A 121896-nucleotide genomic window follows, 5' to 3' on the forward strand; every position below is an offset into this window, starting at 1 on the left:
ATGCCTCTCTGCCCCCGATGACCCCAATGCCCCTTGTACCGGTGCCGGTGTGGGGGCCCCCCATCCCGTTTCCCAGGATGATACCATATCCCTAAGCCCCGTCAGCAAGCCTAACAGTGACCCATGTACCCCCCCAGGTCTCGCCTGCACCAAAACCACCTGCTGCGACTGCATTATTGGTAAAGCATGCTGCGACTGCATTATTTGTAAAGCAGGGTACACACCACCCATAACGACTTGAGGAGCCTCAAGCCGTTGTCCTGAATTTCCTGGCACCGCCGTGCGTTCGGCCTCCCCTGATACACCACCGCTTCTGACCTCGCCTTGGTCTGCATTAGTAGTGGTAGGTCGTGAATGACGCCAGTTGCGGCGAGTGGTCCGGTCCTGAGATCCATCTGACTCTGAGCCATGGGGGCTGTAAGACCGGTCCCTGTTCTGATTGCGCGGGGGGGTACCCCCCCCGGGCTGTCTGGTCCTGCCTCTGGTCTGGAAGCCCTGGCAGGGGCTGTGCCTCTCCTGTGCTGCCCTTCTCCATCTGAAGAACTGCCCTGCTCCCTTTCAGAAGCCCTGTCCTGGGCTGTTACAGTCCCGTGACTCCAAGCTGCAGCTGCTGGACTGGTGTAAGCAGCCTCCCCTGGGCTGTGAGACGAAGTTGCTGTACCCCAACTCTGCCTGTGTAGGCTTGGAGGGGTATAACTGCTGCTGACAGGTACAGTGGGAGTGTCTCTGGTGCCTCTCTGCTTGGCTGCGCCTCCGCGCACACCCCTTCTACTCCCCTGTGTGTCTAGCGTGTGCAGGGGGAAATCCTCGATTTGTACGATCAGATCTTTGCGTCTATGGCCAGCTTAAGACTAAGGCCTGCCTAACCCGGTCAAAGCTTCTCTCCTTCCACTGTGTTTATCTGGGAAGCCCTATTCTGGCTATTATGTTAGACATCCAGTCACTCCAGCCTTTACACTTTACATTTTTGGCTAACTGACTATATTGAAAATATTTTTTATTTTGCACAGCCTATCTATTTACCCATTTTTTATTTTTACACTGAACTCTTTTAAAACAGCTCTACAATATAGGTTTATTTTGATTTTATTGCCAAAAGGGTATTATAAAAGCCTTTTAAGTCTCTTTGTCATAAATACTGGGACTTACTAAGGTGAACAACCGTGTTGAGACCACATTACAGAAACACTATTATCAAAGCAAAAACTATTTGTTTTTGCATGGTTCGGTGAATAATTTTAGCTTTGGAAAAATCCCACACAAATATCAGATTTATCAGTTTTTCCAGATTTTGAGTTCCTAACACACAGTTTCTAAACTGTGGGGTGGGACTCCCTGGGGGAGTCAGAGCTCAGTCAAGGCCAGTTAGGGAGATGTGGGCAATTGGGCAATTGCTCTCCTACATACACCTGATAGTAAGATTGGGGTGAATATTAATATGTACTCCTAGATATTCTTGAAATTATGATTAAATGACTCATACACTGACATTTTCCTATAATCATTTAATGAGCTATTTATAAGTTTTATTAGCAGGCATTTCATTGCAGAGGAACCTGAATAAGACATAATTTATTTGAAATGATAGTTCTTGTTAAAACAGCAAAATGAGCTCTACAATATAGGATGATTTAGAAAAACCTAGAACTAACATTATTACATTTATCATCTTGAGTTACTTTAGCATAGTGACCAAACTGTGGGGATTACCCATTGGAGGCTTGGAGCACTGGTGGTATTTCTCAGTTTGCCAAAATGCCAAAGACATTTTTGATTAACAAAATGCATTCTAAACCCATTCAATAATATGCCCATTTGGTACAATCTTGTTTTCTTGTAAATCAGAAAATACCATTGTAACATACATCTTCTGGCTCTGTATGTACTTTTAAAATTAGGGGATAGGGTGACATTCTCTCTAAAGAGGTCTGCATGCACACTCCCATGTCTCATTTAAAGGAGAACTGCCGCCTATCTAAAGAAGTAGATTAGAAATGCTGCCCATTATGTTTTGGGCTTGTGTATCAGCCCAAGGCAACCACAGCCTTTTCACAGGGAAGAGCTGTGTCTCCCAAGATGCCCCAGTAGTTCCCCATCTTCTTTTCTGCTGATTCACTGCACATGATCTGTGCTGCTGTCACTTACTGAGCTTAGGGACTGAATCAAAATATACAGTACACATAGAATAGAAATGTCACAATATAGGGCTGATTAGTAATTAATACAGATAAATACTACATGGCAGCACAGAAACCAGTGCAATTAGCATCAGAATTTAATAATCAGCCCTGTAGCATCAACTTATATTACAGGCAAACATTTTTTTCTGCTTGGTCACTTGTGACAACCCCTAAGCTTAGCTTCTCAATAGCTGCTCAAAGCCCACTGAGCATGTCACAGACACTTTCCAAGATGTGACCCCCTATAACAAATTAGAAGTCCTGGATCCAAATTACGGAATGATTTGTTTTCCCCAGCCCCAGGTCCCAAGCATTCTGGATAAACAGGTCCCATACTTGTACCTGCTTTCCCAGTGCCAAAGAGTTCTTCATGCTGCCCATGTTTTTCATATACAGGTATGTGATCTGTTATCCGGAAACCCGTTATCCAGAAAGCTCCAAATAACGGAACAGCCATCTCTCATAAACTCCATTTTGTCCAAATAATTCAAATTTTGAAAAATGTATCCCTTTTCTCTGTAATAATAAAACAGTACTGTGTACATGACCCACACTAAGATATAATTAATCCTTATTGGAAGCAAAACAGCCTATTGGGTTTATTTAATGTTTACGTGATTTTCTAGTTGATCCAAATTATAAAAAGATCCATAATCGGGAAAACCCCAGGTCCTGAGCATTCTGGATATCAGGTCTCATATTTGTAGTGCTACTGGAGCATACAAATTGCTTTCTGCTTAGCTCTCTCTCTCTCTATATATAAATATATTTATAGTCCTGCGTAGTACAGCACTTAAACATGAGCCTTGGAAATACTGATATATTAATCTTCTGGTCTTTTATTTTACTCATATGATGCAAAACTACCCCGGCTTCAAATAAGCCTATTACACGCTTCCATTTTTTTTGTTAAGCAGAAGTGGTCTCTAGATATTTATTAAAGATGTTTTAAAGTTCAATTGAAGTTTTATTTTTTCTGGAAATATTGAACTTGGCACTGCTTCTTCCAAGCTTTGTTTGTTCAAATCTTAGGATAGTCAAAAGGAAAATATATGAAGATGCTTTTGTTCTGATGCAAATGTTTTTAATCTATCATGAATATGTACTGCAAAGGTAAAAAGTGTTTATTATTTGTTTTTTTCCACAGGATTCATCAAGGAACTGCTTAGAATCTGGCAGGAGGGGGGTAAAAGACAATATATATTTTAACAGCAAAGTGTTTCTTTTTTCAATTTAAAAATATACCACTGCATAATATGTATATTGATTTTGGATTCAACAGTGCAAGTCAAATCATCACCTAGGCTGGAAATAAATCAACACTTTCTGTTAAAGGAAAAAGTAAGCACACAATTCAAACTGCATAGCTTGCTTTTTCCATCTGGAGAATGTTCCTCCAACCTAATAAACTTAAAGGTCTGTACATTACGATAAAAATAATGAAATAAAAGTTAAATAAAGTCATATGTATCATGAAAGTATGTGCCTGTAAACTTTTTCTCGGAAGAGAACCTAATAACTAAACTGAGAGCTATGTACATTATAATACAAATAATAAAATTACATTAAAAAAACATACATTTATCATAACAGCAAAAGTCATGTGCTAGTGAACAGTCTTTGCAAGGAAAACCCATTATCAAAAATAATAAATGCAGAAATAGTAAAGACAACTATACAGTATCAGCATATCAATGTCAGGAATACCCAATTCAACCCCTTGCTTTTTTGTTTTTGGGGGTTACTGATTTTTGTTTTCACACATATTGGTCTGCTGCTGCCTAAGATAGCAAGTCTGAAGCCATCCCATATCATTCTCCACACTTGCCTCCAGCACATGGAAGCAAACAAAATTGTACTCCACTAAAAGAGCCACATTTTCAATTAAAAAAGTTTTTTTCTTGAAGAGCTTGTTCACCTATAAATTAACTTTTATTATGATGTAGAGAGGTATTTGCTAAAATAATTTGCAATTGGGTGTAATTTTTTATTATTTGTGTTTTTTGAGTTACAATTGCAGCAATCTGGTTGCTAGGGTCCTAGCAACCTTGCATTGATTTAAATAAGAGACTGGAATATGAATAGGAAAGGACTGGTTAGAAACACGAGTAATAAAAAGCAGCAATAAAAATACATGTGTAGCCTTACAGAGCATTTGTTTTTTAGATGGGGTCAGTGACCCTCATTTGAAAGCTGGAAAGAGTCAGAAGTAAAATCATTTAAAAACTATAAAAAATAAAGACCAACTGAAAGTTGCTTAGAATTAGCAAATCTATAATATACTAAAAGTTAACTTAAAGGTTAACCACCCCTTTAAAGTTACCAGAGAAAGCCTTTTGATCATTGCCGACTGGTTTTCATATTGCAGAAACAGTACTGGCCATAATTACGTAGTAATATGATGGTAAGCGGTAATGCAAAAGAATCATCCAATGAATGGGTTCTGTTATCTAGAAACCCATAGAAACCCATAATCCAGAAATCTGCAGATTACAGAAAGTCTGTCTCCCATGGACTTCGTTATAATTCAATAATCCACATTTTTAAAAATTATTTCCCTTTTCTCAGTAATAATAAAACATCACCTTGTACTTGATCCAAACTAAGATTAATTTTTATTGGAAGCATGGTATGAAGGTCCAAATTACAGAAAGATCTGTTATCCAGAAAATGAGGATTCTGGACAACAGGTCCCATACCTGTAATTGTAGTTCTCGCAATTGCAGTATGCCAAATGCCATTTCAGATGCAAGCATTATGTTTTTTATTGACAATAAAGTGAAACTATGTCCATGAAGGGGCAATGTATCTGCAGCAATTGTGGTTGATGTGTTAAAATAAGCACACGTGTGCATGGAATCAGTAATGCTTAAAATGTTTTATATCCGAATGGCATCACTTCCAGCACTCAGCGCCAAAATGAGGCCTGTACATGATTCTTTAGGTGCAATTTTCTGTATCTACTGATGCAGGCCACTGTGGAAACTTTGTAACTACTGCCACCTTTGGAGGTGGCAGTAGATCCAGGATACCCCTCCATCACACTTTTTGCAAGATTTGTAATAGAAGGCAGGAGGAAGACATAAGCAGTGGTGCAACTATTGGAAAGTGGAAGGAGTGACTTTGGATGCATGTACCTTTAATAAAAGGATTTTTTCATGCAATGACTGCAGCAAACTTTGCGTGACCACAACTGCCCTTATGGTATGTAAATGACCCCTATGGTTCATGAATGAACTGCTGCCCTGAGTAGAAAGCTGCAATATTGAGTACAGATATTTTGGGGTGCACCACAAAGCTCCATGGTAACGACTTGCAAAGCTTCGGTCTTTAACAGAAAAACGTATTTTTTTAAGAAATGCTCTCCCTGCAATTTGAAAATTAAAAAGTGTTAAATTATATTTTAAATTACACTATTATAATCAACATACTGATTATATATGTTAATTGTAATGTTCACATTTAAGGGCAGACAAGACCTACAGCCACATCTCAAGCAAGGTCATTGGCCTTTGTGGCAATATACTGCTTTAGTTAAAGAAACAATTTTTCTGAGGCTACCTTCCACTCTCTCAAGCAGTTTATCTTCATTTCTTATGGTGGCCATACACCGGCCGATAAAAGCTGCCGACAGACCAAGTCGGCAGCTTATTGGCCCGTGTATGGGGGCCCCCGACGGGCTTCCCCGATCGAGATCTGGCCGAAAGTCGGCCAGATCTCGATCGGATGGGGTTAAAAATCCCGTCGGATCGCGGCCGCATCTGTTCGTTGATGCGGTCCCGCGATCCGACCGCCCGTTTGGCGAACGCTAGGATCCGATCGTTGGGCCCTAGGGCCCACGATCGGATCAGCCCGATATTGCCCACCTCAAGGTGGGCATATCGGAGGGAGATCCGCTCGTTTGGCGACATCGCCAAACGAGCGGATCTATCCGTGTATGGCCACCTTAACTTCCACCTCCTGAAAATCTTCTCTAAACATGATTATTACAGACAATTATGATTCTGAATTGGAAATGATGTAAATCATAGGTCTTCAAGCAGAGACAGACAGTGCTGCAGCAAGGACTTAACATTTGCAGGCTAAAATCAGGCAAATAGAAATTGCAGATGAATTAACATACACGTGTAAATATAATGTGTGTGTGTGTATATATATATATATATATATAGTAAAGAATGGACCCGCACTCCAATGTTCTTAGTGAAAAAAATGATGTGTTTTATTCACAATGCATATCCAACGTTTTGGTCCACGCTGGGACCTTTCTCAAGGATCCTTGAGAAAGGTCCCAGCGTGGACCAAAACGTTGGATATGCATTGTGAATAAAACACATCATTTTTTTCACTAAGAACATTGGAGTGCGGGTCCATTCTTTACTACATATGCAAAAAACTTGACCAACGCACCCATCATCTAAAAAATCCGGTAAGAGTGCGCTCACCACAATTGACTTTATATATATATATATATATATATATATATATATATATATATATATATATATATATATATATATATATATATATATATATAGCCTGTCTACAGTTGCCTGATTTACTCAGCTGCGCTGTACCATGCAGTAGCCCCATTGCATCAACCCTGCTTCATGCAGCTGCTCTTCGCTGCTCTTCTTTGATCATACTTTACATTTTGGTTGTTATAAATTTAAACATTTTATAAATATTACATGAACATTAAGGTGAATATTCTAAAAAAAAAGTACAGCTGTTTATATATATTTCCCTATTATTAATAGTTAGCAAAGTATGCATGTCTGAAGACAGGGTGTGGCGAGTATCATGAAGGTATTCCATCTTAGTCACTCTATTGCACTCTCGGGTAAATTAAAAAACAATGTTTGGTGATACTTGTTAAATATGTGGAATTAATTGGTACTTAGCATTTTCATTTTAATCTGAAGCCATCCTGTTGATTTTTTACATTAACTCTCTGACACTGAGTTACTCCTATTTCTGACATGCTTACCAATTCAACAGCTATATTCATTAGCAAAATTGTGATGAATTGGGGTTTGAAGTTTAATTATTTAATGGTTGGTTAAAATCAGCCTCTATTGTGAAGTCACTTGATCTACAGCAATGAAATTTAAGAAATACATCATCAGGATATTTTTAATTCAAAGCATAGACAGAAATACATCAATACTGTATTTCTAGAATAGTGATCTCTATCAAAACAGAGCTTCTTTTGAATACTAGGGGGGTTATTTATCAAGGTCCGAATTTATCTCAATATCGGCTGCTACAAACTCTGATCTAACCTGCTCAGGTTTTTAACACTTATTTATTATTACATTTTCCTGAAAATTACCTTTGCGGGAAAAGCTCAGATTTTCACGATTTTTTCGTGTTCCCCGAATTTTTCGGAGTTTTCACCCGAAAGCTCCGAAAACATTGTGAAATTGCCCGAAACCTCCGACACAACCAAAAATCAATGGGACTGTTCACATTGATTTTTATGCAACCTACACAGGTTTGAGATGCCGTGTTTTTATATTCTGGCTTTTTAGCCCTCGGGGTTTAATAAATTCCCGAAATATTTGTGATTTTTTTTAAAAGTCCGATTTTATAAAAAAAAATCACAAATTTTTCGGATTTCAGGGAATTTCGGGTATTCGGAGCTTAGTTAATAACCCCCAAGGTGTCTTATAGTAGGGTGGCAAGTGTGAATTTTGCAAAATGGACTAAAATTTTGTAACCAAATATTATGGTACTAGAAAAAAATGTATACTGCAAATGTGCCCGAATTAGCATATATTTTAAATATAATGCAATTATAGCTTCTCCTCTATGGACACATTAACCCCATTGTAAATGATTCTTGGAGCAGATGCTGTCTGGTCCACCCAATTGTGCTGTATCCTGCAGCAGTCCCAATGCTTTAACCTTGGAACACCACTTCCCTGCACAATCTTCGGTCTATGACACATGGGTGCCATCAGCAAAAAACAGCAGCAGTTAAACCCCCATGTATGCTTGACACCTCTTGTAATATCATTGAAATTCAGTGAAAAGCAGACCTTCACGTGGTGGGTGCAACCCTTTTCATGCGACAACAGAATTTTAAATTACTTCAGAAAACAAGGTATTATTATGCTGTTTCATCAGAAGTGTATGAGCTGTCCACACTGCTAAAGGCAGTAGTGTTGTTTTATACTGTTTTATTTGCCATTTCTCATGAATAAATGTCTTCCTGATGCCTTTGTTGTTACCTTGTACTAGGTTGCATTCCTTTAATGCTAGCATTATGCGTGTTAGTTCTTGCTTCATGGGGATCCTAACTGCCATAGGCGCAACATAAATAATCAAACATGCTCATGAATGAAAGTTGTTCTACATATATAACTTCTCAAATTATTCTGTTGCTGCACCTAAGTGGTACTGTATGAAAAAATGAAGTATCGCTATTGTAAATGGGATCATTCACATAACATTGAAAGATGTTGCCTTGTTATTTTTTTACTTACTGTATGTTTCCCACTATTAGCAACAATTGATATATTTTTGCTTACTATTGCAGCTGCCTATACCACAAACTGTGAAAATGCTTTTAGGATACAATATTTTCTGAAGTTATAACTGTGTGCCTCTGCACCTTTGTCCTTAAGACTGAAATGTACAATAAACCTGCAGAATAATGTGGTATTGAATGACTTAACAACAGTTATTGCTAATCTGAACTTTATATCAGTCAAATCAGAGAAACCAACACAGAATTCTATGATCAGGTTGACTCATTGTTGACAAGAGGATGAAAGTCTGAAGTCAATATGACTACATATTTCTTCCCTTTTGAAAGCACAATGCTTGCTAATCAAGCAGTGACATGTAAGCCTGCACCCATGTGTTAAGCAAGTGTTTTTCAATACATGTGCCTATGAAGTTTCATTCATGTTTTAAAGCTGTATCCTGAGGCCTCAAGTGAAATGTATATTAAATAAAATGCTTTTTTTTTTTTTTTAAGAGGTTAATTTAGAATTCCATGCATTCTGAGAAAATGATTATACACAGGGGCATAACAAGAGTGCGCTAAGCCCCCCAAGCAAAATATTCAGAGGGCCTGGCATGCATAGGCAATGCTGCCCATTTTAAATAAATAAATACATTGTTAAAGAATGATTTCCTTTTTCTTTGTAATAATAAAGCAGTACCCTGTACTTGATACTAAATAAGCTACATTAATCCACATTAGTGGCAAAACAAGATCCAAACTAGTAAAAGAGCCGTTATCTGGAAAACACCAGATCCTAAGTATTCTGGATAATAAATCCTATATCTGTAACAGACTAGAAATAATCACCCTCTTATGGTTGTGTAATTATGTACCATAACTAAAAAATGTTCAGGGTTAATAACACCATGATATACTAATTACAGGTATGCTGTATCTTCAACAGGTATGCCGAACCAGCCTCTAGGATAGGGTTGCCACCTGTACAGTTCAGTTTTTAGAAGGGCTGTCCAGATAGAAACTGCCTGTTCAGATTTCCAAATTAGAAAATCCAGTGAGTGCCAACATTCTAGCCATAATAACACATTCCTATTAATCACATGAATCATGTCTGTTTAGCTAAACAAATTAAGCAGTGTTAATTTATATTTTTAATATACCTTTCTCACCTACCCCCACAATACCCATTACCCTAAGGGTCTGACCCCTTTGTAGCCCAGAACAACCAGATCTGTCAGTTATTCTAGGCTGGGGCAGTTCAACCCTCCAATAAAGCCTCCAGTCTATAGTAAAATTCAGCTGTCACAAATGTGACTTGGGTAGGGTGAGAAAACTGATAAAATCCTTACTGTATCGTTCATCAAAACATCTGTATCACTTCAAATCATATAGCCAAGAAGAGTGCATATTAGATATCCCTACTATCAGGGCCGGAACTATGGGTAGGCAGAGTAGGCACGTGCCTAGGGTGCAAATCTGGGGGGGAGCAAGGCACGTACTTTCTCTGTCACCTACTCTATGTTCGGTCCCCTCTCTCCCTGACCATCTCTGCTATCTCCTTGTCTGTTTGTGCATCTGCACGATGACTAGCGTATGTGCAAGAGAGCGGCCAAGCTGCCTATGGCGTCTGGCATGGCTCTGCCGGCTATTTAACTTGACCCAAACTAATAGCATTCTGAAAAGAAGTAATCAGCTAATTAATTAATTAATATGTTCTGTGACCCTTATCAAGACCTTTAGCTGAAGGACGTATTCTGCAAAACTTACTATAGTTGAACTATTTTAGTTTGCTGTCTTATATACTTAGGGTGGAGATGTATTGCAGGCAGTATTTTAATACACAATGCCTCATGTGCATTTTCGGGTTTACCAACAGGTCATATTTTCACACAGTGTATCATTCAACAGCACAGGGGGACACATTTATCAATTCCTCAACCACATCTTAATCCACCTGAACTGTAAGGCTTGTGTAAATGTGCACTGATAGTGAAGTCTGAGCACAGGAGCTGAGAAAATGTTCCCACAAAGCACAGAATGCTACATGAAAACAGCCTTTGGGTCTATTTGATTAATGTGAGAATGTATTTTTTTCTTGACTGACAACTGGAGGTCAGTGCTCTCTTTAATACCCTCTAGGTAGGAATAGTTTCAGCTTGTTGTCAACTTAGCTGAAAACAAGGCTGCCAGGCTTCCTGTACAGGCCATAGATCAGCGGATTAAAGCAATTAGACATTCATCTAATAGAATATTTGCATATTTCACAAGCTGAAGAGGAAAAAGGTTTATATTTTAAACAGAAAAATAATTTAAGAGGCTAAATTTAACATAATACCAAATGATAGTATGCCCTGGATAATAAACATTTGCTGTCACTTTCTGCTTTCTACTGTTTTGTTTTTTTGTAGAAATAGCTTTTAAAAAGTGAACTACTTTTAATTCCCCCTTTTTTGTTTTTAGTAGCAGCTCAGTAAGACAGATTGATGGTTATAAAAAGATTTAAGAGTGTAAAACTGGGGTTTGGGCACCTAAACAATTAATCTGGCTTTTTGAAAGTATCCTTTCATTATCTACTGGAACTCTGGAACTGATATGTACCTCGGGGCTGACAGTAGTATGGATTTCACCACGCCCTTTACATTCCTTATTATTCAAACCTCCTATATATACAGCTCCTCATTGTTTCTAAAGACCAACACTGCAATTGCCCTAGAGCTTTGCAAGCTGATATATTTGTGAGGTGTCTAGATGTTCATAAAATATATCGTGTTTCAGCCACGCACAGCAGTTCTAGCCTTCATTCTCTAAATTCTGGTGCTGAGTTTTATCAGAACTGGATTTTTCTCAATGTCTCAAACCTTGATAAACCGAAACATTGGATGAATAAACCTTTGTTTTTTTGAACAGTATATATATATATATATATATATATATATATATATATATATATAGATAGATAGATAGATAGAGAATTATGTGATGAACTTTATCATGTCAATTCTGTGTGCAGAAGAGGCCAAGAAAATTCCAGCAAAGGGTCCAAATTCACAAGATTTGTATAAATTATTATTAAATTATTGTTATAGTTACTTTTCAACAGTCACCACAGTCATTGGCGGATCAATAAAACCATTTGTATAAATCCTGCGAGTGTGGACCTTTTACATGTGCATACAGTATATATATAATTTCCTTATTTTTAATTTATGTGGGTAGTGGGGATGGGATATAAGGTGTGTGTGACAAAAATGTCTACATGCGTAATGCAGAGCGATTCGTTTCCCGAAGTCGCCCGAAGTTTCTTCGTGAGGCAACTTTGCGGGACTTCAGAAAACAAAGCACTCAGAGTCCAAGGCTATTTAGATTCTAGCCAGCGGGAAGGCTTTTCGGGGAGATTAGTTACACAAAGAAGAGGCGATTTGTCTCCGGGCGACTAAATCTCCCCAAATTTTAGCGTGTGCAATTACCCTTCAGATAAAGGCAGGCTAAGTGCTTATAACTTGCAGGTTGTACCTTTGCTATATATTATTCATTGGGCGGCAATAACTATATAAGTTAGATTAGCATGAATAATAATGAGTTTGAGCACTATCTGAAAATTGTTCCTTTTTGTTGTTTGCTTTGTTTTCCTGTATGGTTAATGCTAGGAAACAAAGAGTCTCTGTTTTGCACAAATAGATTTGTGGGCAATAATGTGTCAAGATGATCCTGAGTTACAAGAAAACTGAAAGAGCAGTTCCTTTCTTTACTCTTAGCATGTTACAGAATGACCAGTTCTTAGCAATTTTTAAAATGGTCTTCATTATTTACTATTTATAGTTTTTTTTAATTACTTGCTTTTCGCTTCTGGCTCTTTCCAGCTTTTAATGAGGGTCACTGACCCCCCGCAGCCAAAGCACAATTGCTTTTTAAAGCTACAATTTTATTTTTATTGTTACTTTATATTACTTATCTTTCTATTCAGTCTCTATTTATAGTCCCATGTCTCATTCAAAACACTACCTGGTTGCTATGGTAATTTGGATCCTAGCAACCATATAGTTGCTAAAACTCCAAACTGGAATGCTGCTGAATTTAAAGTTAAATAATTAAAACAACACAATTAATAAAATAAAAAATAGAATAGAACAACCTCAGTAAAGTTACATTTGTGTTTTCCAGTAGACAGTCTACCTCATAATGTTTCTGATGTAATTTAGGGGCATCAGATTCACAAATTAATATGAGAGTGGGCATGTGCACAGTTAGCAAGCATATTCCCCCAAAAATATGCAAGAGTTTGCACCTTATAATACATTCCTGCCATTTTGTAAATACAAGGGGGCTCATTTAAAAACTTCGCGCAGGGCAGATTGGTTTGCACAGTGAATATATTTGCCTTGTGCATGGTTACATTTATAAAGCTGAATGAGAGTGTGCAAACAGAATTGTGAATTTTTTTCTCAAAAAAATGTCTATAAGAGCTTTTCAAATATGCCAAAACTCGCAAATGGTGCATGAATTACGCCACAACTTTGGTGGCAGAGAAAATATTGGCAAAATCAGTTTTGTAAATTGCGAATTTAAGTTATTTTCGCACACAACAACCTTGTACAGTAGGCGTACTCACGCAAACATCCGTCTCATTTCTGAGCCATTTGCAAAGATGTATTCACAATGCGAATTCACAAAAACCGGAAAGATAGGCAGAGCAGTGCAATGTATTAGCGTTCAGGTTAAAGCATGTGCAGTACAAACATTTGCGAATAAATATGTACTGCGCAAATTTCATAAATGACCCCCAAGGTGTAGTCAACACTTTAGTTTGCAATCCATAAGGAGGTAATATCGAAAGTTTCCAAAAGGGATACTGTCATGGGAAAACATGTTTTTTTTTCAAAATGCATCAGTTAATAGTGCTGCTCCAGCAAAATTCTGCACTGAAATCCATTTTTGAAAAGAGCAGACAGATTTTGTTATATTCAATTTCGAAATCTGACATGGGGCTAGACATATTGTCAGTTTTCCAGCTGCCTCCAGTCATGTGACTTGTGCTCTGATAAACTTCAGTCACTCTTTACTGCAAGTTGGAGTGATATCACCCCCTCCCTCCCCCCCCAGCAGCATAACAACAGAACAATGGGAAGGTAACGAGATAGAAGCTCCCTAACACAAGATAACAGCTCCCTGGAAGATCTAAGAACAGCACTCGATAGTAAAAGCCAATTCCCACTGAGACTGATTCAGTTACTGTACATTAAGTAGGAGAAATAACAGCCTGCCAGAAAGTAGTTCCATCCTAAAGTGCAGGCACAAGTCACATGACTGGGGGCAGCTGGGAAATTGACAATATGTCTAGCCCCATGTCAGATTTCAAAATTGAATATACAAAAATCTGTTTGCTCTTTTGAGAAATGGATTTCAGTGCAGAATTCTGCTGGAGCAGCACTATTAACTGATTTTTGGAAAAAACATGTTTTCCCATGACAGTATCCCTTTAAGAAAGAACACAGCTGCTGATTGAATTTAGTGATCAACAATCGGACTTTAGCAGCCCTTTTAAAGATGGCAGTAGGAATTCATGAAGTTTTTCATAGACTATAAATTAGTCTCTGCCCTACTCAGTTGAATGGCAGGCCATGAGTGGCACGGATCTAAACAATCTGAACTGAACAGCTATGCCTGTTAGATGCATGAATCTACATTTTAACCATTAAAAGCTGCTTTTAATGGCTACCCTTAGGCAACACATATGCTCTAGACTGGCATCTTAAACAGGATGAAACTTTCTTGTTCAAAGCTGTCTGAGCTATTTATTTTCTGCATTTATCTTAAAAAGGAATGCACAGGAAAAATACATAATATGCAGTTTATACATTACTGTATAAGCATTACTGAACATGTAAATGTAAGTCTTGGTTAAAAGCCACTTGCTTTTCTGCTTTATCTAAGCTAGCTATTGTCATGGTTTATGATAGGAAACAATATACAGATGGAACTATAGCTATCCCAAATGATTTTAGATTTTGTATGGTACAATAGTAAGGGTTAATTTGAGTTTAACATATATGTATACAGCTCCTCTTTGTTGTATTTTCTAATAAATTAAGCACTTGCACAATAATTAGGTTAAGGGCTGTCATTGTCAATGCAGGAAAAGTCAGGGCAGTATTAACTTCAACTGCTTCCCATTTTCCCCAACTTTTCCTCACTCATTTACAGCATTAATCGTATTAGGTGAATTATTCCATTGCAGGGAATAAACAAATAAAAACAATCAGGATGAACATGGTTAATATTCCATGTATAATTTCCCCAAAACACATAGCAGGATTAATGCAGTTATAATTTCCTGTAAAACATCCACAGAACACATTGGATTGGGAAGTATAGCTTAGCAGCAGGGCTAACACCGTGCTAATTCATCAAGCCCTGAAAATTATCAAGCATTTTAAAATTAATGAAGTGCAAGTTAATGGGGGTTAACAATTTAATGAAGCTCTTTACCTACGTGATTTTGGGGGAAAAAAATCATTGGACTAGTAATTTGTTAAATATCGGGGCAGATTTAGCAACCTATAGTATTTTTTTCCAGAAACACACAGTTAAGGCTTAATAAAACATCCCAACATACAGTATATGAAATTATTAGACCACTGTTTTTGTCCCAAATTCTAGTAAGTATTGCTCTTTCTGAGACAAAGAGAGCCATACATGGCAGTACATTCTATGTTGCAGCCACAGTACCAAATAAATCAGATCTATATAAATCAGATTTGAGTCACATCAATATCATTATTACTTGTCCTTTTTTTCCATTGTAACTAATTAGTTATAAATAACAAAATACCTTAAGAATCATTCACATTTTTTTTCCTTGAAAACCAGCCAAGCCTTTTCTAGGCTGTTTATTCTTTGAAAAAAATGGAAAACTTCAAAATCATTCATCAAAAACATTGGAGGGAAAAAGTAAAACATCTCCCATTCTAGTGACATAAGTCACTATAAAGTTGCAAAGCAGATTTGCAGTTTAGTTATTTGCTCTTAAAGGAGCCAAAGACCCAGAAATATAAAGCTGCATAATAACAGCTAATTAAAGATAAAATTATTTCTTGGACTCATATTTGATGGTTTATCGCTTTTTGGGATTTAAGATAATTTTTGTCAGTTTAAATACATTTATTACATCCATACTATCATATTTACATTGAATTCCTGTTATTATTATTATTATTGTAGTGTATTTGTCTGTGACTTTACCACTAGAGTAATATAGAGGGCGCTGTGCTGCACCTGCAGCAGTTTATCTCCAGTGCCTGTTCTGTTATGTCTCTCCCTCTCTCTCTCTCTCTCTCTCTCTTTTGCACTGCATGGTTACAACCTGATGTTTTGTGTGTTAAGTTATATGGTCCTTGCTGAATAAATGCAGAAAGTTGCTGTTAATGTGCCATCTGGAGCCTTAGTGTCACATACAGATCACTAAAAGGCCACACAGTGAACACAACAATTATTATTATTATTACAGGTATGGGACATGTTATACAGAATCTTTCTGTATTTTGGATCTCCACCTTGTCTACTAAAAAAATTTATGAAACATTAATCAAACCCAGTTGGGTCTTTTTGCCTCCGATAATGATTAAATATATCAGGGTTGTCCAACTGCCGGTCCGCAGGCTACATGTGGCTCGCAACCCCCCTTGTGTGGCCCTCCACATGAAAGTCTACCTGCTGTGACTGCTTACCATGTGTAACATTTAAAAGGTATCACTAAAGAGATTAATTGGCCCCTGCATTGTTTAAACCTAAAATACAGACTGTAATCCCCTACATTGTTCACACATCTAATCCCCCCTGTATTATTCACACATGTGACACCTCTATTGTTCACACCCTAAAGCCCTGAACTGTTCACACCTGAAACCCAGACTGAAACTGCCCACATTGTTCATCTGTTCACACTTTATACAAAATGCTAATGGGCCACCAGCACTGTCACTGTATGTATTACATATTAGAGTGGTCCCGATAGGTTTCCCTGTCTCCTGCTCTGTTGTGCCTTCCCTATGCTCCTGTGTGTGCAATACTCTGCCTGCCCTATGCTCCCTGTGTGTACCATACTTTGCCTGGCCTGTTTTGCCTGTGTGTGTCCTGCTCTGTCTGTGGAACATAAGCCTGGTAGGTTTGTTCTAGGGGGGTTTGTTAGCATTTGAAAATTATTGTTAGGGGCCCTAAGGTGTTTAATCATGTGCTGGGGGTGCTGTGTTATCCACAGGGGAGATGAGGCATATGGATTTAAGGGTATGTCTTAATATGACTTAACTTTTTTCACATATGAGTGATAAGTGATATCCCTGCAGTGAGCACCATTTGGTTTTTGGTGCTACCACAATTAATGTGGGTATGACCTTGTGGTAACATGGGTGTGGTTTAAAGAGGGTGTGATTTAAAAACAGGAAGTAGTCAACACTGGCTTCCATTATCGGCCCTTCCCCATGTAGGCCAGAAAAATTCTGGCCCTCAGTACCACAGAAGTTGGACAGCACTGCATTATATCATAGCTGGGATCAAATACAATGTACTGTTTTATTATTGTAGAGAAAAGGGAAATCATTTTTAGAAATTAAAATTATTTTATCAAAAAGAAGTCTATGGGAGATGGCCTTCCCATAAAGTAGTGCTTTCTGGATAACGGGTTTCCGAATAATGGATCCCATTTGTGTTTTATAATTATTATTATATAAAACTACCAGTTTTCATGCATTGAACAGGAACCTAATCTCATATTACCTTCCCTGCTTCTATGCCATTGGCAATAGCAATCACTTTCCAAACTGCCCTTCCCTTTCACTCAGAACTAAGTAAGGCTACTGTAAAATTAAAATTGTCAAATAACATGTGTTGCCACTGTTTACAAGAAAATAAACTATTTTGCCCGTATTGAAAGCCCATTATTTTTTTGTAATGTCTTCAGCACTTTTGAATACATTTCTTTGAAATAAACTAAACTGCAACTGTGGAGTGATAAAGTCCATTGAGCTTTGGAGAAATTGTGTTTCATACATTCATGAGTAGTGGAAGAAAAGTTCAACAACCAGGTCATTAAAATCACTTTTTATAAAAGCTGTAATTTATACTTTTGCTTAAAGGAGAAGGAAAGGCTTCATGCACTTGGGGGTGCCAAATGTTAGGAACCCCCAAGTGATTGTATTGACTTACCTGAAACCCCAGACCGGTGCTCCTATCAGCAGAAAACTGCACCGGCCTGCGGTTATATCAGTGAGCACCACGGAACGATCCTTTTCCATCTTCCTCTTTCTTCGCATGGCTGCGCCATATAAATGATCCATTTAGGCATGCTTTCAACTGCTGAAATAATACGGTGAAAACAAATACCACAGAACTCTAGAAGTGAATTAGAAATGTAAGAGAGCATTATTTTATTAAGCATGAACTAAAATAAATGTTTTTAAGTGGAAATCAGTCAGATAAAATGTGGAGACTACAAAGGGGAAAAGGTGAAACTAAGAAAAACATTTACAACTATAAAACTATATACAATTATATGTATATATAAAGGAACAGTTAATTGTGAAACCAAAATATAATTATAAGCTAATAGTTATGTATAGAATATAAATAGTGATGGGCGAATTTGCGCCGTTTCGCTTCGCCGAAAAATTCGCGAATTTCGTGCGAAATTCGCGACACGGCGAAAAATTAGCGAAACGGCGCCGGCGCCCGTTTTTGACGCCGGCGTCCGTTTTTCGAAAAAAAAAATTTGACGCCGGCGAATTTTTTCCGCAAATTTTCGCGGGAGTTTCGCGAATTTATTCGCTGGCGGCGAATCGCGCAAATTCGCCGCGAATTCGCGCCTGGCAAATAAATTCGCCCATCACTAAATATAAATAGTTATGTATAGAATATAAAAATACAAGGTTGGTATACAGGAATGGTATCCATTATCAGGAAACCCGTTATCTAGAAAGCTCCAAATCCCAGAATGGCCATCTCCCATAGGTTAAGTTGTATCCAAATAATACAAATTTTTAACAATGATTTCCTTTTTCTCTGTAATAATAAAACAGTACTTTGTGCTTTAACAAAAAACCTGACTATTGGATTTGTTTAATGTTTAAATGTATGAAGATCCAAAATATGTAAGGATCTGTTTTACAGAAAACCCTAGTTCCTAAGCATTCTGGATAACAGGCTCCATCATTTATGTATTAATTTATTCTCTTTCATTTTCAAAAAGTTTTAAACTACCAAACATTTACCAAAGTGGCATTGCTATGCTTGTCAATATAGGGTTCACTTCCTAAAGCAGTGCAAAATATCCATAATAAATGTTTCTTTTTACCATCAGCTTTTTCTCATTTTATTTAGTGAAGTCATTCAGTCTAAGTTACAATAGCAGTGCTGGACCAACTACCTGCTTGAGGTAGGGAGCAAGGAGACAGTGGGTTGACAATGACCAGTGATGAGTGTGAGCAGGGGCAGGGATGAAGAGTGACGATTCAATGTACAGTACAATGGTAAAACATATTGCATTGCCTCTCCTTCAGCCATTCAGTGGGATAACATGATAAAAGACCAAATGAGGCGCAGGTAGATGTGGTTCGTGACTAGTCCCTCCTTTTATGGCAACCAGATGCACATTAACCCATTTGCATATTAGTGTGAAATGCACACTGGTCATATGCCAGTTGATTGTAAGGCTTGGAAGTAACAGCAGGTGTTAATGTTAGGGCACCCCTTTGTCTATGGGCCCTGTACATTGCACCATGCATGCAGTTCTTCAAAGCAAGCTGAACTGGATTGGCACAAGGTAAAGGTTACAAGGAATGTGTTTACTGTATGTACCTCTGTGAGCTGCGTTTTAGCACACCCAATTTTGCATGCAATGTTTTTGTTTGCGTATTGTTACTAAGGAACCATGTTCATATGACTTGTGCTTGTATGCATGTAACTTTATTTTATACACGAGGGGACCTATTTACTGATTTTCCAGGTTAAGGGAGGGAAAATGGCACTGTAAAAAAAACCACGACAAAAGGCATGCAACATTTTCCACAATTGTTTCCCTGAGTACTACCTTATTCTAAGAGCTGGGTGTCAAATATTCATTGACAGTTATATCCAATATATTTTTGGGGGCTTCCTTTTGCCTCGAAGGTGTATTAGAGCTCACTCTATTAAAATCACCAGAAATCCGGACTCTCCTATCAGCAGAAAACTGCACCGGCCTGGGGTTATATCAGTGAGCACCACGGAGCAATCCTCTTCTGTCTTCCTCTTTCTTCACGCAGCTGCACATGAGCAGTAGAACGAAAAACTGAACTTTAACAAAAAACGTTGGCTATTTTGTTCAACTGCGCATGCGTCTGCCCCCAGGAAATTTGAAGAAAAAAGAAGAAGATGGAAGTTCGCTCTATGGTGCTCACTGGTATAACCCCGGGCCAGTGCAGTTTTCTGCTGATAGGAGCACCGGTCCAGGGTTTCAGGTAAGTCAATAAATCACTTGGGGGTGCCTAACATTTGGCACCCCAAAGTGCACAAAGCCTTTCCTTCTTCTTTAAGACGTACTACAGTATTCATTGTTGCACTTACAGTTTTCAGACAATATTTTGAAAGGCACCGAGAATGAAGCTTTGGAGGATTTATGGAACTGCTGAAAAGGAGATATCAACAAACTAATGTCATTTGGCCCAGAGCTTCAATATATATTTTTGTATAATTGATTGCTTGTTAATGACATAAAGAATTCAATTAGCTGTCTACAGTAGGGGTCCCCAACCTTTTTTACCCATGAGCCATATACAAATATAAAAAGAGTTGGCTAACAACACAAGCATGGAGAAAGTGCCTGGGGATGCCAAATTAGTGCTGTGATTAAGTAATGGGAAGCTCCTATGTGGACTGGCAGCTTACAGGAGTACATCTAGTTTTATGCAACCAAAGCTGACTTCATGTCTGGAATTCAAAAATAAGCACCTGCTTTGAGGCTACTGGGTGGGGGATCATATTTCTAGAACATATTTCTTTGCACTGGGGCTTGCCATTGTACTATAATCTTTGTGAACTACTACATTATGAATTACTTTTTCAACGCCCCCATTAGACTGAACGCACTTCCCAACATTGCATATGTTGGTGAGGGTCACTATACAGAGAAGTATTTTCAAATTACTTCCTCCCCTAGGCTTATTAGATTCCTGTCAAAAGCATTTTTATTTTATGTCATTACTTTTCATAATACCAAAAATCTTGCTTGATGCAGAATAAAGTAATGAAAATACACTTGTCACAACTATTCACAGCAGTCCAGACTACTGGCACCTAATGCTTATATTTGATGATTGCTTTAACACTGAAACATGATGGATTGTATACCCGATGACATTTGAAAAGAAAAAGGTTATTAAACTCGCCATCTCATATAGAGCGTACAGAAACATCAGAAATGCACATCAGTATAGGAATATAACCACCTCATTTTATCATGTTTACATAAGGGATCATGTAGTTGGAATGCAGGGTGAAGAAGGTGATTTATTGATATACTGCATAACATGACAGGATTTCAAAATATACCTTTAGTCCATATAAATACAAGGGCTAGCTTCTAATGCTTATCAGACCAGCCTTTGAAAACTTGCCTTTAGCAACAATACTGCGAAAGTCACTTAGCCTGACATTTAAAAAGACTGGACTTGCATTATTAATGCAGCAAATTGATCACCCCCTTGTACTTATACATATGACAATAAAATAAATGAAAAGATGAATGAATGACTTTCACAAACACAGGCGCTTCATAAGAATATGGGCTCTGTTTTCCTACTAGAAATGAATGACACAGATAAATTGGGGAGTTGATTTAAATTAAATAAATAAAAGTATAAATATAGAGAGAGAGAAATAATCAGTAATGTGCAGAATAGAATGCCATGATACAAATCTTCAAGGCACTTAATAGATATTTACTTCAGTGAATATTTAACAAAGGCAGTTTTTGTATAAAAAAAAAAAAGCTTTTAAAAAGCTAGTTTGTAAGTTTTCAGTAAAGTTATTTTTTAATAATGCTGTCTGCATCAGATACTCAAGGTTGTCTCTAGTCTAGCAGCCAGTTAGTGCAGCAGCTCTGTCTAATACAAGGTATCAAAACACTTCATATATCAAAAATAAAAAAAAATCTTCTCTTATTCTGACCAATTGTTCACTATGTTTTCTTGGCCTTTTGCCCTTGTAATTCTCCATATAAGAAACCATACAAATGATCCATTTAGGCATGCTTTCCACTGCTGGAATAATCCAATGAAAACAAATACCACAAAACTCTAAAAAGTGAATTAGAAATGTAAGAGAGCATTATTTTATTAAGCATGAACTAAAATAAATGTTTTTAAGTGGAAATCAGTCCAACAAAATGAGGAGACTACAAAGGTGAAAAGGTGAAACTGGCCATCTCCCATAGATTCAATTGTATCCAAATAATCAAATTTTTCTCTGTAATAATAAAACAGTACTTTGTGCTTTAACCAAAAACCCGACTATTGGATTTGTTTAATGTTTAAATGTATGACGATCCAAAATATGTAAGGATCTGCTTTACAGGAAAAACCCTAGGGGGCAAATTTACTTACCTCCAAAATTACGGCAGCTTTGCCTTCGCCACACTTCACTTCATGAAGATCTGTTGCGCCCAAGTTACCGATCGTTTGCGAAGTTGCACTAGCGATGTTACGATCTGTGTTTCGAAGTTACGCTAACGAAGGCTAATTTGCATACGGCGCGAAATTTAGTAGGGGGGGAAGATAGGCACCCTAAAAAAAAATTTGATTTTTTTTCAGCCTATCACCCTTTAAAAAGTAAAAAAACACCAGCGTTTTTTTGGGGACTTAGAAAAACCTTTTTTTTTTCAAACTCCTATCTACTCTATTGCACTTTGCCTGGTCTGACCTGGCGAAGTAAACTCGGGCGAAAGAGGTAACATTCAGAAAAAGAAAAAAGAGTGCAACTTCGTCAGGCGTTAGGGTGCGAAGTTGCACTAGGCTAGTTACTTCGCTAGCGAATATTTGCCAGGGAGACTGTTAGTAAATTAGCGAAGTGGCAAAATGACGTCACACTGGCGAATTTTCGCTAGCGTTAGCCATTTGACCCTTTAGTAAATTTGCCCTTAGGTCCTGAGCATTCTGGATAAAAGGTCACATCATTTACACATTCATTTATTCTCTTTCATTTACAAAAAGTTTTAAACTAAGACTGTCATTTACCAAAGTGGCATTGCTATGCTCATCAATTTAGGGTTCACTTACTAAAGCAGTGCAAAATATCCATAATAAATGTTTCTTTTTACCATCAATTCAGCTTTTTCTCATTTTTTAGTGAAGTCATTCAGTCTAAGTTACAATAGCAGTGCTGGACCAAAAGGTAAACCCTGCATGAGGTAGGGAGCAAGGAGACAGTGGGTTGACAATGACCAGTGATGAGTGTGAGCAGGGGCAGGGATGAAGAGTGACGATTCAAAGTACAATGGTAAAACATATTGCATTGCCTCTCCTTCAGCCATTCAGTGGGCTAACATGATAAAAAGCCAAATGAGGGGCAGGTAGATGTGGTTTGTGACTAGTCCCTCCTCTTATGGCAACCAGATGCACATTGACCCATATGCATATTAGTGTGAAATGCACACTGGTCATATGTCAGCTGATTGTAAGGCTTGGAAGTAACAGCAGGTGTTAATTTCAGGGCTCCCCTTTGTCTGTGGGCCCTGTTCATTGCACCATGCATGCAGTTCTTCAAAGCAAGCTGAACTGGATTGGCACAAGGTAAAGGTGTTTACTATATGTACCTTTGTGAGCTGCGTTTTAGCACACCCAATTTTGCGTGCAATGTTTTTGTTTGTGTATGTTAACAAGGAACCATGTTCATATGACATGTGCTTGTATGCATGTCACTTTATTTTGTACACGAGGATTTACTAATTTTCCAGGTTAAAGGAACAGTAACACCAAAAAATGTAAGTGTTTTAAAGTAATGAAAATATCATGTACTGTTGCCCTGCACTGGTAAAACTGATCTGTTTTCACAGAAACACTACTATAGTTCCTATAAACAAGCTGCTGGGAAGCGATGGTGGAAATTGAAAAATGGCTATATGGCACAGGTTAACTAATGGATAAAAGATCCATTAGTTAACCTGTTTTAGATAATCTAAGATAGATTAGACAGACAGAGCTTATTTGCTATCTGATGTGTAACCTGAGCCTTTTCTCCTTTGAATGGCTGTCCCCATTGCTACACAGCAGCTTATTTATATAAACAATAGTAGTGTTTCTTAAGCAAACACAGCAGTTTTACTAGTGCAAGGCAACACTGCATTATATTTTCATAACTTTAAAACACAGTTATTTTTTGACGTTACTGTTCCTTTAAGGGAGGGAAAATGGCAGCGTAAAAAAACAAAAGGCATGCAACATTTTCCAAAATTGGTTCCTTCAGTTCTGTCTTATTTAAAGAGCTGGGTGTCAAATATTCATTGATGGTTATATCCAATATATCTTCTTGGGGGCTTCCTTTTGCTTCGAAGATGTATTAGAGCTCACTCTATTAAAATCACCAGAAATCCGGTCTCTCTTTTGTGCAAAATGCAGTTATTTTGTTTGATTTTGTTTGTACTGGAATCAGTTATTTGAATGAGCTCTAATTCATCTGCTAGGAAAGGAAGCTCCCCTATAAGATACATCGATCTAACTGTCAATGACTATCTGACACCCAACTGCTGCATGAAGACAGAATGAAGAGAAACAGATGCTGAGAGATGAATAGTGAAGATAAACGTAATTATTTTACAAACGTGAAATATAATTGATTGTATTTAGAAAGTTTTTTCTTTCGGTATGATGAAGCTTATATAAAATTTGCATTTTTGTGATAGTTCCCCTTTAAGAAAACTTTTTTTTTTCAGAAAAACCTTGCACACAAGTAAAAAAAACGACATTGTTTCTTTCATTATTAACGATGCTGAAAATCTTGAGTGTTTTAATAAACTGGAATAATAAAGTTGTTTGAGTTGGAATGCAGAGAGAAAGATATTATTCTTTTAAACATTTTTAACTTTTATTTTATTAAGCTTTCCATTTCATTTTGATATGTATCCTCAAGATCTGCATGCAATTAGATACTGATGACCAATCAGACACACCTCAAGTTGTAATACAGTCCCATGTAGCAATGTATGCCACGAATCTGAAAATTAGAGAACGTAAGTATATTGATTTAAAGTGAGTTGTATTATAAATGTTTGCAATCATATATCAGGATAGGCAGATATGCGGTAGGCAGTCCGGTTTTCACTTGGGCTGTCCTGTTCAAAACTGTCTGTGTGGATTTCAGACACCTGGACAATACTGTGCCACTGGGGCATGTCATTACCCCACCTCCTGACATCACCATCCCACCCCTAAAATGTATCACCCTGCCCTCTGATGTCACACCACAACCAAATACCATAATTATACCCCCCAACATCAACCCCCCAATGTCATCTATGCACCCCGTTTAGTTTCCAAAACAGGGAAGGTAACAACCCTAAATGGTAGCCAGAAGAAAATGAATGCAACAGTAATGCAGTCTGATTCTCTGCATTTCACCTTCAAACAATGATTAAAGGGGTGGTTCACCTTTAAGGTAACTTTTATTATGTTATACAACAACCAATTCTAAGCAACTTTTTCTTCTGACTTTAAAACAGGTGTCACTGACTCACTTCTAAAAAAAACAAATGCTCTGTAAGGCTACAAATGTATTGTTATTGTTACTTTTTATTACTGATCCTTCTATTCAGGCCCTCTCCTATTCATATTCCAGTCTCTTATTCAAATCAATGCATGGTTGATAGGGTAATTTGGACCCTAGTTACCAGATTGGTTAAGAGCTGCTGAATAAGAAGCTAAATAACTCAAAAACCTTCAATAATTGAAAATGAAAAACAATTGCAAATTGTCTCAGAATATCACTCTCTACATCATACTAAAAGTTATCTCAAAGGTGAACAACCCCTTTAATATAAGTTAAAATGTTTGTTAAAATGTCTAACATGTCTTACTGTTCCAAACAGACCACAAACAGGGATTCCTAAAAATAATAAGGTATTTAGTAGGAGCAAACCTCAAAGACTGTGGATTCGTTTTACAGCAATGTGATTAACAAAAGCTATATACCCAAACAATGTAGGTCTCTATAAAAATGTATTGCATAAAACAGTGCATAAGTAAAGCCCTGCTTCATTGAAATAACCATTTCCATAAAAATATACATTTTTAGTAATAGGTGCCATTTGGTAATGCTAAATAAAGAATTGTCATTTTAAGTACTATGGAACGCCTCCTGGGATTATGGATTTAAGGAAAGTCTTAATATGACTTTTTTCACATATGAGTGTTGAGTGCAGTGAGCACCAGCTAGTTTTTTTGTGTGCTACCACCATGTGGGTATGGTATTAACACTTTTGTGACTACATGGGTATGGTTTTAAAGTGGGTGTGATTTTAAAAGAAGAGTGGTCAACACTGGCTTCCATTATTGGCCCTCCACCAAGAAGACCAGAAAAATTTCTGCAGAAGTTGGACAACACTGATATACATATTATGGCGTTTGGGGGATCACACCAGGATTTGCATCATAAATGAATACTGCTACAAAGTAAAGAAAAAACAATCCATTTATTTTTCAACTCAAACAAGCTTTTGCAATAGCAGAACAATGACAACAGAAACTAGCTTGTGTTCAGCAGCAAAAGTCCAGCACAACAGGATTTTGGTTACTTTATCAGAAATGTCTCCAACTTCTGTTAGACCCAAAGCAGGTTTGTCTCAATTAGGGGTGCACCAAATCCAATATTTTGTATTCTGCCGAACTCCCGAATCCTTCGCGAAAGATTCGGCCGAATACCGAAATTAATCTGAATTTGCGTAAGCAAATTAGGGGTTGGAAGGGAAAACATTTTTTCCTTCCTTGTTTTGTGATTCGGCCGAATCCAAATCCTGCTGAAAAAGGCAGAATCCTGGCCAAATCCCAAACCGAATCCTGGATTCGGTGCATCCCCAGTCTCATTACCTTTAGCAGGTGACGTGCACAGCAGCTCCCACATGTAGCTCCTGCTCTCACCCCATCTGGATCCAGTCACCCTGAGGGCTAATCACACATCTCTTTTAACTGCAGCTCTCCTGCAACCTAATCAGGCAGCTAACTATGGCTTAGCAACTAAAAAACCCTAAATGGAGTATGGAATGGAGGACCCACCCTGCTCCCTCAATTCACTCCCGGGACCTATTTATCCAGCTTTTCCTAAGATGGTATATTATAGCCTTACTTGCTGCGGTACTTTACGTTTTCCCTGGAGTTTCTCTGTTTACCAGTCTACCACTGGTGAAAAATACACAAAATTGTGACCTTTTTAAAGGGGCTGTTTACCTTTAAGTTAACTTTTAATATGATGTAGAAAGTTATATTCTGAGACAATTTGCAATTGGTTTTCATTTTTTATAATTTGTGGTTTTTGAATGATAAAGCGTTTTATTTAGCAGCTTTCAAGTTTGTCATTTTAGCAATAAGGTTGCTAGGGTTCAAATTAGCCTAGAGACCATATATTGATTTGAATGAGGGACTGGTATATGAATAGGAGAGGCGTGAATAGAATGACGAGTAAAAAATGTTGCAACAATAGTAAATGTTTAGCCTTACAGAGTGTTTGTTTTTTTAGATGGGGTCAGTGACCACCATTTGAAAGCTGGAAAGAGTCGGAGGAAAAAGCAAATGATTAAAAACTATAAATAAAATAAATAATGAAGACTAATTGAAAAGTTGCTTTCAATTGACCTCTATATCATACTAAAAGTTAACTTAAAGGTGAACCACCCCTTAAAGCACACCTCTTAGAATATACACTATAGCAATAAAGTTATGTGAACATTAACATTTCAGTTAACCGTTATTTTAAATAAATACAGTTTGACTCAAATTCCTATGAATAGCCATTTGGCTACAATTATAATATAATTGCACTCAAACTGCAATATATTTTCTGCAAATAAACAAAAATCCAATTTCATATGATGAGTCTCCTGCAAATGAATATAACAAAGTTTTCCTAAATCTGCAATCATAACCAAGGGAATGAGAACTGGTTTTCAATTGTTATTATATTGTATAATAGGTATATTATGAATTCTTCATAGCACTAATGAGCCATGCCTCGTTCTGTAGTTTACTGAGGAAGGTTAAATTCTTCCCCTTATTCTTTTTTGTAACTAAGATTTTATTGAGTTTCACAATAAACTTACATAGTCCACAACAAAAGACTCATGTCATCATCTATAACAATCAGTTCTGTTCCATGCAAAGGTATCTAAATTACAGTACAGACTGAAGTTTGAATTACAGAAAAGTATCAAAACAGCACAACCGTAATGAAAAAGCAACAGTCAAAATAATAAAAAAGTTTGGAAAGTAAGAAGAGGGAGAGAAGAAAGCAACCAACACAAGAGATATCGTAGGAAGGGGAAGAAGCAGCCAGTAGAGACATTACATATCTTCCCCTTATTCTTAATGATCGGTCATTTACAGTTTATTTAGTAATACATAATTAGCTGTCATTAATAAACTATATTATTCAACAAACAAAACTGATCATTTCAAGTGTAGAAGTTTAAAATTCCATAGCATGTACATGGAACATAATCAATAATTAAGGAACATTTCTAATTAATAACCCAATAGTTATAAACTATATGTTAAAAACACCCACATCAAAGCAGCCGTACCAGGAATTAATCTTACCCAGTATTAAAGTCTGCTCTAACTTTAATGTATTCATTTTACAGAATATAAAGCCACTGATCTATATTTAATTGACCTAGTAGTGAAACAAGTACAACTATGTTAAATCAAATGTTCAATTAGTTACATTAAAGGTCACTAAATAACAGAGGAGAAAACAGCACACAGTGTTTAGGCTACACAAAATCAATATAATGAATCCAATTTTTGTCCTGATAATGTCCTTTTTATATAATTATTTTTTGAACCTTAAACCCTGTATAATAATTTCAAGCAGAATAAAAGTTAAAATACTGGGGGGTTGCCTACTTGTTATGCACCCCCATTCTCTATAATCGATTAAATGTTATTCTGTCTGGCTCACCTCTTCTTCCTATTTAAAAAAAAACAAACTGGCCTGGGGTTCTTTGTCTGCAGAGCTCACGGCAAACATATATCCCTGCCCCCATGTATACCCTGTTTGCTCTGGGTGGGTGCATGATTAATGATTAATGATTAGCATATTGCTGGTAAATTTGTAATACCCCACAAATTCCTCAATTCCCTGACCCTCTCATTTCCAGATGACTTTTTATAAGGAGAGGACCGCATTTAGTTACATAGTTACATAGTTAAATCGGGTTGAAAAAAGACAAAGTCCATCAGGTCCAACCCCTCCAAATGAAAACCCAGCATCCATACACACACCCCTCCCTACTTTCACATAAATTATATATACCCATACCTATACTAACTATAGAGTTTAGTATCACAACAGCCTTTGATATTTTGTCTGTCCAAGAAATCATCCAAACCATTCTTAAAGGCATTAACTGAATCAGCCATCACAACATCACCCGGCAGTGCATTCCACAACCTCCCTAACCTGACTGTGAAGAACCCCCTACGTTGCTTCAAATGAAAGTTCTTTTCTTCTAGTCTGAAGGGGTGGCCTCTGGTACGGTGATCCACTTTATGGGTAAAAAGGTCCCCGGATATTTGTCTATAATGTCCTCTAATGTACTTGTAAAGTGTAATCATGTCCCCTCGCAAGCGCCTTTTTTCCAGAGAAAACAACCCCAACCTTGGGGAGTCTACCCTCATAATTTAAGTCTTCCATCCTTCTAACCAGTTTAGTTGCACATCTCTGCACTCTATCCAGCTCATTTATATCCCTCTTAAGGACTGGAGTCCAAAACTGCACTGCATACTCCAGATGAGGCCTCACCAGGGACCTATAAAGAGGCATAATTATGTTTTCATCCTTTGAGTAAATGCCCTTTTTTATGCAAGACAGAACTAGAATTAGACAACTTGTTATCTACAAAAACCCCTAGATCCTTCTCATTTAAGGAAACTCCCAACACACTGCCATTTAGTGTATAACTTGCATTTATATTATTTTTGCCAAAGTGCATAACCTTGCATTTATCAACATTGAACCTCATTTTCCAGTTTGCTGCCCAGTTTCCCAACTTAGACAAATCACTCTGCAAAGTGGCAGCATCCTGCATGGAACCTATAGTTCTGCACAATTTAGTATCATCTGCAAAAATAGAAACAGTACTTTCAATGCCCACCTTCAGGTCATTAATAAACAAGTTGAAAAGCAAGGGACCTAGTACAGAGCCATATGGTACTCCACTAACAACACTGGTCCAATTAGAAAATGTTCCATTTACCACCATATGATGTGCCCTTTATTTTACCATATCCCCTTCCCTGTCCAGGCCACCACTTTTTTTTTTTTAGAAAAAAAAGATGGCAACCCTAACTGGGCGCAGGCAAGAAGTGGGCTCCTGCAATTATGCTGAAATTTGAAGGAATGGGCTCTTGTGTAAGCTTTATAACCGTGTTATCATATGTATAGATTGTAAACTCTAATGAGGAAAGATTTATTTACCTCCCGTATACTGTAAATTGGTATTTGTATGTCATCTATATATTTGTTGTATACACCCTTTTATTGTCAGGTATGGGACCTATTATCCAGAATTCTCAGGACCTGGAGTTTTCCGGATAATGGATCTTTCTATAATTGACTTCTATAATTGGAACTTCCAACCTTTTTTTTATCTATGAGCCACATTCAAATGTAAAAAGAGTTGCAGAAAATATTTTATATACAAGTAAATATCAGTTTGTACAAAAAATTCAAAAGAAATATTTATATTTTATATGAGAAAAGTCGTCAAATGACCTTTGACGCATGTTTATCTCCATTTAAGTGCTAAAACCATTGTATTCTACATGGATCATCACTTATCAGCTATGCAAATATTGGCCCTTCGGCCATAATAAATGTGAACGGCAGTCCTATGGCTACATAATAGCTTATTTGTGTAAACCACATTAGACATTCTGAAGAAAGCACATAATCTATGCCAGGATAATAGAACATTATATTTAAATAAATATTAACCAGTTGTATATTTTGCTTGAATTAGTTCTTGAATATACAAGATTGCTTATGCCTTATCTATTATAAATTTATTGGTGTAAGCACTAAAGACTGGAAGTAGAGGTATGAGATTCCTTATTCAGAAACCCATTATTCAGAAAGCTTTATTACCCAAAAACAATGCTCAAACATGAACTTTTTTTAAAATTAAAATTCTTCTCCCATCTCAGGGATAGTGTATGGCATTCTAAAGCCTATGTCATACACATTGCGTTTTCTCCTCTGACAGAAAAAATGCAATGCACTTCGAAGTGCACATTGCTCAAGTAACCAATACTGACAGGTACTCACCCCCAAATTATTTTGATACATTTGATACATTTAGTTGATACATTTCTCAGCAGAATCTGTGGAATATTAGCAACAATTGTATCAATTCTAACAGCTGCCTTTAATGAAACTCAGGGATTTCAAGCAACATTGCAATATACATCAATTAAAAATATGCAGACTTTTAATGATTTTTAATGGTTTGGAACAGTTCCCTAAGTCCAGCCCCCTGCTCTCCTACTGATCTGTCTGACTACTTTACTGAGCTGGCTGACTACTGTTACTTTGTATCAACAGCCATCTGTCCTTAGCCTGCATCCTCCAAACCCCACAATTCACTACACACGTGATTTCAATAAGGAACAGAACATCACAGTGCAATGCATTGTGGATTATGTAGTTCCTGCATGCTGTCTGTAAGCTCTGGAGAAGTTGTTACAATTTGTAATATCAGTGTTTAATCCCTCCTTCCCTGCCAAGATTTTAAATGATGCAGAAATAGAAGAACTGTTAAACAGATAGATTTAAGCATAGAAAATGCCATTTATTCATACTTTTAGAAGAAACAGGTACTTGTGATGGGTATATTAGGGGGTTCTGTGTTATGTGGGCCTCTTTATCAAATTTTGGTTTGGAAGCCAGAGTTCCCCTTTAAAGTGATGGCGACCCCACTCCCAGAGCTGCTTTAGAAGTTGAAAAATGAAACTTTACACTTCAATATTAGAAAAACAGTGAAAAATAGAAAGTCTTCTGATTAACTATCTGAAAACAACTGAACTAAAAAAAGTTTTGAATATGAACAGCCCATTAAAGAGGATTACAGAATACAATATAGGTACAAAATTGAATATTTATTTCTCTTTATTAATATAATAAATAATAATCTTATTTACACTAAGGCGCAAATTTTCTTATGGTCGAATATCGAGGGTTAATTAACCCTCGATATTCGACTGTCAAAGTTAAATCCTTCGACTTTGAACATCGAAGGACTTACCGCAATTCGTTCGATCGAATGGAATCGTTCGATTCGAAGGATTTTAATCCATCGATCGAACAATTTTTCTTCGACCCAAAAAAGATTGCAAAGCCTATGGGGACCTTCCCCATAGGCTAACATTGACTTTGGTAGGTTTTAGGTGGCGAAATAGGGGGTCGAGGTTTTTTTTTAAAGAGACAGTACTTCGACTATCGAATGGTCGAATGATTTTTAGTTCGAATCGTTTGATTTGAAGTCGTAGTCAAAGGTCGAAGTAGCCCATTCGATGGTCAAAGTAGCCAAAAAAATAATTTGAAATTCTAAGTTTTTTTTTTCTATTCCTTCACTCAAGCTAAGTAAATGGGCCCCTAACATTTGAAGCTCAAGCTCATGCCATTGTGCGCCTTAAAAAAAATTGTCATCCATAGACAATGCATTTTGGTGAATTTTTCCGTTTTGCTAATTTTCGGGGAAGTGGTTCAGATTTGCCCATCACTAGTGGCCGCTTCCAGCAATTTCACCAACATCACTAATAAATACATACAGTACATATGACCTCTATATGCCCACTGAATTTAACTTTTGCTACGATTAGTATTTTTTTGCACGAAAACTCACAAATTCAAATTATATTTTCAAAACCTCAAATCTGGTCTGGTATTTTTTAAGCAAATAGAACTGTAATACTCGAATGTAAAATAAAATTGGCATCTAAAAGCTGGTGAGTTCATGTAGATGTCAATGGGAATTGTCCTAGACAAAATTCAAACCATTTTTTTAATTTTCATTTTTTAAACCTATTAACTCGAAAAATTCAAGGTTTTCGAGCTTTTCACATTCTGTTTTTTTCAGAAATAAGCAAACATGTGAGATTTTTTTAGTTGTGAGTTTATTCGATTACCTCACAGATTCGATTATTGATAAATAAGCCCATAAATGGCAAACCACCACCATCTAGCATTTTTATGTGACTTCCTCTGGGAGGCAGACACCAATTATAAATTAAAACAAAAGGACAAGATTAAATGGATTAAATTAAAGCCCCTGTAGGCTAATTGCGCAACCTCCTGCTACTCCTGAGGAATTGAATGGAAAATGCTTTAAAAAGCCAGTATTGTGGTATTTTAGACCTGAAGAGCTACGGTACTGATAGCAATTATGTGAATATCCTGAATACATTGACCCAAAAAAGCATTTATACAAGTATTCATTATATGGTCTGACTACAATCAGCCGCAGTTTCTGTCGTTATTTTGGACCCTCTTCATGAAAAAAAAGCTAACATATAATTCATCACTTGTACTTGCAGGAATTTCAGTTGCTTTTTTGTATATCACATGGAGATACACAAAGGATATCTACACAATAAGGGTGTCTTCACAGAGCAATTAGCAGAGTAACAAGTCAATAATACCAAATTGCACAAAATTTTAATTCCATTGTTGGTCTATACATTTTATCAAAGTACACACAGACGACTGTACATATGAGATGGAAATCAGTCAAATGGAATGAAATGCCAAAATAAAAACTAAACACACCACTGAGAGTAGAGCTGGGCCTCATGCACAGGTAGCAGTAAGGTATATGGAATAGCCAGGAGACGTGCAAGACTGGGCAGCTTTCTGAAATGGACAAAGGTCAATCCAGCCTGCAGGCAAAACAGAGTCTAGATATCAGGATAAGGGTAAGCATGCAATGGTATCACATGTTTGAAGAGTCAGTTAAGCAGGTACTTGTTCAATTCATGAAACACACAAAGAATGCCAAACAGCAATGATCAGATAAATCACGACAGAAATGTGGCCCCACATTAAGCAGATTTTGGTAAGGTTAGGGTTTAGGTTTTTCATGTTGAGTGATCAACTGCGCTGTATTGTACTGGAGTGGGAATATTAAAATTGATTCATCATATAATTAGACAACAAAAGTCTAAAATAGATGTAAAGACATGTTCCCATTGGGAGCCACTTATTCAAGCTATTAAGCATCCTTATTTTGTCAATAAAATCGAAAGGGGACTGAGTTGTTGGATGATATATTATCTGAATGCCATTGTGAGATCATTCTAATTAGTGAAACTGTCATTCTATGGATCTATGCCATAAAATCTCAGAGGTGTAATTCTGTATAATTTAGCTTGACCCTTCTTGTCAGGAAAGGCAGATATAATATCTAAATTATGGAAACAATGTTGCTAGTTTACATTGGCCCCTATACGTCTGAGTTTATAATGTCGATAATGTGACTAAAGTGCAACTAGGACAAATAAACTGAATCATTACATAAACCAGTGTTATATACACAATGCATATTACAGAAAAAGTATTACACAAATATTCAAAATATGTAATGTCTATGCAGTCTATATGTAGCATTTTTTTGTACATAGCCAGTAAAATGTAGGTATTTGAATGTTATCCAATAACCAATAATAATAGGCAAATGGGGTTATGTAATAAAAGGCTCTAAGTGTTACATAGTTACATAGTTAAATTGGGTTGAAAAAAGACAAATTCCATCAAGTTCAACCCCTCCAAATGAAAACCCAGCATCCATACACACACCCCTCCCTGGTGTGCCAAGGAGAAGTAACCCAAAGCAACCAATTAGCAGGCAGAATTTACCAGTCTGTTTAAAAGCAAACATCTTATTGGTTGCGATTGGTTACTGGGCAAACTTAGTGCCTTTTATTATATATGGGAGCTAGTGTTTTACCATTTTTCATTACAATTGGCAACTGAGGGCCACTGTTTCAATGGAGTCTATGTATGGTTATAAATAGCCATTCCATAAAAATTCTGCTTACTATCAGGAAATCAGTTAATATGCAGACATTAACTAATGGTGTATCACATTACAGTCATAATAAAATTTAAAGAACTACATGCTGTTAAAGGTGGCATTATGCATTGGTCAAGTGTCCAAAGATGTCACTCCCACAACTAATTCACCATTTGTATTAGGTTGATACACACAGTAGGAAAACTGTGAGAGGTTATAAGGTGCTTGTGCCTAACCTGCAAGTGATGCGACGGATGCTTAGCCAAGGCTAACTCAGCAAGCTGGGCTAGTAATACCTTTCCAAATGCTTGAGTAAATAAAGCAAATTGGAAATAATATTTTTAATATATTTAACTCTTAATATTTTTATTATGCAAATTCATAGTGAAAACTAAGGTAAAAAGGGTCTTTCACATTGCTTCCTAACAAGGGACCGTATTTAAGCTGCTGCTAAAATAAATACAAGGGGAGATGAATACATCATTCTGTAAATAATAAAAAACAATTAAAAACAAATACAATATAGTTCCTCTTTAAGAGCCTATGAGGGGTAAGAGATCACTTTCTGCTTGAACTCCCCAATAAACTGCAAATGTTATGTATTGCAAAACAGTGTAAAAAATTTTAATGCCATTTTCATAAGCAGAGAGGTTCTATCTTGAAGAAAGTGGCTCTGACCTACTGTCCACGCAAAAGAGTGGAATCCAGTAAATGGAACACAAAGTTGTGCAGTGGCTAGTGGCTAAGATAGATAGAAAGGTAGATAGTCATTGAGCAAATTCAGAAACAGGCAGGTCAGGAGCAGGCAAGGCAACACGTACTCCTATATAAGACTGAAAACTACATTGCTTTGACACCAAGAATATGCACAAGGGTACAGCCCCTCCAACTCAACTCCAGCCTGCATAAATATGGCATAAAGCAATGTGATCATGAGTTCAGGTATGTGTGTGCATGAACTTCACAATGCAAAGCAACCTTCTGACAACCTCACATGTAGTGATGGGCGAATTTGTCCCGTTTCGGTTCGCAGAAAAATTCGCAAATTTCCCTTGAAATTTAAGAAACGGCGAAAAATTCTCGAAACGCCGCCGGCGTCTCGTTTTGGATGCCGCCATCCATTTTTGGACGCCGGCAAACATTCGGCAGCGAAAATGCGCCAAAAAAACGCTGTTGTCCATTTGTTTTGGACCAGCGAATTTTCAGAGGCGAATTTTGGTAGCAGTTTCACAAACTAATTCGCCGGCGGCGAAATGCGGGAATTTGCCCATCACTACTCCCATGTGGTCCCTGGCTCCTTAAAAGTTTGACATATTCGATTTTATGTTAATGACAGGTTTCATATTGTAAACAAAATAAAAAAACATTCTGCAAAAAATATGGAGGTTGCACAAACTAGGTATCACTGCACTACATGTATATGACAAAAGCAGAACTTGTTAATGTAACAAGTGTACTGCTAAAGCATGGATGGAAGAATATATCAGCTGAAACACTTTTGCAGAGTTCATATAATCTCTTTGGAAAGAATTGCTTTCATATTCAATACAACGCATACCCACCTAACCGTCTTTGGTCCATAACTGTGCCAATTAAATAGCACCAATTTTGACACCAAAGGCAACCTCCAAGAATACTGAAGAGCTTATGTTTTACAATGTTTATTCGGGGTTCTTTTTTAAATTAATTAACCTTCATATTATTTTTCATCTATGTCCACTTTTCTTTAAACACTCAACCCATAATTATGCAGGCAACTACACATAAAAAAGTCATCATTTTTTTCCACCAACCAATTTAGAGATTTTTTTTTTATCGGTACATAGTCATTCTTTTTTTCGCCAAATAATCTGTCCACAAGGTGAAGACTTTACACTGTATTCATATAAAATCACCTATGGATTTTCACTTTTCAAGTAAGACCTGGTTTACCTTTCTAGCAACAGTCTTGACTGCAGCCCTTTCCTATTGAAGCACCCATTTTGGTAATATATCTTCAAATAAAGTAGACTTAACTCTGTCTCATACAAATGGTACATCATTCATTTAAATGATGGCATTTTATTAATAGGTTTTGAGAAGGTCACAGCAATGTAATTGTGATCCTATTTTCACTGTATATCTCATACTTCACCCATTCACCTTTTTAAATTTTCAATTTCACAGGAACATATAATATGCCATATTTAACCATATATGCTTCACTGTTTTACTTGTTTAATGGCCTGTTGACATTTTGCTGTATATCCTGACCATTTTTACACTTGACTACTCATCCTTTCTACGTTATGACTCACCAGCTATGACCCTGGAGAACATCATTCATTTCAAGATAACTAAGTTTCCCTACATGTTACCTCTAAATTACACTCTTTGTTAACCTTTTTTTCTGCATTCAAATTTACTTGCGACAGCAGAGCACTTTTAATTGAAAAGCCTCTGTATTTCAAGGGAAACAAGGGAAAGTTGTGCTCACCACTAATTTTTAAAACCATTGGGGGGGGGTGCAATGAGGCTGTGACCACAAAATACATTTAGACACATACAAGAGTCCTCTGCACTCAACCCATTGTCAATATAATTAAGACAGAGACATTTTGTGCATACTGCTACTGAAAAATGCCTTACCCTTTAAACAAAACAGGGATTGTTTGTCCATATATTGCAATATATTTAAGATGGCCAACTACGTCAAAGTCATCCCATTTCTGGCCAGTCCTACACTCAACTTTCATTTGATTCATTAAGAATTCTATTGCTTCATTATACATTTTACAAAGGGACGACGTTTTACCTGCAACTTACTTGCTGCTATCAAAGTAAAACTCCCAAACTTGGCTGCCCTTTTATCAGACACCAGCGGGCTTACCTGACTATAGCTGTGAAGGGTGGGAGCTACCCTTTGTAAAATGTATAATGAAGCAATAGAATTATTAATTAATCAGATGAAAATTGAGAATAGGACTGGCCAGATATGGGATGACTTTGACGTAGTTGGCCAGCTTAAATATATTGCAATATATGGACAAACAATCCCTGTTTTGTTTAAAGGGTAAGGCATTTTTCAGTAGCAGTATGCACAAAATATCTATGTCCTAAATATATTGATAATGGGTTGAGTGCAGAGGACTGTTGTATTATTTTTTTTTTTAATGATTTACCTTTGCATTCAGCTGTATATAATTTCAACAGCTTTACCTTAAACACTAAGCAGTGTTATGAGTCAGAGACTGAAATATGTACAGAAGAAGGCCTGAATAGGAAGATGGGTAGTACAAAGTAACAACAAAAAAATTATAGTCTCACTGAGCAATAGTTTTTTGGCTGTCAATGACCCCCATCTGGCTCTTGATTAAATTGACCCTAGTGTATGTGACTTTGATAGGAATCTTGCATTGTGTGCTCCACTGGGGTAGGGAAGGATGACAAATCTCTGTAAAATACTGTTTAGATGTGTCAGTGCTATATAAATAATGCATAGATATATATTTTACACTGAAATAAGAAACTTAAGGTTCCAATTTCTCTTTTTTTTGTATTTCCCCACTGACTTAAATTTTAATACGCCTCTGTTCTACTACAAATTTCTCACTGTAATCTCCTCTCCTTAGCATAATTACTTATGGACCATTTGAAAAAATTTGCACAGTGATTATAACTTTCATAATTTCAATGAATAATTTTTCCTACAGAATTGTACCTTAGTGAACATTCTACATGTACAATAATATCTTTTTATACATTTGTTTTGAGATATACTGTATATAGCTTCAAATATACCACTGATTTTATTTTTAACAACTGCTTTAATAGTTCTGTGTAATTTTTCATGCACTTAATCTGCTTCTAATTATAGTAATATTTGTATTCAAAGTACCAAAGTAAGGTAAAATGCTATTACAGCATCACCTCTAGTAATTGTATTTATATGAAATAACTTCAGACAATAACAAACAGCAAGAAAACAAAAAACAAGCCATTTTCAGCTTATAAAAAGCAATAAAAGGGTGACCTGAAAAAGTAATACATGTTTATATTCCAAATGATATGTCTCACTATCCTCATGATAGGACTATCTAACTGATGGCTACATTAGTCAGCACATCATTTAGCATTTCACAAGTTCTGCTGTGAGGATAACAATTTAGTGTCAGTGTCCAGTGCTTAGTGTTAGAGGGACAGTACAAGAGAAACTAAAGGCATTGAAATATGCTTATTTGGACTGACAATTAAAACATAAATATGAGTGGGAAAATAAGATGAGCAAAAGCAAAGATCTGAATACAAGAATATAAACAGAAACAAACATGAAAAAAATTGAAAGCAGAAGAGAAGGCTGGAGAAGGGGCAAAACTGGGTTGTTGATGGGAGTGCTTAAAAATGGGGCAAAAATTATATTAAAAGAGGGATACAGAAAAAACTTTTTTTGAAACAGTAGACATCAAATAATCAAAGTAAGTGGAATTAGAAGACGAATACATTAGGGAATGCAAAAGAACAAAAAAAAAAGAAGAGAGAACTAAAGGGCAAAAACAGAAGGGGAAAAACAGGAAAGAAAACAAAATTGCTTTAAAATCACTGAAGATATACAGTACTTGAAAATGTATGAACTCTTTAAAAAGTCTCTATATTTTTATATGAATGTGACCTCAAACAAGTCGTAAAAGTCGATGAAGAAATCATTTTTTTTTTCAATAAATACATATAATGTTTTTTGTTTCATTAGTGTAACTAGGTTTTCTTCAACTAATTTTAGGACTTGTTTGTAAATCAACTGATTTATTAGGTCACATTCATATAAAAATATAGAAAATTTTACAAACTTTCAAGCACCACTGTAAATACTGTATATTGGTAAGTCTCTTAAATTATCTTTCATTAGGCAAAAAAATGTTTTTTAGTTGATATCCCCTTTATGTTTTAGCTTTCGGAATGTATTCTTTCATACAAACACCGCTAATTATATAAGCCTTATATAGCCTTATAGCTCAATAAATGTCTATCAAACTTATTTTGCTTCTGCACTCCTCCTTTCTTTTAAAAACATTTATTGATTTAGTAATGTCTCATTAATTTCACCAAATGTCTTTTCTTCTTTGTAGAGTACCAATTCTTTCTGTATGTTATTAATCTCATCAATCAGTTTTCTTAACTTTATCTTTTCATCTAAAAATTAACAGCATCGATTTCTTAAAAGTTTGCTTAAATGTGCCAGGTTAAAGCACTCTTATGGGATTGGTTCCCATGGGTATAGGTACTGTTTAATGGTTTATAAAGGGATATAAACTTTGTAGCCACACCTCCTCCGATGAAGTGCCTAATGCAATTTGATTTAGACGCAATACGAATGTCACAGTTGAAAGGGTTACATCTTTCGCATATATTTTTGTATATGTATGTTTCAGAACCTTGTAGTTCTATACAGCTGCATACACCAATGGTTTTCTTTTATATTTTTTGACAAACATTCATTGCATTTCAGATTCTGTGCCCTAGGAATGACTTACATATTAAAATGATTGATATTTGTCACTGCTACAAAATAGACAATATAGTAGTGTAATAGTGATAATTGGCTTTGCTAAGACACTAGGGGGGAATGTTTTGTTAGCGCAAAAAAACTTCTCAACCAGGTTTGTGAACGTTAGTGTTCAAGATTTCCAATGTATCCTTTTTGACTGATTTGAGACCTCAGAGACTTCCTCGCATAGTTTGAGAGGAAATGGCTTTTGCGAACATGCGCAGCGTATGTAAAAAAACTTCACCATCGCAAAGCATTTTTTGCGACAGAATATTCAATGAAACTACAGAGCAGGTGTTAACACTAAGGGGCATATTTATTAAAGGTCGAATTTAAAAAAACTTCGAATTCAAAAAAAAACAACCGAATGGTGGTCAAAGTTTTTTGGGGTCGAAGTGGGCCGAATTCAGCCTACTTTAAATCGTACGATCGTACTTCGATCAAACTCCGATCTACTTAGATTCAACGTTTTTTTAACTTCGACCTTAATTGAATCCATACAGGTTGTAGGAGGTCCCGCATGAGCTAAAACAGCTTTTAGGTGGCGAATGGTCGAAGTCGAAGTTTTAAAGAGACAGTACTTCAAGAAAATTCAACCTTCGAATTTCAACGTTTTTTTCAACTTCGAATCAAAGTATGACTATTCCCTAGTCAAATTTGAAGTTTTTCACTTCTAAACTTCACCTCAACCTTTGATAAATCTGCCCCTTAGCGATAATGAGCAATGTAATATTCACCAGCAAATCACTGCTTGATTGGATGCAGCAACCTGGACAGACAGTAGTTTAAATGGCCAGTGAAAAGATGCACCTTACACTGTTGAAATACATATGCAAAGAAAAAATGATTGGAAATTGCCATCAAATAACATTGTATAGCTAAGACTAAAAAAATTATTTTAACTTCAAATTTAAAAAAGGTTTGCGAAAGCCTTGTTAGTTCAGAAGAAGAGCAGGTAACAACTGTAGAACCACTGGGTTCTGTGTTATCTCCACTACTTATTATATCCATTAATGGCATAACAGATGGGTTGGAAGGAAAGGTCTGCCTTTATGTTGATGACAAGAAGATTTGCAACAGAGTGAACATCCCAGGGGGTTTAAATAAAATGGTTAAATTGCCCCTGAGAATTGTAATTGTAGGCACCAGTGATGGAGCTTCAAACTGAGCTGTTTATTGTGGCAACATTTAGTTAAAGCCATTTTACCCTTTATGTCTTGAATAAAGATACATCAAAACCTTTTTTTATTTTTGTGCAAGTTTAAGAAAAGATTCCCCAATGCTAAGAAATGGTACATGGTAATCTTTAAAACAGGTGCAAAAAATCTAAATACTTGAATCTGTAAATATTTTAAGTACTGAATTGATAAAACGTTCTAATTAAAAGCATGCATAGTGATTGCATTAAAACATTCTCAAATTAATGTACCCTTTTCTGCAATTCAACCATTTCACTGAAATAAATATATTTTATTGACACACTGCAATCAACTGTTTTTAAATCACAGAATTATAAATGTCTAGTATGTGTGACATTCTTATTTCTGAAAAACAATAAGTATAAATTTTAGTGAAAACACCAAGATCATATAGCTCTCCTGTCACAACCCACACTACTCAATTTATTTTATTAAAGTACAAGTGATATGAATAAAGCAGCAAAATTACAGGCATAGAAGTAGAAACTGCAACAAATGTGGCACAAATAACACTGTGCACAGTCCTTCCTCGCATTATTTCAAACCTACTAGTATCTTTTACTATGAACAATTAATACAATTAACAATTGTGGGTAGCTAAATAGATCAAATTCTTAGCATTGTGATGATTAAAAATACTGAATGTAAAGTATGGTCTGCAAACCAGTGAAGACATTGGATTCAAAGCTTACTTGAAAACTATGCACTGATATTTTCTGTGTTACTAATTTATATACAACATATTTCTATTTTCTGTAACAAAAATTTACATGACTATATTATTCTATTAATGCTGCTTGTAGGGATGTCATTGGTCAAACGTGGTGCTTAAATCATTCAATATTGTGCAGTTTAATAAAATTAGTATGAATAGCTTGGAATTTCAAAATTTGAGTCCTTGTTGTGCCACTATATGGTCATTACTTTTGTATTTTTTAAATGGGCCTTACACAGTCTAAGGAGGTTATATATTAAAGTCTGATTTATTTCTGGTCTGACTTTTAAAAAGGAAGCCATTTTTTCATAGGAACATTTTTTTTCTGAGGGGCTGAATACTCCCTTTTCTATGAGTGAATAGTGCTAGCACAACTACATCTGCCCTAAAGGTTATAAACTGATTCCCTATTATATCCTGGAAGCTTATTATAATACCAGAGTATAAACAGCAATACTCGACAGGACAAAATGCATTTTAATCAGTCTCCAAGTCAATGTGATTGTAAGTTGCAAATTATACTGTATAGAACAAGAAAATTACAATTGAACTAATATATTTTTTCTATCTGAAATTTAGACAGGATGTAAGTAATCCACACTGGCAGTAGGAATCATTAGGTATAAGCCATCTGTCATTATATAGCACAGCAATACTCCGAACAGACACTTCATAAGTAGCCACATGTTCAGGGTTTCCTGTATTTCCATCAATTATTCAAATTAGAGCAAAAAAAGATTTAACTAAATGTGTCCCTTTAATGTCTCTGCACAACTTAGGGGTGACAAATTGATTAGTTGTTATAGAATGCAGCGAATTGCACACTTAACACTATTTACATAGTTGAACACCATTCTTAGTATAGTCACTGGTGGTGGTGCGTACAACCTCAAAAGAAAAAAAAAGACAAAAAAAAGGTTGGCTTGCCTTTATATGGGTCTTTATTGTCTTTTTCTTCAGTATAATACAATACAATATGCTTTATTGTGAGACTAATATTTCACAGCCATTTAGCTGTTGCATTTTTAATAGCAAAATGTAACCTAATCAAACATTTCAAATTCAAATAATATGCATTTGATTAAATTTTTTGCATCATAAAATGACTTTTTGGGAAATTCTTTAGTAGTTAGTTCAAAAATGGATTGTTCAAAGGAACTACTATGTATCAAAGATATAGTGCTCTGGTGAATAATGAAAACAAGGACCTAAAAAAACACTCTTTGTTGAGAGTCTAAACAAAACAAAGAGTGTTTTTAATGTCCTTGTTTAGACTTTAGACTCATAGGGGGGTATAGACTTTGCCCTCTGGGCAGAGAGTATATTTTAGTAGTCATGCATGAAGCATTTTGCTTTGCTGGAACAACTGTAGTCTGCACCTCATACTGAATATGGCCAGTAGTTGCAGCCTGTGTCTGAAGGGCACACAAGGTACATAGTTACAATCGGGTTGAAAAGTTCAACCCCTCCAAATGAAAACCCAGCATCCATACACACACCCCTCCATACTTTCACATAAATTATAAATACCCATATCTTTACTAACTATAGAGTTTAGTATCACAATAGCCTTTGACATTATGTCTGTCCAAGAAATCATCAAAGCCAATCTTAAAGGCATTAACAGAATCATTCATCACATCATCACCCAGCAGTGCATTCCACAACCTCACTTTCCTCACTGTGAAGAACCCCCTACGTTGCTTCAAACGAAAATACTTTTCTTCTAATCTGAAGGGATTCCCTCTGGTACGGTGATCCTTTTTATGTGTAAAAAGGTCCCTTGCTATTTGTCAATGAGGTTAATTAGTAAAATTAATGAAAATACAAATAGGTTGTAAAGGTGTATTGTAACAGAACAGGAGAGGACAATATTTTTTTAATGAAACAGATGATCAATGCTAATGAACTTCCCCAATGTCATGAGGAGTTGACAGAGCAGTCATCGTCAAAATTATAGTCAGACCTCCCTGATTCAGAGTCTATAGACTTAAGCACTGTGTTTTTGTTTTTTCTTCCAGTGTTTGGTTAACAATTTCATTCAGGCTCTATCTTACAAATTATATCTTAGCTAGATCTATAATAATGGGTATGACAAATGCATTTGCAATTTGGAAATAGAATTCTGATCAATGTATAGCTAGGCAGGGAGATGCTGGATGGGTAAGGCAGAGAGGAAGTAGATGGGTAAGGCAGGGAGGTGATGACTAGCAAGGCAGAGAGGAGATGGGTGGGTAAGGCAGGGAGGAGATGTATGGGTGAGTTGGAGGCTGACAGTCAGCCTTCAAGGAGAACTAAAGCTTAACTGAAGAAGTAGGCTACAAATGTTGTACATTATGATTTGGACTTTAGTACAAGCCCAAAGGAACCACAGACCTTTAGATGGGAAGATGTGTGCCTCCAAAGATGCCCTAGTAGCCCCCTATCTTCTTTTCTGCTGATTCACTGCACATGCTTTGGGCTGCTGTCACTTATTGAGCTTAGGGGCCAACTCACAATACACTGCATATATAGAATAAAAAAGTTACAATATAAGGCTAATTAGTACTTACTACAGATAATTACTACATGTCAGCACAGAAACCAGTGCAACTAGCATCAGAATGTAATAATCAGTCCAGTAGCATCATCTTATATTACAGGCCAACCTAATTTTCTGCTTGTAAATTTGCAACATCCACTAAGTTTAGCTTCTGAACAGCTGCTCAGAGCCCACTGAGCATGTGAGCATCACAGACACTTTCCAAGATGGTGACCCACTGTGTCATAGATGATTGCTGCTATTAAGACGCTGAATCTTTAGGCTAGTAAAATAAGTTCAGCATGTAAAATATGACATATCTAGCCATATTCATTTTTAGGCATTAGTTCTCATTTAACATACTGTATATTTAGGGGCATATATTGTCTGAATTTATTTATTATGAAACTGTGGTACTTTCATAAAAAGACTTGAATATGTACCAAATAAGAACTTAAATTTAGCTTAAAAGATACAGTGAAGTTTTGAGACAGCTAATTGTTGTGAAATGCATGCAAGCATTATATTAAAATATACATATCATCACTGAAAAGTACAAAGAATATAAACAATAGCAGGCAATTTGATCACATCAGATTTGTTTTTGTCACAATAGAGCATCAGAGGAAAAGAAATAAGCAAAATGTACCCAGTTGTCTGACAAATGATGTACTTCATTAATATTTCTCAGTAAAGGGACATAAACGAGTGATTTGCATGTCTCAACCCATAATGCCTTATGTGTTTTTGTATTAAGGTGTTAGGTGTGTAGCATGAGGCATGTAAATACCTTCTCTTTTCAGAAGGTTTACACTGTGGGGGTGATTTATTAAAGTCCAAATGCCAAAAATTAAATTTTTTTTTTATTATAAAATCGAAATTTTTAGTGAAAAAAAAACCTCACATTTTTCGAGATTTAGTATAACCCAAGGCTGCAAAATGTCCAAATCTGCCAAGGTTGTATATAAGTCAGTGGGAGAGGTCCCTATATTATTTGGAAGTTTCTGTGGTCTGCACTGGAATTAGCCTGAAAATTCAACTATTTTGGGCTTTTCAGGCAAAAATCTGAAAAATACATACTTTTTAGGGAAAAAGCCTGAAAACATCGAGCGATTCTGATTCTGAACTGATTTTAATAAACAAAAAAGAAATTCCAATGTTTCAATCAAATATATATATTTGTATGAGAGTGAAAGTGGAACAGCCAGAAACTGAATTATTGTATAATATAACTAGAAAACGTGTAATATGCGCCGAGCAATGATTATCTGCTGTCACATATTATGATTTAAAAATTTGTGAGGTGGTCTGAATATTTAAACCAGTATATTACCAGTATATCACCTGTTGCAAAAATAGAAATAAACCAGTGCACAATACATTGCGATTGCAATCAATTCCAAAAACTAGTTATTTTACAATTCAAATGTTAACACTTGCTGCAGGATTCATCTGAAATGAAATCAGAATTGTTAGTTTTGTGACTTTAAAGCTATTACGGTTGTGAACATCAGAAAATGTTGCCAATTTTGCATTTTTTTCAAATATTATGATGAGAATTTCCTATTTTTCTGTGTGGACTCAGAGCATATCTACTTCATCCCAGCTCCCATTAAACGCCACCTTTGCTTACTGCCAGGTTAATTCTCTTGATAAATGTGCGTTAACCTATATCTCTTTCTTTAAAGGTGCCCCTTTTTATGATGCCTTTGTTATAATAAAAGATGTAGACTGAATTAGTACCTATTCTAGACAGAACATAAATGTTAAGATTGCCTTTTTGCTGAGCAAATTTATGCCGCTGAACTGAAAGATCACTTGTGCTGTACTTTGCAATTTTATTTTATGTTTTGCAGACTTGATACATCTCATCCCAGTCACCTCTGAAACCACACACTCCCAAAGAGACCAAGCCTCCTGTTCAGGTCACTTTTAGCCAGCTTTGGTCAATGATGAGGATTAAGATTTAACTGAAACAGCCATAATGGACACTTTGTGCTATATTATACAGCCCCCAGCTGTGAAGGCAGATGGGCCCTCCACTTTAACAGTTTGTTATTCAGGAGAAAGTCAGAACCACAAAGTGAACATCCAATATTTAACAGCTGATGTTTCTAAATTGCTTTTCTAACAGGCATCAGATAATCCATTCCAATCATCCATGTGATCAAGAGTTCAGTAAAAGCATAATTATCAGTAAAAGTCAAACAGGGGTCCGCCATCATTTGGTGATGCTAAGTCCTGTAAGATTCATTGCTTAAAAAAAAAGTATAAGCTATTGTGCAAGGACTACATTTGATAATTTGTCTAATTGTCTACAGGATATTTACAAAGTGACCCTAATTTACAAGACAGTTTCTGGTCCTGGTCTTGTCAGTACACAGAAAAAAATTGTCTTCAATTCTAACTCTTTGGAGTCTTTGGAAAGATCCCTTTTTTTAAAAACACAAATCAGCATTCAGCTTGTAGTATTGGAAAGGAAGGGGTACTAAAATTTACAAATGATTCTCTTTAACTATGCCATGTAAGAGCAAGTGGCACTCTCTGCCCTCTTTTCACACACAAAACATATGGCTCAAGGGTACAGAGGCTAAAATGCCCACTGGATATTATGTCAAATGATGGCAACCATATTACAGTCAAAATCAAAACACTACAATAAGCAATATGTTACAGTATGGACAACAAGACTTCATTGTCTCTTGTTTGGAGGAAAACCTTTCTGCAATGGGTACTCTGGTTTCCTCTCACACTACAAAAGCACACAGGCAGGTACAGTAAATTGATTATTGATAAAATTGCCCACACTGGGGGTCATTTATAAAGTTTGTGCAGCGCATATTTTTTCGCAAATGGTTGTATTGCCCATGTTTTTTCCCGAACGCTCATATATTGCACTGCTCTGCCCATCTTTACTGGTTTTTTTTTAATTCGCATTGTGAATAAATTTTCTTACATGGCACGCAAATGAGACGGGAGTTTGCACAAGCGCACCCAATGTGTGAAGTTGTTGTGTGCGAAAATAGCGTTGACAGTAACTTAAATTCGCACTTTGCGAAACTGTTATTCGAATATTTTCTCTGCCACCACAGTTGTGGCATAATTCATTTGCAGAGTGTGCTCATAAATATTCGCAATTTGTGATTTTTTACATATTTAAAAAGCTCTTATAGACATTCGCATTGTGAAAATTTGCAATTCTTTTTGCACCACACTTATTCAGCTTTATAAATATTCACTTTGTGAATCAATCTGCCTTGCGCAAAGTTTATAAATGATCCCCACTGTGTATAAATATAATTAAATGATAATGATGAAGTTGCAGTAGCTCCTTGATAAAAACTCTTGCTTGATCAAATCCAATTAAAGGGTAAAGCCTAAATACAGTTCATACCCATTCCTCCAACATAATAATGAATAATTATTTCATAGTGCCATATGTACAGTGTACATAGAGAGACTGGGGGCCCGGGGCCCACCGGTACTGCTGTCCAAGGCCCTCCTCTGGCCCCCCTAGTGTGATGCTCCATGCATGAAGGCAGCACGCACATGCACTATTGACGTCGCCTATTTTTTTTTTTGTAAAAACCGAATAACAGGGGTCTGGCACCTGAGGGTGGGAGACCACCGGTCCAGTCCAACCCTGCATATGTATACAATGTACAATGGCAAATTTTAGCATCAATAATAAAAGTAAATTACTCTTGCAGCATATTTGCAAACTGGTATTGTGTATAATTAGGCAACAACCACTTTAAATTTTCACATATTTCACATATATTTTAGGCAGAATCATTCATACATCTTTTACCAAATTCAAATAGCATGATATATAATTTATTATTTATACAGTCTTCCTTTTTATAATTCATCTGTTAATCATTTACAAGGTAGTTGATGTTTGCATTCCATCTGCCTGATTTTGTGCATTATCTCTTATGCATCAATGGCCTGCAACTGAGTCTTGTTACTGATCTAGTCATAACCTTAAAATAAATTCGCCCATCACTAGTTCTGGCCATTATGTTACAAATCCAGTCACTCCAGGCTTTATTCATTACATTTTTACCTAACTATATTTGAAACATTCTTTATTTTGCACGGCCTATCTATTTACCCAGTTTATATTACTGTATTTCAACAAAGTTACAAATGACATTTTTTAAACTCATTGGATTGATGTTAACATGGTGTATTCTGATTGGCACAAAACTTTTACACTGTTCATTGAGGAGATGTGCATACTGGGAACACTGAATACCTGCAACCAGATAAGTCTTCTTAGGGTAGAACTCCACATGCGACAAGTCGGATGTAGACTGTCTTCATCCGACAGTCGGACTGTGTAGTTGTTACCTCTGAGTTTTCATTCTCTCCAATTAGATCTTGACGTGTGAGACTCCATATGACTTGTTGCATGCGTTTTGTCGCCGGACGTCGATATGACGAAAAACGCTTGTCGAGTTCTACGCTTACACCAATATTCATATGCATATAAAAGGTGCAGTCCGGAAAATGTTTATGTAAAAAGTGTAGGTTTTATTCAATCCCTTAAAACATCAACAATCCAAATTCAAATAAAACATAACAATGCACTCATAAACACAAATATTACCTAGTAGCTCTGACAAGATGGTATCAAGCCAACAGCAACATGAAATCCATGCTAACACTTAGGTAAGACTTAGGGGCATATTTATCAAGGGTCAGATTTCGAATCTGAAACACATCGAAATTCTAATTCAAAAAGACCAACCAAAATGAAGTCAAAGGTTTTTTTTGGCCAAATAGGTCCTTTTCGATCAAATAGGTCTGTATTCGGCCAAATTAGACTAGTATAAATCAGATTAATAGCGCAATCGATTGAATAGAAGTTTTTCCCAAAAAGAACTTTGATTTTTCCACCAATTGACTCCAAGTAGGTTCTAGGAGGTCCCCCGAAGGCTAAAACAGCAATTTGGCAGGTTTTAGACGGAAAATGGTCGAAGTCAAATTTTTAAAAAGACAGTACATGAAAAATTTCGATATTCAAATTTTTTTATTTTTTTCAAATTCTAATCGAATTTGGACTATTCAAAAAAATAGCTCGGAATTTGAATTATATATATATATATATTCATCCATGGTGTTATATCCACCTACATGCCTAATTGGGCAAGATCTAATAATCAACTGATAGAGGCTCTCATCTCTTCTACAGAAAGCAACAAAGATAAGCAATGAGTAGTTAACTAGAATTATTATGTACTTCCATTATCCTGTAGTTCAATAGCACTCCCCATGGGAGCTCCAAGCTTTGTGCAGGTCAGAAGTCATAAAGTTCCCTATTCTCTTTAAAAGGCCAAGATTAATGATGGTCTTTCACTTAGTGAGATGATTCAAATGGCTGCCACTTAGACAGTAAATTAGGTGCACTGTGTCTGGCCAGTGACTCACTTTTATCATATAGTTTAAAACAAAGGGCCACAACTGTCCTCAGTCTCACCTTTTTATTTCTTCAGCTGGAATGCTGTTCAGTCAAAAATGTCCATTTCAATTCAATGCATTTATCATTAAGAATTTAATATGAAAGCATACATGTTTGGTTAAGCAAGAATGTAATAAAAGAAGCAGGAAAAGAAAGAATGCCACTAAGGCATGACAACCTTGTCTGCTTACCAGGGCATTATATCCTGTGTTTTTAATTTATCCAATTATCCACATTCTTCGTTATTATTAAAATGAGAGATATAATTATAGTACAGGTGTATGATGTCCACCAGGGACAACTTTTGGAGTACTGTACTGTACAAATACCTAATAAAAATACTCTGATGCAAAGCTAGATAAATATTGCCTGATTTTTGGGATGTTCAGAACAATGTCCCATACACATAAAGAAGGCCAAATTGCAAAAAAAAGAGACAATCAGATAATAGTCTGCTGGTTTCAATGAGAAGCTGCAGATCTATGCAGTTCTTGGTCAGTGAAAGATCCCATTAACATGGTGAATCAGGTCAGGTTTTCCTTTTTTGCCAATTGTAGTAAGATCCCAGCAGGCTAGACCACTAATAAGGACTGTAATAAGAAAACCAGATGTTTGTATGGTTAGCATTACTTGAAGTTGATGAGTCACAATTTTGACAGTTGCAGCATTTAGTTTCACCTCACTACTTATTCTGCTGTGCTAAAAAGAGTAGCTGCATCTGCACATTTGTTAAACTTTGTTTTACTTTATCTTCTTTATTTTATGGGTGACAATATCTGCATTGTAGCTATTATTAACAATGATTTACCCTCGCTCCATTTTGTTTTTTGTATGTATATGTAATGTGGTGTAAATGTGCTTTCTCCCATTATTCTCTAAGACAATTTGTTAATTTGCAATTGTTTACATGAAACCACATTACTAGCCTGTCAAGATAATGTGATACAGGCAATGAATAAAGGATATGAGTAAAGGTCAGTATGGGTCATTGCTTTCCAATTACATACCTTTTGTTGCTTCCTATAGACATTTATGATGCATACTTTACTGTGACAACTTATTGCCTGTAGACAAGCCTTAAATAGCAAGCATGACCCTCTGGCACATCAGAGAACACAACCTCGCTACAACACTGTAAAGAGTAACATTAGCTCTGCTGGTTGAAATAAACATGACTTCAACCACTGGCATGTATTTTGAATCCCCCATCTCTGGTTTGGATCTGTACCCACGTGTACTTAAAATTTTATTTAGCAATTCATTAATATTTAATAATTAATATAAATATGATCTGTGATGTTATGTTAAAAGGTAATAGTTACGCTTATAAACCTAGAAAATTGAAGAAAGAGTGAAAATGAATGCAACATACAAAATAAAATGAATAGAGAGAAATCTTGTCTTAGAGAAGATTACTCTGGATTCAATTTCCTGTAGTGGGGGCACAGCTCATGTCCTTGATAAAAATTTACTTGTAATTTCCTTCTTTTCATCTATTTTCCAATGAAGTAACACAATGTCCAAACAGCAGGGCCAAAGGCTACTAAAAGTCAAAGAAGTAGAAACATGTTCCCTCATTGTGCTTAGAATCCCCAAACCAGAACCTCCAGCAGTGAACTAGGGAACTATTTAGGTAACCTTTTTAACTTCAGCCAGCAGCAATCCCAGAAAGAATGGTTTTATAATGGATAAGCTTTCATGGTAAAATAGTCTTAAAAATAAAAAGGGATTGAGAACTTTAAATAATATTTTTCTAAGAATTGTTCTTGTTTTGTGCATTTACCATAAAAAAGAAATACAATATATTTTGAGAACTGTGTATTGGCACATGTTCCTGTTTTTTTACTATGAAGTTGCAATTGATATCCTTACAATCTTCAGTAGAGGTTGCATGTTCTTATATAATACATGTTGGTTCTCAGATTATAAAACCATTCTGACAGGGTCTGAATGTCCTTTTATTTTTTAAAATAAAGTACAGGAATTGTAAATAGCCAATAGATCTATCTTCCACTTAAATGCATGTCACTGTACCAGCTATACTAGACTTTATGACCAGGATTTAGATTTCCTAATAACATAACCAGCTACTGGTAGGTCCAGGGCAGCCATCAGGGGGGAACAGGGGGGAGAGTTGTGGGGGGCCCCGAGGGTAAGGGGGGCCCGGCCACGCCAAACTTACTTGATTATCCGGGCCCCCCATCTTTCTGAGAGCTGCTGACTTCGGGAAGGCAGGAACGTTTAAGGGGCCCTGGCCACCAATTTTTTTATGATGTGGGGGGGCCCTGGCCACCAATTTTTTTCCTCATGTGGGGTCCTAGCCACCAATATTTTTTAATGGGGGCGCCCTGGCCACCAATATCGTTTTATTTTTTATTAACATGCGGGAACCCTAGCCACCAATATTTTTTTTGTTTTTTTACTGTGTGGTGGGAGGGCGGACCTGTAGGTGGGGCTTGCGGTGGGCGCAGCCCAGGGGGCCCAGGAAATGTTGTCGTATGGGGCCCTGCGAGTTCTGATGGTGATCCTGGGTAGGTCACATGGTCAAACAATCACATATATCTTTTGAAGTTGTTGCTTCCTTTAATCCTATTGCCATCATCCAGATGGAAGAGTAAAAAAAAATCTACCAATTGTTTCTGAATGCATGCTTTAAATATGCACAGTACACTTAGGCCTGTTTGAAGACAACATCTAAGTGCAATGTTGTGATAGAGGAGACTTCATTGTTCCAAGAGTAATGTAAACTTTACTCTGCATGCTGGACATTTCTGCCTGGACATTTGCCTGGAGTGAAAAACTAATACTCTATCTTTCAATAACCAATACTAAAAATAACAGCGCCAAATGAGAAAATATCTTCAGTTTAACAGGTAAGTGATGCCATGTTTCCTTCCAATTGATGCATTTGTTGAATAAAACTTGAATACCCCACCATTGGTCTGTATGAAAATTACATCTTATATATTTAAGCTTTTAATCACAGGGTCATTAAAAAAAGTGAAAGCAGGTTAACAGTTTTATAGCTAGATCACTAGATCTAGCTAGATCACTAGATCTAGCTAGATCACTAGATCTAGCTAGATCACTAGATCTAGCTAGATCACTAGATCTAGCTAGATCACTAGCTCACTAGCTCATGTGCCATTAGCACATTAGGCTGCCATTAGGCTGTTATTAAAGCTGAGCTCACTGGTCAGATCTCTTGATACAGACAGTAATTAAAGTTTTCCCAGATATCTCCATTTAACATGTTCACGTTTGTGAATAATGTGTTCAGTGCTATGCAAGGGCCCAAGTTATGGGAACAACTTGTGGATAATTACTTGTACCCAGAACTTGTGTCTTTAAAAGAGAACTAAATCCTAAGCATTTTTGGAGGCACGGATCATTACTGCTAAAGGGCTGTAGTTGCCTTGGGCCAGTAAAGAAGCCTAAAACATATTGTACAACATTTCTAGCCTACTTCTTTTGTTAAGCTTTAGTTCTCCTTTAACCCCCTTCTGCCTTTTGAAAGTAAGCACTAGTGAATATGGACTGTTTACCTCCTGTATCAGTGTTTACTTTTATGTAATCTGTATTACTTTGTGTAAACATACTTCTCCTATATTTTGCCACTATATCAGTACTTCAAGGGGGAAAACTATGTGCTATAATTTAGCCCATAAAAAGCTTGTGGTAAAGCACTTAAATTCTTTTTAAAAATTCCAAGCAAAACTGTGAAATTTCAAAGTTTTAGAGAAGCAGTCATACCTTAGCTTAGGTTAAATAAACTTTATATCTTTTAGGTTTATTTTTAATAGTGCATTTCTTTTCTGTGTTTGCAAGAACTGTATTAAAAAAAGACACCTAAGGGTGAAACTCAGCCAAGTAAGTAATAAGTAAGATAAAAAAAAGCTGGCACTAAAAACTACAACTAAGGAAAAGATGAAAAGCTAAAGGAAAAAGCACTGGGGTAATAAAATAGAATAGCATCTTGAGCTGATCTTACAATAATGCAATCTCTGAGTGAGGATAGATAGATAGATAGATAGATAGATAGATAGATAGATAGATAGATAGATAGATAGATAGATAGATAGATAGATAGATAGACAATAGTCAGATATTCAGATTCAGATAGTCTGAAATAACTGGACTCAGATATATTTGCCCTCTTCAATTATTGCTCTAAAGCTTGCCAGTTACTATTACACCGTATAAAATTAAAAGTTACTAACTTGTAAGAATATTTCACATGCATTTGATTCTTTTTTTTCATGCTTTTTTCTGAGAGAAACGTGGCAGTGAGTTTAATGGAACAGTAGTGTTGTACTTTGCTGACTTTAAAAATAGATTACAAAATGTAATCATCAGCCACAAGGCAATTAATGTGCTCTTCGAGTTCCTCAGGAGCTGAGTTTTAAATTACAGCTCACTTCATTCCTTCCCCCACATGAATGTGAAACTAGTATTTCCAGCTTGGAAGCTATTTACCATACAAACAAGGTCTATGTTAAATGCAAAAGGTGCAGCTTCAAACTCGGCTTTATGTCTACTGGAAAATTGTAAAACTGCTGGAGCTGCTAAGGCTTCTTTTTTAGAGAGTAAAAGAGCAGGGGAAGCTATTTAAGGAGAGTTATAATCAAGTGATATTCGGCCTCCTGTAGCTCAGAACCATTACCTCTCATTTACAGGAGCATTGCCAAGGCAAATCTCTATTCAGAGCACAACTACCCAGTCAACGCCACAAACAATGGAACTGATGATACATAACAAAAGGGCTCTGTTATTACCTATTATAACACTGATCAACTCTGGTGTTACCTTTTCAGTTACCCAAGAAGACCTGGCATCTTGTAAAGTCCTATTGTTAATCTTCCTTTCTACTAGCCAGCTGTTCACACTGTAAGTGAAATCATCCATGACTGTACTTAAATCCTAGAGAAACTAAAGATGGCCCTACACGGGCCAAGAAACGCTCCAGACAGACAGAGTTGGCAGCTTATTGACCCGTGTGTGTAGCCCCCTGATGGGCTTCCACGATTGACATTTGGCCGAAAGTCAGGCAGATGTCGATTAGGCAAGGGTAAAAATCCCGTCGGATCGTGGAACGCATCTGTTCGTTGATGCGGTCCCACGATACGACCACCTGTATGCCATAGCCCACGATCGGATCAGCCCGATATCGCCTACCTCAAAGTGGGTGTATCGGGGAGAGATCTGCTCATTTGTTAAAATTGCCAAATGAGCAGATCTCTATGTGCATGGGTAGTGACACACGGGAAGATTTGTCGCCCACGTTTTTTAAAAGCGAGTTTCGCTTGCCATGGAGAGAAATGTAAATTGCCAGCTACTACACACAATGCAATTTATAATCGCCTGTAGTCCTAAAACGCACAGAGACCCTTTTTGGAGCAATTTTTCAGAAATAGCATGGCTATTCAGAAGAAGTGAAAGCATGCACCCCGGGAGGTTAGTAACCGAGATAGTATGTAAATTCTTGTGTGCGTGGCATGTCGTAAGTACACAAGAAAGTATGGACTTAATTTCTAGTGCGGCAATTTCGCACTCTGTGTTCCAGCAACCACACGCTCACTCATCATACAAAGATATGCACAATACTCGTTCGACAATACCCCACAGAAAATGCCTTTTTTAAAGCATTTCTTTGACACAGATAGGCTTATTAATCTTGTTGAAGAACTTCCAGCCCGTATGGGCAGAGAAAGAACCATGTGTACTATTGAAAGCCAAAGTTGCCTGAAATCTTTGCTTGCAAAAAGACAATCGCCTTGTTGCCAAAACTGTCTTTTTAAAAATTGTAAGCGACAAATCTCCCCATGTGTCACTCCTCTAAAAGGCCTATAGTACATTGGAGGACACACTATTTTTTATAAAGGATATATGAAAAGTGCAACTTCATGCATGCAAACTATCTACTTATCTACAAGTGACTGGGAGAGCATTACAAAGGATCCTTATTAAAGTTAGTTTCAGATTTATGAATTTTCTCTAGTGTTTTTGAGCAATTGTCATAATGCAGAGAATTAAAAATCCTCTGTTTATCTGCACACAGGCTGACGCTGTGCCTGTCAGCATAGATACACAAAGCAGAGGATGGGAGCACATCAGGTGCTTTCCACCTGCAGATAAAGCACATTTAGGAAGAATATAAACAACAGCTCTTAACCTTAGAAAGCAGTGGTACAGAGAAAAAATTGCCAATTTAATTCACTGGGGATGCCTAACATTTTCGCACCACACAGTAAATCAGCATCTCTCTGTCCTAATGCTTTTTTATTTTTTCCCCTAATTTACAAATCAGTTTCCTGACAGAATTCTATACATCCTTGTAAAATTTCTGTGCAACAGAATTTGACTTTAATGTGACACTTTAATATTAAAAAAAAAATGTGTGAAGTGTCTATATGGTTTCATATATAGCAGAATATGTTTTGAAGATCCCAGTGAAAAGCAACTGAAATTTGCAAAAAGGAAAATTTTACTAAATGGAAAAATGCCAATTTTACTTTTGATAAATCTCCCCCTATTTCTAATTCTAATTGTGTTTGTTTTTCAAATGTTGCATCCAAATAAGGACTCAAATTCCCACAAAAAAATTGTCTTTCAATTTGCCAGTATGTAAGTGCATTAGTAAACATAGTCTAATTAAATACAGGTGACAATACAGAAAAAAAAATAAACAGTAACAAATAGCAACACATTATATCAGACTATGAAGCAAACAGCTTTACAATAAATTAAAAAGTAATTGTTGAAAGCTGATTTTGGTATTTTTTGCTGAGCAGTAACAATGTTTACCGCTCAGTATAAAATGACCAATGCTGTCAGATTTACCAAGCACTGCAACAGAAACGATTTGTTTCAGCACGGAAAATAACTTTTTCCGAATCGTTAATCTCCCATTAACTTGCATTGATAAATGTGACAATTCCTTGAAAATGTCCCTGATAGTAAGGGAAGCATTAATAACTGTTCTAAAATTCAAACTGCTGTAAATTCGAAGTTGCCTCACGAGGAAACTTCGGGCAACTTTGAAAAACGAAGCACCGCGTCTGCCTTCCCCCAGGCGATTTTCATTTTAGCTGGCGGAGGGCAGGGGGAAGGCAGTTCGGGGATATTGTCACCCCGAAGAAGAGGAGATTTGTCGCTGGGGCGACTAATCTCCCCGAATCTGCTCGTGTGGCCTGACCCTTAGGATCCCTACATTTCCATTTGTGCCAATCCCCCCTCTATATTTTATAATCCTTATCACAATATAACAGAGGTGGAAAAACTGTGTGGCTCATCCCAGAACAATGCCTAGATGGTATCTGCCTGAAGAACAAACATTGCTCATTTATATATTGTGGGGCAAGGTACAAAATACAAAAATCAGGCCCAAACCACCAGGTTTTTTGCACTAGCACAATGCACCTTGCCTTACATGCCTGTTACTGCAGGTAGTTGTGCTTCAGAATGAGGATCAGGTAGAAGAAGCAATAGGCACCCCCTTACTTGACCCCTAACTTGTGCATTGTTCAGATGCGCAACGTAAGAATTTTTGTATCATTATGTTCATAAGTCCTTTACCACTTAGTCAGTGATCCCCAACCAAAAGTTGAGGACCCCTGCCTTAGTTAATCCAAGTGTAGAAATGTGTGTGCTTCAACCACCTCACAGAGACCGTTTTCGGGCAGAGTGCAGAGCAGTCCAAAGACCCTTGCCAGGGGTCAAATGTGTAGTAGAGAAGAAATTACTGCACAACACCTCTTTGTTGCAAAAGTGAAAAAGTTGTGTTTATTTGGCCAGTAACCAACAGTACATGCCAGTCAGTCAAAAATACTTATGGGTGTGCTTTTCTCTATTGATTTATTGGTCTCCAAACACAGTCCAAAAACCTGCTGGTACTGTAGGTTAACAGATGAAACTAGCCCTGCACTGCTTGTGTACGTTACAGAAATTTACATTTTAAGATTGACTGGGGATGTGACCAGGGATGTAAATGGCCAAATTTTCTGAATAGAGCTGCATTATAATTAAAAGATATAAAATGTTACTTTCCATTCTAGATGTTATCAATATGCTCTAGTAGCACAATCTTAACACTACAGAAAACTGTGCATATTTACTAATATGAAAAATAATAATAATAGTATTCTGGAATTTTTTGAAACACACTAACCAATGGTTTAGACATATGGCCTTAGACAGGCTGATGAATAGTCATTCTTGACCAACTGCCCAGATATTGGGAAGGTTTGATTTTTCCATCAGCTTGAGGATTCATCTGCACGTTGATGTGTTCCTAGCTAGTTCCTACATTACCAGTGATTATGATCTGAACAATCAGATCAGCCCAATACTGCCCACCTCAAGATCTTTACATTTATGACTACTTTTAGAGTAACACATATCTATGGTCCACCAGCTGTATTTCACTGGTCTAGAGTCCAACCAGTTGTGTTTGAAAGTGATCTAAACCCAAATAGAAAGTTAATATAAACTTAATTTTAGACCGTTAATAGGTTTTTGGCTCAGCAGCTCTATTTCAGTTACATTCTAGGCAGCACTGAAAAAAAGGCGATACCTAGTTAGTTGGGGATCAATAATATTCTGTCAGCCTAAAATGTAATGTACAGTAATTTGCAATATAATGCAGAGAAGCATTTTCTATTTGGGTTTAGATGCCCTTTAAAACATTGTTGTTGTTGCTAAACAAGATTTAGCAGCCTTTCATTATAACAAAATGAAAAATATAATGTTGATATTTCCAGTTAAGTATTCTTTCAAACTGTAGTCATCGTTATTTTTAGCATATTATACAACTCTGCATAGATTATGTATGGTTACTCAGTAAATGGGATTTCCCTTGAATAGTATGTAGATATTTTCAGTTCTGGGTTTCCATTTCTATGCAGAGAAAATATATGGAAATCCTGTCAACTCTTTTATAGCTATAATAAAATGAGGAACCAACTTTATACTGCTGGCTAAGGTTTTCTGCGTAAACTAGATAAGTTATCATCTCTGTTATACAATACAAGATACACAGGCACCAACCAGGGGTATAATATAAGAGACCTTGCAACTGCTAGCTGGCACAGAGTTTTAGGGGACTTAGTGGGGCACTGATTAATATACAGGTATGGGACCTGTTATCCAGAATGCTCAGGACCTGGTGTTTTCCATATAAGGGGTCTTTCTGTAATTTGATCCACTATACTTTGTCTGCACAAAAATCAATTAAGCATTAAATATACTTAATAGAATTGTTTTGCCTCCAATCTCAAGTACGAAGTACTATTTTATTCAGTGGCGTAACTATAGAGGAAGCAGAACCCGCAGTCACAGGGGGACCCGGGGAAAAGGGGGACGGGGTGACTGTGGGGTCTGCTTCCTCTATAGCAAATAAAAAGCCCTCCTCCTAAGCTGCTCTCTTAGCTGCAGAGAGGAAGGGGATGCAAACTAGGCTGGAGTGGGCGGAGTTGGGGTGGGGAGTGGGGCAGAGGCGGCATTTGAAGTGGGGGGAGGATGGGGATCGGATTGCGCCGGGCCTCTGATTTTTTGCAGGGGGGTGGCTGGCACACTCTAGTTATGCCACTGGTTTTATTATTACAGAGAAACAAGAAATATATAAACATGTTTAACTGTTTGATTACAATAGAGTCTATGGGAAATGACCTTCCTGGAACTCTGAATTTTGTGGGTTTCCGGATAACAGATCCTTTACTTAGTACAGTCTTAATATTATATGAACAATTTCATCATGCTCATCTTATGGGGGCCCTAAAATGCTTTTGCTGTGGAGTAATTTCTATTGTTCTACTGTACTAACGATGTCCTGTGTCCCCCAGCAATCACTGCTCAGGGAAAAGGTTCTTATCACATGCCTCTCCCCACTGGTTCCCTGTCCTTTCCAAAGACCACAGACATTTGATGTGTCACATGATATGCCCGTCCACACCCCATTTTAGCGCTGCACAATAACACCACTGACCCGGAAAAATCCCATTTGTCAACGGGGAACTTTAGGTGACCTAATCCTTCCTTTTTATCACACCCCTCCCGAAAGTCAAACGCTGTGTCAGTTGTCTCGCGTGATTGAATCACGGGGAAGTCATTTCAATTCAGGCACAGAAATAAATTGTGATGTAAACACATGGGGACATGGCTTGCTTCGTGTCAAATAAGTTACAGTGCACAGAACATCGAAAAATATGGATCAGCCGCTCCCCCTTGAAATAGATTACAAGACTATTGTAACAGGCGGTAAGAAGTGCTATTGTGGGACCCTAGCGCTTGTCAGTATATAGTCCCAAGGTGGTGCTTGTTAGGTGACGGTAACCGTACCGAGCCCGCGCCTGTCAGCCCGTTAGCTGAATGTGCCCATCCGCTCTGTGAGAAAGAAGTCCCAGTAGCCCGCCTCAGTGTGGGAGGAAAGTGACAGACACATTCGCCCCTACGCCTATACAGAGTGCTTGTTACGATCACGAGGAAGCCTGTGAGCGCAAAGCACCTGTTGCTGTTCGAGTACAGTTTAGGATTCCCCACTGGGTAGCCCGGCTGCTGTACCTGGATTATACACGGGAATACTATTGAAGTATAGACTGTATAGTGAAAGTCGCTGCCATTGGGGCGTAGGGAAACAGTTCTATGGATAGTTATAGTTTCACCGCGGGTCGTGGGAATTAGAAAGTCATGGCTACAAGGAAGTCCAAAAATCTCTTCCGTGTACACTTTAATGTCAATAAAAATTAAATGTCGCCGGTGTGAGAACGCGTTGTATAGTTACTTCACCGTTTCATTTCCTTAAAAAGATCAAATCAACTCGAATACACTGAGCGGCTCCTATTTATTACTGTTGGACTAGCCCTTTGTACTTCTTTTAGTAGTTTTATTTCCTATCTATGCAAGTATACGGGACTTTCCCATTATTCTACAGAGGGAGGGGCAGAGCGCAGGAGGTCTTGCTTTGTTTTACCGCACGCTGTGCTTGCGCACATACACGCTCTCACAGGTTCTTAGCCGAACTCCAAGGTCCTGCAGCGCCACAAGCAGGACGACGCGGGGGGAACCTGCTGCCTTTGTGTGCACGCGCGCGCGCCCTCGCACTGTACACCGGCTGCCTCGGCTATGCTTGCCTTTAGTGCAGTTCGAGGTGTGTAATAATAATAATAACGCGCTCGGCCTCGGGGGCAAAACCATTCCTCCAATTCATGGGGGTGTCTTATTAATAAAGCGCTCGGAGGCAAAATGAAAAGCGTTCCTCCAATTCATGGGGCGGAGGTACTGTATGGTAATAAGTACCTCAAAGAAACATGTCGAGTTTTTATAAGAAGGTAGTATTATATAGTATATAGAATCTTTGTTCCAAAATGAAAGATACATTCGAACAATCACGTTGACTAGTGATTTTAATGACACTTTATGTGACAGCAGTGTGGCACCACCATCTTCACCTTAATCTCGTATTAGTTAAAAGGGAAACACGCTGATACCTATTCACTGACAAGGAATGTAGTGAGGCTTGTGGGCAGCAATAAATAACTAGGAGCCCCCACGCACGCGCCCTGTGCACCGCATATACTAGCAATAGGGTCCTATCGCGAGCACGCGCTCACACGGGGACGCGCCCCAACTGGTTAGCTTGGCTGGAGAGGAGGAGTAGGGGAAGCTGCTTTCAGAGGAGATTGACAGTCAGTCACAGCGACCAGCGACTGAGGAGGAACTGAGTGCTCCACAGCAAACATCCCGCCGAGACAGCCCGCCCTTGTGCATCCTCCCTGCACACTCACCTGCCCGGACTGCTGCTGTCGCTGTGTGAGAACTTCTCTCCCGAGTGGAAGTTGGCTGCGCACTTTCAGGGATCCCTCACATTGGCTCCTTTCGGGTTGTTCTTCTAGTCATTTCCCCTTTCTTTGTGAATCAGGAGCAGCCCTGCTGGGAAGGGCAGACTACGTGCCTGTTTGGGGAGTCTTTCGCGCACAATACAGCGGGGTTTACTGAGTGGTACTTCATTACCGGGAGTTGCCATTTGATATTCGGCCCATTCTAGGTGTAGGTTGCCCAGGCGAGGTCGGGCAGCTCCTCTGTCGTTGGGACCGGATCCTGGGCTATGGAAGCAAGTGCAAGGACCTTGCTGGTCGTGTGTGTGCTGTGTGCAGCCACCCTAAGGACAGGTAATATACAGCACGTGTACATGCCAGCCTCTGTCTGGTACTTATGGCATGTAGTAATAATGCTGGGACATCTGCTCTCTAAGCAACACTTGGAATCCCACAATGATAGATCAACTCTGCCTGCCTCATATTATGTGTCTGATTTTTTCTTGCCCATTGATGTTTCATGCATAAATAAATCAGTCTTGATGTGTTTATAATTCAGCCATATCTGTGTCCGCTTTGGGGCCCTCCAGCTGTTGTAGAGCAGCAACTCCCAGCCCCCACCTAGCAACTGATACATGGAGGGCTGCACGTTGCACATACCTGTTAATACTATATGGAACATTCTTTCCTTTAAAGAAAACATCAGTAACAGTAATCATTTCCCTTGCACCACTATTTGTATTCACTAGCATTTTGCTCCTGTCTCTCACCCATTCATCTTGTGCTATTAAATGTCTCCCTATAGCCAGTTAGTGTGTATTTGGTATTCTCTTCTGTATTTAGTATCCTCAGTTGGTTGGCGGACAACTAGTAAAAGATCTGGCAAATGTTTCATGCGGTGTGTTCCTATAACTGACCCACTGAAAGGCAGATTTGGCTATGGCTTTGACACATGTCTGTGAAATATCTGAATACAGAGTTGGTGGGTGTCCATACTTCAAGTCAAACTGGCTAATTTGGTCACTACAAAGGTGGCAGCTCACTAATTCAATTCAGAAATATGCAGAAAAGGATCTTATTTTGCAACATGCCTATCCTGAATAATACTGCCCGAAACTATTTGATTGTGGTTTACTTTTATCAGATTATCCAGATGTTTCTTATCCATGTTTTCTGCAAATGGCAACAACAATCTGTCATCTTGTTGTCTTAGATGTCATTTGATGCAGAATTATAAGAGAATACATACAGATTTCACCCCTTGGCTTTGAGTAATTATTATTATAGCTCCAACATTGAGCCATTAGTCAATAACCACTATGTCTTTCATAGGTGAGTGATGAAACCCCCCCTTTTTAATACATTGTAACATCCTTTCAATGTTTCCATATTTGGAACATTTATATACATATATCTAAGAACTCATGTTCCTGCCTAGGAGTGGAACATTGTTGTTTATGTAAAATAATCATTGGGTGCCACTTTATAATCCCAGAGTTTTGTTTTTATTTGTTCTTTAGGCAACTGGACAGTGAATGCTCATGTGTGCTCTTCTATTGTGCAAGTTGTTTTTAAAAGCAGTACATGAATGCTATTGAGCCCATAGAAGCTCTGTGGCTCTGACTGGTCCTGACAACTTATGGGGGCTTGGGATAGGGAGATGAATGAAGAGACTTAATATACTAACCCTAATTGAGGACCAATTTTAATAGTGAAAGTGTTGCCATATGTGTTCCTTTAATAATTTTATTGGTTTTAGTTTAATTGTTGCATCCTGTATGAGGGTACATTTTGAGACATCATTTCAGTTGTGCATGTGTTGGCAAATATTTGCTTTGAACACTATTAAGCAGGTTATTTGCTCTTCTTGTTACTGGTGCCTTGAAACTGCTGTGAAACTGGTCAAACAAAACACCAATAGAAGCCTTACAAAAAAAACTGATATCTAAAGTTGTTTTTCAGGTTTTGATTTAATTGAATGTATCTAACTAAGGCAGGGTGCAAGTAATCTGAAGCAAACAACTGAGTCTGTTAGAAAAGCAATTTAAAAACATTTTAAAGTTAGATGTTCATAGAAGTATTTTTTTTTTTTAATGTTGATTTACATAAATATGGATTCATCGGGTTATTCTGAGCTGAGGAACAATTTTAGTATACTGATCATAGTTTTTTTTTTATATACCATGTTGCCTAAAAAAGTTTGAATGTTCGTTTGAGAGAATGGCAGTCCTTTCTAAGTATCATCACTTTGTAGATTTGTCTTCTTCCAGTTTGCTTTTTATTTAATTATAATGGTTTTGTTAAAAATGACTCCTTATACTTTGTGGTCATGTGTCTGCTACTAAATCTTACATTCCTTTCACATTACCAACAGTCTTCACTAGTGGGCAATAAAGCCATTTTTTTTCTTGCACGTAACAGCAGCTTTTATCCCCCGAGTCTTGTAATGTTATCTAATCTGCTCAAATGTTTCTGTGCCAGTACTGCATAAAGTTATTTCATGGGGTCTAATCAGTGCCTTCCAAAGATAAAAGGACAGTTTGGAGAAATGTTGACACTTTGGGCTTTCTTGTTTACAAAACATTGGTACGTTATTATTGAAAGCAGTTTTCCATTACAATTGTCTGTACCCAAAATGCACCCAGTTGAAAGGCCTGGTGGGAAAAATGAAAGTGTATATAATTAAGAATTTTGGAATACTGTGATTTGCATTTCACATTTGGTAAGGTCTGATATCTAGCCTGTAATAACAGTGCCAACTTGTGGAGATTAGTTGTATCACATTCAGATTTCCTACTGAAAAAAATTATTGAAAAAAAAAATTGAAAAAATGCTGGTAATACTGTAGCAGTCTAAGTAACTTTTTCAGTAGGTCTTCATTCATTATTTATTGTGCATATTTTTCATTTATTAGCCTTCCTGATCTGCTGCAGCTGAACATATTGCAGACTTACTGTGAGGCTTTGTTTATCTTTTTTCTTGCACTTTGCTATTTGTGCAGTGCACTGTTTTTAAAGCTGCTCCCTGGTTGCTGAAGTGTTATGCCTTCCAACCTGAGAACTATAGGACAAAAATGTGAATAATTAAAACAATAAAATATATAATAAATGAAGAACAAAAGCAAATTGAATTCGATTTTTGCTGTCTATACCATACTAAAAGATAGTTTTAAGGTGGACTGACTAGATTAATGCCTCCTAGCTATCTATGACTTAAAAGTTGAATCTGATTTTATTGTGGCTCACTGATGTGTGAACAGCTCCTTTTTTCACTTTACTCTTCCTGTGCCTTAGCAGGGGAGAATAAAAGTGTGAAATAATCAAGTTCTTGCAGTTGAAATGTTTTCTATTACAACGCTGTTGTAATTAACTGTGACAAAAATGCCAATACAGCTTTTTGGTAATTTAAAGATTAAATCCAGCTCTCCGCAGAAATGTGACAGTTGCAACTAAAACATAAGTAGATGGACAAGAACATTAATTTAGCATGTCTTTGAAAGTGATAGAAAATGATTAGAAATTGCAATAGGCATTAATTTGAATATATTTATTCAGAAATAGAATTGCTGATTTAGTTATCAGTATTTTGGCAGCAATATTACTGTATGTCATTTCATTGAATATATGATGAAATGGGGGGAAGCTGGCTTGCTGTTATTAAGTGAATATTAAAAATCTGAATGTGAGTTGTAGCCATATGCTTTATGGATGAACAGCTTTATGTTACTGAAATTATTTTACATGTATAAATGGATTGCACAGCTACAGTTTTCTTCGAGTTTTAGTATGTGTTTTTTGAAACTTCCAAGCAACTTTGCAATATACATTAATTAAAAGTATGCAGACTTTTCATGATTTTTAATAGTTTCCGACAGTTCCCTAGGCCTAGCCCCCTGCTCTCCTGCTGATCTCTCTGACTACTTTGCTGAGCTGTCTGATTAATGTTGCTTTGTATCGACAGGCAGCTGTCCTCTGCCTGCATCCTCCAAACTCCACAATTCCATGCACACTTGATTTCAGTAAGCAATGGAACATCACAGTGCAATGCATGTGGGTTATGTAGTTCCTCCATGCTGTCTGTAAGTTGTTTCAATTTGTAACATCAGTACTTAGTCCCTCCTTCCTTGCCAGGATTTCAAATGATGCAGAAAGAGAAGAACTGTTAACCAGCTGGATTTCAGCATAGAAAATGGCATTTACTCATACTTTTTGAAGAAACATGTACCTGTGATAGATATATTAGGGGTTTCTGTGTTATGTGAGCCTCAAATTTTGTTTTGGAAGGCGGAGTTCCCCATTAAAGATTAATGTTCCAGTATCCAGAGTTTCAGTCTGGCAGTTTAGTAATCCAGGTGCAGATGCAATTTGCTACATTAGTTTATACTTGTTTTAAATGTGTAAAATGTAACTTTAATTAAACTTAAATATTGGAAAGATGGTTACAAATAGAAAATAGAAAGTAATTGAAAAATTACTGATGTATTTTCTAAAAAAAAACTACACTGAAAATATTTTGGAAGGCGAACAACCCCTGCATACCATCAAGATTAGGCCAAAACCCTTATGTTTTACAATGGCTACATTTATTTGGCTAAAGATGCAATGCTTACGTTCATTGGTGTCTTGTATCCACTAACCCATTATTGAGAAAACTCCAAAATACAGCAGTGCCATTTGCCATAGTGTTTTGTTAAAATACACTGTTCTTCATAAATGATTAATTTTGTCTTTTCTTTATGTAAGATAGTACCTTGTTACAGGGGACCCGTCACCCAAAAAAATTATTCCAAATCCTATTTTATCACATTAGTCAAGCAAAATTAACTTTACTTACACTGTATACATTATTTGAATCTTGTTTCCTTCAGTCTGGCAACTCATAATTATAGCAAGGAGGCAGGAGCCATTTTGTGGACACTGTTATTAAGGCAAGCCTTGTATCATCTCAGAATCTTGATTGTGCACCAGAATGGGGGACCTGATATCCATCCCCGTGAACTGGCTACACAATTAAATGGTAAAGAGAAAGGGGGAATGTGAGGAGAGCAGTGACATCTAGTAGGTGGTGAATGGAAAGTGAAAGTAATTGCTTGCCCCGCCTCTATGCCTAAGGCATAGACGAGGGGCAGGCAATATTTGATTGACAGCTGAGATTTTTAAATGAGTTGTGAATGCTTTAATAGTAAAAAATTATTTTGATTTCATGTTTAATTTGAAAATGACTTTTATTATACAGCTGTTAATGTCTGGGTGACAGTTCCACTTTAATAAAGGTAGCAGAAATCTATGGCAAGGCAATCCAATAGGTTTTATTATTGTTAAAGTGTTTTAAGAGTCTTTAGGCATAGTGCTTCACATACATGACATTTTTTCCAAGTTTTATTTTTCTTAACATGACTTACATTTTTACAATGTTATATATGTGGAATTTTGTTCAGTAGAATTGATTCCTGTAGGCTCTGGATCTCATCACATGACCTACAGTATTATGGAATTCACTTAACTTCAAATGTGAAAGTTTATATAAAGTCAGTTATTTATTTTGTGATAAACATTTGACATCTTCAACTTAAACGCTCATAAGCTCTTTGGTTTGAATTGATTTATTTCTGCAAAGCCCAATTATATGTTTTAGTAGAGACTCTGCCTCACCTAAGAGGCCAAAAACATTAAATCCTGGAGGGACTGTTAGCAATAGACCTGGGTTAGGACTTTTTTGCTGTCATAAATATTCATAGACTTATAGCAGCATGACTGAACTGAAAATAATCATCCACAACCTTATTATAAAGTAAGAGGACCCCGGCCAAATGTTTGGATTTGGTATGATACCACAAAAGTAAAAGAAAGACACTGGCTTATTCTGACTGCACAATGGGTCATTTGTGAGAACTGGGTTCACAAGTTGGTCGGAAAATTGCACTGATTTAGTAGGTCAGTATGCTTCTTGAACAACGAATATCACACGGGTGATAGATGTCAATTGTAGCCCCTGTCCCTGCCCACCAGATAATGTCCTTAGGGGACATATTTTGTGAAAATGCTTTTACATTCTACACTTCTAAAAATGCAAGGAATAGGTTACTTTACTGGAGAGTCCCAAAACCCCTTCTATCACTGCCCATTTGTACCATTTCCTGTTTCTTCAAGCCTGTGGTTCCCAGCACTGTAGAATGGAAGCCAAGCAGCAGCTAGTCAGACCTGACAAGAAGCTGCAGTTTATCTTTCCATATTTGAAGGGAGAACTGTGATTGGCTACCTACAGTACTTCCTATTGTCCTTGTGGGAAAAACCTTTAGAACATGCTCACCACTTAACTGGCAGCAGATCAAAAAAGATCTATGGGGAGGTATAAAATTGTACTTTGTAGAGTTATTAGTCCTTTTTAGCCCAGACTAAAATAAGGCACAAAATAGTATTCATCATCGCCTACATAATAAGAATGATTTTAAAATATATGTATAGTTTAAAGAGATACTGACCCCAGAAAATAACCTTTTTTTTATATCTATCATAATATTATCTTTGTATACTATCTAGAATTCTGTCATAAAAGCATTTGCCAGATGATTTTACATTACATTTCTTACCCCCATGTTCCTCTATGAGGGGGCTGCGATATCTGTGCAGCAGGAGTCCATTAGCATTAGAAACGCTGACAGGTTAAGAAGGGACAGTCAGGTTGGCAAAACAGTCAGGTTAAGGAACTTCAGGTAATAATTACTTACAAAAGCAGATCTATCAGTGAAAAATGATGACCTATAGGTAACTTTTAATGTAGATTCATATTTTAAAGTCCAGACCAACAAACTGTAAATTATGCATGAAAGGAAAACAACCAAATTGACTTGTACGGTCAAGTATAAATAAAAAAAAAAAAAAAATAATCCGAAAAGAGAGAAATGACTGTAAAGTGACAAAAATGTGGTTGGTAAAACATGATTTAGGCCTTAGAAAAAAATGGGGTATTTTTTTCCAGAAAAGATTTCAACCATAGCTGTACTATACAATTTATCTGGCAAGATTAACCTAAGCAGAGCAAAAAAGTAGGATTATTGTTGATGTATATAATATATAATTTTAGCTGCAATTCATATACAGATTAGTTTTGACACATACATTGGCTCATAGATTTACTTGCCTTGGGTTTTGCATTATGAAATTGCATTTTTTATGTTTCTCATTTTCAATTCTAGTGTGAACTAGAATTAAGTTTGTATTCCCACATTAGCCTGTCCCCAGATTAGCTTTTTGTGCTTCCACAGTACTTTTCATGTGAGGTAGAAGATATCTTTATCTGGGGTAGAGGAATTAAGAAGATGTTGAAGAAGTCTTTGGTTTTTTTTTTTGTTTGTTTTTATCTCTGTGTCTAAAATAGTAGGATTCATTTTCAAATAGTATGCAAAAAAAATTTAAGCTATTTCCACCAGATGCCAGTAGAGAAGTTTGATATTTTTAGGTTCCTATATTAGACTGATGTATATCGATTTAAAGGGAAAATATAACCCCCCCCATTTCGACATGGGCTTATATGGAAAAGGCACATAAACACTGAACTGCAGACACAAAAACTATAAATGTATTTTTTAGCTAGACATATCTGATATTTATTTTTGAAAGTTCAGATAGTTTTTATGTTCTACATCTGTCTACATTTATTTTCTTATGCTATATATTATGGAATAGTTTTGGTTAAATTTTGATGATTCCACAAAAAATGTTTACTTGCAGTTCCTGCCGTTTCCAAAATCCATGAGTTCCCAAATGGCAAGGTATTTTTGTTGCTGGTGAAGGAGTGCAGTTTTCCCTTGGATGCGAACTCGCCCCATTTGTCATCACCCTAATGAATTCTCTATTTATGTCAGAAGTTGTACAGTTGTATGTTATTTTGGAGATATTCCTACAGTGCAAAGCATAGGTGTTAGCATACAATTGTCTTCAAATACAAGTATTAAATTAAATTAAAGGAAAAATATACCCCCAAAATTAATACTTAAGCAACAAAAAGTTTACATCATATTAAGTGGCATATTAAAGAATCTTACAAACTGGTATATATATTTAAGTAAAAACTGCACTTTTACATCTCTTGCCTTGAACTCCCATTTCGTGATGGTCTGTGTGCTGCCTCAGAGATCACCTGACCAGAAATACTAGAACTGTAATTGTAACAGGAAGAAGTGTTGAAGCAAAAGACACAACTCTGTTAATTGGCTACCTAACAAGTATATGTTTGTGTGCACAGTGAATCGTACGATCCCAGGGGGCGGCCCTTATTGCAATTTTCTATGTTATGATTACCCAATGGCACATACTACTAGAAAAGTATATTATAAAAAGGTTTTTTACATGAAGCAGGGTTTTACATATGAGCTGTTTTATTCAATATAATATTATTTAATTATTATTTAATTTTATAGAGACCTAAATTGTTTGGGGGGTATAGTTTTCCTTTAAATTAAAGAAAAATGCTTCCCCCCTAATTATTACCCCCTGATTCAACTCTGAATCACAAAGGGGTTCTTTTTTAATTCAAATATTGTTTTTGTTTTCCTGATTTTTGTTGTGTAAACATTTTTGCAATATATTGTGTTTTTCATTCTTAGATGTTTGTCACATTAATTTTATTTGAGAACGCTTGAGAAATATGGAGAAATATGAAGTGTATTGCCAGAAAAAAATCTAATCAGACACACACTGAATGGCCATTGGTTTGATTAGATCTCATCAACTTTTAGCCCAAAAATTCTTTTGGCAAGCAGAATAAAGTTCATTTGGGAATGAGGTTTTACTTTTCCCTTTTTCTTTTTTTGCAAAAGGCAAACACTGCATTTCATTCCAGCATAAGAACCTTTATTGCATCTGTAAAACATGGTGGTGGCAGTATTATGGCATGGGCCTGGTATACTGTCTCTGGACTAACATGGCTTGTCATCGTTGATGGAACTATCAATTCTGAACTGAACCAGCAAATTTTGCATGACATGCTTCTGTGGACTGAATTGCAAAAGAAAGTGGGCTGAGCAGTTGATCTAGCTAACAATGGTTAAAGCAGGGCAAAGTTAACTTTTTGGAATGGCCGAATCAAAGTCTTATAGTGATGGACCAGTTCATGTGAGAATGCCCACCAACAACCCTCAGTTTAAGCTGTTTCATAAGGATAAATGGGCTAAAATTACTTCAAGCCAATGTCCAGAACTGATCAACAGTTGCAGGTATTGCTGCCCAAGGCAGGCACAGAAGTTACTGAAAACAAATGAAAAACCTTTATGTTTTTGACAAATTTGTTTACTTGGGTTCTCATTTTTCACTTGTGTGAAAACAGGTCACTTGGTCATATTTATATGGAACCTTTCAAAAGGGTTCACAAAGTTTCAAACACGATAATAAAACACTGTGCATGAACCCTTAGTCAATGCTGCAACTTCTGATTACACCAGTTGGGCCCAGTGGTATCATGCTATTGCATTTGAACTCTAAGTTTGCTTCAAATTAAAAGTAATTACACATGGGACATATTATCACCCACTCTTAAAAACTTCAGAAAACTCATTTGCATTGATGTGAATCTGAACTTCCACTGGCAATTGGTTAGGAACTTTTTACCTTGGTCCGGCATTCTACACTGCCAGTTTGTCATTTATCCAAGCATCCCTTGCTACGCACATACACAGTATAGTAAAACAGACAGTGTCTATTTTTTACAGAAGAGGAGCCCCAGAATGATTTAAAAAGCACATGATTTATTCAGAAGGAGGTGCCATTTGGTACCTTCCAGTAAATTTCACAATTTAAATGTGTGTGCTGGTGGTGCAATAGAACAGCCCCTATGATGAAATCTAATCAGTATGGTAAACTATTGCTTCTGTTTTCAGTTCTTTGTTAAACATGATTGTATCTGCATGTCACAGCATCTAATGAATGAATGCAGAGAGGGGTTGGAAAGCAAGCTTTTCCTTCCTTCTTTTTGGCTCAGTACATTATTTTTCAAAGACCACCCAGCTTTTATAGCTATAGACAATTATTCGGAGTGGTTTTGTTTTTCATGGCTAAAATCTTTAAGAGCTACTTTGAAAGCTCATGGGGATACACTTATGAATATAATGGAAGCTCATTTACAACTTGTTTTGTGTAGTGTTCTTGTGCTTCTAAACACAAAGTTTAGTATATTTATTTCCGATTTATCTAAAATTATCCTTTGTTATTCTCCTTAGTTTGTTACTTTGCTGTGAAAACACCTTTTCAACCTCTTAAGACAATGCCTGTCATTAAAAACATTTATACATTGTTTAGAAATAACATTAAACACAAACGGATCACATATATAATGTAGACCATTCTAATTTGCAAAAATATTGCCAAGGTGAATAGCATACAAAAGGGGTTGTGTTAGCACCCCAATGCAAATGAAAGTAAAAGTAATGTATAGCAGAAGTGCTACTGGGCAAATTTGATTTGGCATACAAAAGTGGATTTGTTCTGTGGTTTTAAGTTGCAAATTTATAATAAGGTTACCAAGCCACTATATCATGTCAATGTTAATCCCATATGATGATGGTAATGTGGGCATCTCCTTGTTTTTTTGCATTTCTTGGGAAAAGTTTCTGCTGACCAAAGCTTTGGTCTTACATACTCATCATCCACTGCCACATTGTTTACAATGAACACTACCTCTAAGATCAACATTAATTTTAAGGGAAGAGGTTGTAATGTTTAGTGGTTAATAACATAGAAAAAAACAGAAATAATTTACTGGATCTGGGGACTGATTCATAAAATCTAGAATTGGGCAGATTATAGTAAAATAATATTTGTTTTGTGTTCCTGATGAGCATTATCTAAAAATGGGTGTTTTGTTAGGCAATGTAGACTTAATTGTGGGGTGAAGTAGAAGATTTGCTTCATTGTCAACATTTATTCAGTGAAGGTCATACATTAAATATATAAAGCATATACGGATTAAATTAAGCAAATTAAATTTAACTCACTTTTGGTTCTTAATTCGTTGTTATGACTAATCAGTAGGGAAATGAAAAATAGTGGCAGTTCAATAGATGGGATGCCATGAATGCCCCAAAAAAGTAGTAGAAGCAGTAACAATGTATTTGGTTTGGTTATACAATTACAAAAAGTTACTATACAAGCTGCTTGAAAAAACTTTTGAGCATGGTGAACACTAGTGCTTCATGTTAAATATTACAGTGCGCACAAGAAAGTGTTATATTACTATGTACAGTAAATCTGTGTCGACTAAATTATTGTGTGCTACTAAGCTTAGTTCTGTAGAAAACATGTAAGTGTATCGGGCCTTTTGTAGTCAAATGAGCTAAATGAGAAATATATTAAGAACAGAATATAAGAATCAGGGTCACAGTCATTTTTCTGATATATTGGATGTGAATTTATAGCTTGTGTTTGTTGCTCACAGTTACAATAGGATAAGGCACAAGCCAGTACTGCTACCAGACAGTACATGCTAGTAAGATGTGAGAAATAACACAAACATGAATATACACAAGAATATTTATTTATTTATTTTTTTAAATATAGACGTAAATGGGAATTGCCTTATAAGAGTTCAAGTAGTTATTTATTTATTTCCTAAATGTATGTATTTATTTCCTGGTTTATTAAAACTGTTTAGATTTTTAGTGAAATGTGATTTTCGTTTGTTGTTGACTTTTTTCGCTATCAAAGCATATTTGCAACTATTCTGTCCGAGTTTTTCTTTAGTATGCGAGTGCTGGAGAAAAAAAAAAAAATCAGTTGAGGAAAAAAAAAAGGTTGTGTAAATTGTGTGCAATTGTGTTTTTTTCTTTCTTCAAACTTGAAAAACGCCCTTCATGTTTGTCTTAAGCTAAATAAGGTCTGACTTACCTTTATAGATTGTAAACCCTTATGGGCAGACCCCTCATTATCTAATGCAGGTCTGTCCAACTGGTGGCCCACGACAACAATGCTCGGGACCTGGAGTTTTCCAGATAATGGATCTCTCCTTAATTTGGATCTTTGTACCTTAAGTCCACTAAAAAATAATAATTGCTTCCAACAAGGATTAATTATTTCCTGGTTTGGATCAAGTACAAGGTAGTGTTTTATTATTACAGAGAAAAAGGAAATACAGTCGTATCGGAGATGGCCTTTCTGTGATTCAGAGCTTTATGGATAACGAGTTTCTGGATAACTGATCTGATACCTGTATTCTAATTCCTTTAATAGAATATAACAAGATATAACAAAAAGTTCTTAACATCTAAAACTAAAAGAATCAGAAAAAAAATCATAAAAATCAAAAGCAAGGCAAGTAAAACAATATTGAATGGCATGCAGGGTTAAAAATGATCATAACAAATGTAAGAATAATGAGAATTCCTTCTAGCAATCCATTGATATTACACACTTCCATTCAGTTGCCAGAACATGACTGAAATAGGTCTATAAAACATAAGTTGAAAATTAACTAAAAAGAGAAAGCAAGGAGAGTTAAAATTAAGGTATATGGTACTGTTGTATGTCACTATAACACTGTGATATAGGGGCCAGAGTAAAGTAAAGTCAAAATGTTCCCTGCAAATAAAGCATTGATCACAAAAAGCAGTCGTTCAAGAGAGATTTTAAAAATTGCAGATATAGATTGCCCTTACCAAACATATTTATCCCAGCTACTCTTTACATTTCTTCTATGGAGGTATATGTTGAAGAAAACATGATAGAATAATTGCCATTGGAATGCCAGGATTGTAACTAATCTTGGCTATTGTAATGATTGGTATCCCAAACCCAGAACAAACCCCAAGATCCCGGTCGTGGCTCAGTCTTCCACCTGTAGCAGCCGCCTTTGGCCTCGGGAGGAGCCCTCAGTTACTCAGATGCAGCCAGGTCATAGTGTGAGAGGACCAGAAGGAGAGTTCTGGGCAAGCCAAGGAACCGCAGGTGGTAGGAACGGAGGACAAGAAGCGTAGTCAAGGGACAGGCCAGGTCAATAACAATCATCAGACAATACGGTACCAAATCAGGAACACAAGTGTAATCAAGGTCACAGGCCAGGGTCAGGACAGGCAGCAAAATATCAGAGTCAATCAGGCAGAGGGTCAAACACAGATATCAATAATAATAATAATCACCACACACAGGAACTAGTAAACAGAACCTATATTGGGCAATGATTCAGTGCAGGGCAGGGGTCTTTATAGGCAACCTAATGGCTTATACTGATCACATGGGATCAGATGGGCCAGATAGATAACAGCTGAACAAAGCCCTGCCCTACTTGCAGTTACACATATAGCAGTGGGAGTGAAGCAGGGCCAGAGCTTTCTGCTCACATAGAGCAATGGTAAGTCAGACAGCCCAGAAACACCATGTCCCCCGTTTAACTCCAGGCAGGATATTACAGCTATGAGTTGAAGTGCAAATATTACTAATTCGCCAGACTGTTTGTGTTAAGTTCTGAATATTCATTAATGCCCACTTTCCCACTCCAAATTAACAACAAATATTGTGGTTAATCTTACTGTGCCCCCATTTTTATTATAGAGAGTTCTTGATGTCTTGATGACCACCAGTCTTCACAAAACCTCTTGTTACTTCACATTCATTGTTCACATTTAAACCTTAGCTGTTAGTAGAAAGAAGTTATACTGTTAATTATAGTTAATTGTTATATGAAGCAATTGGGGTTGTGTAATTTCTAACAGCTGCTGTGGCATTTTGATTTCTGAAAGTCACAATAAAGCCACTCTTATTTTGGTATAACCCAAAGCTAAAGATCTAAAGACGTGTTTCTATGCATTATGAAAATGTCTTGTATCTTATATAGAAGTGGAATTACATAAACACTCAGGCACATTTCTAATGCTTATGTTGCTAACTCAACAGTAAGGAGCAGATTTATTGAAAATAATTTTTTATGGTCAAAACTGCCAAATTTGACTAGGGAGTTATCCAAACTCGATTCGAATTTGATTTTTGAGATTTTCATACTCTGGCCCTTTAAGAATTCAAATTTGACTATTTGCCACCTAAAACCTACCAAATCGCTGTTAAAGTCAATGGGAGAGGGATCAATTTGGAGATGTTTGCATCCTTTCTGACATTTGAGTTTTTTGCGGAGAAAAAAACTCAAATCGAGTTTGATCGAATTCTAATCAAATTCGATTCAAGTTTTAGGGTCGTTTAAATTTGTCTGAGTTAGAATTATTGGATTTTATTAATACATTTCGACTAGTCGAATTTTGAAATTATGGGAGTTTTAAAAAAACTCACATGAACTTGAAATTCGACTCTAGATAAATGTGCCTCTAACTGACCCAATATATACCTGTAGATAATTCACAGGTGAACAAACATAGTTTTCATCTTTTTGTCTAAAAAATGCTATAATGTGCTTAAAACCCTTGATTACTAATAAATCAAGTTCTGTTGAGTACAGATTCATTCTAAAAATATATTTAATTGGCTTTTATATGTACAGTAATAAAGTGTGCCCCTGCAGGCTCAAGTACTGCAGTCTTAGGCTGAGGTTCAAAGTTTCTGAATTATTCCTTTGGAAGTTTTTTCTAAAATATGTGTTATTAGGTATTCTTGTTGTTGTTATTCTTATTATTATTATCATCATAATTGTTTTTCTTTTTGTACATTGATTTATAATATCTTAAAAAAAAAGTAACGAGTAAAATGTATTTCATCCATATCCATGTTTGTTGAGAATACAATGCAGGTTTCTTCTCTTCATTATATTTTTGGTTTAAGGGGCATTTGCAGCACATAAAAGATCTACTTGAACTAAGCCAAGTCTGGATACAATGATGGTTCAGTTACAACTAACAGTGAAGCATTTTCCCAGGTCTGCTCAATGCTAGTTGGAGAAAAGTCTCAGGATACAAATACAATTATTTTTTTTCACATCTTTGACATCTGATGAGGAATCTAATGCAAAGATATGTGGGTGCTAAATATATAACATAAACCTTATATTTATTAGTGTACCAGTCTTTTAACAAGAAAGCCATCCTTTGTTTTAAATGACCAGTATAATTTAAAGAAGGTTTTTGGAAAGCTTTCCATGTATAGTGACTAACTGCATCATTTTAGCTTACCGTATTCTTTTAGCTGTATCTTACACTTTCCCATACATCACTTGCTGAATAAAGAAAGCAATGCATTTATGTTGGTAGCTTTCACTAGCAATGTGTGCAACAAATACACTTGAATATACTTGAATCAGGCTTATGTCTCAGTTGGAGCTTTGTTACTGTGTTGTTTGCAAGTTCTATAACAATGGATATAAAAGACTATGTAGTAGTCAGCTACATTTCCAACAGAAACATTTTTGATGCTAGGCTTCACATGTTCAAGTTCATGCCATGTTCAAGTGTAAATAAGGAGTCATGTGGCAAAGTTTACTTTACATGCTGAAAAAGGCCAAATCCCGAACCGAATCCTGGATTCAGTGTATCCCTACATTTTACACAAAGTTGCAACAGTATGACATTTCAATTGAATAAAATCCTTATGAAATTCCATCAAACTCGTGTGGGGGTTTGTCTGTTTTGAGGACCGCTAGATGTACTCTATCATGAAGTAATATTAGTATTGCAGTAACTATATACTAGATTGCTTTGCTTTTTACTTTAATGGGAAAGGGGAAAACAAAGGGAGTAACCAGGAACAAACGAGGAAAGAAAAGGGGGTCATATCGTATGGTAAACTCTTATGCACAAGAGAATATTGTTTTCCTTTTAAATATGCTGGGCTGGAATATATATTTAAGTAAATTTTGCTCTTTTACATCTCTTGCCTTGAGCCATCATTTAGTGATGGTCTGTGTGCTGCCTCAGAGATCACCTGAATAGAAATACTACAACTCTAAGGGGCCCATTTACTTAGCTCGAGTGAAGGAATAGAGGAAAAAAACTTAGAATTTCGAATGTTTTTTTTTTGGCTACTTCGACCATCGAGTTGGCTACTTCGACCTTCGACTACGACTTCGAATTCAAACTAAAAATCGTTCGAATATTAGACCAATCGATAATCGAAGTATTGTCTCTTTAAAAAAAACTTCGACCCCCTACTTCGCCATCTAAAACCTACCGAGGTGCAATGTTAGCCTATGGGGAAGGTCCCCATAGGCTTTGTAACAATTTTTCGGTCGAAGAAAAATCGTTCGATCGATGGATTAAAATCCTTCGAATCGAAGGATTTAATGGTTCGATCAAACGATTTTTCGTTCGATCAAACTATTTGCGGTAAATCCTTCGACTTCGATATTCGAAGCCGAAGGATTTACATTTGGCAGTTGAATATCGAGGGTTAATTAACCCTCGATATTCGACCCTATGTAAATCTGCCCCTAACTGTAACAGGAAGAAGTGTGGAAGCAAAAGACACAACTCTGTCTGTTAATTGGCTCATGTGACCTAACAAATATAGTTTGTTTGGTATGTTTGAGTGCACCATGAATCATACAAACCCCGTGGGGCTATCCTTATTTTTTAAAATGGCTATTTTCTATTTATGATTACCCAATGGCACATACTACTAAAAAAGTTATTGTGAAAATGGTTTATTTACATGAAGCAGGGTTTTACATATGAGCTGTTTGAGGGGTATAGTTTTCCTTTAAAGGGGAACTATCACGAAACTGAAAACTTAATATAAGCTTTTTCATATGGAAATAAGAAACTATAAATTCAATTAAATATTCAACATTGTTTCTGAAATAATCGAGTTTATCGTCACTATTCCTCTCTCAGCATCTGTTTCTCTTCATTCTGTCTTCATGCAGCAGTTGGGTGTCAGTTGAATCATCCAATATATCTTATAGGGTGGGGAGGGCTTCCTTTCCTAGTAGATGTATTAGATCTCACTCAAATAACTGATTCCAGTACAAAAAAATCCTAACAAAATAACTGCCTTTTGCACAAATTCTGCATGTAGAGAGACATGATCTCTGGTGATTTTAATAGAGTGAGCTCTAATACATCTAGGCAAAATGGAGTTCCCCTATAAGATATATTGGATCTAACTGTCAATGACACCCAACTGCTGCATGAAGAGACAATGAAGAGAAACAAATGCTGAGAGAGGAATAGTGAAGATGAACTTGATTATTTTAGAAACAGTACAGAACTTCTTTTTCTGAAGAATATATTAAATTTTCATTTCTGCGATAGTTCACCTTTAAGAATTCATAATTACATTTTCATAGTGACTTGTGTTATTTTGTCTTGTTCAAATCTTGGTGCACAAATCTGTGTTTATCAAAGTGATCTAATTGAATTCAGTTTTAAGATATATTACAATTAGTGGGGAAGTTCACTTTTATATTAGTTGGTATTATGCTTTGGATAGACCACTTCCAAATAACTCTTCTGTAAAGTAGAGTAAAATCTGAAAATGTTACGCTGCTGAACAGGCACAAGTCTTAAGTCTGCCCAGGGAGACTGGAAGGTAAGGTCGCCATGTGCAGCTGTGCTAGAAACTTCCCAGAGATAGTACCTTTTTTTATCCTCATGCACCAGGGATAAATTTAGCAATTTAATTTACTGGGGGTGCCTAACATATTGGCACCCCAAGTGAATTTTTCTTTCCTTGCCTTTAATTGTTTTTATTATTATTATTAGCCTTCCTATTTTCCTCTTTTTAGGCTGCAACTGAAAATTCTATGTGGTTATGGGGGACTCTAACATCATCAACCAAAAGCTACACGTGACCGAAAGCTTCAATTTTGTAGTAGTTCCTATTTCCATCTTGCTTATTTTTTCTATTCAATAACTGCACTGTTTTTTTCATTCTGACTTCTAAAATGCTGCTTGGATGATTAGTAAAGCACAGATAGCAGTTTGAAGAACTATAAAATTGTAAATAATTAAAAAATCAAATAATTGAACAAAACAAAACATGAATATTAATTAACTGCAAACATGGCAAGCTTTTTTAAAAATAATGCTCTTATGATAAGGAACATGAATTCTTAAAACAGTTTTTTAAAATTATTGCTCTACTCCTCTTTCCATAATAATAAATCAGGCCCTTAGGGGCACATTTACAAAGCTCGAGTGAAGGATTCGAATTAAAAAAACTTCGAATTTCGAAGTGTTTTTTTGGCTACTTCGACCATCGAATGGGCTAGTTCGACCTTCGACTACTACTTCGACTTCATATCGAACGATTCGAACTAAAAATCGTTCGACTATTCGACCATTCGATAATCGAAGTACTGTCTCTTTAAGAAAAACTTCGACCCCCTAGTTCGGCAGCTAAAAGCTACCGAACTCAATGTTAGCCTATGGGGAAGGTCCCCATAGGCTTGCCTGCGTTTTTTTGATCGAAGGATATTCGTTCGATCGTTGGATTAAAATCCTTCGAATCGTTCGATTCGAAGGATTTGCGCTAAATCGTTCGACTTCGATATTCGAAGTCGAACGATTTTAGTTCCTGGTCGAATATCGAGGGTTAATTAACCCTCGATATTCGACCCTTAGTAAATCTGCCCCTTAGAGTCTACTAAGGTTGCATGAATTGCCATGACAGTGCCATACTTTCTACATTTCTCTTTGGTCTAGGCCACACATCATGTTGCCAGATAAGACACATAAATGGTTAGGTAAAGGGAATGCTGAACTTGTGTTTCTTATGATACTTGCACAACCCCTTCCCCCAACTTATGGTCAGTCAAAAAATACAGTATTGTTTCTGTTTCACATTCTTTTTTTAAAAAAAAAAATCCTTTATTCCTAAACTAACTAATAGGTCTGTACAATTCTGACAAAGAAAAACAGAAAATGGCTTGTGATATCATAGAGCTGCTATGGTATCATTTCTGATTGTATGTGTTACGGTTGTTGTCTATATGTGTATGTCTTGTGTTCTGTTTGCAGGCTGGTGACACTGTCATTGGATCACGCATGTAAACATTATAAGATATGGCTAATATGGTCACTATTCTATATATTCCAGGAATATATTATACTCCAAATGTAATTGCGTTTTCAAGTTTTAACTGTTGGCTTGATGTTCCATTAGACACTCTTCCCAATATTCCTGGAAAATGGATTGGAGAAAGTTTTAAAATAAATAAAATACTGTTATATATATATATATATGTCAGTCAATAGGTGTTGGGACCAGTGTTTGTGGCCTGCCCTGTTTTGAGGCAGCGGCTGCTTTAGTGCAGTGTTACTGGATTAATAAATCATGTGTTATTTGGGTTAGTGTCTGCTTTGACTAAATTTACTGGAATATTGCACGTTAACAGAAAATTCCACTGCTATTGGATATGTATGTTCTGGGGAGAGGGGGGCTGTATCATATGCATAGTTGCATTAGATAATTTGTTTATTTGCTTATTTACTATTTTTTGGCAGTTTATTTGTTTTTTAAATGACCCTTGGCAGTTTATTTGTTTTTTAAATGACCCTTTTTTTATACAATATTAACTTTCTCGTGGTTGTACTTGATCCTTATGACATCGACATGTATTCTAGCAAATGGATATTTAAAAATATGCATCTAGGTAACTCACAACCAAGACAATAAATGCCAAACCCCTTCTTAATTTGTAGGCTTTGGACTACATACAGTCAATGCAGTTTATGGAGAAACGATTATGATACCATGTGGTCATGAAATAGTGGATGATCTTCTGTTTGCAAGCTGGAAATATGTAAGTATCCTTAAATGCATTTTATTCTAGTTTTCACTTGTTAGTACATAATTATTATCTGTAATTTATATAGCACTGACATGTTAAATATGACATCATTAGAAATAATTGAATTCAGAAATGGGGATTATTAAAGGTGTTATTAAACGGCACCTGATTAAAACCACTGTTAATAGTCAGTTAATGAGGAACTAAAATATTTCCACTGTTAAAACAGCAGCTGTGTCTTTAGCATCTTCGTAAATATGGGAGCACCCCATTTGCAACCTTTTAATATACCATGAATCAGCAGAATCTTCACTGCATGGACAACATACTGTACCCATGCAAAGGACACCCGTGTCCTTGATAACCATAGTAGCGCTTTCATTCATTCTTAGTGGAAAACATTGTCACTTGTATCATGCTATAAGGGGGAAAAATCAATACATTTTCTAAACTTATTGGGGGTCATTTATCAACACTGGACAAATTTGCCCATTTGCAGTAACCCATGGCAACCAATCAGATTCAGCCTTCATTGTTCTACTTGCAGCTGGCTTTAAAAAGCTAATCACTGATTGGTTGCTATAGGTAACTGCCCATGGGCAAATTTGCCTAGTTTTGATAAATAAGCCCCATTGTGTATTGATCGATTTGATCCATCAAATATCTAAAGCTATCCTCTGCAGCCATTTGCTAGGCTGTATTTTCACTTTTGCTCATACCAAAATGGATCAGATAAACTTCCCTTGTAGGTATCTATGCAAGCATTTGCTGTGTTTTATTCCCACTTATTCATAACAAGCTGAATCAAGATACCTGCACATGTATAAAGAGTTTGAACACCTCATGGAGAAGAACTATTATTTTGTCAGACCTTTCCAGTTCTTTTTACTGAATATCATGCCACTTTTGTGCCTTTGGAATGTTCTTGAAGGGTGGGGTAGATGAACAATAAACTACAGTTTAGGTCTCAGTAGTTTGTCAAACTGAACGTCTATTAACCTGGATGTTCCAGTTTATACTGTTTTTGATTAAGAGGGTAGATTGCCACTGTACTTCCAGCTTTATAGTGAAAACACTCCCCCTTTTTTTAAATAAAAAACCCATTCAACTGGACTTATGTAAATAATGCATTAACACAACATTATTTACCAAAATAAATATTTTTTTTTACATAGGCATACATACTCTGAAAATATATTTTTTTAACAGGGCCATACAATTCCTTAGATTGTGAGGAACCCATAATATCTCTGTTGCTTACAGAGTCTTTCACCCTCACTTTTTTCCATATTGTATATAAGTAATGAATTCTGGGACTACAAGTTCCTCCGTCACTTAAACATGAAACAATGTGAGGAAGTGGTTAAAGGGATACTGTCATGGGAAAAAAAATTTTTTCAAAATGAATCAGTTAATAGTGCTGCTCCAGCATAATTCTGCACTGAAATCCATTTCTCAAAAGAGCAAACAGATTTTTTTATATTCAATTTTGAAATCTGACATGGGGCTAGACATTTTGTCAATTTCCCAGCTGCCCCAAGTCATGTGACTTGTGCTCTGATAAACTTCAAGCACTCTTTACTGCTGTACTGCAAGTTGGAGTGATATCACCCTCCTCCCTTTCATCAGCAGCAGCCAAACAAAAGAACAATGGGAAAGTAACCAGATAACAGCTCCCTAACACAAGATAACAGCTGCCTGGTAGATCTAAGAACAACACTCAATAGTAAAAACCCATGTCCCACTGAGACACATTCAGTTACATTGAGAAGGAAAAACAGCAGCCTGCCAGAAAGCATTTCTCTCCTGAAGTGCAGGCACAAGTCACATGACTAGGGGCAGCTGGGAAATTGACAAAATGTCTAGCCCCATGTCAGATTTCAAAATTGAATATAAAAAAATCTGTTTCCTCTTTTGAGAAATGGATTTCAGTGCAGAATTCTGCTGGAGCAGCACTATTAACTGATTCATTTTGAAAAAAAATTTTTTCCCCATGACAGTATCCCTTTAAATAAACCAGGCTAAGAGGGTGAAAAAATTGTACATATGAATCAGGAATAGAGTATTTATGTTTCTCTCACCTGAGGAATCGTGTGAGCATATATATATTTTTTCTTCAGTGTTTAGGCAACATTGCTACATAATCCCAAAAAGGGGCATATTTTTCCCTATAAGAACCACTAGCCCTAATTGTATTTCCTGAAACTTGCCTAAGCAGTCCCCACTACATTATTGGTACTTGTGTGGCTGTGTTAACAGCATGTTTATTGCACCATTATGCAGTTCTCTGTAGACAGACTTTAATTATGGGGCCCAGGCAGATGATCTTGATGATGAGATGATCAGATAATCTATTAGTGCTTCATGTTTTAACTAAACACAGGCTTTTTGATAGTTTATTTAGTATAATAGGTATTTCCCTGTACTATTGTGTAATTACCCTGAATGCTGTTCCTTTGTTGAATACTTTTGTCTCCACTCCCATAGCTTTCTTCAAAGTGTATAAAGTTGTGTTCTGTCTAAATATATTTCAAATTCTGCCCCTAAACCCTAGCAACAAAAATGTAAGCTGTAAATATTGATTAAACTGATTATGTTTCATTGTGCAAAGCATCCAATTATCAAATTTTAAGAGGTATATTTTTTGAGTAGTTTATATTTTTTTCATGACATAATGATACAGTTATAGGATCTGTTCTTTGGGAAGCCCATTATCTATAAAGCTCTAAAATACAGTAATTTCATGTCCCATAGTGTCTTTTTTTTTTAAACAAACAAATCTAGAATTTCTTTACTGATATGCTTTTCCTTTGTAACTTGTACTTGATTATAACTGAGCAACCATAGACTTCAATTTTACATGGATTTTTTTTTATATTTTTCAGTGTGACCAAACATTTAACTTTCACAACATCCAAACGTGAGAAATAAAATACAAGCATAGTGCTGTCGTTTTCTTTTCACTATTACAGATGGATTATTTTGTAGGAAGGGTCCCTAAAATGTGTGTCTGGTACTTAATCAGCAGTCTGGTCTGGTACTTAATCAGCAGTCTTCTTGTGTTCACTAGCAATCTATCCGTGGAAGATTAATACAATTTATTTAGTAATCTACAGTATGTGTTCTGCTGGATCACTTTTCTAGGAAACACCTGATGGAACTGCAGTATTTCTAGCTTCCCGGTCTGCAGTGAAAAACAAAATCACCTATGGTGACGCTGTAGAATACAAAACTCGACTGGAACTGTCAGAAAACTATACATTATCCATCTCAAATGCCGTAATAGATGATGAGAAGAGATTTGTGTGCATGCTTGTAACAGCAGACAATGTTTTTGAAGAACCAACAGTAGTCAGAGTGTTCAGTAAGTATAACCTATTCTAAACTCAGTATGTGCATGTGTGGTTCTTTTTGCAAAATATTTTATTTGTATCCAGTCTGAATAAAAGAAGGAACATTTTGCTCTGAATCATTATTTGTCATCAGGGCAAATGTCATCCCTTCTGTGAGGTAAACTGTGAACCTTGCCTCGAATGGCACATAATTAAACATGGCAAAAAGCCTTTGTGTTAACTTTCATCTATCTAATTTATTTTTTTCTCTTTAACTTAGAACGTTTCTCTCCTTATCAGGACTGATTTCATATTGCAAAGGCGGTCATGTTCTTTTCTTAGTTGCACCAGTTTGTTTTATAGCTAGTCCGCAACAACATTGGTCTATTATGGTGTGCCCTAAATGAAAAAAAGGAAAAAAGAAAAAGGCAAAAGGAAACAGTGGGGAGAGAAAGAGAGTTCAAAGGAAAACTGAAAGTGGTAGTAAAGGAATGACAAAATGGAGATAAAGGGGCAAAAGATTCAGAGAAAAGTAAAAAAAAGACTCCAAAGCTGGAGTAAAGACTTTGTCTCACATAAGCAAAGGATTTTGGATATTTGTTGTGTTGGAGCCCCTAACAACATTTGTTCATGTTCCTATTAGTTCAAGAAAGACACAGTTTAAGAAATATTATTATACAGTTATTTTCAATATCATATTTCAGGGGTATCTTGAACAACATTAATTGGTATGTGTCTCTGTGAAAACTATGAGTTATTTTTAAGCTTATATAAGTGATCTACAGTATTAGGAAATAGAAGGCAGGGTACAAAGTACAATTAACTGGTGTAATTTTCCATAAATTTTTTTTAATTTTTCACCATGCCTTCCACTCTTTTTGAATTGCTGTAGGTCTCCGCCTACATAAATCCAATGTAAGGCGCAGAGCAGATACAGAGCACAAAGGGGAATGCTCTCGCTCACAAGAAATTGTGGTTTAAGGAAGACTCCAGTGATGTGGCTTCTTTACTTTGTGGATGACAACAAAGAAGAAACATGAAATGTTAATAATTTTTTAATACTTCATTGCAGAGCCTCCATCGAAACCAGAAATTCTAGAGCAGCCAAAAATCATGGAAACAGGAAAAATAAATAGGGTAATTGTTTTACTGTCAGATTTTATTTATGTGACAGTTGCAGTTTAGCTGAGAACTCATTTCTATACTCAGTTGTTTAATGTTTTGCAGGTTGGAGTCTGTGTTGCCAAAGATAGCTACCCAGATGGAAACATTACGTGGTACAGAAATGGCATGATTCTTTTGCCAGTTGATGGAGGTATATATTGTTATATTGTATGTGTTATACTGTACATCAATTTACAGAGTGTTGTTTGGCCAGTAGAAAATTTAATGTAGTAGTATAAAATAATTGTGAGAGGCTTAGATGTGTTATGCCTATTTTTCACATTTATTTTTTATTTACAGTATATACATTTCATAGAACAATAAATATATTTATTGTCACATTTCTCTGATTGAAAGCTGAATTTCACCTAGAAATATATTGTTTTTTGACCTACCTAGCTTTCTGCCTTTTTCAAACTTTTTTCTGACCTGTACATGCAAAAAAAAAGTTAGTGAAAGAGTGTGCTGAACCAGCTGTTCTTTTGTAATTCTCATTTGCATGCTTTGTTTTTTTCTGTTTTTTTTTAGCTGTGATTATAGAGTGGAATAGAGAAAAAAATTCTTCTAGTGGCCTTTATAGCATGCAGTCATCACTTCAATATATGGCAACAAAGGAGGACATAAGAGCTTTTTTCAGATGTACAGTAACCTACTTTATGCCAAATGGACAAGTATCGGCTGAATCTGACACTGCTAGCTTTGATATATACTGTAAGTTTTATTATCCACTTTTCCCATTAGACACGTAAGCTTAAAACTAGCCTCAAAATAATAAGTGTTTACTTGAACAATGGTTTACAAATGATAAATATTTGCATGTATAGTTTAATTTTCTTGATCTCACTTTTTCTTTTCCTCTGGCAAAAAAAAGCTCTGTAATGCTTTATGGTAGAGATTCTAGACTTGAACTCATGGCCAGACCAACTTTTTTTTTTTTTATATATGCACGTTTATAGATATTGATTTAGTAGTATTGAAAGGATAATAAAGCTTAACCAAAACAAGAAAACCACTATAATTTAAAAATACACTTATTTATCAAAAATGTTCTCACTATTTTCTGAAAACCACTCCAAAAACCATGACCAAATCCGCACTGACTTTTCCCCCCTATTTATCAATAACATTTTTAAAATATTCGAACAGTACAATTTTTTCACATTTGTCGCCCAAAACCACAAAATCTTCGCAAAACCACTGCAGATCAGGATATTTTCAAAATGTCAATGGGACATCTACTGTTGACTTCTACATGAACTCGGCAGGTCTGAGATGGAGTACTTTTTTATTCAGACTTTAACACCATCAGGGTTTAATAAATTTGAGGGTTTTTTTCTATGAAAAAATTGTGTTTTTTTTCCTTTAAAAGTCAGACCAGAAAAAATCGGACTTTAATAAATAAACCCCTTATACCGTATATACTCGAGTATAAGCCGAGTTTTTCAGCATCCAAAATGTGCTGAAAAAGTCTACCTCGGCTTATACTCGGGTCAGCGGGCAGTAGCTGAGATTGCAGTCCCTTTTAATCATTCCTATACCAACAGTTCACTTGGGGAGAGACTGCAATATCCCACAATGCCCTCTGTTGGTTATATGAAAGAATAACAGTGCGCCCTCTGTTGGTTATATGAAAGAATAACAGTGACTGCAATATCACACAGCGCCATCTGTTGGTTATATAAAAAGAATAACAGTGACTGCAATATCACACAGCACCCTCTGTTGGTTATATGAAAGAATAACAGTGCGCCCTCTGTTGGTTATATGAAAGAATAACAGTGCGCCCTCTGTTGGTTATATGAAAGATTAACAGTGACTGCAATATCACACAGCGCCCTCTGTTGGTTATATGAAAGAATAACAGTGCACCCTCTGTTGGTTATATGAAAGAATAACAGTGACTGCAATATCACACAGCACCCTCTGTTGGTTATATTAAAGAATAACAGTGACTGCAAAATCACACAACACCCTCTGTTGGTTATATGAAAGAATAACAGTGACTGCAATATCACACAGCACCATCTGCTGGTTATATGAAAGAATAACAGTGACTGCAATATCACACAGCGCCCTCTGTTGGTTATATGAAGGATTAACAGTGATGGCAATATCACACAGCACCCTCTGTTGGTTATACGAAAGATTAACAGTGATGGCAATATCACACAGCACCCTCTGCACATGGTAGTGGGACAGTGGGACAATGCACACAGTAATCCGTTTGGCAATTCTCTGTCACCATCAACTTTGCAAAGAAGTCCGGTTGATCGCTGGGGGGGTCGCTTTGGCAGAATGTGCGCTGCTGGGAGACAGGGCTGTAGTTGTGTCTAGGCTTATACTAGAGTCAATAAGTTTTCCCAGTTTTAGGTAGGTAAAATTAGGTACCTCGGCTTATACTCGGGTCGGCTTATACTCGAGTATATACGGTAGTTCTAATTTGCACTTCTAAATTGTAAGGTATGTAGATAAATATTGTGTACCCTAACACCATTGTTTTAAAATTTCTATTCTTTTTTATAGACCCAACAGAGAAGGTAACAATACAGATACAGCCATCAAAAAAATATATAAAGGAAGGTGATAACATCACTATCCAATGTAAAGGAAATGGAAATCCGCCTCCGCAAGAATTTTTGTATTACCTTCCAGTAAGTTTGCACAGCTTTGTTGCATTGTGAACTTTGATATGAGGAACAGTGCTAATTCAGATGTTTTAATATACTTTGTGTGAATGCCTACTGTCCCAAATTGTATTAACTACAAATGAGCTGTTAAAGGAATGCTGAGAAAACCAAAAGTTACTCTGAATGGAATGTTTATTGTATAAAGAAAAGGACATTAGTTTTAGATTTTCTGTTTATAAATGGGAATTTTTTACTGTAGGAATCAAATTCTCCTTTTTTAAGTGGTATTAGGGGGTTTGAATGTAAAAATCCCTGTGTTACTTCATTTTTTTTTTTTTTTTTACATCAAGGGTCAGGAAGAAGGTATCGTCAGCTCAAGTGCCTACCACATAACCGACATAAAACGAAATGCAACTGGGGATTATAAATGTTCTCTTTCGGATAAAAATATGATGGCATCTGCAACAGTCACTGTGCATTGTAAGTACATTGGATCTTAAGCTATTCATCAACAAAGGGAAAAATATACCCCCTTGAATTACATTAGCATATTGGCAAATATTTAGCTCATAATTTAATGATATAAACCAATTTATATCTGAGAAAATCTAGATTACAGAATCTACGGACAGATATAAAATACTAAATTCCCCACAGAAACATAGATAGAGTAGATATTCAGTATAAATTAATGTAGAATTTTGAGAAAAGTTTGGTCTAATGTAACTGAAGAAGACCTTAGGAATCATTTACAATGCCTCACACAGTGGGGCACTGTGCAAACTGCAACAAGCCTTTGTTTCAAAGCACAGAGACCTGTGGATTGCACTGGGAATAGAATGCTGCCTGCAGTAGGCAGTGCTTCATTTAAGAGGGGTAGAGGGGAATCACATAGGCACCCCTACTCCGAATCTTGCTCAGCAGGAAGTGAACCCCTGTTTTAAGTGCCCTGCCGTCTGTCCTAAGATAGGCTGACAATGCCATTGGGGCGCTCAGTGCAGAGCACATTCCTATAACCTTACTGCTTCAACTAATACAGCAGCTGTTATTCGAGATACACATACATATGCCTGGTTGGTGGAGCCACATTAGAATTGTAACTGTTTCTATTTTGCAGTGAGCTGGCCATAATAAGCCTATATATAGTCATTATTACAGAAGTTTTATCGGTTGCTTGCCTTGAGTCCACCCTCCAGTCCACCCAGAAGCAGCAAAGTAACAGCTATTTTGCATAATTCACCAATTAGAATTAAAGTGGACCTGTCATCCAGACACAAAAATCTGTAAAATAAAAGTCCTTTTCAAATTACACATTAAATCCAATTTCTATTTTTTATTAAAGCATTCATAGCTGTTGTAAAATCTCAGCTGTCAATCAAATATTGTCTGCCCCTCCTCTATGCCAGTGGCATAGAGGTGGGGCCGACAATTACTTTCACTTTTCATTCAGCACTTCCTAGATGTCACTGCTCTCCCCACATTCCCCCGTTCTCTTTACCGTTTAATTGTGTAGCCAGGGCATGGGGATGGACATCGGGTCCCCTATTCTGGTGCACAAACAAGATTCTGAGATGATGCAAGACTTGCCTTAATAAAACTGTAAAACAAAATGGCTGCTTCCTTCTTGCTATAATTATAAATTCCCAGACTGAAGGAAACAAGATTCAAATAATTTATATAGTGTAATTAAAGTTCATTTTGCTTGACTAATGTGATAAAATAGGATTTGGAATGGTTTTTTTTGGGTGACGGGTCCCCTTTAAGGTATATTTGGTATGTGTTTTCAGCACATACCTCACATTTTTACAAGTCTATGTTGTTTTAAGTGACATATATTTCTAAATGTCTCATTAAATTCTATTTTTCCTCTCATTTGTATCATTGTGGTTTTGACAGGGAAACAGAACCTAATATATAGTGAATAAAGTACCCCCTCTTGTAAAATATAAGGATATTATAAGTTACCGAGGAGTTTCATGACCATATAAAAACACGAGGCCGAAGGCCGAGTGTTTTTATACAGGTCATGGAACTCCGAGGTAACTTATAATATCCTCATATTTTACAATTGGGGGTACTTTATTTATTATAATACACAAATTTTAGTGAGTCATGTGACAGAAATTACATCACTACTCACCGTTTATAACTGATGACATCACTACTCACCGTTTATAAGGATATAATTTACAGGATATTCATGGCTTTTGTGTATTATATATATATAAATGTTTGTATTTGTGTCTTCCAGATCTAGACCTGTCTTTAACACCAAGTGGAGAAGTTACGAAACAGATTGGAGATACCTTTTCTGTATTGTGTGTTCCATTTGCAAGTAAAAATGTATCAGTCATGTTTATGAAAGTAAGTTTTTCCCTATATTAAAATGATTTGTATGCGCTGGCTTTCTGGAAGTGACTGTTGTGTTTGATATGTCTGATAATTGTCTAAAAAAATGTAAAACCCTATTAATTATTGTATGTAAACTGTTACTAGTAACAGAAAAAGAGAAAATGTTCTACTATACCAGTCGCTCTTTGTAGCACCAGGTGCAGACTGCATACCCATAGCAGGGCTGACCATGTGATCCAGGAAATTCATGCTGCAGCAGTAAACTGTTACTACTACTTTTACTTAATTTGCCTAAAAGAAGTTATTTGAATTGTGTAATCGTTGTGTATTGTCTGTCTGTGTGTGTGTGTGTGTGTCAAATCATTAAGTTACAATTATGCTTGTGTTCCAAGAGTTTTTTACTTTTTTCTTAACAGGACAGCAAAATATTGACAGCACTTCCTTTTAAGAACTTACAGTATCGTGATTCAGGTGTTTATGAATGCTTGGCTAACCTGGAAGAAGAAGGTTTACAAAGTCGAAAAACATTTAAGCTTACTGTAGAAGGTGAGCAGAAAACTGTTGTTAAGCCATGCCATTATTTTATTTAATTATTTGCAACCTAAACACAGGTGTTTTTCCCCCACTATAAATCTGAAATGACGACGCCCTATAATTCAGCTTCATCACCGTAGTTGTTTCCAAACAATAGTTGCACTTAGCACCATTGCATACATCATACCTCTTGCAAAATCATGTTAAAGTGCCTCTATTGGTGTTTTGGAACCCTGGAGCCACCACCACCCTGAACATGCCAGTAATTCTAGGATTCTTACAGAGGGTTGTGTTAATGGGCACAACTGATTTGCATGAAACACACACATTTCTAGTAAAAAAAATTCTGCAACATGAAGAATTGCATCTGAAATTGGTAAATAATTATTATGCACAACACATATGTTTCACACAGGAATTCAACTTGTGCTGTGTTGATTTTATTTTTATTTTTTTTAAAGGAAAACCAAAACTTAAACTTACTAAAAATACATCCTCTGATGGAAAGACTAAAACAATCAGTTATGAAGTTGAAGGCTTTCCAAAGCCAGAAGTGTCCTGCTCCGGTACTGGAAACTTAAACAAAGTAAGTTATCCTAGTATGCTTACAGTATGCAAATACAGAAAAATCATGTTGCGGGAAAACTGATAAAATATTCTAAAAACAAAAAATCATAAATTTTCTCTTTCTCGATAGACAGAAGAGACTGTGATAAGTAATATTAGGTATTCTGCCAAAATCATTATCTCACCAGAAGAAAATACTACTGTAATCTGTGTTGCTGAAAACAGACTGGGAAAAGAAGTTCGATCACTTAATGTTTCAGCAAGTAAGTGAATAACAAGTATTTCATGTTTGTCAAAATATAATTGTAAATGTGATTGCCTTCACAAGTGTTATTTGTTCAGCAACTGAGCAAAAGAATGTTATGACTTTGTCTTGTTAATGTTTGCATGAAATCATTGTACAGGTATATTATCCCTTATCCGGAAACCCGATATCCAGAAAGCTCCGAATTACGGAATGGCTGTCTCCCATAGACTCCATTTTATCCAAATAATCCAAATTTTTAAAAATGATTTTCTTTTTCTCTGTAATAATAAAACAGTACATTGTACTTGATCCCAGCTAAGATATAATTAATCCTTATTGGAAGCAAAACCAGCCTATGTTTAAATTAATTTCTAGTAGACTTAAGGCATGAAGACCCAATTTACGGAAAGATCCGTTATCTGGAAAACCCCAGGTCCCGAGCATTCTGGATAACAGGTCCCATACCTGTACCAGTGTATATTTCATTTTGATTTCTAATGACCTCAGTCATTCAGATTCAGTGTTACCTACTAGGGATGGGCAAATTTGACCCATTAAGTTTCGCCAAAAATTCGCCACCAGCGAAATGTCGCCGACGGCCATTAAAGTCTTTGGGGGTCAAACAAATTTTGTTGCGTGGCTATTTATTTTGACGCACAACGCCATACAAGTCTATGGGTGGCATTTTTTCGGCGAAAAAATTCGCCCATCCCTATTACCTACTAGTTAAGCTATTTAAAATACATTATGGACTTGTTATATGGAATGGGATCTGTTATAAAAAAGGAAGTAAAAGTAAATACTGTAGGCTTTTCTATGGTGAGCTGCCCCTTATTGTCTGGAACTATTTCTAAATAACAAGATGGCTGAAAACAGCAGAGTAGTATCCCACTCTCTTTTCTAGCATGAGTATGTATGTATAACTGTGTTTGTAAAACGCTGTTAAAGAGCCGCATCGCTTTACAATGCATAAAAGTACAATGTAAATAAAAGTACAATATATAAAAGTACACAATTAATACAATAAATATACACGGTACGCAGAGCTCATATAAGGACCCAGAGCTTAAGTTCTATGTGGTAAGAGACACAGTGGGAAGGAGGTCCCTGCCACATATAGCTTACAGTCTAAGTGAGTGGATGGCTGTAACATACAGGCACAAATTGGAGGGGAAAAAAGTGGACAAGGTAAAGGCATTGTACAAAAGGTACCAGAACTAGACTAATGTTCTAGTGCGCAAAAAGGTAGACTTTTAGTTTTTTCTTGAAGATAAAAGTCATATTGTGATGGACAGTTAGGTCAAGTGGTGTGTGTTCCCTTTGCCTAGACAATGTATTGGAGCTAGCTCTCTTTCAAAATAACTTCAAACAGAAAGCCTGAGTGTAGAGTGTAAGAGAGAGTGGAGAAATGAGATAGTGAAGAGTAGTTTGATTATTTCTAATTATTTCAGGGAATTTGTAAAGGATTATGTTTTTATGTCCATTATGTTATATGATCGTCTATACAAAATTCACTTTGAAAATAAACTACCATGTTCTATGTGGCATCAGAAATATTATCATACATGTGTGCATGTAATTGTTCTCATGAATGTAATCCGAATCCTTTTTTTCAAATGAAAAGTATTTCTTTAAGCTTTCCTAAACACTATGGCAGATGGCATAAGAAGAGAGTTAAACTGCCGCAGAAAGATTTACAAGGCTTCTAAACTTCCCACTCTTAGAAAAAGGGTCCTGGCTTTAAGGATTGATTTTATTCTATACAGTATGTGAATTATTTTAGTGTGGTTCTTCATTTTTGTTATGAACCTAGTCAGTGTATTTAAATAGGCAGACCGAAAAGGACATTATCCTATTACTTCAAAGAAGTAAAACATTACCAATTGTTTTACTTGCACTGGGTGATGCTTTATTTACTTTTGGAAATAACAGCACATTATGATGGTGAAGGTGACTTTCATACGTCATCAAAGTGTGTTTTTTATTTAATTTAACCTCTCAATTTTTCATTTCAGTCAGCATCCCAGAGACAGATGAGCCTAATGATAGGAGTGGTAAGTTGTAGTGTAAGGCAATTTTTTCTTCCCTGAATATCCAACTTTCCAAATAGTATCCTTCTTAGTAATCTTCCACTAATATTTCTATCAGTCTAATCATAACAAGATTGGAGTGGCAACCTCTTTGATTTTGAAGAATTTCTTTCTGTTGCATTCTAACTCATAAAGCCTTGTCTTTCTAATCCACATATTGTTTCTATTATTAATCAGAATAATCTGTTTGGGAAGGTAAAAGAAATATGTTAATCATAAGAATGATTTGAGTTGCAGCATGTGCATATGTCTTTGTGGCTGTGTTGTCAAGACTATCAACAAATCATTTAAAGCTACAATCTATATACTGTATGTTTTATAAGAATGACCTTATGCAAAGTCATGCTTGTATTTCATTTGTTAATGCAAAATACCTTGTTTAAGTTGACAAAGTATTGCTTCCTGACTTTCAATTTGGTGCCAGAAGAGCAGGTAGTAAATGCTTACTTGGCTTTATAATGTAATTTGATTTACACGTGTTTGTCAAATGTGTATTTGTTCTAGGATAGGTGTTTCTTAATACTGCAGGAACTTATTTTCTAGATGACAGTAGCGATCATGCAAAACTCATTGTGGGAATAGTCGTTGGCCTTCTCCTGGCAGCACTTATAGCTGGAGCAGCCTACTGTATATATAGTAGGAAATCCAGGTAAGTTGTGACCTATTTATATCACTTTGAGTATGTTATATTAGTGTTTCTAATCATGTTACATAAACGTTACATGTCCTAACATGGCTTGACCTCATAGTTCTAATGCTGTAAATGGTATTGCTGCGCAGTGCAAGTTTTAAATAATTTACATTACTCAGTATTAAAAAATATACCTCCTGCATATAAACAAGCCAGTTTTAACGTTTACATTTGTTCAATAAGCTGTAAAGGACCAGTTATGTCATAAATTGAAAATATTTTATTTAAAATTTTAATCTGTTAATCCAGCACCTATAAATACCTGTAGTTCTGTAGAGAACTTCCTATGTAAGAAGCGTAATATTTTAAAGTGCTTATTTTTTATCTGTTATGTAAATGTGTGCTTTTTCAGCTTGAATGGCTCAATGAGTACACAGCATTTTATTTATATAAACTGCATTAGTGTTTCTGAAGCAAATCAGCAATTTTTACCAAATATTTAAAAATTCAACAATTTTTAAATCAACATGTGTTAGTGATCCTGTAAGGCATGGTACTCCATATTATCCTTAAATCCCTAGGTCCCAACCATTCTATATAAAGGCCCATTTCTAATGTACTTTAAGCCTAAATTTCAGAAAACATTTGTTAGAGGCAGCATTGTACGGCTTATTTTGCACAGCAAATAAATTATAAGTAATTAAAAACAAAAACAAAAGTCCTAACGATTAAGTGGTTAAAGAACAGTGATTCCACCCCATGTTGTTTATGACACTCCACACACCTATTACATTAAAAAGTATCTGATATAATATAGTCCTTTTCCTTTTAAGAAATATTTAATTTTTAAATGTTGGTCATACAGACAGAAATACATAAACAGTTTAAATAATTAGGATTTTTTAATTGAGGGCCACTCATGAGTCAGTATCACTCCCAGCTCCCAGAAAAGCATCCTCCATACTCTGAATCTTGCCAGTAACAACAACATCCAAAAATTTAAAGGAGAAGGAAACCCTTTTGCAAAAAAACCTGTACCCCCCCCCCAGGTAGACCCTCCTCCCCCAAGGCTAACTACCCCCCACCCCTGGGGAAATGGCCCATACTCCATACTTACCCTTCATGTTCCGCGTCCTTCCGTGTAATTCCGCACATGCGCAGTTATTGCAAACCAGCAAACTGCTCCAACTGCACATAAACAGAAATACAGATCTCCCAGTCAGCTTACAGAGGACGCAGAACTCTGCTGGAAGAATCTGCGCCGAGGGGAAAGTATTGAGTATGGGGCATTTCCCGGGGGGGGGATAGTTAACCTTGGGGAATGAGGGAGGGGGGTCTACGTGGGGTGGGGGTACGGTGTTTTTTTTTGCAAAAGGGTTTCCTTCTCCTTTAAAGCAAAGGTTTTTTTCTCATATTATTAAAGGGATACTGTCATGGGAAAAAAGAAAATTTTCAAAATGTATCAGTTAATAGTGCTACTCCAGCAGAATTCTGCACTGAAATCCATTTCTCAAAAGAGCAAACAGATTTTTTAATATTCAATTTTGAAATCTGACATGGGGCTAGATATTTTGTCAATTTCCCAGCTGTCATGTGACTTGTGCTCTGATAAACTTCAATCACTCTTTACTGCTGTACTGCAAGTTGGAGTGATATCACCCCCTCCCTTTTCCCCCCCAGCAGCCAAACAAAAGAACAATGCGAAGGTAACCAGATAGCAGCTCCCTAACACAAGATAACAGCTGCCTGGTAGATCTAAGAACAGCACTCAATAGTAAAAACCCATGTCCCACTGAGACACATTCAGTTACATTGAGAAGGAAAAACAGCAGCCTGCCAGAAAGCATTTCTCTCCTAAAGTGCAGGCACAAGTCACATGACCTGGGGCAGCTGGGAAATTGACAAAATGTCTAGCCCCATGTCAGATTTCAAAATTGAATATAAAAAAATCTGTTTGCTCTTTTGAGAAATGGATTTCAGTGCAGAATTCTGCTGGAGCAGCACTATTAACTGATTCATTTTGAAAAAAATGTTTTTTCCCATGACAGTATCCCTTTAACCTGCTTTCAGTAAAGTGCTATTTCCACAAACTAGAATCAGCTAATGCCAGTAACAAGGTGGCAATGCAGAATTGTGTCTATTCTCTGGTTATAGCCATATGGTTTTGCCAGATACAGTAGAACCCCCATTTTACATATTTCATTGGACCAGGAAAAAATTATGTGAAATACAGGAAAATTTTAAATCAGGGAAATTTGTTAAAGCAACTTTTTGTTCCAGGTACTGAAAGGATATAAGCACAGGAGTCCGTTTTACTTTAAAATACAATATTTACTGTGTTAATAGCCAGGGTTAAGCATTGCAGCATTAATGTTACACTGTTGGGGGGGGGGGCATGTGCAAGGCCTCTCTGACAGTCACATGCACAACCTAAAGCAATAAGTGATTGGTGTAGGACTGTATAATGGGCAGACTAATTGGAATTGACCATTTACAGGCAAAACCATGGCAAAATATACATCTGGTTACTATATTAAACCTCTTTCACTAACAATAACATTCTTTGGGAACAAACAGAAACTTCTGGGAACATCAGGACAACATTTTTATGTTAAATCCAGGAAAATAGTGATTGGCGAATCTGACCCATTTCACTTCTGCAAAAATTCATAAAAACTGAAAATTTGCCAAAATGCATTGAAGTCTATGGGTGTCAATTTTATTTCCTATGTTTTTGAATGCACTACAATTGTTTTCAACTATTGGAGTCTATGGGTGTCATTTTTGCTGCGAAAACACATTTGGGTTATATAATGAAAGTGTAAAACTGTAGTCTTTACAAACACAGTGGCAATTCATATGAATGTCAGCCTGGAACCGGGAATTTTCATTAATGGTCTGATGTAATACATGGTGCTAAACAGTGTCGGACTGGCCCCCCGCTGGGGCAGACCCCCTCTCCAGATATCGGGGTTTGAAAAAAAAATTCCCGCGCTGCGCAGTCTGCGCATACGCGTGAAGGAACGTTGTTGCGCATGCGCGCCGAGGGACGCTGTTGCGCATGCGCGCCAAATGGCTCCGTGAATAATTAAAGCTGAGCCGGAACATCACAGTAGGGGGCCGGAGAGGGGGCCCTGGTCAGCTGTCCCGGTGGGCTCCGGGCTCCCCAGTCCTACCCCGGTGCTAAGTTTACATTAAAACTGTTTACTGTTCTCTTAAATGGCAGAAGTATCAAAACAGTTTTCATTGATAGAGATACTGACATGCAATGTAACTGCAAGCAGGTCACTCTTTTACTCAAAGCAGGGGTTTCCACCATTGCACCATTTTCTCTCCTAAGTCTTGAATAAAGAGCTCACTGATTAAACACAGCCCCTGCTTTTCTCCAAATCTGCTTTGTCTCATAGAGCATTCTTGAAGAGATGTTCCTTTCCTGTCCATTTTTTCTGGATACTGTTTCACATTATCTGCAGCGACTTGGTTTGCTGTCAGATGGGTGACCAGTACATGTTCCTACCTGATTGGCTATGGGTTACTAGCAGCTCAGAACATGGTCAATAACATATCAGTCAGACTCCATATAAACTGTTACAAATTATTTTAAATTAGCAGCAATGTTTTGATTGTGTGTAACTGTTACTGTATCTGTGGCGTTTTGAATTTGATAGCTGACAAACAAATTATATAATGGAAATATTTTTAAAAATGTGGCACAGAGCAGATTACTAGTACTAGTACCTAGTACATTGATTTCTAGCTCAGTTAAATGTTAATATCCTTTCTAGACATCTGTACCACCAGAATCTACATTTTATAAATACTCATGGGGTGTTGCTGGTCTTAATGGATATAACACTGGATGAATTAATGTTGTTCACATATCATATTTTCTCAAAATATATACTGACAGAATTGCTTTTGTGCCTTGAGTTTTATATCGTATGCCGTGGAGAGCCAAAGGTTATTAATAATAGCAATCCTGTTTACATAAATAATCCTTAATTTGTTTACATAAATGAAAATATCATCTCTTGATAAACCAGTAAACCTTTAAAATTTGGTGTTGTAGCTCAGCAACGAAACATGTAGGAAAAGAACTTGGAAACACAGAAGAAAACAAGAAGCTTGAGGAAAATAACCACAAGTCCGATGCCTAAGAATTGTATAAATACAAATAACTCAAGGTAACAATGCACTGTAGAAATCTTCTGACTAGGTATAGGCAAACTCTGTTGTTGGCATACTAACGTTTACTGAAAGATGCCTTTGAACACACAAGAGGAAAGAGGCAGATTTATTAAAATCCCAACTGGGAAATCTTATTGTATTCGTAGCTGTTCAAATCTTATCAAATTGTCTAGTTTGTACTCCTTGTAATTCTTTTCTCACTTTCAACTTTTAGGTGGTAAGCTCTGTTCCAAGATACAATTTAAATTTATTGTGTATATTTGATTATGTACATACATTATAGCTAATGCATTTAATATACTTTAGTATATTTTTGTAAAGACCTAAAAATAGTACTAATATATTTTTTATACTTAAGTATTTATTTGTAAATAACTGAAAATAGTACTGATTCAAATTCGAAGAGCATTTCTGTTTGGGTTGTGGCTGCACCTAGGGTTGCCACCTGGCTGGTATGTCATCAGCCAAGCCAGTAAAATACTAGCCAAGGCCGTTATTACAACTTTACCAGCAATGTACTTGCTGGTAACATGTCACCTTTATTAGATTACTTTTTCAGGATTAAGCTTTAGTTCTGCTAAACTCTATGGTAGTGATGCAAATTTCCCATAGAAATGAATTAGATCAGAGTGTATAGATAGGTTGGTATAGGTATGTGTATATGGACTTTATGGACTTTAGAAGTATGGACTTTAGTCTTTTTTTCAACCCAACTTAATTACTGTATGTAACTAATGTTTCAACAGGGACAAGTTAATGCTACCTTCAGATTGTCTGTGTTACTAGAACAGGAGCAAAATCTGTACCTAGAAATGATAAAAATAATGTATAGTTAAACACTCTTTTTTTACCTTGTTGACTCCCCGGGCTGTTTTGTCCAGCTGATTCCCCCACAAGCGCACTGAGTTAAACATTTTCCTGCTGACGCCAATGTGAAAACCACTTAGGGGGTTATTTATTAAAGTCTGGGTGTTTTTTTGGTTCAGAGTTTTAAAGGGGAATAAAAATTTTTTTTTATTTTTGTGATTTATTAAACCCCGATGCTGCTTAAAGTCCGTATAAAAAGTTCTCCACCTGCAACGGTCATGTAGAAGTCAATGTCCTGTTTACAATAGAAATATATTATGATCTGCGCTGGGTTTTGTAAAATAATCCATTTGTGATTTTCGCACGATCATTTGAGTCAGATCTGAAAAATCTTATGGTTCTGATTTTTTCACGCACCAGATTTTTTTCGAGTTAATTTATTGATAAATAAGCAAAAAATGTGGATGGGTGTTTGGGAAGTGGGTTTTAATTAGATGATACATTTTCAAATTTTAGTAAATAACACCTTATTGTAAAGTGGATGGGTTGAAGAGGCACATATTTAATTTTTTCGCCGGCCCTTTTTGTTTCTGGGGAGAACACTGATTGTAGCAAGCAAAACTTTTTTATACATCTTCTTAGTGTAAATTTTGTATATGTTTGATGGGTAATGAACAGCTTTAATCATTTTTATAATGTATGAAAAGCAAAATATGACTAAACGTGCGCTATACTGAAAATTTTATTAAAAAAATAGAGAATATACAATTTTCTGTTACCATTTTCTGTTACCTATTTATTCATGTTATAGAATTTTATTATATCTTAGAATATTTCCTCATTGTTACTCATTTGTGTTGCTGTTGTTGAGCAAGGGCAAGTTATACATTCTCACTTTCTCCTAAAAGATCAATTAGCATGGGATCCGTTGTGTGGAAACCATTCAGTCATTCAGTAAGCTCCAAATTACAGGAAGGCCATCTCCCATAAACTCCATTTTAATCAAATAGTTGAACGTTTTAAAAACGTTTTCCTTTTTCTCTGTAATGATAAAGCTTGATCCTAAGGTGTAATTAATTCATATTTGAGGCAAAGCAATCCTAATGGGTTTAATTAATGTCTTAATGAATTTTAGTAGACTTAAGGCATTTAGATCTAAATTACAGGAAGACCCCTTATCCAGAAATCCCCAAATCCCAAGCATTCTGGATAACTATATAATAATAAAGCTGATTTAATTTACCTGTCCCTTTTTTTACTGTAATTTTACAGAAGTGTTTTGTAAATTTGCACAGCTTGGCTTTATTTTGTGTGTTCATTTCCTGCTTTCTGTCATACAACATGATTAAGCTCCAGCTGCTATAACACCTTAGCTATTTTAGTTCTTATCCTCCTTTTATTTAAGATGCCTAGGTCTATTTTTAAATCCCCACTACAATTACACACTTGCCAAAAAAAACAATACAGTTCTCATGACAATTGTACCTTGATGAGGGCAAATGGTTCTCTTAACTGAGAGTTATGTTTAAAGGAGAAATTTATCTCAGAATTAACTGTTAGGGGGTTATTTATCAAAGTCCGAATTTATCTCAATACTTTCTGCTACAAACTCCGAACAAATCCGCTCAGGTTTTTTCGCTTATTTATTATTACATTTTCCCGAAAATTTGCTTTGTGGGAAAAAATCAGATTTTCTGGATATTTCCATATGATTTTCATGATTTTTCAGATTTCAGAATTTTCACCCAAAAACTCCAGTCCGACCCTGGCTACAATAATATTTTACTTACATTTGTACATTTATTATTTATAATTAATTTTCATTTCTGAGCATTCATTATGTGCTTTAAATTGCTTTTGTTTTATTTCTTTGACATAATTTGGAACCAGATATCTACTACTTCAGAAAAGTAGCTTTCTTTCTGTGATCCACACGTTCTAGTATCTGTTGTGGCTCCCAGTTTTTTTACTATAATCTGAATTTTTCTCATTATTTTATTAAAACAATTTAGACCAAACTCCCATCCACATTTCTGCCTTGTTTATAAATAAATTAACTCTAAAAAAAACATGATGTGAGAAAAGACTTAATAAAATTTGGAAAAAAATCGGAATCTTACAATTTTTTCGGATTATCGCTCGAAAACCACAAATGATTTTGATTATTGTTCAAAACCCAGCACAGATCATTTCTATCCTGCAATTGTAAATGCTTGATTGATTTCAACATGACCTCTGCAGGTTTGAGATGGAGTACTTTTGTTTTTGGACTTTTAACAGTCTCAGGATTTTCCACGGAAAAATTATTTCCCCTTTAAAACTCCAACCACAAAAAAATTTAGTAAATAACCCCCTTTATTTTTTCTACCTGGTTGAGACCGCATGATTAACTGCAGGGAATTTGTATGTCCTCCTATTTTTTAGTGCTTTGCATTTTCCTAAAGTGCAAAGGCATACTGGCTAGTTAACTGGCATCTGACAAATGGTCAATTTATTCGACTGAGTGTGAGCTTCACTGGTACAGGGCTAGGGGCTGACTTGACCTTTGTAACCTAGTAAAGAATTGTGTAATGTGTTGCAATTCTATAAAACAATATTAAACTATAATGTCGCCTCATTCTTTAATTGTTCATAATGTAACTGGTATTTATATTCCTTAGGAATGCTGTAAAGGCCTGTCTAAAGAATCCAAGTGGATTGTAATTATGGAAATGAAAGGAGAAGCTGCAACTAGTCATGGTTGAAGTATTAACATTTGTACCAAGTTGTCCCAGGATTATAAGGAATAATATCTCAGTACCGGATAAACAAAAACTGTTCAAACAGCCATGATGATAGCTTACCATGTTGTGTTTTGTTATTTTTATGTAAATGTCTGCACTGAAAATTTGTTTTGCCTTTTATGTAAATTTTTTTACGTAGCTATTTTTATACACTGTAAGGCTTTGTTCTGGAGTTGCTGTTCTCGGATGTAAAGCATAATGTTATATATTTTTTTTGTATATTTTACACACAGGTAAACATGAAGTTCTGGTTGCTATCAGTAAATGACTATAATAATCATTTAGGAGATTTTGCCATTGCATAAATTATGTTTTGCCAATATAATTATAATTAATTGCCATTTTATTTACAAAATAAATGGAAACCTTTGTCACTATCATTGCAACGGCATCATTGACAAACCTCACTAAATTAATCAAAATGATGTTACTGATAGCATATCAGATAGAACTGGTTTCTTATTTCTCCATAATTTATGAATGACTGGAATTCACTTTGTTCTTCACTTTCTTACATCATCAAAGAAAAAAAAACACTAAAAGAATGTGCGCAACAAGGGGCGGATCAAAGGGATTATTTAAAGAAAGAATCCCAAATAATTTATACATTTTTGTACGCTACAATACGTTATGTATTTAATTGGAAATTTCTTTCTACATTACATTAGCATAGAAATTGGGGAAAATAAGCAAGATTTCATTCTGCTTTCTGTTTTTGGTCTATTTGTCTATTTCCTGGTTTTAGCAAACAATTGCAACTATTTGCACCTGTTTAACTCCTCCCCTAATAATTAAATGGTACACGTGGGGTTGAGCGGTTTTTGCAAAAATGGGTGGAAATTGTACAAGTGCAGTAAATAGTATTTGCCATCTTTTTTTTTTTTTTTTAACAATCGCCTTCATCGCTGGCTCTGGAGTTCCAACCAAGGTATACATAAATTCCTGTTTGGCTTTTGTCTAAAGGTTGTGATATACTGTAGCGTGTGCAAGCACTTTTGGCCAGAAACGTTGAGTCACTTTCATACTGTCATTGAGAGGAAGGCCACGCATCTACTTTTTTTTGTGGCTTTGACACAACTAGGAGTCTGAAAGTGGGATGCTTTTATGCCATGCATTTCAGTATCTACTTCTCCAAGAGCTCATATTCACTTGTGCTTGCTCTTGCATCCATTGTGTGCTGATGTACCAGTTTTGCATGTGCTTAACTAAAGTGTTAGTGGCACATACTAAAGATTCAGATGGAAAGTTGGCACTGGTTTATCACAGCTGCCATTACTTAGGGGCACATTTTATCAGCAATTATGTTGTGGTGTTTTATTATCTCCTATAATATTGAGTTATCTCCCTTTTGGTGACTGATGAACTAATCTCGAATTTTCACGTCTGACTGTATTTTAATTCTTTAATAATGCTTTGATGTAAGCAATTATAGTCTTATTATAGTATGGCTGGCAGTTCAGCCACTTAATGCATAAGTGACATCTGTAATATCCAATTCAAAGCCATTTTAATAATATCTTGGTAGGTCTGAGCTAAAGACCATAAATGAATTTGCATTTGCTATATCATAAGTGTTGGATATCTGAGTTTGGGATCACTATTCACAAAAAAATGAATTGGCAAATCATTCATTATTTATTGTCTTAGAGTTATTAAAATTATTAAAATAAATCTTTGACCTTGAGCTTTGATAAATGTGCCCTTTATTGTTTGTATACCCTTGCATACTGACTTGTTTAGCATATACAAAAATCTGATGCACCAAAACACAAGTAATAATAATAAGCATTAAGAAAATCATCAAAAACGTTTGTGGATCTTCTTTTCATTCAGTGATAAGTAAAATTGGCCATTCTGCTTGCAATTCACTGTAACCTGCTGATGAGACATGTCCTTTATTTTCTTGCTTTATTTTGCCGATTTGCAAACTGAAAGGGGTCAACTTTTAACTTTGTTTAGTTTTTACTTTTTGTTTCAACTTCTACAGGTTATGAATGCACCTTTATACATATTTATGTTAACTGGTACATAATTTATGAAACATTGTCCACACAAAGTATTTTGTTATTTTTCTTTTACAACTATTAAGAACTAGTCACAATCTGTTATATTGTTAATGGATGGCAACTGTAATGTGGACAAATGCAGTAATCATCATAAGGTTTATGAAGTCATCTGTAAGTCTGTTTTCCGAGAATGTAATTAAAAAAAAATATTTACTACAAAATGTCATTGTCTCTGAGAATCTTCCAGAAATGCAAAGTGGAAAGGAATGATTGTTACTGTTATTTTGGGTAAAGAAAAATTTGTGATTTGATATTATATTTTATTTTCATACCACTTTTTTGCTTACATATTTTTAGTGGTTCTTGAAATATACATATTAAATAGAACATGGTATGTATACATAAGGAATGGTATAGGTACATTTGTAAGTGTGTGTGTGCAGATGTGTGTCTGTTATATGGAATACATTTTTGGCATCACTGTTCTATAGCTTTTATCTAGAAGTATCCTATGTTAAAAATAATATGTGTGTAATAAGATGGTGCTGTCGGATTACAGGCTGCCTTTCTATCTTAGGGATCTGTGGTAGATGACTTTTAAGTGAAGGATAAACCTGTGCCAATTCAGGAACTTATTTGATTTTGTATACCATTTGAGACCCACAACACCTATACAGTCATATGAAAAAGTTTGGGAACCCATCTCAGCCTGCAAAATAATTTACTCAACTTTAAATAAAAAAGATAACGGTAGTATGTCTTTCATTTCCCAGGAACATCTGGGTGTTTTATGAACAAAGATTTTAGTGAAGCAGTAGTCAGTTGTATGAAATTAAATCAAATGTAAAAACCTGGCTGTGCAAAAATTTGGGTACCGTTGTAATTTTGCTCATTTGAATGCATGTAACTGCTCAATGCTGATTACTGGCAACACCAAAATGGTTGGATTTGCTCGTTAATCCTTGGCAGGTATGTCTAATCATGAGAAATGAGATGGTCAATTTCAAGTTGTGCTTCTGTTTGACTCTCCTCTGAATAGTGACAGCATGGGATCTCAAAAGATCTGAAAACAAAGATTGTTCAGTAGTATGGTTTAGGGGAAGGCTACAAAAACCTATCTCAGAGGTTTAAACTGTCAGTTTCAACTGTAAGGAATGTTATCAGGAAATGGAAGGCCACAGGAACAGTTGCTATAAAACCCAGGTCTGGCAGGCCAAAAAAAATACAGGAGCGGCATATGCGGAGGATTGTGAGAATGGTTACAGACAACGCAAAGATCACCTCCAAAGACCTGCAAGAACATCTTGCCTCAGATGGTGTATCTGTACATCGTTCTACAATTCAGCATAATTTGCACAAAGAACATCTGTATGGCAGGGTGATGAGAAAGAAGCCCTTTCTGCACTCACACCACAAACAGAGTCGCTTGTTGTATGCAAAAGCTCATTAGAGCAAAGTGCTTTGGACTGATGAGACAAAAATTGAGTTATTTGGTCATAGCAAAAAGCCCTTTGCATGGCGGAAGAAGAACACTGCATTCCAAGAAAAACACCTGATATCTAATGTCAAATTTGGTGGAGGTTCCATCATGCTGTGGGGCTGTGGGGCTAGTTAAGTGACAGGCCCTTGTTAAAGTCGAGGGTCGGAAGAATTCAACCCAATATCAACAAATTCTTCAGGATAATGTTCAAGCATCAGCCACAAAGTTGAAGTTACACAGAGGTTTGATATTCCAACAAGACAATGACCCTAAACACACTTGGAAATCTACAAAGGCATTTATGCGGAGGGAGAAGTACAATATTCTGGAATGGCCGTCACAGTCACCCGACTTGAATATCATCGAAAATCTATGATATGATTTGAAGCAGGCTGTCCATGCTCAGCAGCCATCAAATTGAACTGAACTGGAGAGATTATGTATGGACAAATGGTCAAAAATACTGCCATCCAGAATCCAGACACTCATCAAAGGCTAGAGGACGAGTCTAGAGGCTTTTACATTTGCAAAAGGAGGCTCAACTAAGTATTGATGTAATATCTCTGTTGGGGTGGCCAGATTTACACACCTGTCTAATTTTGTTATGATGCATATTGCAAATTTTCTGTTGATCCAATAAACTTTATGTCCCTGCTGAAATGCTACTGTTTCCATAAGGCATGTTATATATTAAAAGGAAGTTGCTACTTAGGCAGCTCAGCCAATGATAAACAAAACTCCAAAGAATTAAGAGGGGTTCCCAAACCTTTTCATATGACTGTATGCTGTAAAAGTGTGCTATTTGATGCTTGAATGTATGTTATCAGAGGCCGTGTTCACTGCATTAGATACATTGGGTCAGTACAGAGAAAGGATTTAATCATAGCACAATACGCTTCTTCAGTAACTGAGCAGTTTTCTTTTTTTTTAGGTGAATGCTATGATATTGTAATATATATTTGTAGTTGGATTTCTACACCATTTCCCAGCTTTAATCTCATAAATGAAACTGCAATAGGTTCTGTGTGTGTGGAGAGTTGCATCTCATGCAAGCTAGCATCAATTTGTGTGAGGTATGTATAAATGCGGTTCTCCACTCTGTATGCTTTTAGAACTAGATGTACCATATTTCCGTGTGCAGAACAAAAAGGTGTGCAAGTGTTTCTCTCTGTCTCTTAAGAGCTTGTGGGTTATTAAACCATTCTTCAAGCAGAACAAACAGAGTAAGTAACAATGTTCATTATAAATACAAATCAAGTCATGTATGAAGGACATATGGCAAGTTCATTATTTTAAAAACGTAATCATTTTTTGTCAGATCAGTTTCAGAGGAGGCTTTAGATATAATTGCCAATAGACCTGATGGAAGACTGTTGCTTAAAAGTCTATCAGAAAGTAATGATGTATGTATATCGTTATATAGCATTACTGTGTATGCAGTGCCATCCATTTTTTTAATACAGTAATAGTTTATACAGTGATAGATCAAACAGAAGAACAAACATAACAAAACATAAAAATAACTATGCAAAGTAACAAAAATAATCATAATAATAAATATGGGATATATAATTAGGTACCTAGCTACTTTACAATACCTAGAAATTCGGGCAATTACAATATGCGTTAAGCATTTATACAAATATTTTTTGTTATTAAATTTAATTGCTATTGTAGACAGTAATTGTTTGTCTCTTACAATGGTTTCTCTCTTATTTCTGACTACTTATGTAGCACACCCATGGGTGGGCCTGAGAACTGTGTGTCTATCCCAGATACCCTTAGGCTTTGGGCAACTCCCAGCAGTGAGTTAAACATACCTAAACCTCAGGGTCTCTACACCTATATACTATTGAAAAATGTATTGTAATTCAGCTTTATTCCAGCTAACATGAGCAGAAGGAGAATCACAGAAGTGTGCAAGGAATTGGGGGAATTATTTCTGTAGCCTGGCAAACTGAAAGGAGCATAGCAGATCGTGTCTGTTTTAAATTGCAATTAAATAATAGCTGAAATATACTTGTTCTTAATGAATGTTTATTGGAAAGTTGTAGAATAAAGCTTTATTTAGGTGGATATCCCCTTCAATGTCCTTTTTTAAATACAAAGCTCGAGGTATAGGATCCGTTATCCAGAAACCCTTTATCTAGAAAGCTGCGAATTATGGCCATCTCCCAAAGACTCCATTTTAATTAAATAATTGTAATTTCTACATTAGAACTAATAAAACAGTAACTTGTACTTGATCCCAGCTAAGATATAATTGATCCTTACTGCAGTCAAAACAATAATATTGGGTTTAATTAATGTTTAAATGATTTTTAGTAAACTTAAGGTATGGAGATCCAAATTATAGAAAGACCCCATATCTAGAAAGTTTCAGGTCCTGAGCATTCTAGTTAACAGGTCCCATACCTATGTCAATAACCAGTAGAACTTAGCATTTAAGATGCCGTTTCAATAAAAAACTTGCATGCATTTTTTTTAAAAAATCTCCCTTGTCCCTGGATTTCTGCTTTCAAACAACATTGCCAAAAACTTCAAGTAATTATTACATGCAAATATGTTTACAGCGTCCAGAATTCAAGAAATGGAGAAATGACTTCAGCATTTTTTTCAGTAAACCCTTAAAATCCCTAAAGATGCTCTGCTCATCTCCTAAACTGCTGCCAAGGGAATAATCCTGGAACAGACCGTATATTAAAAAGAATAAGCAGAGTACCTTAGGAAACTGAAGGTTGTGGTTGACTAGTGAGGTTAATAGCTTGCTGTAACATTTACTGGTTTCCAGCTGGATGCATTAGACAGGCTGCAAAATCTCAGTAATGCAAGATTAGAATCAACTACTTGGCAATCTGAAATTTTGCCACTTTTCACCTCTTTTCAGCACTCTGGTTCCCCCGGGTAGGTGCTGTGCACAAAAGTATAAAAAGTTATTACCTTTCATTCCAGCAAAAGCATTACTGAGCTTGGACTCCCAATACACTCTGCACTAACAAACCTGCATATTTCTTCAGATTTAAAGGTTTACACTGACAGTTCAGCAAAGCTTGCTAAATGGTGGTTTTTCTAGCCAGCACCTTGCAGCCAGCAGGAATGTTATCTATACACTAGTTTATACACTTGTCATGGGAATAATATAACTTCCAACAAAATATATACTTTTACTTCCTCTGTAAAATGTGAGGATTTTTATATACACACTGACTGAGCGGATTCCACTGATGCAAACGGAATGTGTAATCACATATCTTATCACAGGGGAGCAATAAATCACTTTTACCTCTTTTGCCATCTTCGTTTCTGTCAGAATTTCTCAGCCATGTGAATTAGTTTTCTACAATCCAGCATTATAGCTTTTAGTTTCTAAGGCTGGCTAAACAATAGTTCATGGAATTGCATTTTAATGCCCATAAAACAGTCACAGTAGGGGTACTCTTTAATGTTCATCAAAATGGGACCAAATATCAAATGGCATTACATGCACACATTTAAGTGACATCTACAGTATCTCCCCCAGATGCAGTAGTCATAGTTCAACCTGATTCAGCACTCCTGTCACTAATAATAATAGGCCCTATATACACTGATCACTTAATGAGTTTTAACACATGCAAGCTCAGTTACAAACCAACATGCACAAACCAAAGCCAACATGCACACAGGTAGGGCCACACAGGTGGCCCAAAATAAAAATTCTGCCTGAAACTTTTTCCGATTTGGGACGCTGACACTATCTAGCTGCCACTGTGGGGGAACATTGCAGAATACACTGCAAGTGCATCATGAAAGGTCTTATCTAGCTATGCAAAAGCAAAACAAGAAGCAGTTTCTCATCTAGATATGCTTAATTGAAACAGGAAGCAATCTTCAAATCACCATAGATCATGACCTTTACAGTAAACTATTGTAGTCAGTGGCGTAACTAGAGTGCACCGGCGCCCTTGCAAAATATTCTGCAGAGGGACCAAGCACACTCCGAGCCTCATCCTTCCAACCACTTCCCACCCAGACACCGCCCAGAGCTTACCCCCTCCCACCCAGACTCCACCCACTATCCACCCCATGCCGACGCACTCTGCTGTAAAACAGCAGCCGGGGAATGGGGAGGGGGTCTTTTTGGCTATAGTGGAAGCAGACCCTGCAGTCCAGGCCCCCCTTTTTCCCCAGGTCCCCTGCAACTGCTGGATCTGCTTCCTCTATAGTTACGCCACTGATTGTAGTACAAATATAAATATAACTAGATTGACTGTAATGCATGCAGCTCACTTTGCAGGAAAGGTGCAGCAAGGTAGACTGAGATTTAGAGATTTGGCAACTTGCTTAAACTGTCTAGTCACATGCTGTACACGGCTCTAATACTGTGCAATTATCCTATCAACCTTTCTATTAACAGGTTTGTCTAGGCTTGTTATTTCTGCATTTAAAAATATATGGAACTAACCACACACCCCCATTTTAATGAACTTGTAACTGGAAAATGTATTGATTAATAATACAGAGAGGTAAAGATGAGTTTGCTCTTTACCTGGCAATATTTTAGATATATACTTATATAAATAAGTAAAGCTAATCAAGCTGTCATGTTACATCTGTATGCTTGTCTGTCCATTGCTGATTTAATGCATAGTGACTGTTCTGTGTAGTTAGCGTTGTGCTGCTCAACAGAAAGCTCACCCGTTCATAACTGACCCTAAGCTGCCTGCTCCTGCACCCGAGCAGCACTTCAATTTACAGACCTGCGCCGGACCCGTCCATCTGTGATGTCATATAGGAGGGTGGAGCAGGTGCATGTCTATAAATAAAGGCTGGTGGAAGCAGAAAACAGCACAGAAAGGTCAGGAGAGCAGAAAGAGGAGCTCAACCCACACCTGCCTGCAAACAGTGTGCAGAAGTTGGGCCAAACCTGCTCTCACGGGCTCCGTGGGTTTCAGTTGGTCCACACATCTCTACTGTGTAGTCAAGGTTCAATGGTCTACAACAGCAGTTTTTTACTACTTTGTTTTGTGTGTTCTTGAACACAATGGAATGATTTCACAAAAGTGGAGATAGGCCATTTGTGGAGTAAAAGTGGTTGTAAACTGGTGCGAAATACTTTCTCATTATTCACAAACAGAAATCCGCCTAAATTCCAAATCTACAGCCACTTTTCATTTTTTAGTGAAAGAAAGACAGTTTATAGACACTTTTATGAATTCAAATGTCGCAAAGATGACATTTTAAACGACATTTTCTCCTCACATTTTAAAAATGGAGTAAACCTAAGTATAACTCTTCCCCACATGTCAGATCAATTCTAAGATAGTTTGCTCTGCTTTGGTTCACCCAATCTTCATTTCACACCTCTTGTAGGTGCCCCATTGGGGAATTATTATCATATTAATTGGGAAAGCATCTTATAGTCAGGGCAAAGGTGGCCATACACGGGCAGATTAAAGCTGCCAATATCGGCCCTTTAGATTGATTCGGCAGCTTATTTGCCTGTATGCGGGCCTTCCGACAGTTTCCACCTATCAATATCAGGCCAAAAATTGGGCTGTTATCGATCGGGCAGGTTTGATTTTTTGGGTAGTTGATGCGCTGCTATGACCCACCAGCGCCCATTTGGGAAAATTACAGACAGATTTAGTAAAAGCTAAAGACAAATTCAGAAAAAAAGACAAAATCTGAAAACTGTCTGTCTAAAAGACTAATTCACAAAAGTGGAGATAGAAGTTTGTGAATTTGGTGGGAAATCTGACATTTTTATTTCCACTTTTATTTTGTCTCATTATCACTGCTTTTGTGAATTACCACCATTGTGTGACTTGTACAACACATTGGGGCGAATTCACAAAAAGTGGAGGAAGCATATTTTTGATGTAAAAGTGTTGTTAAAACTGGTGTAAATACAATCTCTGTATTCACAAGAACACTTGTCATGTTCTGGTTTATGAACAGTTTACAGACACTTTTGTGAATATGTCGTTAAAATGACAAAAATGGAGAAGAAAATTACAATTTTAACAACATTTTCTCCTTACATTTTTAAAAGGGTGTAATGCTCAGTGTAACTCTTCCCTCTGCCCTCAGCTCTGCATTGTTTCCTTTAGTCTCCATTCACCCCACTTTTAGGTGCAGTATGGGGGGGACTAATTGGTATATTCACGGTGATTAGCAGCCTATTGTCAGGGTACAAGCCATATTTTCTGTATAATCAGAAATGAATAACAATAGTTTTATAAACAACAGTATATATTGTTTTTATCTATAAAAGTAGTTTATTTCCAACATAAAATAGGTGACAAAAATGTTTTTACCTCACATTTGCATTATTTTGATATTTTTTGCTATATACTGTAGATCTTTATTTAAAGGTGAAGTAAAGCCACCCTGGCAAATTTTAGTTTTTGTACCAGTACACAGCCTACTCCCCATTATGCCCAGAACTACAGAGTGGTGGTCCCAATTTAAGCTGTGTCACTTTTGTTCCCAGCATCAATTTTGCCAATCAATGAGCATCACCTACATACCGGAAAGCTAAACTGGGATCTGGGGCTTTCAGATGAGATAAATAATTTGTATGTGATAAAGTGTGTGTTCTGCCATATTGGCCTGTTAAAGTGTCAGGGAATCTCCTCTCTAAAGGGCACAATCATTACTGTGAGGCAAATGTACATCTGAGAGGCACCTGAGAGCTGACTAACAGGTTCAGGAAGAGTTAAAAATGACAGAAAAAATGACGTTTCAACTGTTCTGTTTAAAAGACCAGAAGTGGAGACATAGGTTTCTGAATATGGAGGGAAATCTGACAACTTTTTCTCCCCATTTATTTTGTCTCAATATCACCACTTTTGTGAATTTTTCACATTGTGTAGTGCATGTAAAATGCCCTTGTCTGGCAATCCTCCAAGTGCCAGCATCCCACTAGCAGCCATTTATTGTCTGTGCAAGTAAATAAATTAAATGTTCTTGTTGGAAAATCAGTAATGATATATCCTTGAGTGGTGATTGGGTGATTTCCTCATATTCTGCATATGTGCTCAGAACATTTTTAGCGGAAAGAAAGACTGGGCTAGCACAGACAACGGCACCCAGCTGTTAATGGCCAATGTATCATTCAGAACCAACAATCAGCATTCTGATTGTCATTGAATATTCCATTAAAAATAAAAGCAGTAGTATGTAATTGCCCACAGCTTTATAGAAAGAAGCTTTATAGGTTTAATGCTTTGCTGCAGTCTTCGGATACAAAATGATGCAATCAATGATTTTTTTATCATTCTGCTTTTAGAAAAAAGAAATGATCACGGTGGGGGGGGGGGGGGGTTACTCGGGCTTCATACAAACACACCATCCTGGTTTTTGGTTACAATTTTCCTTCCCAACATCATACTAAAGACTGGGTCAGGACTAATGAACTAGTGGAGCTCTCAGAAAAGCTTCCTTGTGACACCAAAGGAAATTATTTTAAAGTGAAAAGCAAGTTTCTTATACAATACTAGCATGTCTATGCAAAGTTTATGGAGATTATCAATCACAACATTCCTTGCCCCAATGGAGCTTAAAATCCAAGGTCCCCATCACATTGACACACATACATTTCTGTATGTTTTTGAAGTATTAAGAAAACCTTTAGACCTATGAAGTACTACAACCAATATTTTACCAGACATCACTTGCAGAATATAATTTTACTTGCCAAAGGTTTAATAATGAAAAAAACATGTGAGCTTCCATTTATTTCTTGCATACCTATGTATAATTAATATACTTGTGCTACTACTCCTTCTAATGGATTGTTGGTGTGTAATTGTCATCATTTATTACAGTTAGATAATAAATATTTCCATTTACTGAAATATTCTTCCATATTACTAATGTCATATATGCTGAGGTAGTTTCCTGACGTTATTCTTGTACTTTTGGGAAATATGACCACATTTGCACTCCAGCAGACTGGAACTGCACTTGTTAATAGTTACTGATTAAATATTCCTGCCAGGGTTGTCAGCACTCTTTGGAAGATCTATACAGAAATTAATGCACCACTCGTTTCACACTGAGGATCCAAGGGATTGTCTGTCTGGCTCCAAGTCTTGTCCAGTTAAACTAAACCTGATAGTCCCGATCTGCTTGCCAGTATCAGCAATAGCCTGCCATTACCCAGATCTTAATCACTCAAATATTATTTATTTTTATTTAAATATATTTCAGTTTTTTTAAATTATCATATATACTTCTTGCTGAACATTAGTTTATAATTTGGTACTATAACATCTAGAGGAATGATTTCCAAGCTGCCAAGGTCTTCTCTAGGTGGTTTTGAAAACCCTTTACTAGCATGGTTAGGAGTAAAGCAAAAGATGAGAAGCAACTAATTTGGATGTAAATAGTTACTGGTGAAGGGGGACATAGCAGCAAGATTCAGGGACTAGCACTGAACAGATAGATCAAGACAAATCTAACAATTTAAAAGTGTTTAGCCTGATTTTCTGTTAGTAGTCTCATTTATTCAAACATGTTTTTTAATCTGTATACTGTGCAGGGAGAAAGCAGGGAGGGGGGACTATCTAGGGTAGTGGATGAGGTTTTTCTTATTGAGGGTTTTATATGTTTAAGAAATAGTACACATATGAATACAGACCTATCAAGACCTCACAGTTCTTAAATGTGAGAAGTGAGGATTGGTTGTCTTGTCTTTAGCTTCTGCTACACTGCTTTTTCCCCTACTCTCTGCAAGGTGAATGAAAATGAAGCTGCCCTCCCATTTATCAGTTGTGGGATTGACTTTAAGCTTGTAGTGGCCAGGAGAACATAAATCTTCATGACAGCCAAAATATATTGTCCCCACGTCAGACAGGCAGTCATTTATTTGAGCTTCCTGCACTAGGCGGGTAACTGAACTCTTTATATAAAAAAAGATATACAGTAAACTGCCTATGCTCCCATTTACAAATGTGTGATTAGAAGGTATTACCCACAAGATCTCCTACTTTGGAGCATTGAGATCAGACAAATAAGGTCCAAAAGTTGAAATTGACCAGCATTCAGTTTTAATTATCTGGGCCCATTACCCCCAATTGTTAAAAAAAAAACAAGACACATAGGGCTTAATCACTTAATCACTAATTATTTAAAATGATGTTAACAATTATTGGAAGAGGGTAAACATCCGTAACATTTTGGTTGTTAATTTTATCACCAGCTAAACAGGCAACGTTCCAATTGTGGTGTAAAATTGAAGTCGAAGATACTTTTTGAAGCAGAAATACAAAGCAACCAGAAAGTTTTTTTATACAAACCTATGAGCATGAGAAATATTACTTTGTCCTTAGTGTAACCCCTTCAGCTTTATCAATGCTGAGTATTTACTGAGGCTGCTCATGAGCTTGAACAGCTGTTCGTATTATTACAGGTTGTTCATCACTAGTTTAAACAGGTCAGTTCCCACCGTTATAATGCACCCGGCTGCTGGTGAGGAGAACTGGTGGCAATAGCCGAATCCAGCATTAACAGCAGACTCCTGCATTATAACACCAATTTCCATAGCATAGACTGAAGCTTAACCTGCAGCTAATGAAGGATAAAAATAAATCAATATATGGATGTGTTCAGGCAGCTATACATATTAACAAAATTGGAGCAGCGTGAAAAAAAAACTTTATACTTGAAAACTTTAATAAAACTAAGATGACAAAATAAATCCCTTGTCCAACCTTTAAATAGAGGACTGTAATGGAATCTACCTCGGCTTCTCAAGATGGCGTCCAAGATGGCGTCCAAGATGGCGACCGCCTACCTCACCACATGGCTCTTGCTGGACACAGGTCTATGACCTCACCTCCCTCCCATTCCGGGATTGGTTGTCGGCGACGGAACGGACGCCGGCGTCAGAATCGGGCGCCGGCGTCAAGGCGTCAGTGTGGGGACGCTGGCGTCTGCGTCTGACGCAAGCGCGTAAAAAATTGGCGCCAACCCTGGGACTATTTAAACTCACTTCCCCTTCCACTCCTTGCCCAACTATAGGTTCCTGTTACTGTGTTCCTGGGTGTTATTTACTATATTGATTACTTGTGTACCGATTCCTGCCTGTCTTACGATTCCGCTTGTCTTCTGCCTGGTCTGACCTTTTTGCCTGTATTTTGACGATTCTTTGGATAAACCCTCTTGTACCTCGAACCTGGTCTGGTCTCCTCTTTGGTCTACACTATTACTGTGCCTTCGGGCCCGTTACAGTATAGTTGGGCCATGGACCCTTTGGAGGAGACTCCAGCTCCACCTGATGTCGGTGGCGCCATCCGCGGTTTGGCTTCCCGCATGCAGTCATACGAAGCCCAGCAGTCGCACTTCGGTCAGGCTCTAGAAGCTATCCTGGACAAGCTGTCGGCATTATCACCTGTGGCCCCGGTCCCTGTGGCCGTTCCTGCAAGCCCACTCCAACCCTCGGAGCCTCGCATTCCTGCGCCTCCCCTCTACAGCGGCGACCCTGATGCATGCAGAGGTTTCATCAACCAGTGCGAGATCCAGTTCGCCCTGCTGCCAGGTCAGTTTGCATCCGAACAGGCTAAAGTGGGGTACATCATTGCTCGCCTGCAGGGGAAGGCTTTGGAGTGGGCATCACCTTTGTGGGAGAAGAGGGACCCTTTGATTGACGACGCCAGGGCCTTCATCCGTGAACTACGGGTCGTTTTCGATGCCCCTGGTCGAGCTATGTCATCCTCGGCTCGCTTGTTCCAGATCCAGCAAGGCACTCGCTCTGTTCCTGAGTACGCAATCGAGTTCCGCACACTAGTGGCGGAGACCACCTGGAACAATGATGGATACCATGCCGCCTTCTACAACGGCCTAGCCATGCGTATCAAAAACGACCTGGTCTCCCGGGAAATTCCTTCTCGGTGGGAGGATCTGGTGGCGCTGGCCGTAAAGGTTGACACCCGACAGAGGGAATTTCAAGTCGAGCTCAACAGAGAGCGTTCGAAGAAGTATCCCCGGTTCCAATCCACACTGGCTCCCCGCTTCCAGAGACCCCTACTCTTCAACCCGGCTACTGCTTCTCCCTCTCCTACTCCTGCGGCTTCTGCTTCCTCTGCTCCATCTTCTGAGGAACCCATGCAGATAGGACGGGCTCGTCTCTCTGAACAGGAGAAGCTACGGAGAAGGGCTGCTGGTCTATGCCTGTATTGTGGGGGTAAATCGCACTTCGCCCATGAGTGTCCGGTGAAGCCGGGAAACGCCAGCACCTAGGTAGGTTTAGGGAGACCTATCTGGGTGGTGTTTGTTATCCTCCCCAACCTTCTATTCAACGCTTTCTTCTTCCGGCACAGATCCAATTCGGTTCCCAGAAAATCCCAGTGCAAGCGTTCCTGGACTCTGGTGCTGCTGGAAATTTTATGGACAGAGGATTTGCTGTTCGTCATGCGGTCCCCCTACAACCCTTGGCTTCTCCTCTGCGAGTATTGGCTATTGATGACCGCCCTCTGTCTTCGGCCATTATCTCTCAAACCACCGCTGAACTTTCTCTAAGAGTGGGCACCATGCATCTGGAGAGATTGGCCTTTCTACTCATTGACTGCCCTTCAACTCCACTCGTTCTGGGGCTCCCCTGGCTGTGCACTCATAACCCAGTCATTGACTGGTCATCCATGCAAATCTCCCGCTGGAGTCCCTATTGCCTTCAGAACTGTTTGCCTGCCGTACCTCTTATCAAAGTGTCTTCTGTGTCTTCCAATTTTTCCCTTCCATCCGCCTATCAAGATTTTACCGATGTCTTCAATAAGGGCTCTGCAGAGACTCTTCCTCCTCACCGACCCTATGACTGTCCGATCGAACTTCTTCCTGGTTCCATGCCTCCCCGGGGTCGCACCTATCCTCTCTCCCCCTCTGAGACGGCCGCCATGAAGACCTACATTCAGGAGAATCTCCAAAGAGGCTTCATTCGCCCTTCTTCTTCTCCTGCTGGTGCCGGATTTTTCTTTGTTGAAAAAAAAGACGGAGGTCTGAGACCATGCATCGATTATAGGGGGTTAAACAAGATCACCATTAAAAACCGTTACCCTCTCCCCTAATCTCCGAACTCTTCGATCAACTAAGAGGGGCCAAGATCTTCACCAAGCTGGATCTTCGGGGTGCCTATAACCTCATTAGAATTCGTAAGGGGGATGAATGGAAGACCGCCTTCAATACCCGAGACGGGCATTACGAATACCTAGTCATGCCCTTTGGACTCTGTAACGCCCCAGCGGTCTTCCAGGAGTTTGTTAATGATATATTCAGAGACTTGTTGGGACAAAGCGTTGTCGTCTATCTGGATGACATTCTTATCTTTTCCAAAGATCTCCACGAGCATCGCTCCCAAGTGAAGGAAGTTCTTCTTCGCCTAAGAAAAAATAGTCTCTTCGCCAAATTTGAAAAGTGCTCCTTTGAAGTATCCTCCATCCCTTTTCTCGGGTACATCATCTCCCAGCAGGGTTTCAAGATGGATCCAGCCAAGGTCTCGGCAATTCTTGATTGGCCCCTCCCCACAAGTGTTAAGGCTATCCAGAGGTTTATTGGCTTTGCCAATTACTACAGACAATTTATTAAAGGTTTTTCTTCCAAGATCTCTCCCATCCTGGCCCTTATCCGCAAGGGGGGTAAACCACAGCACTGGCCTCCTCCAGCCTTGGACGCCTTTGAATCCTTGAAAACTGCCTTTTCTTCTGCACCTATTCTCAGACACCCCGAGCTTCTTCTTCCTTTTTTCCTCGAAGTCGACGCCTCAGATGTGGGAGCTGGAGCTGTCTTATCACAGAGATCATCCTCGGATGGGAAGTTACACCCCTGTGCATTCTTCTCTAAGAAATTTTCTTCCCCGAGCAGAACTACGATGTGGGGAATCGTGAGTTATTGGCAGTGAAGCTCGCCCTGGAGGAGTGGAGACATTTATTGGAAGGATCCTCCATCCCCGTGACCATCTTTACAGACCATAAAAACCTTGAATTTATCCAATCCCTCAAATGCCTGAATCCCCGACAAGCCAGATGGTCATTGTTCTTTTCCCGTTTTAACTTCATTATCACTTTTCGTCCTGGCTCTAGAAATAGAAAAGCTGATGCCTTGTCAAGAAGTTTTGTTCCTGAAGTTCCCTGTTCCGAAGATCCTGAACCCATTGTACCTCCCTCCAAGATCGTCGCTGCTCTATTTCCCTCCTTGGCCTCACAGATCCTTTCCGCTCAAATTTCGGCTCCTGACAATATTCCTCCTGGGGTTGCATTTGTTCCTCCTGATTGTCGTCAGTCTCTTCTTTCTCAGGCTCACAGTTCTAAACAGGCCGGCCATCCCGGAGTGGAAAAGACTACCGAACTCCTTTCTCGCCTGGTGTGGTGGCCATCCATGAGAAAGGACGTCAAAAACTTCATTTCTTCTTGTACCATCTGTGCCACTTCCAAATCTGGACATTCTCCCCCCAAAGGACTTCTTCTTCCTTTACCCATTCCATCTCGTCCCTGGACTCATCTTGCCATGGATTTTATTGTGGATCTGCCTGTTTCCTCCGGTCACACTGTCATATGGGTTGTCGTTGACAGGTTCAGCAAGATGGCTCATTTCATTCCCCTCCATAAACTCCCCTCTGCTCCTGAACTTTCCAAGCTGTTCATCCAACACATTTTTCGTCTCCATGGCTTTCCTGCCGAGATCGTCTCTGACCGAGGCTCACAATTCGTCTCTAGATTCTGGAGATCCCTGTGCAAAGCTCTCAACATTTCCTTGCAATTTTCTTCTGCTTATCACCCACAGTCTAATGGAGCCGTTGAAAGAGTGAACCAGGCATTAGAACAGTTTCTTCGCTGCCATGTCTTCCTGTGCCAGGACGATTGGTCGGATCTCCTTCCCTGGGCTGAGTTTGCCCATAACAACGCCTTCCATTCTTCCTCACATCAATCCCCTTTTTTCTGTGTATACGGTCAGAATCCATTGGCATTCCCTCAGGATCTTCTCCTCACCAATGTCCCTGCCGCCAACGATCAGGCTGCCCACATGATGGCTATTTGGGCTGCTGTTTCTTCTAATCTGCTGAAGAGCTCCCAGGTCCAGAAGAGGTCTGCCGACAAGAAGAGGATTTCCGCTCCACCCTATGCTCCTGGTGACAAAGTTTGGCTTTCCACCCGTAACATCCGCCTGAAGATTCCGACCCCCAAGCTTGGTCCCAGATTCATCGGTCCCTTTCCTGTCATTGAAGTCATCAATCCGGTGGCGGTTCGTCTTCAACTCCCTCCTGAGATGCGGATCCCAAATGCTTTCCATGTTTCTCTTCTCAAACCTGCTGTATCTTCTTCCTCTTCTTCTTCTCCCCCAGCTCCAGTCCTGCTTGATGGTCACCAGGAATTCGAGGTGAAGAAGATTTTGGACTCTCGTCTTTCCAGGGGCACTCTTCAATATCTCATCGAATGGAAGGGGTTCGGTCCCGAGGAGTGCTCCTGGGTCAGGAGCTCAGATGTCCATGCGCCCATCTTGGTTCGTAGATTCCATAAATTATTCCCTCTCTCCCCTAGTCTCGGTGGTCCTGAGGCCCCCCTAAGGAGGGGGGTACTGTAATGGAATCTACCTCGGCTTCTCAAGATGGCGTCCAAGATGGCGTCCAAGATGGCGACCGCCTACCTCACCACATGGCTCTTGCTGGACACAGGTCTATGACCTCACCTCCCTCCCATTCCGGGATTGGTTGTCGGCGACGGAACGGACGCCGGCGTCAGAATCGGGCGCCGGCGTCAAGGCGTCAGCGTGGGGACGCTGGCGTCTGCGTCTGACGCAAGCGCGTCAAAAATTGGCGCCAACCCTGGGACTATTTAAACTCACTTCCCCTTCCACTCCTTGCCCAACTATAGGTTCCTGTTACTGTGTTCCTGGGTGTTATTTACTATATTGATTACTTGTGTACCGATTCCTGCCTGTCTTACGATTCCGCTTGTCTTCTGCCTGGTCTGACCTTTTTGCCTGTATTTTGACGATTCTTTGGATAAACCCTCTTGTACCTCGAACCTGGTCTGGTCTCCTCTTTGGTCTACACTATTACTGTGCCTTCGGGCCCGTTACAGTGACATACTCAAATTGTAAATGTTGATATTCATAAATGTGATAATCTTATGAGCCTTAAAAAAGTGTAGTTTCACATGCAAATGTTCGTTATGCAAGTAATAATAAGAGTAATAACATAATTTAAAATTTTCCCATGACAGTATCCCTTTAAGTAGCTCAGGGAGCAATTTACTGAAATGACAGTTGCTTGGAAA

At 37.1% G+C, this 121896-nt stretch overlaps 1 protein-coding gene across 2 annotated transcripts; it reads left to right on the top strand.

The window, feature by feature from the left end:
• Positions 1-61966: 61966 nt before the first annotated feature.
• alcam.S (activated leukocyte cell adhesion molecule S homeolog) lies at positions 61967-105386 on the top strand. Of its 2 annotated transcripts, NM_001092726.1 has the most exon segments (16): positions 62052-62538; positions 81749-81849; positions 84982-85201; positions 86242-86306; positions 86397-86484; positions 86862-87044; positions 88857-88984; positions 89311-89440; positions 91212-91324; positions 91729-91858; positions 92308-92432; positions 92544-92676; positions 94676-94714; positions 95294-95399; positions 99451-99565; positions 103037-103683. In NM_001092726.1, coding segments are annotated over 15 exon segments (1713 nt in total). In that variant the 5' UTR covers positions 62052-62474; the 3' UTR covers positions 99539-99565; positions 103037-103683.
• Positions 105387-121896: the final 16510 nt, after the last annotated feature.

Source organism: Xenopus laevis, chromosome 2S (genome assembly GCF_017654675.1).
Source record: "Xenopus laevis strain J_2021 chromosome 2S, Xenopus_laevis_v10.1, whole genome shotgun sequence".
NCBI lineage: Eukaryota > Metazoa > Chordata > Amphibia > Anura > Pipidae > Xenopus > Xenopus laevis.

Coding starts and splice junctions, on each gene's coding strand:
- alcam.S (XM_041583139.1), top strand. CDS start 62,475: ATGGAAGCAAGTGCAAGGACCTTGCTGGTCGTGTGTGTGCTGTGTGCA. Junction 81,850..84,981: donor TGTTTGCAAGCTGGAAATAT/GTAAGTATCCTT, acceptor TCACTTTTCTAG/GAAACACCTGATGGAACTGC. Junction 86,307..86,396: donor AAACAGGAAAAATAAATAGG/GTAATTGTTTTA, acceptor AATGTTTTGCAG/GTTGGAGTCTGTGTTGCCAA.